Raw genomic sequence first — 138,898 nt, forward strand, 5'->3', positions numbered from 1 at the left:
GAGCCAGGAAGAGATCCGTGTGGACTAGGTGTCCCTGCCAGGGCTCCAGGACAGGCATTCATGATTCAGCGAGCAACACAGCCTTGCCAGGGCTCCAGGAGAGCATGGGAGATTCTGCGAGAGAGTCATCCCTGTTTAAGCTCCAGGAGAGGAGCGAGGCATCCCTGCCTGGGCTCCAGGCGAGCATGGGAGATTGTGCGAGCGAGGCATCCCTGTTTGAGCTCCAGGAGAGCATGACAGATTCTGCGAGTGAGGCATCCTTGCCCGGGCTCCAGGAGAGCATGGGAGATTCTGCGAGCAATGCAGCCTGGCCAAGGCTCAAGGAGGGCATGGGAGATTCTGCGAGCAAGGCACCCCTGTTTAAGCTCCAGGAGAGCATGGTAGATCCTGCGAGCAATGCAGCCTGACCAAGGCTCCAGGAGATCATGGAAGATTGTGCAAGTGAGGCGTCCCTGCCCGGGCTCCAGGAGAGCATTGGAAATTCTGCAAGCGAGGCATCCCTGTTTAAGCTCCAGGAGAGCATGGCAGATTCTGTGAGCGAGGCGTCCCTGCACGGGATCCAGGAGAGAATGGGAGATTCTGCGAGTGAGGCTTCCCTGCCTGGGTTCCTGGAGAGCATGGGAGATTGTGCAAGCGAGGCATCCCTGTTTGAGCTCCAGGAGAGCATGGCAGATTCTGCGAGTGAGGCATCCCTGCCCTGGCTCCAGGAGGGCATGGGAGATTCTGTGAGCGAGGCATCCCTGTTTAAGCTCCAGGAGAGCATGGAGGATTCTGCGAGCGAGGCATCCCTGCCCGGGCTCCAGGAGAGCTTGGGAGATTCTGCGAGCAAGGCATCCCTGTTTAAGCTCCAAGAGAGCATGGAAGATTCTGCGAGTGAGGCATCCCTGTTTAAGCTCCAAGAGAGCATGGAAGATTCTGCGAGTGAGGCATCCATGTTTAAGCTCCTGGAGAGCATGGAAGATTCTGTGAGCGAGGCATCCCTGTTTAAGCTCCAGGAGAGCATGGAAGATTCTGCGGCGAGGCATCCATGTTTAAGCTCCAGGAGAGCATGGGAGATTGTGCGAGCGAGGCATCCCTGATTGAGCTCCAGGAGAGCATAGCAGATTCTGTGAGTGAGGCATCCCTGCCCGGGCTCCAGGAGAGCATGTGAGATTGTGCGAGCGAGGCGTTCCTGCCCGGGATCCAGGAGAGCATATGAGGTTCTGTGAGCGAGGCATCCCTGTTTAAGCTGCAGGAGAGCATGGAAGATTCTGCGAGTGAGGCATCCCTGCCTGGGCTCCAGGAGAGCATGGGAGATTCTGCGAGCGAGGCATTCTTGTTTAAGCTCCAAGAGAGCATGGAAGATTCTGCGAGCGAGGCAACCATGTTTAAGCTCCTGGAGAGCAATGTAGATTCTGCGAGTGAGGCATCTCTGCCCTGGCTCCAGGAGGGCATGGGAGTTTCTGCAAGTGAGGCATCCCTGTTTAAGCTCCAGGAGAGCATGGTAGATTCTGCGAGCAATGCAGCCTGGCCAAGGCTCCAGTAGAGCATGGAAGATTGTGCAAGTGAGGCTTCCCTGCCCAGGTTCCAGGAGAGCATGGGAGATTGTGCGAGCGAGGCATCCCTGTCTGGGCTCCAGGAGAGCATGGGAGATTCTGCAAGCGAGGCATCCCTGTTTAAGCTCCAGGAGAGCATGGGAGATTGTGCGAGCGTGGCATCCCGAGCATGGGAGATTGTGCAAGCGAGGCATCCCTGTTTAAGCTCCAAGAGAGCATGGAAGATTCTGCGTGCGAGGCATCCATGTTTAAGCTCCTGGAGAGCAATGAAGATTCTGCGAGCGAGGTGTACCTGTTTGAGCTCCAGGAGAGCATGGAAGATTCTGCGAGCGAGGCATCCCTGCCCGGGATCCAGGAGACCATGGGAGATTTTGCGAGTGAGGCATCCCTGCACGGGATCCAGGAGAGCATTGGAGATTCTGCGAGCGAGGCATCCCTGTTTAAGCTCCAGGAGAGCATGTGAGATTGTGTGAGCGAGGCATCCCTGCCCGGGCTCCAGGAGAACATGGGAGATTCTGCAAATGAGGCATCCCTGCCCGGGCTCCAGGAGAGCATGGGAGATTCTGCGAGCGAGGCATCCCTGTCTGGGCTCCAGGAGAGCATGGAAGATTCTGCGAGCGAGGCATCCCTGCACGGGATCCAGGAGAGCATGGGAGATTCTGCGAGCGAGGCATCCCTGTTTAAGCTCCAGGAGAGCATGGAAGATTCTGCGAGCGAGGCATCCCTGTTTGTGCTCCAGGAGAGCATGGAAGATTCTGCGAGCGAGGCGTCCCTGCCCGGGATCCAGGAGACCATGGGAGATTGTGCGGGCGTAGCATCCCTGCCCGGGCTCCAGGAGAACATTGGAGATTCTGCAAGTGAGGCATCCCTGTTTAAGCTCCAGGAGAGCATGGGAGATTCTGCGAGCGAGGCATCCCTGTCTGGGCTCCAGGAGAGCATGGGAGATTCTGCAAGCGAGGCATCCCTGTTTAAGCTCCAGGAGAGCATGGAAGATTCTGCGAGCGAGGCATCCCTGCCCGGGCTCCAGGAGAGCATGGGAGATTCTGCGAGCGAGGCATCCCTGTTTAAGCTCCAAGAGAGCATGGAAGATTCTGCGAGCAATGCAGCCTGGCCAAGGCTCCAGGAGAGCATGGAAGATTGTGCAAGTGAGGTATCCCTGCCTTGGCTCCAGGAGAGCATGGGAGATTGTGCGAGTGAGGCTTCCCTGCCCGGGTAACAGGAGAGTATGGGAGATTGTGCGAGCGAGGCATCCCTGTCTGGGCTCCAGGAGAGCATGGGAGATTCTGCAAGCGAGGCATCCCTGTTTAAGCTCCAGGAGAGCATGGAAGATTCTGTGAGTGAGGCATCCATGTTTAAGCTCCAGGAGAGCAATGAAGATTCTGCGAGCGAGGTGTCCCTGTTTGAGCTCCAGGAGAGCATGGAAGAATCTGCGAGCGAGGCATCCCTGCCCGGGATCCAGGAGACCATGGGAGATTGTGCGAGCGAGGCATCCCTGCCCGGGCTCCAGGAGAGCATGGGAGATTCTGCAAGCAAGGCATCCCTGCCCGGGCTCCAAGAGAGCATGGAAGATTCTGCGAGTGAGGCATCCCTGCACGGGTTCCAGGAGAGCATGGGAGATTGTGCGAGTGAGGCTTCCCTGCCCGGGTTCCAGGAGAGCATGGGAGATTGTGCGAGCGAGGCATCCCTGCACGGGATCCAGGAGAGCATGGGAGATTCTGCGAGCGAGGCATCCCTGTTTAAGCTCCAGGAGAGCATGTGAGATTGTGTGAGCGAGGCATCCCTGCCCGGGCTCCAGGAGAACATGGGAGATTCTGCAAATGAGGCATCCCTGCCCGGGCTCCAGGAGAGCATGGGAGATTCTGCAAGTGAGGCATCCCTGTTTAAGCTCCAGGAGAGCATGGAAGATTCTGCTAGCGAGGCATCCCTGCCCGGGCTCCAGGAGAGCTTGGGAGATTCTGCGAGCGAGGCATCCCTGTTTAAGCTCCAGGAGAGCATGGAAGATTCTGCGAGCGAGGCATCCCTGTTTGTGCTCCAGGAGAGCATGGAAGATTCTGCGAGCGAGGCGTCCCTGCCCGGGATCCAGGAGACCATGGGAGATTGTGCGGGCGTAGCATCCCTGCCCGGGCTCCAGGAGAACATTGGAGATTCTGCAAGTGAGGCATCCCTGTTTAAGCTCCAGGAGAGCATGGTAGATTCTGCGAGCAATGCAGCCTGGCCTTGGCTCCAGGAGAGCATGGGAGATTGTGCGAGCGAGGCATCACTGTTTGAGCTCCAGGAGAGCATGGCAGATTCTGCGAGTGAGGCATCCCTGCCCTGGCTCCAGGAGGGCATGGGAGATTCTGTGAGCGAGGCATCCCTGTTTAAGCTCCAGGAGAGCATGGTAGATCCTGTGAGCAATGCAGCCTGACCAAGGCTCCAGGAGATCATGGATGATTGTGCAAGTGAGGCTTCCCTGCCCGGGTTCCAGGAGAGCATGGGAGATTGTGCGAGTGAGGCATCCCTGTTTGAGCTCCAGGAGAGCATGGCAGATTCTGCGAGTGAGGCATCCCTGCCCTGGCTCCAGGAGGGCATGGGAGATTCTACAAGCGAGGCATCCCTGTTTAAGCTCCAGGAGAGCATGGAAGATTCTGCGAGCGAGGCATCCCTGCCCGGGATCCAGGAGACCATGGGAGATTCTGCGAGCGAGTCATCCCTGTTTAAGCTCCAGGAGAGCATGGAAGATTCTGCGGCGAGGCATCCCTGTTTAAGCTCCAGGAGAGCATGGGAGATTGTGCGAGCGAGGCATCCCTGATTGAGCTCCAGGAGAGCATAGCAGATTCTGTGAGTGAGGCATCCCTGCCCGGGCTCCAGGAGAGCATATGAGGTTCTGCGAGTGAGGCATCCCTGCCTGGGCTCCAGGAGAGCATGGGAGATTCTGCGAGCGAGGCATCCCTGTTTAAGCTCCAAGAGAGCATGGAAGATTCTGTGAGTGAGGCATCCATGTTTAAGCTCCTGGAGAGCATGGAAGATTCTGTGAGCGAGGAATCCCTGTTTGAGCTCCAGGAGAGCATGGAAGATTCTGAGAGCGAGGCGTCCCTGCCCGGGATCCAGGAGACCATGGGAGATTGTGCGAGCGAGGCATCCCTGCCCGGGCTCCAGGAGAACATGGGAGATTCTGCAAAAGAGGCATCCCTGCCCGGGCTCCAGGAGAGCATGGGAGATTCTGCAAGCGAGGCATCCCTGTTTAAGCTCCAGGAGAGCATAGAAGATTCTGCTATCGAGGCATCCCTGCCCGGGCTCCAGGAGAGCTTGGGAGATTCTGCGAGCGAGGCATCCCTGTTTAAGCTCCAGGAGAGCATGGAAGATTCTGCGAGCGAGGCATCCCTGTTTGTGCTCCAGGAGAGCATGGAAGATTCTGCGAGCGAGGCGTCCCTGCCCGGGATCCAGGAGACCATGGGAGATTGTGCGGGCGTAGCATCCCTGCCCGGGCTCCAGGAGAACATTGGAGATTCTGCAAGTGAGGCATCCCTGCCCGGGCTCCAGGAGAGCATGGGAGATTCTGCGAGCGAGGCATCCCTGTTTAAGCTCCTGGAGAGCATGGAAGATTCTGCGAGTGAGGCATCCCTGTTTGAGCTCCAGGAGAGCATGGAAGATTCTGCGAGCGAGGCGTCCCTGCCCAGAATCCAGGAGACCATGGGAGATTGTGCGAGCGAGGCATCCCTGCCCGGGCTCCAGGAGAACATGGGAGATTCTGCAAGTGAGGCATCCCTGTTTAAGCTCCAGGAGAGCATGGTAGATTCTGCGAGCAATGCAGCCTGGCCAAGGCTCCAGGAGAGCATGGAAGATTGTGCAAGTGAGGCATCCCTGCCTTGGCTCCAGGAGAGCATGGGAGATTGTGCGAGTGAGGCTTCCCTGCCCAGGTTCCAGGAGAGCATGGGAGATTGTGCGAGCGAGGCATCCCTGTCTGGGCTCCAGGAGAGCATGGGAGATTCTGCAAGCGAGGCATCCCTGTTTAAGCTCCAGGAGAGCATGGGAGATTGTGCGAGCGAGGAATCCCGAGCATGGGAGATTGTGCAAGCGAGGCATCCCTGTTTAAGCTCCAAGAGAGCATGGAAGATTCTTCGAGCGAGGCATCCCTGCCCGGGCTCCAGGAGAACATGGGAGATTCTGCAAGTGAGGCATCCCTGTTTAAGCTCCAGGAGAGCATGGTAGATTCTGCGAGCAATGCAGCCTGGCCTTGGCTCCAGGAGAGCATGGGAGATTGTGCGAGCGAGGCATCACTGTTTGAGCTCCAGGAGAGCATGGCAGATTCTGCGAGTGAGGCATCCCTGCCCGGGCTCCAGGAGAGCATGGGAGATTGTGCGAGTGAGGCTTCCCTGCCTGGGTTCCAGGAGAGCATGGGAGATTGTGCGAGCGAGGCATCCCTGTTTGAGCTCCAGGAGAGCATGGCAGATTCTGCGAGTGAGGCATCCCTGCCCTGGCTCCAGGAGGGCATGGGAGATTCTGTGAGCGAGGCATCCCTGTTTAAGCTCCAGGAGAGCATGGTAGATCCTGTGAGCAATGCAGCCTGACCAAGGCTCCAGGAGATCATGGATGATTGTGCAAGTGAGGCTTCCCTGCCCGGGTTCCAGGAGAGCATGGGAGATTGTGCGAGCGAGGCATCACTGTTTGAGCTCCAGGAGAGCATGGCAGATTCTGCGAGTGAGGCATCCCTGCCCGGGCTCCAGGAGAGCATGTGAGATTGTGCGAGTGAGGCTTCCCTGCCCGGGTTCCAGGAGAGCATGGGAGATTGTGCGAGTGAGGCATCCCTGTTTGAGCTCCAGGAGAGCATGGCAGATTCTGCGAGTGAGGCATCCCTGCCCTGGCTCCAGGAGGGCATGGGAGATTCTGTGAGCGAGGCATCCCTGTTTAAGCTCCAGGAGAGCATGGTAGATCCTGCGAGCAATGCAGCCTGACCAAGGCTCCAGGAGATCATGGATTTTGTGCAAGTAAGGCGTCCCTGCCCGGGCTCCAGGAGAGCATGGGAGATTCTGCAAGCGAGGCATCCCTGTTTAAGCTCCAGGAGAGCATGGAAGATTCTGCGAGCGAGGCATCCCTGCCCGGGATCCAGGAGACCATGGGAGATTGTGCGAGTGAGGCTTCCCTGCCCGGGCTCCAGTAGAACATGGGAGATTCTGCGAGCGAGGCATCCCTGTTTGAGCTCCAAGAGAGCATGGAAGATTCTGCGAGCGAGGCATCCATGTTTAAGCTCCTGGAGAGCAATGTAGATTCTGAGAGCGAGGCATCCCTGTTTGAGCTCCAGGAGAGCATGGAAGATAATGCGAGCGAGGCATCCCTGCCCGGGATCCAGGAGACCATGGGAGATTGTGCGAGCGAGGCATCCCTGCCCGGGCTCCAGGAGAACATGGGAGATTCTGCAAGCGAGGCATCCCTGCCCGGGATCCAGGAGAGCATGGAAGATTCTGCAAGTGAGGCATCCCTGCCCGGGCTCAAGGAGAGCATGGGAGATCCTGCGAGAGAGGCATCCATGTTTAAGCTCTTGGAGAGCATGGAAGATTCTGCGAGCGAGGCATCCCTGTTTGAGCTCCAGGAGAGCATGGAAGATTCTGCGGGCGAGGCGTCCCTGCCCGGGATCCAGGAGACCATGGAAGATTGTGCAAGTGAGGCATCCCTACCTTGGCTCCAGGAGAGCATGGGAGATTGTGCGAGTGAGGCTTCCCTGCCCGGGTTCCAGGAGAGCATGGGAGATTCTGCAAGCGAGGCATCCCTGTTTAAGCTCCAGGAGAGCATGGAAGATTCTGTGAGTGAGGCATCCATGTTTAAGCTCCAGGAGAGCAATGAAGATTCTGCGAGCGAGGTGTCCCTGTTTGAGCTCCAGGAGAGCATGGAAGAATCTGCGAGCGAGGCATCCCTGCCCGGGATCCAGGAGACCATGGGAGATTGTGCGAGCGAGGCATCCCTGCCCGGGCTCCAGGAGAGCATGGGAGATTCTGCAAGCGAGGCATCCCTGCCCGGGCTCCAAGAGAGCATGGAAGATTCTGCGAGTGAGGCATCCCTGCACGGGATCCTGGATAGCATGTGAGATTGTGCGAGCGAGGCTTCCCTGCCCGGGCTCTAGTAGAACATGGGAGATTCTGCGAGCATTGCAGCCTGGCCAAGGCTCCAGGAGAGCATGGGAGATTCTGCGAGCGAGGCATCCCTGTTTAAGCTCCAGGAGAGCATGGAAGATTCTGCGAGTGAGGCATCCCTGTTTAAGCTCCAGGAGAGCATGGAAGATTCTGCGAGCGAGGCTTCCCTGCCCGGGCTCCAGGAGAGCATGGGAGATTGTGTGAGCAAGGTGTCCCTGTTTGAGCTCCAGGAGAGCATGGCAGATTCTGCGAGCTATGCAGCCTTGCCAAGACCCCAGGAGAGCATGGAAAAAATTCAGCGAGCGAGGCCTCCCTGCCCGGAATCAAGGAGAGCATGGGAGATTCTGCGAGCAAGGCATCCCTGTTTAAGCTCCAGGAGAGCATGGGAGATTCTGCAAGCGAGGCATCCCTGTTTAAGCTCCAGGAGACCATGGGAGATTGTGCGGGCGTAGCATCCCTGCCCGGGCTCCAGGAGAACATTGGAGATTCTGCAAGTGAGGCATCCCTGTTTAAGCTCCAGGAGAGCATGGTAGATTCTGCAAGCAATGCAGCCTGGCCTTGGCTCCAGGAGAGCATGGGAGATTGTGCGAGCGAGGCATCACTGTTTGAGCTCCAGGAGAGCATTGCAGATTCTGCGAGTGAGGCATCCCTGCCCGGGCTCCAGGAGAGCATGGGAGATTGTGCGAGTGAGGCTTCCCTGCCTGGGTTCCAGGAGAGCATGGGAGATTCTGTGAGCGAGGCATCCCTGTTTAAGCTCCAGTAGAGCATGGTAGATCCTGTGAGCAATGCAGCCTGACCAAGGCTCCAGGAGATCATGGATGATTGTGCAAGTGAGGCTTCCCTGCCCGGGTTCCAGGAGAGCATGGGAGATTGTGCGAGCGAGGCATCACTGTTTGAGCTCCAGGAGAGCATGGCAGATTCTGCGAGTGAGGCATCCCTGCCCGGGCTCCAGGAGAGCATGTGAGATTGTGCGAGTGAGGCTTCCCTGCCCGGGTTCCAGGAGAGCATGGGAGATTGTGCGAGTGAGGCATCCCTGTTTGAGCTCCAGGAGAGCATGGCAGATTCTGCGAGTGAGGCATCCCTGCCCTGGCTCCAGGAGGGCATGGGAGATTCTGTGAGCGAGGCATCCCTGTTTAAGCTCCAGGAGAGCATGGTAGATCCTGCGAGCAATGCAGCCTGACCAAGGCTCCAGGAGATCATGGATTTTGTGCAAGTAAGGCGTCCCTGCCCGGGCTCCAGGAGAGCATGGGAGATTCTGCAAGCGAGGCATCCCTGTTTAAGCTCCAGGAGAGCATGGAAGATTCTGCGAGCGAGGCATCCCTGCCCGGGATCCAGGAGACCATGGGAGATTGTGCGAGTGAGGCTTCCCTGCCCGGGCTCCAGTAGAACATGGGAGATTCTGCGAGCGAGGCATCCCTGTTTGAGCTCCAAGAGAGCATGGAAGATTCTGCGAGCGAGGCATCCATGTTTAAGCTCCTGGAGAGCAATGTAGATTCTGAGAGCGAGGCATCCCTGTTTGAGCTCCAGGAGAGCATGGAAGATAATGCGAGCGAGGCATCCCTGCCCGGGATCCAGGAGACCATGGGAGATTGTGCGAGCGAGGCATCCCTGCCCGGGCTCCAGGAGAACATGGGAGATTCTGCAAGCGAGGCATCCCTGCCCGGGATCCAGGAGAGCATGGAAGATTCTGCAAGTGAGGCATCCCTGCCCGGGCTCAAGGAGAGCATGGGAGATCCTGCGAGAGAGGCATCCATGTTTAAGCTCTTGGAGAGCATGGAAGATTCTGCGAGCGAGGCATCCCTGTTTGAGCTCCAGGAGAGCATGGAAGATTCTGCGGGCGAGGCGTCCCTGCCCGGGATCCAGGAGACCATGGAAGATTGTGCAAGTGAGGCATCCCTACCTTGGCTCCAGGAGAGCATGGGAGATTGTGCGAGTGAGGCTTCCCTGCCCGGGTTCCAGGAGAGCATGGGAGATTCTGCGAGCGAGGCATCCCTGTCTGGGCTCCAGGAGAGCATGGGAGATTCTGCAAGCGAGGCATCCCTGTTTAAGCTCCAGGAGAGCATGGAAGATTCTGCGAGCGAGGCATCCCTGCCCGGGCTCCAGGAGAGCATGGGAGATTCTGTGAGCGAGGCATCCCTGTTTAATCTCCAAGAGAGCATGGAAGATTCTGCGAGCAATGCAGCCTGGCCAAGGCTCCAGGAGAGCATGGAAGATTGTGCAAGTGAGGTATCCCTGCCTTGGCTCCAGGAGAGCATGGGAGATTGTGCGAGTGAGGCTTCCCTGCCCGGGTAACAGGAGAGCATGGGAGATTGTGCGAGCGAGGCATCCCTGTCTGGGCTCCAGGAGAGCATGGGAGATTCTGCAAGCGAGGCATCCCTGTTTAAGCTCCAGGAGAGCATGGAAGATTCTGTGAGTGAGGCATCCATGTTTAAGCTCCAGGAGAGCAATGAAGATTCTGCGAGCGAGGTGTCCCTGTTTGAGCTCCAGGAGAGCATGGAAGAATCTGCGAGCGAGGCATCCCTGCCCGGGATCCAGGAGACCATGGGAGATTGTGCGAGCGAGGCATCCCTGCCCGGGCTCCAGGAGAGCATGGGAGATTCTGCAAGCAAGGCATCCCTGCCCGGGCTCCAAGAGAGCATGGAAGATTCTGCGAGTGAGGCATCCCTGCACGGGATCCTGGAGAGCATGGGAGATTGTGCGAGCGAGGCTTCCCTGCCCGGGCTCTAGTAGAACATGGGAGATTCTGCGAGCATTGCAGCCTGGCCAAGGCTCCAGGAGAGCATGGGAGATTCTGCGAGCGAGGCATCCCTGTTTAAGCTCCAGGAGAGCATGGAAGATTCTGTGAGCGAGGATCCATGTTTAAGCTCCAGGAGAGCTTGGAAGATTCTGCGAGTGAGGCATCCCTGTTTAAGCTCCAGGAGAGCATGGAAGATTCTGCGAGCGAGGCTTCCCTGCCCGGGCTCCAGGAGAGCATGGAAGATTCTGCGAGCGAGGCATCCCTGCCCGGGATCCAGGAGACCATGGGAGATTCTGCGAGCGAGTCATCCCTGTTTAAGCTCCTGGAGAGGAGCGAGGCATCCCTGCCCGGGCTCCAGGAGAGCATGGGAGATTGTGCGAGCGAGGCGTCCCCGTTTGAGCTCCAGGAGAGCATGACAGATTCTGCGAGTGAGGCATCCTTGCCCGGGCTCAAGGAGAGCATGGGAGATTCTGCGAGCAATGCAGCCTGGCCAAGGCTCCAGGAGAGCATGGAAGATTGTGCAAGTGAGGCATCCTTGCCTTGGCTCCTGGAGAGCATGGGAGATTGTGCGAGTGAGGCTTCCCTGCCCGGGTTCCAGGAGAGCATGGGAGATTGTGCGAGTGAGGCATCCCTGTTTGAGCTCCAAGAGAGCATGGAAGATTCTGCGAGCGAGGCATCCATGTTTAAGCTCCTGGAGAGCAATGTAGATTCTGCGAGCGAGGCGCCCCTGTTTGAGCTCCAGGAGAGCATGGAAGATAATGCGAGTGAGGCATCCCTGCCCGGGATCCAGGAGACCATGGGAGATTGTGCAAGCGAGGCATCCCTGCCCGGGCTCCAGGAGAACATTGGAGATTCTGCAAGCGAGGCATCCCTGCCCGGGATCCAGGAGAGCATGGGAGATTCTGCAAGCGAGGCATCCCTGTTTAAGCTCCAGGAGAGCATGGCAGATTCTGCGAGTGAGGCATCCCTGCCCGGGCTCCAGGAGAGCATGGGAGATTCTGCAAGCGAGGCATCCCTGTTTGGGCTCCAGGAGAGCATGGGAGATTCTGCGAGCGAGGCATCCCTGTTTAAGCTCCAAGAGAGCATGGAAAATTCTGTGAGCGAGGATTCATGTTTAAGCTCCAGGAGAGCATGGAAGATTCTGTGAGCGTGGCATGCCTGCCTGGGATCCAGGAGAGCATGGGAGATTGTGCGAGTGAGGCATCCCTGTTTAAGCTCCAAGAGAGCATGGAAGATTCTGTGAGCGAGGATTCATGTTTAAGCTCCAGGAGAGCATGGAAGATTGTGCAAGTGAGGCATCCCTGCCTTGGCTCCAGGAGAGCATGGGAGATTCTGCAAGCGAGGCATCCCTGTTTAAGCTCCAGGAGAGCATGGAAGATTCTGCGAGCGAGGCATCCCTGCCCGGGCTCCAGGAGAGCATGGGAGATTCTGCGAGCGAGGCATCCCTGTTTAAGCTCCAAGAGAGCATGGAAGATTCTGCGAGCGAGGCATCCATGTTTAAGCTCCAGGAGAGCAATGAAGATTCTGCGAGCGAGGCATCCCTGTTTGAGCTCCAGGAGAGCATGGAAGATAATGCGAGCGAGGCATCCCTGCCCGGGATCCAGGAGACCATGGGAGATTCTGCAATCGAGGCATCCCTGCCCGGGCTCCAGGAGAGCATGGGAGATTCTGCAAGCGAGGCATCCCTGTTTAAGCTCCAGGACAGCATGGAAGATTCTGCAAGTGAGGCATCCCTGCCCGGGCTCCAGGAGAGCATGGGAGATTCTGCGAGTGAGGCATCCCTGTTTAAGCTCCAAGAGAGCATGGAAGATTCTGCGAGCGAGGCATCCATGTTTAAGCTCCAGGAGAGCATGGAAGATTCTGCGAGCGAGGTGTCCCTGCCCGGGATCCAGGAGACCATGGGAGATTCTGCAATCGAGGCATCCCTGCCCGGGCACCAGGAGAGCATGGGAGATTGTGCGAGTGAGGCGTCCCCGTTTGAGCTCCAGGAGAGCATGACAGATTCTGCGAGTGAGGCATCCTTGCCCAGGCTCAAGGAGAGCATGGGAGATTCTGCGAGCAATGCAGCCTGGCCAAGGCTCCAGGAGAGCATGGAAGATTGTGCAAGTGAGGCATCCTTGCCTTGGCTCCTGGAGAGCATGGGAGATTGTGCGAGTGAGGCTTCCCTGTTTAAGCTCCAGGAGAGCATGGGAGATTGTGTGAGCGAGGCATCCCTGCCCAGGCTCCAGGAGAGCATGTGAGATTGTGCGAGCGAGGCTTCCCTGCCCGGGCTCTAGTAGAACATGGGAGATTCTGCGAGCATTGCAGCCTGGCCAAGGCTCCAGGAGAGCATGGGAGATTCTGCGAGCGAGGCATCCCTGTTTAAGCTCCAGGAGAGCATGGAAGATTCTGCGAGTGAGGCATCCCTGTTTAAGCTCCAGGAGAGCATGGAAGATTCTGCGAGCGAGGCTTCCCTGCCCGGGCTCCAGGAGAGCATGGGAGATTGTGTGAGCAAGGTGTCCCTGTTTGAGCTCCAGGAGAGCATGGCAGATTCTGCGAGCTATGCAGCCTTGCCAAGACCCCAGGAGAGCATGGAAAAAATTCAGCGAGCGAGGCCTCCCTGCCCGGAATCAAGGAGAGCATGGGAGATTCTGCGAGCAAGGCATCCCTGTTTAAGCTCCAGGAGAGCATGGGAGATTCTGCAAGCGAGGCATCCCTGTTTAAGCTCCAGGAGACCATGGGAGATTGTGCGGGCGTAGCATCCCTGCCCGGGCTCCAGGAGAACATTGGAGATTCTGCAAGTGAGGCATCCCTGTTTAAGCTCCAGGAGAGCATGGTAGATTCTGCAAGCAATGCAGCCTGGCCTTGGCTCCAGGAGAGCATGGGAGATTGTGCGAGCGAGGCATCACTGTTTGAGCTCCAGGAGAGCATTGCAGATTCTGCGAGTGAGGCATCCCTGCCCGGGCTCCAGGAGAGCATGGGAGATTGTGCGAGTGAGGCTTCCCTGCCTGGGTTCCAGGAGAGCATGGGAGATTCTGTGAGCGAGGCATCCCTGTTTAAGCTCCAGGAGAGCATGGTAGATCCTGTGAGCAATGCAGCCTGACCAAGGCTCCAGGAGATCATGGATGATTGTGCAAGTGAGGCTTCCCTGCCCGGGTTCCAGGAGAGCATGGGAGATTGTGCGAGCGAGGCATCACTGTTTGAGCTCCAGGAGAGCATGGCAGATTCTGCGAGTGAGGCATCCCTGCCCGGGCTCCAGGAGAGCATGTGAGATTGTGCGAGTGAGGCTTCCCTGCCCGGGTTCCAGGAGAGCATGGGAGATTGTGCGAGTGAGGCATCCCTGTTTGAGCTCCAGGAGAGCATGGCAGATTCTGCGAGTGAGGCATCCCTGCCCTGGCTCCAGGAGGGCATGGGAGATTCTGTGAGCGAGGCATCCCTGTTTAAGCTCCAGGAGAGCATGGTAGATCCTGCGAGCAATGCAGCCTGACCAAGGCTCCAGGAGATCATGGATTTTGTGCAAGTAAGGCGTCCCTGCCCGGGCTCCAGGAGAGCATGGGAGATTCTGCAAGCGAGGCATCCCTGTTTAAGCTCCAGGAGAGCATGGAAGATTCTGCGAGCGAGGCATCCCTGCCCGGGATCCAGGAGACCATGGGAGATTGTGCGAGTGAGGCTTCCCTGCCCGGGCTCCAGTAGAACATGGGAGATTCTGCGAGCGAGGCATCCCTGTTTGAGCTCCAAGAGAGCATGGAAGATTCTGCGAGCGAGGCATCCATGTTTAAGCTCCTGGAGAGCAATGTAGATTCTGAGAGCGAGGCATCCCTGTTTGAGCTCCAGGAGAGCATGGAAGATAATGCGAGCGAGGCATCCCTGCCCGGGATCCAGGAGACCATGGGAGATTGTGCGAGCGAGGCATCCCTGCCCGGGCTCCAGGAGAACATGGGAGATTCTGCAAGCGAGGCATCCCTGCCCGGGATCCAGGAGAGCATGGAAGATTCTGCAAGTGAGGCATCCCTGCCCGGGCTCAAGGAGAGCATGGGAGATCCTGCGAGAGAGGCATCCATGTTTAAGCTCTTGGAGAGCATGGAAGATTCTGCGAGCGAGGCATCCCTGTTTGAGCTCCAGGAGAGCATGGAAGATTCTGCGGGCGAGGCGTCCCTGCCCGGGATCCAGGAGACCATGGAAGATTGTGCAAGTGAGGCATCCCTACCTTGGCTCCAGGAGAGCATGGGAGATTGTGCGAGTGAGGCTTCCCTGCCCGGGTTCCAGGAGAGCATGGGAGATTCTGCGAGCGAGGCATCCCTGTCTGGGCTCCAGGAGAGCATGGGAGATTCTGCAAGCGAGGCATCCCTGTTTAAGCTCCAGGAGAGCATGGAAGATTCTGCGAGCGAGGCATCCCTGCCCGGGCTCCAGGAGAGCATGGGAGATTCTGTGAGCGAGGCATCCCTGTTTAATCTCCAAGAGAGCATGGAAGATTCTGCGAGCAATGCAGCCTGGCCAAGGCTCCAGGAGAGCATGGAAGATTGTGCAAGTGAGGTATCCCTGCCTTGGCTCCAGGAGAGCATGGGAGATTGTGCGAGTGAGGCTTCCCTGCCCGGGTAACAGGAGAGCATGGGAGATTGTGCGAGCGAGGCATCCCTGTCTGGGCTCCAGGAGAGCATGGGAGATTCTGCAAGCGAGGCATCCCTGTTTAAGCTCCAGGAGAGCATGGAAGATTCTGTGAGTGAGGCATCCATGTTTAAGCTCCAGGAGAGCAATGAAGATTCTGCGAGCGAGGTGTCCCTGTTTGAGCTCCAGGAGAGCATGGAAGAATCTGCGAGCGAGGCATCCCTGCCCGGGATCCAGGAGACCATGGGAGATTGTGCGAGCGAGGCATCCCTGCCCGGGCTCCAGGAGAGCATGGGAGATTCTGCAAGCAAGGCATCCCTGCCCGGGCTCCAAGAGAGCATGGAAGATTCTGCGAGTGAGGCATCCCTGCACGGGATCCTGGAGAGCATGTGAGATTGTGCGAGCGAGGCTTCCCTGCCCGGGCTCTAGTAGAACATGGGAGATTCTGCGAGCATTGCAGCCTGGCCAAGGCTCCAGGAGAGCATGGGAGATTCTGCGAGCGAGGCATCCCTGTTTAAGCTCCAGGAGAGCATGGAAGATTCTGTGAGCGAGGATCCATGTTTAAGCTCCAGGAGAGCTTGGAAGATTCTGCGAGTGAGGCATCCCTGTTTAAGCTCCAGGAGAGCATGGAAGATTCTGCGAGCGAGGCTTCCCTGCCCGGGCTCCAGGAGAGCATGGAAGATTCTGCGAGCGAGGCATCCCTGCCCGGGATCCAGGAGACCATGGGAGATTCTGCGAGCGAGTCATCCCTGTTTAAGCTCCTGGAGAGGAGCGAGGCATCCCTGCCCGGGCTCCAGGAGAGCATGGGAGATTGTGCGAGCGAGGCGTCCCCGTTTGAGCTCCAGGAGAGCATGACAGATTCTGCGAGTGAGGCATCCTTGCCCGGGCTCAAGGAGAGCATGGGAGATTCTGCGAGCAATGCAGCCTGGCCAAGGCTCCAGGAGAGCATGGAAGATTGTGCAAGTGAGGCATCCTTGCCTTGGCTCCTGGAGAGCATGGGAGATTGTGCGAGTGAGGCTTCCCTGCCCGGGTTCCAGGAGAGCATGGGAGATTGTGCGAGTGAGGCATCCCTGTTTGAGCTCCAAGAGAGCATGGAAGATTCTGCGAGCGAGGCATCCATGTTTAAGCTCCTGGAGAGCAATGTAGATTCTGCGAGCGAGGCGCCCCTGTTTGAGCTCCAGGAGAGCATGGAAGATAATGCGAGTGAGGCATCCCTGCCCGGGATCCAGGAGACCATGGGAGATTGTGCAAGCGAGGCATCCCTGCCCGGGCTCCAGGAGAACATTGGAGATTCTGCAAGCGAGGCATCCCTGCCCGGGATCCAGGAGAGCATGGGAGATTCTGCAAGCGAGGCATCCCTGTTTAAGCTCCAGGAGAGCATGGCAGATTCTGCGAGTGAGGCATCCCTGCCCGGGCTCCAGGAGAGCATGGGAGATTCTGCAAGCGAGGCATCCCTGTTTGGGCTCCAGGAGAGCATGGAAGATTCTGCGAGCGAGGCATCCCTGTTTAAGCTCCAAGAGAGCATGGAAAATTCTGTGAGCGAGGATTCATGTTTAAGCTCCAGGAGAGCATGGAAGATTCTGTGAGCGTGGCATGCCTGCCTGGGATCCAGGAGAGCATGGGAGATTGTGCGAGTGAGGCATCCCTGTTTAAGCTCCAAGAGAGCATGGAAGATTCTGTGAGCGAGGATTCATGTTTAAGCTCCAGGAGAGCATGGAAGATTGTGCAAGTGAGGCATCCCTGCCTTGGCTCCAGGAGAGCATGGGAGATTCTGCAAGCGAGGCATCCCTGTTTAAGCTCCAGGAGAGCATGGAAGATTCTGCGAGCGAGGCATCCCTGCCCGGGCTCCAGGAGAGCATGGGAGATTCTGCGAGCGAGGCATCCCTGTTTAAGCTCCAAGAGAGCATGGAAGATTCTGCGAGCGAGGCATCCATGTTTAAGCTCCAGGAGAGCAATGAAGATTCTGCGAGCGAGGCATCCCTGTTTGAGCTCCAGGAGAGCATGGAAGATAATGCGAGCGAGGCATCCCTGCCCGGGATCCAGGAGACCATGGGAGATTCTGCAATCGAGGCATCCCTGCCCGGGCTCCAGGAGAGCATGGGAGATTCTGCAAGCGAGGCATCCCTGTTTAAGCTCCAGGACAGCATGGAAGATTCTGCAAGTGAGGCATCCCTGCCCGGGCTCCAGGAGAGCATGGGAGATTCTGCGAGTGAGGCATCCCTGTTTAAGCTCCAAGAGAGCATGGAAGATTCTGCGAGCGAGGCATCCATGTTTAAGCTCCAGGAGAGCATGGAAGATTCTGCGAGCGAGGTGTCCCTGCCCGGGATCCAGGAGACCATGGGAGATTCTGCAATCGAGGCATCCCTGCCCGGGCACCAGGAGAGCATGGGAGATTGTGCGAGTGAGGCGTCCCCGTTTGAGCTCCAGGAGAGCATGACAGATTCTGCGAGTGAGGCATCCTTGCCCAGGCTCAAGGAGAGCATGGGAGATTCTGCGAGCAATGCAGCCTGGCCAAGGCTCCAGGAGAGCATGGAAGATTGTGCAAGTGAGGCATCCTTGCCTTGGCTCCTGGAGAGCATGGGAGATTGTGCGAGTGAGGCTTCCCTGTTTAAGCTCCAGGAGAGCATGGGAGATTGTGTGAGCGAGGCATCCCTGCCCAGGCTCCAGGAGAGCATGGGAGATTGTGCGAGCGAGGCATCCCTGTTTGAGCTCCAAGAGAGCATGGAAGATTCTGTGGCGAGGCATCCCTGTTTAAGCTCCAGGAGAGCATGGGAGATTGTGCGAGCGAGGCATCCCTGTCTGGGCTCCAGGAGAGCATATGAGGTTCTGCGAGTGAGGCATCCCTGCCTGGGCTCCAGGAGAGCATGGGAGATTCTGCGAGCGAGGCATCCCTGTTTAAGCTCCAAGAGAGCATGGAAGATTCTGTGAGTGAGGCATCCATGTTTAAGCTCCTGGAGAGCATGGAAGATTCTGTGAGCGAGGAATCCCTGTTTGAGCTCCAGGAGACCATGGGAGATTGTGCGAGCGAGGCATCCCTGCCCGGGCTCCAGGAGAACATGGGAGATTCTGCAAAAGAGGCATCCCTGCCCGGGCTCCAGGAGAGCATGGGAGATTCTGCAAGCGAGGCATCCCTGTTTAAGCTCCAGGAGAGCATAGAAGATTCTGCTATCGAGGCATCCCTGCCCGGGCTCCAGGAGAGCTTGGGAGATTCTGCGAGCGAGGCATCCCTGTTTAAGCTCCAGGAGAGCATGGGAGATTGTGTGAGCGAGGCATCCCTGCCCAGGCTCCAGGAGAGCATGGGAGATTGTGCGAGCGAGGCATCCCTGTTTGAGCTCCAAGAGAGCATGGAAGATTCTGCGGCGAGGCATCCCTGTTTAAGCTCCAGGAGAGCATGGAAGATTCTGCGAGCGAGGCATCCCTGTTTGTGCTCCAGGAGAGCATGGAAGATTCTGCGAGCGAGGCGTCCCTGCCCGGGATCCAGGAGACCATGGGAGATTGTGCGGGCGTAGCATCCCTGCCCGGGCTCCAGGAGAACATTGGAGATTCTGCAAGTGAGGCATCCCTGTTTAAGCTCCAGGAGAGCATGGTAGATTCTGCGAGCAATGCAGCCTGGCCAAGGCTCCAGGAGAGCATGGAAGATTGTGCAAGTGAGGCATCCCTGCCTTGGCTCCAGGAGAGCATGGGAGATTGTGCGAGCGAGGCATCACTGTTTGAGCTCCAGGAGAGCATGGCAGATTCTGCAAGTGAGGCATCCCTGCCCGGGCTCCAGGAGAGCATGGGAGATTGTGCGAGTGAGGCTTCCCTGCCTGGGTTCCTGGAGAGCATGGGAGATTGTGCGAGCGAGGCATCCCTGTTTGAGCTTCAGGAGAGCATGGCAGATTCTGCGAGTGAGGCATCCCTGCCCTGGCTCCAGGAGGGCATGGGAGATTCTGCGAGCAAGGCATCCCTGTTTAAGCTCCAGGAGAGCATGGAAGATTCTGCGAGCGAGGCATCCCTGTTTAAGCTCCAGGAGAGCATGGAAGATTCTGCGGCAAGGCATCCATGTTTAAGCTCCAGGAGAGCATGGGAGATTGTGCGAGCGAGGCATCCCTGATTGAGCTCCAGGAGAGCATAGCAGATTCTGTGAGTGAGGCATCCCTGCCCGGGCTCCAGGAGAGCATGGGAGATTGTGCGAGCGAGGCGTTCCTGCCCGGGATCCAGGAGAGCATATGAGGTTCTGTGAGCGAGGCATCCCTGTTTAAGCTGCAGGAGAGCATGGAAGATTCTGCGAGCGAGGCATCCCTGCCTGGGCTCCAGGAGAGCATGGGAGATTCTGCGAGCGAGGCATCCCTGTTTAAGCTCCAAGAGAGCATGGAAGATTCTGCGAGTGAGGCATCCATGTTTAAGCTCCTGGAGAGCATGGAAGATTCTGTGAGCGAGGAATCCCTGTTTGAGCTCCAGGAGAGCATGGAAGATTCTGAGAGCGAGGCGTCCCTGCCCGGGATCCAGGAGACCATGGGAGATTGTGCGAGCGAGGCATCCCTGCCCGGGCTCCAGGAGAACATGGGAGATTCTGCAAATGAGGCATCCCTGCCCGGGCTCCAGGAGAGCATGGGAGATTCTGCAAGCGAGGCATCCCTGTTTAAGCTCCAGGAGAGCATGGTAGATTCTGCGAGCAATGCAGCCTGGCCAAGGCTCCAGGAGAGCATGGAAGATTGTGCAAGTGAGGCATCCCTGCCTTGGCTCCAGGAGAGCATGGGAGATTGTGCGAGCGAGGCATCACTGTTTGAGCTCCAGGAGAGCATGGCAGATTCTGCGAGTATGGCATCCCTGCCCGGGCTCCAGGAGAGCATGGCAGATTCTGCGAGTGAGGCTTCCCTGCCCGGGTTCCTGGAGAGCATGGGAGATTGTGCGAGCGAGGCATCCATGTTTAAGCTCCAGGAGAGCATGGAAGATTCTGCAAGCGAGGCATCCCTGTTTGAGCTCCAGGAGAGCATGGAAGATTCTGCAAGTGAGGCATCCCTGTTTAAGCTCCAGGAGAGCATGGTAGATTCTGCGAGCAATGCAGCCTGGCCAAGGCTCTAGTAGAGCATGGAAGATTGTGCAAGTGAGGCATCCCTGCCTTGGCTCCAGGAGAGCATGGGAGATTGTGCGAGTGAGGCTTCCCTGCCCAGGCTCCAGGAGAGCATGGGAGATTGAGCGAGCGAGGCATCCCTGTTTGAGCTCCAGGAGAGCATGGAAGATAATGCGAGCGAGGCATCCCTGCCCAGGATCCAGGAGACCATGGGAGATTCTGCAATCGAGGCATCCCTGCCCGGGATCCAGGTGAGCATGGAAGATTCTGCAAGTGAGGCATCCCTGCCCGGGCTCCAGGAGAGCATGGGAGATTCTGCGAGCGAGGCATCCCTGTTTAAGCTCCAGGACAGCATGGAAGATTCTGCAATCGAGGCATCCCTGCCCGGGTTCCAGGAGAGTATGGGAGATTGTGCGAGCGAGGCATCACTGTTTGAGCTTCAGGAGAGCATGGCAGATTCTGTGAGTGAGGCATCCCTGCCCGGGCTCCAGGAGAGCATGGGAGATTGTGCGAGTGAGGCTTTCCTGCCCGGGTTCCAGGAGAGCATGGGAGATTGTGCGAGCGAGGCATCTCTGCCCGGGCTCCAGGAGAGCATGGGAGATTCTGCGAGCGAGGCATCCATGTTTAAGCTCCTGGAGAGCATGGAAGATTCTGCGAGCGAGGCATCCCTGTTTGAGCTCCAGGAGAGCATGGAAGATTCTGCGAGCGAGGCATCCCTGCCCGGGATCCAGGAGACCATGGGAGATTGTGCGAGCGAGGCATCCCTGCCCGGGCTCCAGGAGAACATGGGAGATTCTGGAAGTGAGGCATCCCTGTTTAAGCTATAGGAGAGCATGGTAGATTCTGCGAGCAATGCAGCCTGGCCAAGGCTCTAGTAGAGCATGGAAGATTGTGCAAGTGAGGCATTCCTACCTTGGCTCCAGGAGAGCATGGGAGATTGTGTGAGTGAGGCTTCCCTGCCCGGGTTCCAGGAGAGCATGGGAGATTGTGCGAGCGAGGCATCCCTGTCTGGGCTCCAGGAGAGCATGGGAGATTCTGCAAGCGAGGCATCCCTGTTTAAGCTCCAGGAGAGCATGGACGATTCTGCGAGCGAGGCATCCCTGCCCGGGCTCCAGGAGAGCATGGGAGATTCTGCGAGCGAGGCATCCCTGTTTAAGCTCCAAGAGAGCATGGAAGATTCTGCGAGCGAGGCATCCATGTTTAAGCTCCAGGAGAGCAATGAAGATTCTGCGAGCGAGGTGTCCCTGTTTGAGCTCCAGGAGAGCATGGAAGATTCTGCGAGCGAGGCATCCCTGCCCGGGATCCAGGAGACCATGGGAGATTGTGCGAGCGAGGCATCCCTGCCCGGGCTCCAGGAGAGCATGGGAGATTCTGCAAGCGAGGCATCCCTGCCCGGGCTCCAGGAGAGCATGGGAGATTCTGCGAGCGAGGCATACCTGTTTAAGCTCCAAGAGAGCATGGAAGATTCTGCGAGTGAGGCATCCCTGCACGGGATCCTGGAGAGCATGTGAGATTGTGCGAGCGAGGCTTCCCTGCCCGGGCTCTAGTAGAACATGGGAGATTCTGCGAGCATTGCAGCCTGGCCAAGGCTCGAGGAGGGCATGGGAGATTGTGCGAGCGAGGCATCCCTGCCCGGGCTCCAGGAGAGCATGGGAGATTCTGCGAGCGAGGCATCCCTGTTAGGGCTCCAGGAGAGCATGGAAGATTCTGCGAGTGAGGCATCCCTGTTTAAGCTCCAGGAGAGCATGGAAGATTCTGCGAGCGAGGCTTCCCTGCCCGGGCTCCAGGAGAGCATGGGAGATTGTGTGAGCAAGGTGTCCCTGTTTAAGCTCCAGGAGAGCATGGCAGAATCTGCGAGCTATGCAGCCTTGCCAAGGCCCCAGGAGAGCATGGAAAAAATTCAGCGAGCGAGGCCTCCCTGCCCGGAATCAAGGAGAGCATGGGAGATTCTGCGAGCGAGGCATCCCTGTTTAAGCTCCAGGAGACCATGGGAGATTGTGCGAGTGAGGCTTCCCTGCCCGGGCTCACGTAGAACATGGGAGATTCTGCGAGCGAGGCATCCATGTTTAAGCTCCTGGAGAGCATGGAAGATTCTGCGAGCGAGGCATCCCTGTTTGAGCTCCAAGAGAGCATGGAAGATTCTGCGAGCGAGGCATCCATGTTTAAGCTCCTGGAGAGCAATGTAGATTCTGCGAGCGAGGCATCCCTGTTTGAGCTCCAGGAGAGCATGGAAGATAATGCAAGTGAGGCATCCCTGCCCGGGATCCAGGAGACCATGGGAGATTGTGCGAGCGAGGCATCCCTGCCCGGGCTCCAGGAGAACATGGGAGATTCTGCAAGCGAGGCATTCCTGCCCGGGATCCAGGTGAGCATGGAAGATTCTGCAAGTGAGGAATCCCTGCCCGGGCTCCAGGAGAGCATGGGAGATTCTGCGAGCGAGGCATCCATGTTTAAGCTCCTGGAGAGCATGGAAGATTCTGCGAGCGAGGCATCCCTGTTTGAGCTCCAGGAGAGCATGGGAGATTCTGCGAGCGAGGCATCCCTGTTTGAGCTCCAGGAGAGCATGGAAGATTCTGCGAGCGAGGCGTCCCTGCCCGGGATCCAGGAGACCATGGGAGATTGTGCGAGCGAGGCATCCCTGCCCGGGCTCCAGGAGAACATGGGAGATTCTGCAAGTGAGGCATCCCTGTTTAAGCTATAGGAGAGCATGGTAGATTCTGCGAGCAATGCAGCCTGGCCAAGGCTCTAGTAGAGCATGGAAGATTGTGCAAGTGAGGCATCCCTGCCTTGGCTCCAGGAGAGCATGGGAGATTGTGCGAGTGAGGCTTCCCTGCCCGGGTTCCAGGAGAGCATGGGAGATTGTGCAAGCGAGGCAACCCTGTTTAAGCTCCAGGAGAGCATGGCAGATTCTGCGAGTGAGGCATCCCTGCCCTGGCTCCAGGAGGGCATGGGAGATTCTGTGAGCGAGGCATCCCTGTTTAAGCTCCAGGAGAGCATGGTAGATCCTGCGAGCAATGCAGCCTGACCAAGGCTCCAGGAGATCATGGATGATTGTGCAAGTGAGGCTTCCCTGCCCGGGCTCCAGTAGAACATGGGAGATTCTGCGAGCGAGGCATCCATGTTTAAGCTCCTGGAGAGCATGGAAGATTCTGCGAGCGAGGCATCCCTGTTTGAGCTCCAAGAGAGCATGGAAGATTCTGCGAGCGAGGCATCCATGTTTAAGCTCCTGGAGAGCAATGTAGATTCTGCGAGCGAGGCATCCCTGTTTGAGCTCCAGGAGAGCATGGAAGATAATGCAAGCGAGGCATCCCTGCCCGGGATCCAGGAGACCATGGGAGATTGTGCGAGCGAGGCATCCCTGCCCGGGCTCCAGGAGAACATGGGAGATTCTGCAAGCGAGGCATCCCTGCCCGGGATCCAGGTGAGCATGGAAGATTCTGCAAGTGAGGCATCCCTGCCCGGGCTCCAGGAGAGCATGGTAGATTCTGCGAGCGAGGCATCCATGTTTAAGCTCCTGGAGAGCATGGAAGATTCTGCGAGCGAGGCATCCCTGTTTGAGCTCCAGGAGAGCATGGGAGATTCTGCGAGCGAGGCATCCCTGTTTGAGCTCCAGGAGAGCATGGGAGATTCTGCGAGCGAGGCATCCCTGGTTGAGCTCCAGGAGAGCATGGAAGATTCTGCGAGCGAGGCGTCCCTGCCCGGGATCCAGGAGACCATGGGAGATTGTGCGAGCGAGGCATCCCTGCCCGGGCTCCAGGAGAACATGGGAGATTCTGCAAGTGAGGCATCCCTGTTTAAGCTCCAGGAGAGCATGGTAGATTCTGCGAGCAATGCAGCCTGGCCAAGGCTCTAGTAGAGCATGGAAGATTGTGCAAGTGAGGCATCCCTGCCTTGGCTCCTGGAGAGCAAATGGAGATTGTGCGAGTGAGGCTTCCCTGCCCGGGTTCCAGGAGAGCATGGGAGATTGAGCGAGCGAGGCATCCCTGTCTGGGCTCCAGGAGAGCATGGGAAATTCTGCAAGCGAGGCATCCCTGTTTAAGCTCCAGGAGAGCATGGAAGATTCTGCGAGCGAGGCATCCCTGCCCGGGCTCCAGGAGAGCATGGGAGATTCTGCGAGCGAGGCATCCCTGTTTGAGCTCCAGGAGAGCATGGGAGATTCTGCGAGCGAGGCATCCCTGTCTGGGCTCAAGGAGAGCATGGGAGATTCTGCAAGCGAGGCATCCCTGTCTGGGCTCCAGGAGAGCATGGGAGATTCTGCAAGCGAGGCATCCCTGTTTAAGCTCCAGGAGAGCATGGAAGATTCTGCGAGCGAGGCATCCCTGCCCGGGCTCCAGGAGAGCATGGGAGATTCTGCGAGCGAGGCATCCCTGTTTGAGCTCCAGGAGAGCATGGAAGATAATGCGAGCGAGGCATCCCTGCCCAGGCTCCAGGATAGCATGGGAGATTCTGCAAGCGAGGCATCCCTGTTTAAGCTCCAGGACAGAATGGAAGATTCTGCAAGTGAGGCATCCCTGCCCGGGCTCCAGGAGAGCATGGGAGATTCTGCGAGCGAGGCATCCCTGTTTAAGCTCCAAGAGAGCATGGAAGATTCTGCGAGTGAGGCATCCCTGCCCGGGCTCCAGGAGAGCATGGGAGATTCTGCGAGCGAGGCATCCCTGTTTAAGCTCCAGGAGAGCATGGAAGATAATGCAAGTGAGGCATCCCTGCACGGGATCCAGGAGAGCATGGGAGATTCTGCGAGCGAGGCATCCCTGCCCGGGATCCAGGAGACCATGGGAGATTGGGCGAGCGAGGCTTCCCTGCCCGGGCTCCAGTAGAACATGGGAGATTCTGCGAGCATTGCAGCCTGGCCAAGGCTCCAGAAGGGCATGGGAGATTGTGCGAGCGAGGCATCCCTGCCCGGGCTCCAGGAGAGCATGGAAGATTCTGCGAGCGAGGCATCCCTGTTTGGGCTCCAGGAGAGCATGGGAGATTCTGCGAGCGAGGCATCCCTGTTTAAGCTCCAAGAGAGCATGGAAGATTCTGTGAGCGAGGATCCATGTTTAAGCTCCAGGAGAGCATGGAAGATTCTGCGAGCGTGGCGTGCCTGCCTGGGTTCCAGGAGAGCATGGAAGATTCTGCGAGCGAGGCATCCTTGTTTAAGCTCCAGGAGAGCATGGAAGATTCTGCGAGCGAGGCATCCCTGCCCTTGCTCCAGGAGAGCATGGGATATTCTGCGAGCGAGGCATCCCTGTTTGAGCTCCAAGAGAGCATGGAAGATTCTGCGAGCGAGGCATCCCTGTTTGAGCTCCAGGAGAGCATGGGAGATTGTGCGAGCGATGCATCCCTGCCAGGGCTCCAGGAGAACATGGGAGATTCTGTAAGCGAGGCATCCCTGCCCGGGATCCAGGAGAGCATGGGAGATTCTGCGAGCGAGGCATCCCTGTTTGAGCTCCAGGAGAGCATGGAAGATTCTGCGAGGGAGGCGTCCCTGCCCGGGATCCAGGAGACCATGGGAGATTGTGCGAGCGAGGCATCCCTGCCCGGGCTCCAGGAGAACATGGGAGATTGTGCGAGTGAGGCTTCCCTGCCCGGGTTCCAGGAGAGCATGGGAGATTGTGCGAGTGAGGCATCCCTGTCTGGGCTCCAGGAGAGCATGGGAGATTCTGCGAGCGAGGCATCCCTGTCTGGGCTCCAGGAGAGCATGGAAGATTCTGCGAGCGAGGCATCCCTGCACGGGATCCAGGAGAGCATGGGAGATTCTGCGAGCGAGGCATCCCTGTTTAAGCTCCAGGAGAGCATGGGAGATTCTGCGAGCGAGGCATCCCTGTTTAAGCTCCAGGAGAGCATGTGAGATTGTGTGAGCGAGGCATCCCTGCCCAGGCTCCAGGAGAGCATGGGATATTCTGCGAGCAACACAGCCTGGCCCAGGGCTCCAAGAGAGCATGGAAGATTCTGCGAGCGAGGCATCCCTGTTTAAGCTCCAAGAGAGCATGGAAGATTCTGCGAGTTTGGCATCCATGTTTAAGCTCCTGGAGAGCATGGAAGATTCTGTGAGCGAGGCATCCCTGTTTAAGCTCCAGGAGAGCATGGAAGATTCTGCGGCGAGGCATCCATGTTTAAGCTCCAGGAGAGCATGGGAGATTGTGCGAGCGAGGCATCCCTGATTGAGCTCCAGGAGAGCATAGCAGATTCTGTGAGTGAGGCATCCCTGCCCGGGCTCCAGGAGAGGATGTGAGATTGTGCGAGCGAGGCGTTCCTGCCCGGGATCCAGGAGAGCATATGAGGTTCTGTGAGCGAGGCATCCCTGTTTAAGCTGCAGGAGAGCATGGAAGATTCTGCGAGCGAGGCATCCCTGCCTGGGCTCCAGGAGAGCATGGGAGATTCTGCGAGCGAGGCATCCCTGTTTGAGCTCCAGGAGAGCATGGAAGATAATGCGAGCGAGGCATCCCTGCCCGGGATCCAGGAGACCATGGGAGATTCTGCAATCGAGGCATCCCTGCCCGGGCTCCAGGAGAGCATGGGAGATTCTGCAAGCGAGGCATCCCTGTTTAAGCTCCAGGACAGCATGGAAGATTCTGCAAGTGAGGCATCCCTGCCCGGGCTCCAGGAGAGCATGGCAGATTCTGCGAGTGAGGCATCCCTGCCCGGGCTCCAGGAGGGCATGGGAGATTCTGCAAGCGAGGCATCCCTGTTTGGGCTCCAGGAGAGCAAGGGAGATTCTGCGAGTGAGGCATCCCTGTTTAAGCTCCAAGAGAGCATGGAAGATTCTGTGAGCGAGGATTCATGTTTAAGCTCCAGGAGAGCATGGAAGATTCTGTGAGCGTGGCGTGCCTGCCTGGGATCCAGGAGAGCCTGGGAGATTGTGCGAGCGAGGCATCCCTGCACGGGATCCAGGAGAGCATGGGAGATTCTGCGAGCGAGGCATCCCTGTTTAATCTCCAGGAGAGCATGTGAGATTGTGCGAGCGAGGCATCCCTGCCCGGGCTCCAGGAGAGCATGGGATATTCTGCGAGCAACACAGCCTGGCCAGGGCTCCAGGAGTGCATGTGAGATTCTGCTAGCGAGGTATTCCGGCCAGACAGGGGAACTGCAACCTCCGGAAGTCTCGATGAGGTTTTGAAAATGGGCCCAATGCCGGGATGCAGTTCCAGGAGGTCAGGTAAAATCTGCCGTTGCCCCCGCAAAAAGTGGCACGCAGCAGCAATGCCGTGACGTCTGGGGGAATTCCTCGGGCGGATTCACAAATGGCAAAGAGGTGAGAGAGAGAGCCAGGAAGAGATCCGTATGGACTAGGTGTCCCTGCCAGGGCTCCAGGACAGGCATGCAAGATTCAGCGAGCAACACAGCCTGGCCAGGGCTCCAGGAGAGCATGGGAGATTCAGCGAGCGAGGCATCCCTGCCCGGGCTCCAGGTGAGCATGGAAGATTCTGCAAGTGAGGCATCCCTGCCCGGGCTCCAGGAGAGCATGGAAGATTCTGCGAGCGAGGCATCCCTGCCCGGGCTCCAGGAGTGCATGGGAGATTCTGTGAGCAAGGCATCCCTGTTTATGCTCCAAGAGAGCATGGAAGATTCTGCGAGTGAGGCATCCCTGTTTAAGCTCCAGGAGAGCATGGCAGATTCTGCGAGCGAGGCAGCATCCCTGCACGGGATCCAGGAGAGAATGGGAGATTCTGCGAGCGAGGCATCCCTGTTTAAGCTCCAGGAGAGCATGTGAGATTGTGCGAGCGAGGCATCCCTGCCCGGGCTCCAGGAGAGCATGGGAGATTGTGCGAGTGAGGCGTCCCCGTTTGAGCTCCAGGAGAGCATGACAGATTCTGCGAGTGAGGCATCCTTGCCCGGGCTCCAGGAGAGCATGGGAGATTCTGCGAGCAATGCAGCCTGGCCAAGGCTCCAGGAGAGCATGGAAGATTGTGCAAGTGAGGCATCCCTGCCTTGGCTCCTGGAGAGCATGGGAGATTGTGCGAGTGAGGCATCCCTGTTTAAGCTCCAGGAGAGCATGGGAGATTGTGCGAGCAAGGCGTCCCTGCCCGGGATCCAGGAGAGCATCTGAGGTTCTGTGAGCGAGGCATCCCTGTTTGAGCTCCAAGAGAGCATGGAAGATTCTGCGAGCGAGGCATCCATGTTTAAGCTCCTGGAGAGCAATGTAGATTCTGCGAGCGAGGCGCCCCTGTTTGAGCTCCAGGAGAGCATGGAAGATAATGCGAGTGAGGCATCCCTGCCCGGGATCCAGGAGAGCATGGGAGATTCTGCAAGTGAGGCATCCCTGTTTAAGCTCCAGGAGAGCATGGTAGATTCTGCGAGCAATGCAGCCTGGCCAAGGCTCTAGTAGAGCATGGAAGATTGTGCAAGTGAGGCATCCCTGCCTTGGCTCCTGGAGAGCAAATGGAGATTGTGCGAGTGAGGCTTCCCTGCCCGGGTTCCAGGAGAGCATGGGAGATTGAGCGAGCGAGGCATCCCTGTTTGAGCTCCAGGAGAGCATGGAAGATAATGCGAGTGAGGCTTCCCTGTTTAAGCTCCAAGAGAGCATGGAAGATTCTGCGAGTGAGGCATCCCTGCCTGGGCTCCAGGAGAGCATGGGAGATTCTGCGAGCGAGGCATCCCTGTTTAAGCTCCAAGAGAGCATGGAAGATTCTGTGAGTGAGGCATCCCTGCACGGGATCCAGGAGAGCATGGGAGATTCTGCGAGTGAGACATCCCTGCCTGGGCTCAAGGAGAGCATGGAAGATAGTGCAAGTGAGGCATCCCTGCCTTGGCTCCAGGAGAGCATGGGAGATTGTGCGAGTGAGGCTTCCCTGCCCGGGTTCCAGGAGAGCATGGGAGATTGTGCGAGCGAGGCATCCCTGCCTGGGCTCCAGGAGAGCATGGGAGATTGTGCGAGTGAGGCTTCCCTGCCCGGGTTCCAGGAGAGCATGGGAGATTGTGCGAGCGAGGCATCCCTGTTTGAGCTCCAGGAGAGCATGGCAGATTATGCGAGTGAGGCATCCCTGCCCGGGCTCCAGGAGGGCATGGGAGATTCTGCGAGCGAGGCATGCATGTTTAAACTCCAGGAGAGCAATGAAGATTCTGCGAGCGAGGCATCCCTGTTTGAGCTCCAGGAGAGCATGGAAGATAATGCGAGCGAGGCTTCCCTGCCTGGGATCCAGGAGACCATGGGAGATTGTGCGAACGAAGCATCCCTGCCCGGGCTCCAGGAGAACATGGGAGATTCTGCAAATGAGGCGTCCCTGCCCAGGATCCAGGAGACCATGGGAGATTGTGCGAGCGAGGCATCCCTGTTTAAGCTCCAGGAGAGCATGGTAGATTCTGCGAGCAATGCAGCCTGGCCAAGGCTCCAGGAGAGCAAGGAATATTGTGCAAGTGAGGCATCCCTGCCTTGGCTCCAGGAGAGCATGGGAGATTGTGCGAGTGAGGCTTCCCTGCCCAGGTTCCAGGAGAGCATGGGAGATTGTGCGAGCAAGGCATCCCTGCCCGGGCTCCAGGAGAACATGGGAGATTCTGCAAATGAGGCATCCCTGCCCGGGCTCCAGGAGAGCATGGGAGATTCGGCAAGCGAGGCATCCCTGTTTAAGCTCCAGGAGAGCATGGAAGATTCTGCGAGTGAGGCGTCCCTGCCCGGGATCCAGGAGACCATGGGAGATTGTGCGAGCGAGGCATCCCTGCCCGGGCTCCAGGAGAACATGGGAGATTCTGCAAGTGAGGCATCCCTGTTTAAGCTCCAGGAGAGCATGGTAGATTCTGCGAGCAATGCAGCCTGGCCAAGGCTCCAGGAGAGCATGGAAGATTGTGCAAGTTAGGCATCCCTGCATTGGCTCCAGGAGAGCATGGGAGATTCAGCGAGCGAGGCGTCCCTGTTTGAGCTCCAGGAGAGCATGGAAGATTCTGCGAGTGAGGCATCCATGTTTGAGCTCCAGGAGAGCATGGAAGATTCTGCGAGCAATGCAGCCTGGCCAAGGCTCTAGTAGAGCATGGAAGATTGTGCAAGTGAGGCATCCCTGCCTTGGCTCCTGGAGAGCAAATGGAGATTCTGCGAGCGAGGCGTCCCTGCCCGGGATCCAGGAGACCATGGGAGATTGTGCGAGCGAGGCATCCCTGCCCGGGCTCCAGGAGAACATGGGAGATTCTGCAAGCGAGGCATCCCTGTTTAAGCTCCAAGAGAGCATGGAAGATTCTGCGAGTGAGGCATCCATGTTTAAGCTCCAGGAGAGCAATGAAGATTCTACGAGCGAGGCATCCCTGTTTAAGCTCCAGGACAGCATGGAAGATTCTGCAATCGAGGCATCCCTGCCCGGGTTCCAGGAGAGCATGGGAGATTGTGCGAGCGAGGCATCACTGTTTGAGCTCCAGGAGAGCATGGCAGATTCTGTGAGTGAGGCATCCCTGCCCGGGCTCCAGGAGAGCATGGGAGATTGTGCGAGTGAGGCTTCCCTGCCCGGGTTCCAGGAGAGCATGGGAGATTGTGCGAGCGAGGCATCTCTGCCCGGGCTCCAGGAGATCATGGGAGATTCTGCGAGTGAGGCATCCCTGTTTGAGCTCCAGGAGAGCATGGAAGATAATGCGAGCGAGGCATCCCTGCCCGGGATCCAGGAGACCATAGGAGATTCTGCAATCGAGGCATCCCTGCCCGGGCTCCAGGAGAGCATGGGAGATTCTGCAAGCGAGGCATCCCTGTTTAAGCTCCAAGAGAGCATGGAAGATTCTGCGAGCGAGGCATCCATGCCCGGGCTCCAGGAGAGCATGGGAGATTCTGCGAGCGAGGCATCCCTGTTTAAGCTCCAAGAGAGCATGGAAGATTCTGCGAGCGATGCATCCATGTTTAAGCTCCAGGAGAGCAATGAAGATTCTGCGAGCGAGGCATCCCTGTTTGAGCTCCAGGAGAGCATGGAAGATAATGCGAGCGAGGCATCCCTGCCCAGGATCCAGGAGACCATGGGAGATTCTGCAATCGAGGCATCCCTGCCCGGGCTCCAGGAGAGCATGGGAGATTCTGCAAGCGAGGCATCCCTGTTTAAGCTCCAGGACAGCATGGAAGATTCTGTGAGCAATGCAGCCTGGCCAAGGCTCCAGGAGGGCATGGGAGATTCTGCGAGCGAGGCATCCCTGTTTAAGCTCCAGGAGAGCATGGTAGATCCTGTGAGCAATGCAGCCTGACCAAGGCTCCATGAGATCATGGATGATTGATTGTGCAAGTGAGGCTTCCCTGCCCGGGTTCCAGGAGAGCATGGGAGATTGTGCGAGCGAGGCATCACTGTTTGAGCTCCAGGAGAGCATGGCAGATTCTGCGAGTGAGGCATCCCTGCCCGGGCTCCAGGAGAGCATGGGAGATTGTGCGAGTGAGGCTTCCCTGCCCGGGTTCCAGGAGAGCATGGCAGATTCTGCGAGTGAGGCATCCCTGCCCTGGCTCCAGGAGGGCATGGGAGATTCTGTGAGCGAGGCATCCCTGTTTAAGCTCCAGGAGAGCATGGAAGATTCTGCGAGCGAGGCATCCCTGCCCGGGATCCAGGAGACCATGGGAGATTGTGCAAGTGAGGCTTCCCTGCCCGGGCTCCAGTAGAACATGGGAGATTCTGCGAGCGAGGCATCCATGTTTAAGCTCCTGCAGAGTATGGAAGATTCTGCGAGCAAGGCATCCCTGTTTGAGCTCCAAGAGAGCATGGAAGATAATGCAAGCGAGGCATCCCTGCCCGGGCTCCAGGAGAACATGGGAGATTCTGCAAGCGAGGCATCCCTGCCCGGGATCCAGGTGAGCATGGAAGATTCTGCAAGTGAGGCATCCCTGCCCGGGCTCCAGGAGAGCATGGGAGATTCTGCGAGCGAGGCATCCATGTTTAAGCTCCTGGAGAGCATGGAAGATTCTGCGAGCGAGGCATCCCTGTTTGAGCTCCAGGAGAGCATGGAAGATTCTGCGAGCGAGGCGTCCCTGCCCGGGATCCAGGAGACCATGGGAGATTGTGCGAGCGAGGCATCCCTGCCCGGGCTCCAGGAGAACATGGGAGATTCTGCAAGTGAGGCATCCCTGTTTAAGCTATAGGAGAGCATGGTAGATTCTGCGAGCAATGCAGCCTGGCCAAGGCTCTAGTAGAGCATGGAAGATTGTGCAAGTGAGGCATTCCTACCTTGGCTCCAGGAGAGCATGGGAGATTGTGTGAGTGAGGCATCCCTGTCTGGGCTCCAGGAGAGCATGGGAGATTCTGCAAGCGAGGCATCCCTGTTTAAGCTCCAGGAGAGCATGGACAATTCTGCGAGCGAGGCATCCCTGCCCGGGCTCCAGGAGAGCATGGGAGATTCTGCGAGCGAGGCATCCCTGTTTAAGCTCCAAGAGAGCATGGAAGATTCTGCGAGCAATGCAGCCTGGCCAAGGCTCCAGGAGATCATGGAAGATTGTGCAAGTGAGGTATCCCTGCCTTGGCTCCAGGAGAGCATGGGAGATTGTGCGAGTGAGGCTTCCCTGCCCGGGTAACAGGAGAGCATGGGAGATTGTGCGAGTGAGGCTTCCCTGCCCGGGTAACTGGAGACCATGGGAGATTCTGCAATCGAGGCATCCCTGCCCGGGCTCCAGGAGAGCATGGGAGATTCTGCAAGCGAGGCATCCCTGTTTAAGCTCCAGGACAGCATGGAAGATTCTGCAAGTGAGGCATCCCTGCCCGGGCTCCAGGAGAGCATGGGAGATTCTGCGAGCGAGGCAACCATGTTTAAGCTCCTGGAGAGCAATGTAGATTCTGCGAGTGAGGCATCCCTGCCCTGGCTGCAGGAGGGCATGGGAGATTCTGTGAGCGAGGCATCCCTGTTTAAGCTCAAGGAGAGCATGGTAGATCCTGCGAGCAATGCAGCCTGACCAAGGCTCCAGGAGATCATGGATGATTGTGCAAGTGAGGCGTCCCTGCCCGGGCTCCAGGAGAGCATGGGAGATTCTGCAAGTGAGGCATCCCTGTTTAAGCACCAGGAGAGCATGGAAGATTCTGCGAGCGAGGCATCCCTGCCCGGGATCCAGGAGACCATGGGAGATTCTGCGAGCGAGGCATCCCTGCACGGGATCCAGGAGAGCATGGGAGATTCTGCGAGCGAGGCATCCCTGTTTAATCTCCAGGAGAGCATGTGAGATTGTGCGAGCGAGGCATCCCTGCCCGGGCTCCAGGAGAGCATGGGATATTCTGCGAGCAACACAGCCTGGCCAGGGCTCCAGTAGTGCATGTGAGATTCTGCTAGCGAGGTATTCCGGCCAGACAGGGGAACTGCAACCTCCGGAAGTCTCGATGAGGTTTTGAAAATGGGCCCAATGCCGGGATGCAGTTCCAGGAGGTCAGGTAAAATCTGCCGTTGCCCCCGCAAAAAGTGGCGCGCAGCAGCAATGCCGTGACGTCTGGGGGAATTCCTCGGGCGGATTCACAAATGGCAAAGAGGTGAGAGAGAGAGCCAGGAAGAGATCCGTATGGACTAGGTGTCCCTGCCAGGGCTCCAGGACAGGCATGCAAGATTCAGCGAGCAACACAGCCTGGCCAGGGCTCCAGGAGAGCATGGGAGATTCAGCGAGCGAGTCATCCGTGTTTAAGCTCCAGGAGAGGAGCGAGGCATCCCTGCCTGGGCTCCAGGAGGGCATGGGAGATTGTGCGAGCGAGGCATCCCTGCCCGGGCTCCAGGAGAACATGGGAGATTCTGCAAATGAGGCATCCCTGCCCGGGCTCCAGGAGAGCATGGGAGATTCTGCAAGCGAGGCATCCCTGTTTAAGCTCCAGGAGAGCATGGAAGATTCTGCTAGCGAGGCATCCCTGCCCGGGCTCCAGGAGAGCTTGGGAGATTCTGCGAGCGAGGCATCCCTGTTTAAGCTCCAGGAGAGCATGGAAGATTCTGCGAGTGAGGCATCCCTGTTTGTGCTCCAGGAGAGCATGGAAGATTCTGCGAGTGAGGCTTCCCTGCCCGGGTTCCAGGAGAGCATGGGAGATTGTGCGAGCGAGGCATCCCTGTTTAAGCTCCAGGAGAGCATGGAAGATTCTGCTAGCGAGGCATCCCTGCCCGGGCTCCAGGAGACCTTGGGAGATTCTGCGAGCGAGGCATCCCTGTTTAAGCTCCTGGAGAGCATGGAAGATTCTGCGAGCGAGGCATCCCTGTTTGAGCTCCAAGAGAGCATGGAAGATTCTGCGAGTGAGGCATCCATGTTTAAGCTCCTGGAGAGCAATGTAGATTCTGCGAGCGAGGCATCCCTGTTTGAGCTCCAGGAGAGCATGGAAGATAATGCAAGTGAGGCATACCTGCCCGGGATCCAGGAGACCATGGGAGATTGTGCGAGCGAGGCATCCCTGCCCGGGCTCCAGGAGAACATGGGATATTCTGCAAGCGAGGCATCCCTGCCCGGGATCCAGGTGAGCATGGAAGATTCTGCGAGCGAGGCGTCCCTGCCCGGGATCCAGGAGACCATGGGAGATTGTGCGGGCGTAGCATCCCTGCCCGGGCTCCAGGAGAACATTGGAGATTCTGCAAGTGAGGCATCCCTGTTTAAGCTCCAGGAGAGCATGGTAGATTCTGCGAGCAATGCAGCCTGGCCAAGGCTCCAGGAGAGCATGGAAGATTGTGCAAGTGAGGCATCCCTGCCTTGGCTCCAGGAGAGCATGGGAGATTGTGCGAGTGAGGCTTCTCTGCCTGGGTTCCACGAGAGCATGGGAGATTGTGCGAGCGAGGCATCCCTGTTTGAGCTCCAGGAGAGCATGGTAGATTCTGCGAGTGAGGCTTCCCTGCCCTGGCTCCAGGAGGGCATGGGAGATTCTGTGAGAGAGGCATCCCTGTTTAAGCTCCAGGAGAGCATGGTAGATCCTGTGAGCAATGCAGCCTGACCAAGGCTCCAGGAGATCATGGATGATTGTGCAAGTGAGGCTTCCCTGCCCGGGTTCCAGGAGAGCATGGGAGATTGTGCGAGCGAGGCATCACTGTTTGAGCTCCAGGAGAGCATGGCAGATTCTGCGAGTGAGGCATCCCTGCCCGGGCTCCAGGAGAACATGGGAGATTCTGCAAGTGAGGCATCCCTGTTTAAGCTATAGGAGAGCATGGTAGATTCTGCGAGCAATGCAGCCTGGCCAAGGCTCTAGTAGAGCATGGAAGATTGTGCAAGTGAGGCATCCCTACCTTGGCTCCAGGAGAGCATGCGAGATTGTGCGAGTGAGGCTTCCCTGCCCGGGTTCCAGGAGAGCATGGGAGATTCTGCGAGCGAAGCATCCCTGTCTGGGCTCCAGGAGAGCATGGGAGATTCTGCAAGCGAGGCATCCCTGTTTAAGCTCCAGGAGAGCATGGAAGATTCTGCGAGCGAGGCATCCCTGCCCGGGCTCATGGAGAGCATGGGAGATTCTGCGAGCGAGGCATCCCTGTTTAAGCTCCAAGAGAGCATGGAAGATTCTGCGAGCAATGCAGCCTGGCCAAGGCTCCAGGAGATCATGGAAGATTGTGCAAGTGAGGTATCCCTGCCTTGGCTCCAGGAGAGCATGGGAGATTGTGCGAGTGAGGCTTCCCTGCCCGGGTAACAGGAGAGCATGGGAGATTGTGTGAGCAAGGTGTCCCTGTTTAAGCTCCAGGAGAGCATGGCAGATTCTGCGAGCTATGCAGCCTTGCCAAGGCCCCAGGAGAGCATGGAAAAAATTCAGCGAGCGCGGCCTCCCTGCCCGGAATCAAGGAGAGCATAGGAGATTCTGCGAGCGAGGCATCCCTGTTTAAGCTCCAGGAGAGCATGTGAGATTGTGCGAGCGAGGCATCCCTGCCCGGGCTCCAGGAGAGCATTGGAGATTCTGCGAGCAACACAGCCTGGCCAGGGCTCCAGGAGAGCATGGGAGATTCTGCGAGCAATGCAGCCTGGCCAAGGCTCAAGGAGGGCATGGGAGATTCTGCGAGCAAGGCACCCCTGTTTAAGCTCCAGGAGAGCATGGTAGATCCTGCGAGCAATGCAGCCTGACCAAGGCTCCAGGAGATCATGGAAGATTGTGCAAGTGAGGCGTCCCTGCCCGGGCTCCAGGAGAGCATTGGAAATTCTGCAAGCGAGGCATCCCTGTTTAAGCTCCAGGAGAGCATGGCAGATTCTGTGAGCGAGGCGTCCCTGCACGGGATCCAGGAGAGAATGGGAGATTCTGCGAGTGAGGCTTCCCTGCCTGGGTTCCTGGAGAGCATGGGAGATTGTGCAAGCGAGGCATCCCTGTTTGAGCTCCAGGAGAGCATGGCAGATTCTGCGAGTGAGGCATCCCTGCCCTGGCTCCAGGAGGGCATGGGAGATTCTGTGAGCGAGGCATCCCTGTTTAAGCTCCAGGAGAGCATGGAGGATTCTGCGAGCGAGGCATCCCTGCCCGAGCTCCAGGAGAGCTTGGGAGATTCTGCGAGCAAGGCATCCCTGTTTAAGCTCCAAGAGAGCATGGAAGATTCTGCGAGTGAGGCATCCCTGTTTAAGCTCCAAGAGAGCATGGAAGATTCTGCGAGTGAGGCATCCATGTTTAAGCTCCTGGAGAGCATGGAAGATTCTGTGAGCGAGGCATCCCTGTTTAAGCTCCAGGAGAGCATGGAAGATTCTGCGGCGAGGCATCCATGTTTAAGCTCCAGGAGAGCATGGGAGATTGTGCGAGCGAGGCATCCCTGATTGAGCTCCAGGAGAGCATAGCAGATTCTGTGAGTGAGGCATCCCTGCCCGGGCTCCAGGAGAGCATGTGAGATTGTGCGAGCGAGGCGTTCCTGCCCGGGATCCAGGAGAGCATATGAGGTTCTGTGAGCGAGGCATCCCTGTTTAAGCTGCAGGAGAGCATGGAAGATTCTGCGAGTGAGGCATCCCTGCCTGGGCTCCAGGAGAGCATGGGAGATTCTGCGAGCGAGGCATTCTTGTTTAAGCTCCAAGAGAGCATGGAAGATTCTGCGAGCGAGGCAACCATGTTTAAGCTCCTGGAGAGCAATGTAGATTCTGCGAGTGAGGCATCCCTGCCCTGGCTCCAGGAGGGCATGGGAGTTTCTGCAAGTGAGGCATCCCTGTTTAAGCTCCAGGAGAGCATGGTAGATTCTGCGAGCAATGCAGCCTGGCCAAGGCTCCAGTAGAGCATGGAAGATTGTGCAAGTGAGGCTTCCCTGCCCAGGTTCCAGGAGAGCATGGGAGATTGTGCGAGCGAGGCATCCCTGTCTGGGCTCCAGGAGAGCATGGGAGATTCTGCAAGCGAGGCATCCCTGTTTAAGCTCCAGGAGAGCATGGGAGATTGTGCGAGCGTGGCATCCCGAGCATGGGAGATTGTGCAAGCGAGGCATCCCTGTTTAAGCTCCAAGAGAGCATGGAAGATTCTGCGTGCGAGGCATACATGTTTAAGCTCCTGGAGAGCAATGAAGATTCTGCGAGCGAGGTGTACCTGTTTGAGCTCCAGGAGAGCATGGAAGATTCTGCGAGCGAGGCATCCCTGCCCGGGATCCAGGAGACCATGGGAGATTTTGCGAGTGAGGCATCCCTGCACGGGATCCAGGAGAGCATGGGAGATTCTGCGAGCGAGGCATCCCTGTTTAAGCTCCAGGAGAGCATGTGAGATTGTGTGAGCGAGGCATCCCTGCCCGGGCTCCAGGAGAACATGGGAGATTCTGCAAATGAGGCATCCCTGCCCGGGCTCCAGGAGAGCATGGGAGATTCTGCGAGCGAGGCATCCCTGTCTGGGCTCCAGGAGAGCATGGAAGATTCTGCGAGCGAGGCATCCCTGCACGGGATCCAGGAGAGCATGGGAGATTCTGCGAGCGAGGCATCCCTGTTTAAGCTCCAGGAGAGCATGGAAGATTCTGCGAGCGAGGCATCCCTGTTTGTGCTCCAGGAGAGCATGGAAGATTCTGCGAGCGAGGCGTCCCTGCCCGGGATCCAGGAGACCATGGGAGATTGTGCGGGCGTAGCATCCCTGCCCGGGCTCCAGGAGAACATTGGAGATTCTGCAAGTGAGGCATCCCTGTTTAAGCTCCAGGAGAGCATGGGAGATTCTGCGAGCGAGGCATCCCTGTCTGGGCTCCAGGAGAGCATGGGAGATTCTGCAAGCGAGGCATCCCTGTTTAAGCTCCAGGAGAGCATGGAAGATTCTGCGAGCGAGGCATCCCTGCCCGGGCTCCAGGAGAGCATGGGAGATTCTGCGAGCGAGGCATCCCTGTTTAAGCTCCAAGAGAGCATGGAAGATTCTGCGAGCAATGCAGCCTGGCCAAGGCTCCAGGAGAGCATGGAAGATTGTGCAAGTGAGGTATCCCTGCCTTGGCTCCAGGAGAGCATGGGAGATTGTGCGAGTGAGGCTTCCCTGCCCGGGTAACAGGAGAGTATGGGAGATTGTGCGAGCGAGGCATCCCTGTCTGGGCTCCAGGAGAGCATGGGAGATTCTGCAAGCGAGGCATCCCTGTTTAAGCTCCAGGAGAGCATGGAAGATTCTGTGAGTGAGGCATCCATGTTTAAGCTCCAGGAGAGCAATGAAGATTCTGCGAGCGAGGTGTCCCTGTTTGAGCTCCAGGAGAGCATGGAAGAATCTGCGAGCGAGGCATCCCTGCCCGGGATCCAGGAGACCATGGGAGATTGTGCGAGCGAGGCATCCCTGCCCGGGCTCCAGGAGAGCATGGGAGATTCTGCAAGCAAGGCATCCCTGCCCGGGCTCCAAGAGAGCATGGAAGATTCTGCGAGTGAGGCATCCCTGCACGGGTTCCAGGAGAGCATGGGAGATTGTGCGAGTGAGGCTTCCCTGCCCGGGTTCCAGGAGAGCATGGGAGATTGTGCGAGCGAGGCATCCCTGCACGGGATCCAGGAGAGCATGGGAGATTCTGCGAGTGAGGCATCCCTGTTTAAGCTCCAGGAGAGCATGTGAGATTGTGTGAGCGAGGCATCCCTGCCCGGGCTCCAGGAGAACATGGGAGATTCTGCAAATGAGGCATCCCTGCCCGGGCTCCAGGAGAGCATGGGAGATTCTGCAAGTGAGGCATCCCTGTTTAAGCTCCAGGAGAGCATGGAAGATTCTGCTAGCGAGGCATCCCTGCCCGGGCTCCAGGAGAGCTTGGGAGATTCTGCGAGCGAGGCATCCCTGTTTAAGCTCCAGGAGAGCATGGAAGATTCTGCGAGCGAGGCATCCCTGTTTGTGCTCCAGGAGAGCATGGAAGATTCTGCGAGCGAGGCGTCCCTGCCCGGGATCCAGGAGACCATGGGAGATTGTGCGGGCGTAGCATCCCTGCCCGGGCTCCAGGAGAACATTGGAGATTCTGCAAGTGAGGCATCCCTGTTTAAGCTCCAGGAGAGCATGGTAGATTCTGCGAGCAATGCAGCCTGGCCTTGGCTCCAGGAGAGCATGGGAGATTGTGCGAGCGAGGCATCACTGTTTGAGCTCCAGGAGAGCATGGCAGATTCTGCGAGTGAGGCATCCCTGCCCTGGCTCCAGGAGGGCATGGGAGATTCTGTGAGCGAGGCATCCCTGTTTAAGCTCCAGGAGAGCATGGTAGATCCTGTGAGCAATGCAGCCTGACCAAGGCTCCAGGAGATCATGGATGATTGTGCAAGTGAGGCTTCCCTGCCCGGGTTCCAGGAGAGCATGGGAGATTGTGCGAGCGAGGCATCACTGTTTGAGCTCCAGGAGAGCATGGCAGATTCTGCGAGTGAGGCATCCCTGCCCGGGCTCCAGGAGAGCATGTGAGATTGTGCGAGTGAGGCTTCCCTGCCCGGGTTCCAGGAGAGCATGGGAGATTGTGCGAGTGAGGCATCCCTGTTTGAGCTCCAGGAGAGCATGGCAGATTCTGCGAGTGAGGCATCCCTGCCCTGGCTCCAGGAGGGCATGGGAGATTCTACAAGCGAGGCATCCCTGTTTAAGCTCCAGGAGAGCATGGAAGATTCTGCGAGCGAGGCATCCCTGCCCGGGATCCAGGAGACCATGGGAGATTCTGCGAGCGAGTCATCCCTGTTTAAGCTCCTGGAGAGGAGCGAGGCATCCCTGCCCGGGCTCCAGGAGAGCATGGGAGATTGTGCGAGCGAGGCGTCCCCGTTTGAGCTCCAGGAGAGCATGACAGATTCTGCGAGTGAGGCATCCTTGCCCGGGCTCAAGGAGAGCATGGGAGATTCTGCGAGCAATGCAGCCTGGCCAAGGCTCCAGGAGAGCATGGAAGATTGTGCAAGTGAGGCATCCTTGCCTTGGCTCCTGGAGAGCATGGGAGATTGTGCGAGTGAGGCTTCCCTGCCCGGGTTCCAGGAGAGCATGGGAGATTGTGCGAGCGAGGCATCCCTGACTGGGCTCCAGGAGAGCATGGGAGATTCTGCAAGCGAGGCATCCCTGTTTAAGCTCCAGGAGAGCATGGGAGATTGTGTGAGCGAGGCATCCCTGCCCAGGCTCCAGGAGAGCATGGGAGATTGTGCGAGTGAGGCATCCCTGTTTGAGCTCCAAGAGAGCATGGAAGATTCTGCGAGCGAGGCATCCATGTTTAAGCTCCTGGAGAGCAATGTAGATTCTGCGAGCGAGGCGCCCCTGTTTGAGCTACAGGAGAGCATGGAAGATAATGCGAGTGAGGCATCCCTGCCCGGGATCCAGGAGACCATGGGAGATTGTGCAAGCGAGGCATCCCTGCCCGGGCTCCAGGAGAACATTGGAGATTCTGCAAGCGAGGCATCCCTGCCCGGGATCCAGGAGAGCATGGGAGATTCTGCAAGCGAGGCATCCCTGTTTAAGCTCCAGGAGAGCATGGCAGATTCTGCGAGTGAGGCATCCCTGCCAGGGCTCCAGGAGAGCATGGGAGATTGTGCGAGTGAGGCTTCCCTGTTTGAGCTCCAGGAGAGCATGGCAGATTCTGCGAGTGAGGCATCCCTGCCCGGGCTCCAGGAGGGCATGGGAGATTCTGTGAGCGAGGCATCCCTGTTTAAGCTCCAGGAGAGCATGGTAGATCCTGCGAGCAATGCAGCCTGAGCAAGGCTCCAGGAGATCATGGACGATTGTGCAAGTGAGGCGTCCCTGCCCGGGCTCCAGGAGAGCATGGGAGATTCTGCAAGCGAGGCATCCCTGCCCGGGATATAGGAGACCATGGGAGATTCTGCGAGCGAGGCATCCCTGTTTAAGCTCCAAGAGAGCATGGAAAATTCTGTGAGCGAGGATTCATGTTTAAGCTCCAGGAGAGCATGGAAGATTCTGTGAGCGTGGCATGCCTGCCTGGGATCCAGGAGAGCATGGGAGATTGTGCGAGTGAGGCATCCCTGTTTAAGCTCCAAGAGAGCATGGAAGATTCTGTGAGCGAGGATTCATGTTTAAGCTCCAGGAGAGCATGGAAGATTGTGCAAGTGAGGCATCCCTGCCTTGGCTCCAGGAGAGCATGGGAGATTCTGCAAGCGAGGCATCCCTGTTTAAGCTCCAGGAGAGCATGGGAGATTCTGCGAGCGAGGCATCCCTGTTTAAGCTCCAAGAGAGCATGGAAGATTCTGCGAGCGAGGCATCCATGTTTAAGCTCCAGGAGAGCAATGAAGATTCTGCGAGCGAGGCATCCCTGTTTGAGCTCCAGGAGAGCATGGAAGATAATGCGAGCGAGGCATCCCTGCCCGGGATCCAGGAGACCATGGGAGATTCTGCAATCGAGGCATCCCTGCCCGGGCTCCAGGAGAGCATGGGAGATTCTGCAAGCGAGGCATCCCTGTTTAAGCTCCAGGACAGCATGGAAGATTCTGCAAGTGAGGCATCCCTGCCCGGGCTCCAGGAGAGCATGGGAGATTCTGCGAGCGAGGCATCCCTGTTTAAGCTCCAAGAGAGCATGGAAGATTCTGCGAGCGAGGCATCCATGTTTAAGCTCCAGGAGAGCATGGAAGATTCTGCGAGCGAGGTGTCCCTGCCCGGGATCCAGGAGACCATGGGAGATTCTGCAATCGAGGCATCCCTGCCCGGGCACCAGGAGAGCATGGGAGATTGTGCGAGTGAGGCGTCCCCGTTTGAGCTCCAGGAGAGCATGACAGATTCTGCGAGTGAGGCATCCTTGCCCGGGCTCAAGGAGAGCATGGGAGATTCTGCGAGCAATGCAGCCTGGCCAAGGCTCCAGGAGAGCATGGAAGATTGTGCAAGTGAGGCATCCTTGCCTTGGCTCCTGGAGAGCATGGGAGATTGTGCGAGTGAGGCTTCCCTGCCCGGGTTCCAGGAGAGCATGGGAGATTGTGCGAGCGAGGCATCCCTGACTGGGCTCCAGGAGAGCATGGGAGATTCTGCAAGCGAGGCATCCCTGTTTAAGCTCCAGGAGAGCATGGGAGATTGTGTGAGCGAGGCATCCCTGCCCAGGCTCCAGGAGAGCATGGGAGATTGTGCGAGCGAGGCATCCCTGTTTGAGCTCCAAGAGAGCATGGAAGATTCTGCGAGCGAGGCATCCATGTTTAAGCTCCTGGAGAGCAATGTAGATTCTGCGAGCGAGGCGCCCCTGTTTGAGCTCCAGGAGAGCATGGAAGATAATGCGAGTGAGGCATCCCTGCCCGGGATCCAGGAGACCATGGGAGATTGTGCGAGCGAGGCATCCCTGCCCGGGCTCCAGGAGAGCAGGGGAGATTTTGCAAGCGAGGCATCACTGTTTAAGCTTCAGGAGAGCATGGAAGATTCTGCGAGCGAGGCGTCCCTGCCCGGGATCCAGGAGACCATGGAAGATTCTGCAAGTGAGGCATCCCTGTTTAAGCTCCAGGAGAGCATGGTAGATTCTGCGAGCAATGCAGCCTGGCCAAGGCTCCAGGAGAGCATGGAAGATTGTGCAAGTGAGGCATCCCTGCCTTGGCTCCAGGAGAGCATGGGAGATTGTGCGAGTGAGGCTTCCCTGCCCAGGTTCCAGGAGAGCATGGGAGATTGTGCGAGCGAGGCATCCCTGTCTGGGCTCAAGGAGAGCATGGGAGATTCTGCGAGCGAGGCATCCCTGTTTAAGCTCCAAGAGAGCATGGAAGATTCTGCGAGCGAGGCACAATCTTCCATGATCTCATGGAGCCTTGGTCAGGCTGCATTGCTCGCAGGATCTACCATGCTCTCCTGGAGCTTAAACAGGGATGCCTCGCTCGCAGAATCTCACATGCCCTCCTGGAGCCTTGGCCAGGCTGCATTGCTCGCAGAATCTCCCATGCTCTCCTGGAGCCCGGGCTCCAGGACAGGCATGCAAGATTCAGCGAGCAACACAGTCTGGCCAGGGCTCCAGGAGAGCATGGGAGATTCTGCGAGCGAGTCATCCCGTTTAAGCTCCAGGAGAGGAGGGAGGCACCCTGCCCGGGCTCCAGAAGAGCATGGGAGATTGTGCGAGCGAGGCGTCCCCATTTGAGCTCCAGGAGACCATGACAGATTCTGCGAGTGAGGCATCCTTGCCCGGGCTCCAGGAGAGCATGGGAGATTGTGCGAGCGAGGCATCCCTGCCCGGGCTCCAGGAGAGCATGGGAGATTCTTCAAGTGAAGCATCCCTGTTTAAGCTCCAGGAGAGCATGGAAGATCCTGCGAGCAATGCAGCCTGACCAAGGCTCCAGGAGAGCATGGAAGATTGTGCAAGTGAGGCGTCCCTGCCCGGGCTCCAGGAGAGCATGGGAGATTCTTCAAGTGAAGCATCCCTGTTTAAGCTCCAGGAGAGCATGGAAGATTCTGCGAGCGAGGCATCCCTGCCCAGGCTCCTGGAGAGCATGGGAGATTCTGTGAGCAAGGCATCCCTGTTTAAGCTCCAGGAGAGCATGGAAGATTCTGCGGCGAGGCATCCCTGTTTAAGCTCCAGGAGAGCATGGGAGATTGTGCGAGCGAGGCATCCCTGATTGAGCTCCAGGAGAGCATAGCAGATTCTGTGAGTGAGGCATCCCTGCCCGGGCTCCAGGAGAGCATATGAGGTTCTGCGAGTGAGGCATCCCTGCCTGGGCTCCAGGAGAGCATGGGAGATTCTGCGAGCGAGGCATCCCTGTTTAAGCTCCAAGAGAGCATGGAAGATTCTGTGAGTGAGGCATCCATGTTTAAGCTCCTGGAGAGCATGGAAGATTCTGTGAGCGAGGAATCCCTGTTTGAGCTCCAGGAGAGCATGGAAGATTCTGAGAGCGAGGCGTCCCTGCCCGGGATCCAGGAGACCATGGGAGATTGTGCGAGCGAGGCATCCCTGCCCGGGCTCCAGGAGAACATGGGAGATTCTGCAAAAGAGGCATCCCTGCCCGGGCTCCAGGAGAGCATGGGAGATTCTGCAAGCGAGGCATCCCTGTTTAAGCTCCAGGAGAGCATAGAAGATTCTGCTATCGAGGCATCCCTGCCCGGGCTCCAGGAGAGCTTGGGAGATTCTGCGAGCGAGGCATCCCTGTTTAAGCTCCAGGAGAGCATGGAAGATTCTGCGAGCGAGGCATCCCTGTTTGTGCTCCAGGAGAGCATGGAAGATTCTGCGAGCGAGGCGTCCCTGCCCGGGATCCAGGAGACCATGGGAGATTGTGCGGGCGTAGCATCCCTGCCCGGGCTCCAGGAGAACATTGGAGATTCTGCGAGCGAGGCATCCCTGTTTAAGCTCCTGGAGAGCATGGAAGATTCTGCGAGTGAGGCATCCCTGTTTGAGCTCCAGGAGAGCATGGAAGATTCTGCGAGCGAGGCGTCCCTGCCCAGAATCCAGGAGACCATGGGAGATTGTGCGAGCGAGGCATCCATGCCCGGGCTCCAGGAGAACATGGGAGATTCTGCAAGTGAGGCATCCCTGTTTAAGCTCCAGGAGAGCATGGTAGATTCTGCGAGCAATGCAGCCTGGCCAAGGCTCCAGGAGAGCATGGAAGATTGTGCAAGTGAGGCATCCCTGCCTTGGCTCCAGGAGAGCATGGGAGATTGTGCGAGTGAGGCTTCCCTGCCCAGGTTCCAGGAGAGCATGGGAGATTGTGCGAGCGAGGCATCCCTGTCTGGGCTCCAGGAGAGCATGGGAGATTCTGCAAGCGAGGCATCCCTGTTTAAGCTCCAGGAGAGCATGGGAGATTGTGCGAGCGAGGAATCCCGAGCATGGGAGATTGTGCAAGCGAGGCATCCCTGTTTAAGCTCCAAGAGAGCATGGAAGATTCTTCGAGCGAGGCATCCCTGCCCGGGCTCCAGGAGAACATGGGAGATTCTGCAAGTGAGGCATCCCTGTTTAAGCTCCAGGAGAGCATGGTAGATTCTGCGAGCAATGCAGCCTGGCCTTGGCTCCAGGAGAGCATGGGAGATTGTGCGAGCGAGGCATCACTGTTTGAGCTCCAGGAGAGCATGGCAGATTCTGCAAGTGAGGCATCCCTGCCCGGGCTCCAGGAGAGCATGGGAGATTGTGCGAGTGAGGCTTCCCTGCCTGGGTTCCAGGAGAGCATGGGAGATTGTGCGAGCGAGGCATCCCTGTTTGAGCTCCAGGAGAGCATGGCAGATTCTGCGAGTGAGGCATCCCTGCCCTGGCTCCAGGAGGGCATGGGAGATTCTGTGAGCGAGGCATCCCTGTTTAAGCTCCAGGAGAGCATGGTAGATCCTGTGAGCAATGCAGCCTGACCAAGGCTCCAGGAGATCATGGATGATTGTGCAAGTGAGGCTTCCCTGCCCGGGTTCCATGAGAGCATGGGAGATTGTGCGAGCGAGGCATCACTGTTTGAGCTCCAGGAGAGCATGGCAGATTCTGCGAGTGAGGCATCCCTGCCCGGGCTCCAGGAGAGCATGTGAGATTGTGCGAGTGAGGCTTCCCTGCCCGGGTTCCAGGAGAGCATGGGAGATTGTGCGAGTGAGGCATCCCTGTTTGAGCTCCAGGAGAGCATGGCAGATTCTGCGAGTGAGGCATCCCTGCCCTGGCTCCAGGAGGGCATGGGAGATTCTGTGAGCGAGGCATCCCTGTTTAAGCTCCAGGAGAGCATGGTAGATCCTGCGAGCAATGCAGCCTGACCAAGGCTCCAGGAGATCATGGATTTTGTGCAAGTAAGGCGTCCCTGCCCGGGCTCCAGGAGAGCATGGGAGATTCTGCAAGCGAGGCATCCCTGTTTAAGCTCCAGGAGAGCATGGAAGATTCTGCGAGCGAGGCATCCCTGCCCGGGATCCAGGAGACCATGGGAGATTGTGCGAGTGAGGCTTCCCTGCCCGGGCTCCAGTAGAACATGGGAGATTCTGCGAGCGAGGCATCCCTGTTTGAGCTCCAAGAGAGCATGGAAGATTCTGCGAGCGAGGCATCCATGTTTAAGCTCCTGGAGAGCAATGTAGATTCTGAGAGCGAGGCATCCCTGTTTGAGCTCCAGGAGAGCATGGAAGATAATGCGAGCGAGGCATCCCTGCCCGGGATCCAGGAGACCATGGGAGATTGTGCGAGCGAGGCATCCCTGCCCGGGCTCCAGGAGAACATGGGAGATTCTGCAAGCGAGGCATCCCTGCCCGGGCTCCTGGAGAACATGGAAGATTCTGCAAGTGAGGCATCCCTGCCCGGGCTCAAGGAGAGCATGGGAGATCCTGCGAGAGAGGCATCCATGTTTAAGCTCTTGGAGAGCATGGAAGATTCTGCGAGCGAGGCATCCCTGTTTGAGCTCCAGGAGAGCATGGAAGATTCTGCGGGCGAGGCGTCCCTGCCCGGGATCCAGGAGACCATGGAAGATTGTGCAAGTGAGGCATCCCTACCTTGGCTCCAGGAGAGCATGGGAGATTGTGCGAGTGAGGCTTCCCTGCCCGGGTAACAGGAGAGCATGGGAGATTGTGCGAGCGAGGCATCCCTGTCTGGGCTCCAGGAGAGCATGGGAGATTCTGCAAGCGAGGCATCCCTGTTTAAGCTCCAGGAGAGCATGGAAGATTCTGTGAGTGAGGCATCCATGTTTAAGCTCCAGGAGAGCAATGAAGATTCTGCGAGCGAGGTGTCCCTGTTTGAGCTCCAGGAGAGCATGGAAGAATCTGCGAGCGAGGCATCCCTGCCCGGGATCCAGGAGACCATGGGAGATTGTGCGAGCGAGGCATCCCGCCCGGGCTCCAGGAGAGCATGGGAGATTCTGCAAGCGAGGCATCCCTGCCCGGGCTCCAAGAGAGCATGGAAGATTCTGCGAGTGAGGCATCCCTGCACGGGATCCTGGATAGCATGTGAGATTGTGCGAGCGAGGCTTCCCTGCCCGGGCTCTAGTAGAACATGGGAGATTCTGCGAGCATTGCAGCCTGGCCAAGGCTCCAGGAGAGCATGGGAGATTCTGCGAGCGAGGCATCCCTGTTTAAGCTCCAGGAGAGCATGGAAGATTCTGCGAGTGAGGCATCCCTGTTTAAGCTCCAGGAGAGCATGGAAGATTCTGCGAGCGAGGCTTCCCTGCCCGGGCTCCAGGAGAGCATGGGAGATTGTGTGAGCAAGGTGTCCCTGTTTGAGCTCCAGGAGAGCATGGCAGATTCTGCGAGCTATGCAGCCTTGCCAAGACCCCAGGAGAGCATGGAAAAAATTCAGCGAGCGAGGCCTCCCTGCCCGGAATCAAGGAGAGCATGGGAGATTCTGCGAGCAAGGCATCCCTGTTTAAGCTCCAGGAGAGCATGGGAGATTCTGCAAGCGAGGCATCCCTGTTTAAGCTCCAGGAGACCATGGGAGATTGTGCGGGCGTAGCATCCCTGCCCGGGCTCCAGGAGAACATTGGAGATTCTGCAAGTGAGGCATCCCTGTTTAAGCTCCAGGAGAGCATGGTAGATTCTGCAAGCAATGCAGCCTGGCCTTGGCTCCAGGAGAGCATGGGAGATTGTGCGAGCGAGGCATCCCTGTCTGGGCTCAAGGAGAGCATGGGAGATTCTGCGAGCGAGGCATCCCTGTTTAAGCTCCAAGAGAGCATGGAAGATTCTGCGAGCGAGGCACAATCTTCCATGATCTCATGGAGCCTTGGTCAGGCTGCATTGCTCGCAGGATCTACCATGCTCTCCTGGAGCTTAAACAGGGATGCCTCGCTCGCAGAATCTCACATGCCCTCCTGGAGCCTTGGCCAGGCTGCATTGCTCGCAGAATCTCCCATGCTCTCCTGGAGCCCGGGCTCCAGGACAGGCATGCAAGATTCAGCGAGCAACACAGTCTGGCCAGGGCTCCAGGAGAGCATGGGAGATTCTGCGAGCGAGTCATCCCGTTTAAGCTCCAGGAGAGGAGGGAGGCATCCCTGCCCGGGCTCCAGAAGAGCATGGGAGATTGTGCGAGCGAGGCGTCCCCATTTGAGCTCCAGGAGACCATGACAGATTCTGCGAGTGAGGCATCCTTGCCCGGGCTCCAGGAGAGCATGGGAGATTGTGCGAGCGAGGCATCCCTGCCCGGGCTCCAGGAGAGCATGGGAGATTCTTCAAGTGAAGCATCCCTGTTTAAGCTCCAGGAGAGCATGGAAGATCCTGCGAGCAATGCAGCCTGACCAAGGCTCCAGGAGAGCATGGAAGATTGTGCAAGTGAGGCGTCCCTGCCCGGGCTCCAGGAGAGCATGGGAGATTCTTCAAGTGAAGCATCCCTGTTTAAGCTCCAGGAGAGCATGGAAGATTCTGCGAGCGAGGCATCCCTGCCCAGGCTCCTGGAGAGCATGGGAGATTCTGTGAGCAAGGCATCCCTGTTTAAGCTCCAGGAGAGCATGGAAGATTCTGCGGCGAGGCATCCCTGTTTAAGCTCCAGGAGAGCATGGGAGATTGTGCGAGCGAGGCATCCCTGATTGAGCTCCAAGAGAGCATGGAAGATTCTGCGAGCGAGGCATCCATGTTTAAGCTCCTGGAGAGCAATGTAGATTCTGAGAGCGAGGCATCCCTGTTTGAGCTCCAGGAGAGCATGGAAGATAATGCGAGCGAGGCATCCCTGCCCGGGATCCAGGAGACCATGGGAGATTCTGCGAGCGAGGCATCCCTGCCCTGGCTCCAGGAGGGCATGGGAGATTCTGTGAGCGAGGCATCCCTGTTTAAGCTCCAGGAGAGCATGGTAGATCCTGTGAGCAATGCAGCCTGACCAAGGCTCCAGGAGATCATGGATGATTGTGCAAGTGAGGCTTCCCTGCCCGGGTTCCATGAGAGCATGGGAGATTGTGCGAGCGAGGCATCACTGTTTGAGCTCCAGGAGAGCATGGCAGATTCTGCGAGTGAGGCATCCCTGCCCGGGCTCCAGGAGAGCATGTGAGATTGTGCGAGTGAGGCTTCCCTGCCCGGGTTCCAGGAGAGCATGGGAGATTGTGCGAGTGAGGCATCCCTGTTTGAGCTCCAGGAGAGCATGGCAGATTCTGCGAGTGAGGCATCCCTGCCCTGGCTCCAGGAGGGCATGGGAGATTCTGTGAGCGAGGCATCCCTGTTTAAGCTCCAGGAGAGCATGGTAGATCCTGCGAGCAATGCAGCCTGACCAAGGCTCCAGGAGATCATGGATTTTGTGCAAGTAAGGCATCCCTGCCCGGGCTCCAGGAGAGCATGGGAGATTCTGCAAGCGAGGCATCCCTGTTTAAGCTCCAGGAGAGCATGGAAGATTCTGCGAGCGAGGCATCCCTGCCCGGGATCCAGGAGACCATGGGAGATTGTGCGAGTGAGGCTTCCCTGCCCGGGCTCCAGTAGAACATGGGAGATTCTGCGAGCGAGGCATCCCTGTTTGAGCTCCAAGAGAGCATGGAAGATTCTGCGAGCGAGGCATCCATGTTTAAGCTCCTGGAGAGCAATGTAGATTCTGAGAGCGAGGCATCCCTGTTTGAGCTCCAGGAGAGCATGGAAGATAATGCGAGCGAGGCATCCCTGCCCGGGATCCAGGAGACCATGGGAGATTGTGCGAGCGAGGCATCCCTGCCCGGGCTCCAGGAGAACATGGGAGATTCTGCAAGCGAGGCATCCCTGCCCGGGCTCCTGGAGAACATGGAAGATTCTGCAAGTGAGGCATCCCTGCCCGGGCTCAAGGAGAGCATGGGAGATCCTGCGAGAGAGGCATCCATGTTTAAGCTCTTGGAGAGCATGGAAGATTCTGCGAGCGAGGCATCCCTGTTTGAGCTCCAGGAGAGCATGGAAGATTCTGCGGGCGAGGCGTCCCTGCCCGGGATCCAGGAGACCATGGAAGATTGTGCAAGTGAGGCATCCCTACCTTGGCTCCAGGAGAGCATGGGAGATTGTGCGAGTGAGGCTTCCCTGCCCGGGTAACAGGAGAGCATGGGAGATTGTGCGAGCGAGGCATCCCTGTCTGGGCTCCAGGAGAGCATGGGAGATTCTGCAAGCGAGGCATCCCTGTTTAAGCTCCAGGAGAGCATGGAAGATTCTGTGAGTGAGGCATCCATGTTTAAGCTCCAGGAGAGCAATGAAGATTCTGCGAGCGAGGTGTCCCTGTTTGAGCTCCAGGAGAGCATGGAAGAATCTGCGAGCGAGGCATCCCTGCCCGGGATCCAGGAGACCATGGGAGATTGTGCGAGCGAGGCATCCCTGCCCGGGCTCCAGGAGAGCATGGGAGATTCTGCAAGCGAGGCATCCCTGCCCGGGCTCCAAGAGAGCATGGAAGATTCTGCGAGTGAGGCATCCCTGCACGGGATCCTGGATAGCATGTGAGATTGTGCGAGCGAGGCTTCCCTGCCCGGGCTCTAGTAGAACATGGGAGATTCTGCGAGCATTGCAGCCTGGCCAAGGCTCCAGGAGAGCATGGGAGATTCTGCGAGCGAGGCATCCCTGTTTAAGCTCCAGGAGAGCATGGAAGATTCTGCGAGTGAGGCATCCCTGTTTAAGCTCCAGGAGAGCATGGAAGATTCTGCGAGCGAGGCTTCCCTGCCCGGGCTCCAGGAGAGCATGGGAGATTGTGTGAGCAAGGTGTCCCTGTTTGAGCTCCAGGAGAGCATGGCAGATTCTGCGAGCTATGCAGCCTTGCCAAGACCCCAGGAGAGCATGGAAAAAATTCAGCGAGCGAGGCCTCCCTGCCCGGAATCAAGGAGAGCATGGGAGATTCTGCGAGCAAGGCATCCCTGTTTAAGCTCCAGGAGAGCATGGGAGATTCTGCAAGCGAGGCATCCCTGTTTAAGCTCCAGGAGACCATGGGAGATTGTGCGGGCGTAGCATCCCTGCCCGGGCTCCAGGAGAACATTGGAGATTCTGCAAGTGAGGCATCCCTGTTTAAGCTCCAGGAGAGCATGGTAGATTCTGCAAGCAATGCAGCCTGGCCTTGGCTCCAGGAGAGCATGGGAGATTGTGCGAGCGAGGCATCACTGTTTGAGCTCCAGGAGAGCATTGCAGATTCTGCGAGTGAGGCATCCCTGCCCGGGCTCCAGGAGAGCATGGGAGATTGTGCGAGTGAGGCTTCCCTGCCTGGGTTCCAGGAGAGCATGGGAGATTCTGTGAGCGAGGCATCCCTGTTTAAGCTCCAGGAGAGCATGGTAGATCCTGTGAGCAATGCAGCCTGACCAAGGCTCCAGGAGATCATGGATGATTGTGCAAGTGAGGCTTCCCTGCCCGGGTTCCAGGAGAGCATGGGAGATTGTGCGAGCGAGGCATCACTGTTTGAGCTCCAGGAGAGCATGGCAGATTCTGCGAGTGAGGCATCCCTGCCCGGGCTCCAGGAGAGCATGTGAGATTGTGCGAGTGAGGCTTCCCTGCCCGGGTTCCAGGAGAGCATGGGAGATTGTGCGAGTGAGGCATCCCTGTTTGAGCTCCAGGAGAGCATGGCAGATTCTGCGAGTGAGGCATCCCTGCCCTGGCTCCAGGAGGGCATGGGAGATTCTGTGAGCGAGGCATCCCTGTTTAAGCTCCAGGAGAGCATGGTAGATCCTGCGAGCAATGCAGCCTGACCAAGGCTCCAGGAGATCATGGATTTTGTGCAAGTAAGGCGTCCCTGCCCGGGCTCCAGGAGAGCATGGGAGATTCTGCAAGCGAGGCATCCCTGTTTAAGCTCCAGGAGAGCATGGAAGATTCTGCGAGCGAGGCATCCCTGCCCGGGATCCAGGAGACCATGGGAGATTGTGCGAGTGAGGCTTCCCTGCCCGGGCTCCAGTAGAACATGGGAGATTCTGCGAGCGAGGCATCCCTGTTTGAGCTCCAAGAGAGCATGGAAGATTCTGCGAGCGAGGCATCCATGTTTAAGCTCCTGGAGAGCAATGTAGATTCTGAGAGCGAGGCATCCCTGTTTGAGCTCCAGGAGAGCATGGAAGATAATGCGAGCGAGGCATCCCTGCCCGGGATCCAGGAGACCATGGGAGATTGTGCGAGCGAGGCATCCCTGCCCGGGCTCCAGGAGAACATGGGAGATTCTGCAAGCGAGGCATCCCTGCCCGGGATCCAGGAGAGCATGGAAGATTCTGCAAGTGAGGCATCCCTGCCCGGGCTCAAGGAGAGCATGGGAGATCCTGCGAGAGAGGCATCCATGTTTAAGCTCTTGGAGAGCATGGAAGATTCTGCGAGCGAGGCATCCCTGTTTGAGCTCCAGGAGAGCATGGAAGATTCTGCGGGCGAGGCGTCCCTGCCCGGGATCCAGGAGACCATGGAAGATTGTGCAAGTGAGGCATCCCTACCTTGGCTCCAGGAGAGCATGGGAGATTGTGCGGGTGAGGCTTCCCTGCCCGGGTTCCAGGAGAGCATGGGAGATTCTGCGAGCGAGGCATCCCTGTCTGGGCTCCAGGAGAGCATGGGAGATTCTGCAAGCGAGGCATCCCTGTTTAAGCTCCAGGAGAGCATGGAAGATTCTGCGAGCGAGGCATCCCTGCCCGGGCTCCAGGAGAGCATGGGAGATTCTGTGAGCGAGGCATCCCTGTTTAATCTCCAAGAGAGCATGGAAGATTCTGCGAGCAATGCAGCCTGGCCAAGGCTCCAGGAGAGCATGGAAGATTGTGCAAGTGAGGTATCCCTGCCTTGGCTCCAGGAGAGCATGGGAGATTGTGCGAGTGAGGCTTCCCTGCCCGGGTAACAGGAGAGCATGGGAGATTGTGCGAGCGAGGCATCCCTGTCTGGGCTCCAGGAGAGCATGGGAGATTCTGCAAGCGAGGCATCCCTGTTTAAGCTCCAGGAGAGCATGGAAGATTCTGTGAGTGAGGCATCCATGTTTAAGCTCCAGGAGAGCAATGAAGATTCTGCGAGCGAGGTGTCCCTGTTTGAGCTCCAGGAGAGCATGGAAGAATCTGCGAGCGAGGCATCCCTGCCCGGGATCCAGGAGACCATGGGAGATTGTGCGAGCGAGGCATCCCTGCCCGGGCTCCAGGAGAGCATGGGAGATTCTGCAAGCAAGGCATCCCTGCCCGGGCTCCAAGAGAGCATGGAAGATTCTGCGAGTGAGGCATCCCTGCACGGGATCCTGGAGAGCATGTGAGATTGTGCGAGCGAGGCTTCCCTGCCCGGGCTCTAGTAGAACATGGGAGATTCTGCGAGCATTGCAGCCTGGCCAAGGCTCCAGGAGAGCATGGGAGATTCTGCGAGCGAGGCATCCCTGTTTAAGCTCCAGGAGAGCATGGAAGATTCTGTGAGCGAGGATCCATGTTTAAGCTCCAGGAGAGCATGGAAGATTCTGCGAGCGAGGCATCCCTGCCCGGGATCCAGGAGACCATGGGAGATTCTGCGAGCGAGTCATCCCTGTTTAAGCTCCTGGAGAGGAGCGAGGCATCCCTGCCCGGGCTCCAGGAGAGCATGGGAGATTGTGCGAGCGAGGCGTCCCCGTTTGAGCTCCAGGAGAGCATGACAGATTCTGCGAGTGAGGCATCCTTGCCCGGGCTCAAGGAGAGCATGGGAGATTCTGCGAGCAATGCAGCCTGGCCAAGGCTCCAGGAGAGCATGGAAGATTGTGCAAGTGAGGCATCCTTGCCTTGGCTCCTGGAGAGCATGGGAGATTGTGCGAGTGAGGCTTCCCTGCCCGGGTTCCAGGAGAGCATGGGAGATTGTGCGAGTGAGGCATCCCTGTTTGAGCTCCAAGAGAGCATGGAAGATTCTGCGAGCGAGGCATCCATGTTTAAGCTCCTGGAGAGCAATGTAGATTCTGCGAGCGAGGCGCCCCTGTTTGAGCTCCAGGAGAGCATGGAAGATAATGCGAGTGAGGCATCCCTGCCCGGGATCCAGGAGACCATGGGAGATTGTGCAAGCGAGGCATCCCTGCCCGGGCTCCAGGAGAACATTGGAGATTCTGCAAGCGAGGCATCCCTGCCCGGGATCCAGGAGAGCATGGGAGATTCTGCAAGCGAGGCATCCCTGTTTAAGCTCCAGGAGAGCATGGCAGATTCTGCGAGTGAGGCATCCCTGCCCGGGCTCCAGGAGAGCATGGGAGATTCTGCAAGCGAGGCATCCCTGTTTGGGCTCCAGGAGAGCATGGGAGATTCTGCGAGCGAGGCATCCCTGTTTAAGCTCCAAGAGAGCATGGAAAATTCTGTGAGCGAGGATTCATGTTTAAGCTCCAGGAGAGCATGGAAGATTCTGTGAGCGTGGCATGCCTGCCTGGGATCCAGGAGAGCATGGGAGATTGTGCGAGTGAGGCATCCCTGTTTAAGCTCCAAGAGAGCATGGAAGATTCTGTGAGCGAGGATTCATGTTTAAGCTCCAGGAGAGCATGGAAGATTGTGCAAGTGAGGCATCCCTGCCTTGGCTCCAGGAGAGCATGGGAGATTCTGCAAGCGAGGCATCCCTGTTTAAGCTCCAGGAGAGCATGGAAGATTCTGCGAGCGAGGCATCCCTGCCCGGGCTCCAGGAGAGCATGGGAGATTCTGCGAGCGAGGCATCCCTGTTTAAGCTCCAAGAGAGCATGGAAGATTCTGCGAGCGAGGCATCCATGTTTAAGCTCCAGGAGAGCAATGAAGATTCTGCGAGCGAGGCATCCCTGTTTGAGCTCCAGGAGAGCATGGAAGATAATGCGAGCGAGGCATCCCTGCCCGGGATCCAGGAGACCATGGGAGATTCTGCAATCGAGGCATCCCTGCCCGGGCTCCAGGAGAGCATGGGAGATTCTGCAAGCGAGGCATCCCTGTTTAAGCTCCAGGACAGCATGGAAGATTCTGCAAGTGAGGCATCCCTGCCCGGGCTCCAGGAGAGCATGGGAGATTCTGCGAGCGAGGCATCCCTGTTTAAGCTCCAAGAGAGCATGGAAGATTCTGCGAGCGAGGCATCCATGTTTAAGCTCCAGGAGAGCATGGAAGATTCTGCGAGCGAGGTGTCCCTGCCCGGGATCCAGGAGACCATGGGAGATTCTGCAATCGAGGCATCCCTGCCCGGGCACCAGGAGAGCATGGGAGATTGTGCGAGTGAGGCGTCCCCGTTTGAGCTCCAGGAGAGCATGACAGATTCTGCGAGTGAGGCATCCTTGCCCAGGCTCAAGGAGAGCATGGGAGATTCTGCGAGCAATGCAGCCTGGCCAAGGCTCCAGGAGAGCATGGAAGATTGTGCAAGTGAGGCATCCTTGCCTTGGCTCCTGGAGAGCATGGGAGATTGTGCGAGTGAGGCTTCCCTGCCCGGGTTCCAGGAGAGCATGGGAGATTGTGCGAGCGAGGCATCCCTGACTGGGCTCCAGGAGAGCATGGGAGATTCTGCAAGCGAGGCATCCCTGTTTAAGCTCCAGGAGAGCATGGGAGATTGTGTGAGCGAGGCATCCCTGCCCAGGCTCCAGGAGAGCATGGGAGATTGTGCGAGCGAGGCATCCCTGTTTGAGCTCCAAGAGAGCATGGAAGATTCTGCGGCGAGGCATCCCTGTTTAAGCTCCAGGAGAGCATGGGAGATTGTGCGAGCGAGGCATCCCTGTCTGGGCTCCAGGAGAGCATATGAGGTTCTGCGAGTGAGGCATCCCTGCCTGGGCTCCAGGAGAGCATGGGAGATTCTGCGAGCGAGGCATCCCTGTTTAAGCTCCAAGAGAGCATGGAAGATTCTGTGAGTGAGGCATCCATGTTTAAGCTCCTGGAGAGCATGGAAGATTCTGTGAGCGAGGAATCCCTGTTTGAGCTCCAGGAGACCATGGGAGATTGTGCGAGCGAGGCATCCCTGCCCGGGCTCCAGGAGAACATGGGAGATTCTGCAAAAGAGGCATCCCTGCCCGGGCTCCAGGAGAGCATGGGAGATTCTGCAAGCGAGGCATCCCTGTTTAAGCTCCAGGAGAGCATAGAAGATTCTGCTATCGAGGCATCCCTGCCCGGGCTCTAGGAGAGCTTGGGAGATTCTGCGAGCGAGGCATCCCTGTTTAAGCTCCAGGAGAGCATGGGAGATTGTGTGAGCGAGGCATCCCTGCCCAGGCTCCAGGAGAGCATGGGAGATTGTGCGGCGAGGCATCCCTGTTTGAGCTCCAAGAGAGCATGGAAGATTCTGCGGCGAGGCATCCCTGTTTAAGCTCCAGGAGAGCATGGAAGATTCTGCGAGCGAGGCATCCCTGTTTGTGCTCCAGGAGAGCATGGAAGATTCTGCGAGCGAGGCGTCCCTGCCCGGGATCCAGGAGACCATGGGAGATTGTGCGGGCGTAGCATCCCTGCCCGGGCTCCAGGAGAACATTGGAGATTCTGCAAGTGAGGCATCCCTGTTTAAGCTCCAGGAGAGCATGGTAGATTCTGCGAGCAATGCAGCCTGGCCAAGGCTCCAGGAGAGCATGGAAGATTGTGCAAGTGAGGCATCCCTGCCTTGGCTCCAGGAGAGCATGGGAGATTGTGCGAGCGAGGCATCACTGTTTGAGCTCCAGGAGAGCATGGCAGATTCTGCAAGTGAGGCATCCCTGCCCGGGCTCCAGGAGAGCATGGGAGATTGTGCGAGTGAGGCTTCCCTGCCTGGGTTCCTGGAGAGCATGGGAGATTGTGCGAGCGAGGCATCCCTGTTTGAGCTTCAGGAGAGCATGGCAGATTCTGCGAGTGAGGCATCCCTGCCCTGGCTCCAGGAGGGCATGGGAGATTCTGCGAGCAAGGCATCCCTGTTTAAGCTCCAGGAGAGCATGGAAGATTCTGCGAGCGAGGCATCCCTGTTTAAGCTCCAGGAGAGCATGGAAGATTCTGCGGCAAGGCATCCATGTTTAAGCTCCAGGAGAGCATGGGAGATTGTGCGAGCGAGGCATCCCTGATTGAGCTCCAGGAGAGCATAGCAGATTCTGTGAGTGAGGCATCCCTGCCCGGGCTCCAGGAGAGCATGGGAGATTGTGCGAGCGAGGCGTTCCTGCCCGGGATCCAGGAGAGCATATGAGGTTCTGTGAGCGAGGCATCCCTGTTTAAGCTGCAGGAGAGCATGGAAGATTCTGCGAGCGAGGCATCCCTGCCTGGGCTCCAGGAGAGCATGGGAGATTCTGCGAGCGAGGCATCCCTGTTTAAGCTCCAAGAGAGCATGGAAGATTCTGCGAGTGAGGCATCCATGTTTAAGCTCCTGGAGAGCATGGAAGATTCTGTGAGCGAGGAATCCCTGTTTGAGCTCCAGGAGAGCATGGAAGATTCTGAGAGCGAGGCGTCCCTGCCCGGGATCCAGGAGACCATGGGAGATTGTGCGAGCGAGGCATCCCTGCCCGGGCTCCAGGAGAACATGGGAGATTCTGCAAATGAGGCATCCCTGCCCGGGCTCCAGGAGAGCATGGGAGATTCTGCAAGCGAGGCATCCCTGTTTAAGCTCCAGGAGAGCATGGTAGATTCTGCGAGCAATGCAGCCTGGCCAAGGCTCCAGGAGAGCATGGAAGATTGTGCAAGTGAGGCATCCCTGCCTTGGCTCCAGGAGAGCATGGGAGATTGTGCGAGCGAGGAATCACTGTTTGAGCTCCAGGAGAGCATGGCAGATTCTGCGAGTATGGCATCCCTGCCCGGGCTCCAGGAGAGCATGGCAGATTCTGCGAGTGAGGCTTCCCTGCCCGGGTTCCTGGAGAGCATGGGAGATTGTGCGAGCGAGGCATCCATGTTTAAGCTCCAGGAGAGCATGGAAGATTCTGCAAGCGAGGCATCCCTGTTTGAGCTCCAGGAGAGCATGGAAGATTCTGCAAGTGAGGCATCCCTGTTTAAGCTCCAGGAGAGCATGGTAGATTCTGCGAGTAATGCAGCCTGGCCAAGGCTCCAGGAGAGCATGGAAGATTGTGCAAGTGAGGCATCCCTGCCTTGGCTCCAGGAGAGCATGGGAGATTGTGCGAGTGAGGCTTCCCTGCCCAGGCTCCAGGAGAGCATGGGAGATTCTGCAAGCGAGGCATCCCTGTTCATCTCCAGGAGAGCATGGGAGATTGTGCAAGCAAGGCATCCCTGCCCGGGCTCCAGGAGAGCATGGGAGATTCTGCGAGCGAGGCATCCCTGTTTAAGCTCCAAGAGAGCATGGAAGATTCTGCGAGCGAGGCATCCATGTTTAAGCTCCAGGAGAGCAATGAAGATTCTGCGAGCGAGGCGTCCCTGTTTGAGCTCCAGGAGAGCATGGAAGATTCTGCGAGCGAGGCATCCCTGCCCGGGATCCAGGAGACCATGGGAGATTGTGCGAGCGAGGCATCCCTGCCCGGGCTCCAGGAGAGCATGGGGGATTCTGCAAGCAAGGCATCCCTGTTTAAGCTCCAGGAGAGCATGGGAGATTCTGCAAGCGAGGCATCCCTGTTTAAGCTCCAGGACAGCATGGAAGATTCTGCAAGTGAGGCATCCCTGCCCGGGCTCCAGGAGAGCATGGGAGATTCTGCGAGCGAGGCATCCCTGTTTAAGCTCCAAGAGAGCATGGAAGATTCTGCGAGCGAGGCATCCATGTTTAAGCTCCAGGAGAGCATGGAAGATTCTGCGAGCGAGGTGTCCCTGCCCGGGATCCAGGAGACCATGGGAGATTCTGCAATCGAGGCATCCCTGCCCGGGCACCAGGAGAGCATGGGAGATTGTGCGAGTGAGGCGTCCCCGTTTGAGCTCCAGGAGAGCATGACAGATTCTGCGAGTGAGGCATCCTTGCCCGGGCTCAAGGAGAGCATGGGAGATTCTGCGAGCAATGCAGCCTGGCCAAGGCTCCAGGAGAGCATGGAAGATTGTGCAAGTGAGGCATCCTTGCCTTGGCTCCTGGAGAGCATGGGAGATTGTGCGAGTGAGGCTTCCCTGACTGGGCTCCAGGAGAGCATGGGAGATTCTGCAAGCGAGGCATCCCTGTTTAAGCTCCAGGAGAGCATGGGAGATTGTGTGAGCGAGGCATCCCTGCCCAGGCTCCAGGAGAGCATGGGAGATTGTGCGAGCGAGGCATCCCTGTTTGAGCTCCAAGAGAGCATGGAAGATTCTGCGGCGAGGCATCCCTGTTTAAGCTCCAGGAGAGCATGGGAGATTGTGCGAGTGAGGCATCCCTGTCTGGGCTCCAGGAGAGCATATGAGGTTCTGCGAGTGAGGCATCCCTGCCTGGGCTCCAGGAGAGCATGGGAGATTCTGCGAGCGAGGCATCCCTGTTTAAGCTCCAAGAGAGCATGGAAGATTCTGTGAGTGAGGCATCCATGTTTAAGCTCCTGGAGAGCATGGAAGATTCTGTGAGCGAGGAATCCCTGTTTGAGCTCCAGGAGACCATGGGAGATTGTGCGAGCGAGGCATCCCTGCCCGGGCTCCAGGAGAACATGGGAGATTCTGCAAAAGAGGCATCCCTGCCCGGGCTCCAGGAGAGCATGGGAGATTCTGCAAGCGAGGCATCCCTGTTTAAGCTCCAGGAGAGCATAGAAGATTCTGCTATCGAGGCATCCCTGCCCGGGCTCCAGGAGAGCTTGGGAGATTCTGCGAGCGAGGCATCCCTGTTTAAGCTCCAGGAGAGCATGGGAGATTGTGTGAGCGAGGCATCCCTGCCCAGGCTCCAGGAGAGCATGGGAGATTGTGCGAGCGAGGCATCCCTGTTTGAGCTCCAAGAGAGCATGGAAGATTCTGCGGCGAGGCATCCCTGTTTAAGCTCCAGGAGAGCATGGAAGATTCTGCGAGCGAGGCATCCCTGTTTGTGCTCCAGGAGAGCATGGAAGATTCTGCGAGCGAGGCGTCCCTGCCCGGGATCCAGGAGACCATGGGAGATTGTGCGGGCGTAGCATCCCTGCCCGGGCTCCAGGAGAACATTGGAGATTCTGCAAGTGAGGCATCCCTGTTTAAGCTCCAGGAGAGCATGGTAGATTCTGCGAGCAATGCAGCCTGGCCAAGGCTCCAGGAGAGCATGGAAGATTGTGCAAGTGAGGCATCCCTGCCTTGGCTCCAGGAGAGCATGGGAGATTGTGCGAGCGAGGCATCACTGTTTGAGCTCCAGGAGAGCATGGCAGATTCTGCAAGTGAGGCATCCCTGCCCGGGCTCCAGGAGAGCATGGGAGATTGTGCGAGTGAGGCTTCCCTGCCTGGGTTCCTGGAGAGCATGGGAGATTGTGCGAGCGAGGCATCCCTGTTTGAGCTCCAGGAGAGCATGGCAGATTCTGCGAGTGAGGCATCCCTGCCCTGGCTCCAGGAGGGCATGGGAGATTCTGCGAGCAAGGCATCCCTGTTTAAGCTCCAGGAGAGCATGGAAGATTCTGCGAGCGAGGCATCCCTGTTTAAGCTCCAGGAGAGCATGGAAGATTCTGCGGCAAGGCATCCATGTTTAAGCTCCAGGAGAGCATGGGAGATTGTGCGAGCGAGGCATCCCTGATTGAGCTCCAGGAGAGCATAGCAGATTCTGTGAGTGAGGCATCCCTGCCCAGGCTCCAGGAGAGCATGGGAGATTGTGCGAGCGAGGCGTTCCTGCCCGGGATCCAGGAGAGCATATGAGGTTCTGTGAGCGAGGCATCCCTGTTTAAGCTGCAGGAGAGCATGGAAGATTCTGCGAGCGAGGCATCCCTGCCTGGGCTCCAGGAGAGCATGGGAGATTCTGCGAGCGAGGCATCCCTGTTTAAGCTCCAAGAGAGCATGGAAGATTCTGCGAGTGAGGCATCCATGTTTAAGCTCCTGGAGAGCATGGAAGATTCTGTGAGCGAGGAATCCCTGTTTGAGCTCCAGGAGAGCATGGAAGATTCTGAGAGCGAGGCGTCCCTGCCCGGGATCCAGGAGACCATGGGAGATTGTGCGAGCGAGGCATCCCTGCCCGGGCTCCAGGAGAACATGGGAGATTCTGCAAATGAGGCATCCCTGCCCGGGCTCCAGGAGAGCATGGGAGATTCTGCAAGCGAGGCATCCCTGTTTAAGCTCCAGGAGAGCATGGTAGATTCTGCGAGCAATGCAGCCTGGCCAAGGCTCCAGGAGAGCATGGAAGATTGTGCAAGTGAGGCATCCCTGCCTTGGCTCCAGGAGAGCATGGGAGATTGTGCGAGCGAGGCATCACTGTTTGAGCTCCAGGAGAGCATGGCAGATTCTGCGAGTATGGCATCCCTGCCCGGGCTCCAGGAGAGCATGGCAGATTCTGCGAGTGAGGCTTCCCTGCCCGGGTTCCTGGAGAGCATGGGAGATTGTGCGAGCGAGGCATCCATGTTTAAGCTCCAGGAGAGCATGGAAGATTCTGCAAGTGAGGCATCCCTGTTTAAGCTCCAGGAGAGCATGGTAGATTCTGCGAGCAATGCAGCCTGGCCAAGGCTCCAGGAGAGCATGGAAGATTGTGCAAGTGAGGCATCCCTGCCTTGGCTCCAGGAGAGCATGGGAGATTGTGCGAGTGAGGCTTCCCTGCCCAGGCTCCAGGAGAGCATGGGAGATTCTGCAAGCGAGGCATCCCTGTTCATCTCCAGGAGAGCATGGGAGATTGTGCAAGCAAGGCATCCCTGCCCGGGCTCCAGGAGAGCATGGGAGATTCTGCGAGCGAGGCATCCCTGTTTAAGCTCCAAGAGAGCTTGGAAGATTCTGCGAGCGAGGCATCCATGTTTAAGCTCCAGGAGAGCAATGAAGATTCTGCGAGCGAGGCGTCCCTGTTTGAGCTCCAGGAGAGCATGGAAGATTCTGCGAGCGAGGCATCCCTGCCCGGGATCCAGGAGACCATGGGAGATTGTGCGAGCGAGGCATCCCTGCCCGGGCTCCAGGAGAGCATGGGGGATTCTGCAAGCAAGGCATCCCTGTTTAAGCTCCAGGAGAGCATGGAAGATTCTGCGAGCGAGGCATCCCTGCCCGGGCTCCAGGAGAGCATGGGAGATTCTGCGAGCGAGGCATCCCTGTTTAAGCTCCAAGAGAGCATGGAAGATTCTGCGAGTGAGGCATCCCTGCACGTGATCCAGGAGAGCATGGGAGATTCTGCGAGCGAGGCATCCCTGTTTAAGCTCCAGCAGAGCATGTGAGATTGTGCGAGCGAGGCATCCCTGCCCGGGCTCCAGGAGAGCATGGGATATTCTGCGAGCAACACAGCCTGGCCAGGGCTCCAGGAGTGCATGTGAGATTCTGCTAGCGAGGTATTCCGGCCAGACAGGGGAACTGCAACCTCCGGAAGTCCCGATGAGGTTTTGAAAATGGGCCCAATGCCGGGACGCAGTTCCAGGAGGTCAGGTAAAATCTGCCGTTGCCCCCCCAAAAAGTGGCGCGCAGCAGCAATGCCGTGACGTCTGGGGGAATTCCTCGGGTGGATTCACAAATGGCAAAGAGGTGAGAGAGAGAGCCAGGAAGAGATCCGTGTGGACTAGGTGTCCCAGCCAGGGCTCCAGGACAGGCATGCAAGATTCAGCGAGCAACACAGCCTGGCCAGGGCTCCAGAAGAGCATGGGAGATTCTGCGAGAGAGTCATCCCTGTTTAAGCTCCAGGAGAGGAGCGAGGCATCCCTGCCTGGGCTCCAGGAGAGCATGGGAGATTGTGCGAGCGAGGCATCCCTGTTTGAGCTCCAGGAGAGCATGACAGATTCTGCGAGTGAGGCATCCTTGCCCGGGCTCCAGGAGAGCATGGGAGATTCTGCGAGCAATGCAGCCTGGCCAAGGCTCAAGGAGGGCATGGGAGATTCTGCGAGCAAGGCACCCCTGTTTAAGCTCCAGGAGAGCATGGTAGATCCTGCGAGCAATGCAGCCTGACCAAGGCTCCAGGAGATCATGGAAGATTGTGCAAGTGAGGCGTCCCTGCCCGGGCTCCAGGAGAGCATTGGAAATTCTGCGGCGAGGCATCCCTGTTTAAGCTCCAGGAGAGCATGGGAGATTGTGCGAGCGAGGCATCCCTGATTGAGCTCCAGGAGAGCATAGCAGATTCTGTGAGTGAGGCATCCCTGCCCGGGCTCCAGGAGAGCATATGAGGTTCTGCGAGTGAGGCATCCCTGCCTGGGCTCCAGGAGAGCTTGGGAGATTCTGCGAGCGAGGCATCCCTGTTTAAGCTCCAAGAGAGCATGGAAGATTCTGCGAGTGAGGCATCCATGTTTAAGCTCCAGGAGAGCATGGAAGATTCTGTGAGCGAGGCATCCCTGTCTGAGCTCCAGGAGAGCATGGAAGATTCTGCGAGCGAGGCGTCCCTGCCCGGGATCCAGGAGACTATGGGAGATTGTGCGGGCGAGGCATCCCTGCCCAGGCTCCAGGAGAACATTGGAGATTCTGCAAGTGAGGCATCCCTGTTTAAGCTCCAGGAGAGCATGGTAGATTCTGCGAGCAATGCAGCCTGGCCAAGGCTCCAGGAGAGCATGGAAGATTGTGCAAGTGAGGCATCCCTGCCTTGGCTCCAGGAGAGCATGGGAGATTGTGCGAGTGAGGCTTCCCTGCCCGGGTTCCAGGAGAGCATGGGAGATTGTGCGAGCGAGGCATCACTGTTTGAGCTCCAGGAGAGCATGGAAGATTCTGCGGTGAGGCATCCCTGTTTGAGCTCCAGGAGAGCATGGAAGATTCTGCGAGCGAGGCGTCCCTGCCCGGGATCCAGGAGACCATGGGAGATTGTGCGAGCGAGGCATCCCTGCCCGAGCTCCAGGAGAACATTGGAGATTCTGCAAGTGAGGCATCCCTGTTTGAGCTCCAGGAGAGCATGGAAGATTCTGCGGTGAGGCATCCCTGATTGAGCTCCAGGAGAGCATAGCAGATTCTGTGAGTGAGGCATCCCTGCCCGGGATCCAGGAGACCATGGGAGATTCTGCAATCGAGGCATCCCTGCCCGGGCTCCAGGAGAGCATGGGAGATTCTGCAAGCGAGGCATCCCTGTTTAAGCTCCAGGACAGCATGGAAGATTCTGCAAGTGAGGCTTCCCTGCCCAGGTTCCAGGAGAGCATGGGAGATTGTGCGAGCGAGGCATCCCTGTCTGGGCTCCAGGAGAGCATGGGAGATTCTGCAAGCGAGGCATCCCTGTTTAAGCTCCAGGAGAGCATGGGAGATTGTGCGAGCGATTCATCCCGAGCATGGGAGATTGTGCAAGCGAGGCATCCCTGTTTAAGCTCCAAGAGAGCATGGAAGATTCTGCGTGCGAGGCATCCATGTTTAAGCTCCTGGAGAGCAATGAAGATTCTGCGAGCGAGGCGTACCTGTTTGAGCTCCAGGAGAGCATGGAAGATTCTGCGAGCGAGGCATCCCTGCCCGGGCTCCAGGAGAACATGGGAGATTCTGCAAATGAGGCATCCCTGCCCGGGCTCCAGGAGAGCATGGGAGATTCTGCAAGTGAGGCATCCCTGTTTAAGCTCCAGGAGAGCATGGAAGATTCTGCTAGCGAGGCATCCCTGCCCAGGCTCCAGGAGAGCTTGGGAGATTCTGCGAGCGAGGCATCCCTGTTTAAGCTCCAGGAGAGCATGGAAGATTCTGCGAGCGAGGCATCCCTGTTTGTGCTCCAGGAGAGCATGGAAGATTCTGCGAGCGAGGCGTCCCTGCCCGGGATCCAGGAGACCATTGGAGATTGTGCGGGCGTAGCATCCCTGCCCGGGCTCCAGGAGAACATTGGAGATTCTGCAAGTGAGGCATCCCTGTTTAAGCTCCAGGAGAGCATGGTAGATTCTGCGAGCAATGCAGCCTGGCCTTGGCTCCAGGAGAGCATGGGAGATTGTGCGAGCGAGGCATCACTGTTTGAGCTCCAGGAGAGCATGGCAGATTCTGCGAGTGAGGCATCCCTGCCCGGGCTCCAGGAGAGCATGGGAGATTGTGCGAGTGAGGCTTCCCTGCCTGGGTTCCAGGAGAGCATGGGAGATTGTGCGAGCGAGGCATCCCTGTTTGAGCTCCAGGAGAGCATGGCAGATTCTGCGAGTGAGGCATCCCTGCCCTGGCTCCAGGAGGGCATGGGAGATTCTGTGAGCGAGGCATCCCTGTTTAAGCTCCAGGAGAGCATGGTAGATCCTGTGAGCAATGCAGCCTGACCAAGGCTCCAGGAGATCATGGATGATTGTGCAAGTGAGGCTTCCCTGCCCGGGTTCCAGGAGAGCATGGGAGATTGTGCGAGCGAGGCATCACTGTTTGAGCTCCAGGAGAGCATGGCAGATTCTGCGAGTGAGGCATCCCTGCCCGGGCTCCAGGAGAGCATGTGAGATTGTGCGAGTGAGGCTTCCCTGCCCGGGTTCCAGGAGAGCATGGGAGATTGTGCGAGTGAGGCATCCCTGTTTGAGCTCCAGGAGAGCATGGCAGATTCTGCGAGTGAGGCATCCCTGCCCTGGCTCCAGGAGGGCATGGGAGATTCTGTGAGCGAGGCATCCCTGTTTAAGCTCCAGGAGAGCATGGTAGATCCTGCGAGCAATGCAGCCTGACCAAGGCTCCAGGAGATCATGGATTTTGTGCAAGTAAGGCGTCCCTGCCCGGGCTCCAGGAGAGCATGGGAGATTCTGCAAGCGAGGCATCCCTGTTTAAGCTCCAGGAGAGCATGGAAGATTCTGCGAGCGAGGCATCCCTGCCCGGGATCCAGGAGACCATGGGAGATTGTGCGAGTGAGGCTTCCCTGCCCGGGCTCCAGTAGAACATGGGAGATTCTGCGAGCGAGGCATCCCTGTTTGAGCTCCAAGAGAGCATGGAAGATTCTGCGAGCGAGGCATCCATGTTTAAGCTCCTGGAGAGCAATGTAGATTCTGAGAGTGAGGCATCCCTGTTTGAGCTCCAGGAGAGCATGGAAGATAATGCGAGCGAGGCATCCCTGCCCGGGATCCAGGAGACCATGGGAGATTGTGCGAGCGAGGCATCCCTGCCCGGGCTCCAGGAGAACATGGGAGATTCTGCAAGCGAGGCATCCCTGCCCGGGCTCCTGGAGAACATGGAAGATTCTGCAAGTGAGGCATCCCTGCCCGGGCTCAAGGAGAGCATGGGAGATCCTGCGAGAGAGGCATCCATGTTTAAGCTCTTGGAGAGCATGGAAGATTCTGCGAGCGAGGCATCCCTGTTTGAGCTCCAGGAGAGCATGGAAGATTCTGCGGGCGAGGCGTCCCTGCCCGGGATCCAGGAGACCATGGAAGATTGTGCAAGTGAGGCATCCCTACCTTGGCTCCAGGAGAGCATGGGAGATTGTGCGAATGAGGCTTCCCTGCCCGGGTTCCAGGAGAGCATGGGAGATTCTGCGAGCGAGGCATCCCTGTCTGGGCTCCAGGAGAGCATGGGAGAATCTGCAAGCGAGGCATCCCTGTTTAAGCTCCAGGAGAGCATGGAAGATTCTGCGAGCGAGGCATCCCTGCCCGGGCTCCAGGAGAGCATGGGAGATTCTGCGAGCGAGGCATCCCTGTTTAAGCTCCAAGAGAGCATGGAAGATTCTGCGAGCAATGCAGGCTGGCCAAGGCTCCAGGAGAGCATGGAAGATTGTGCAAGTGAGGTATCCCTGCCTTGGCTCCAGGAGAGCATGGGAGATTGTGCGAGTGAGGCTTCCCTGCCCGGGTAACAGGAGAGCATGGGAGATTGTGCGAGCGAGGCATCCCTGTCTGGGCTCCAGGAGAGCATGGGAGATTCTGCAAGCGAGGCATCCCTGTTTAAGCTCCAGGAGAGCATGGAAGATTCTGTGAGTGAGGTGTCCCTGTTTGAGCTCCAGGAGAGCATGGAAGAATCTGCGAGCGAGGCATCCCTGCCCGGGATCCAGGAGACCATGGGAGATTGTGCGAGCGAGGCATCCCTGCCCGGGCTCCAGGAGAGCATGGGAGATTCTGCAAGCGAGGCATCCCTGCCCGGGCTCCAAGAGAGCATGGAAGATTCTGCGAGTGAGGCATCCCTGCACGGGATCCTGGATAGCATGTGAGATTGTGCGAGCGAGGCTTCCCTGCCCAGGTTCCAGGAGAGCATGGGAGATTGTGCGAGCGAGGCATCCCTGTCTGGGCTCCAGGAGAGCATGGGAGATTCTGCAAGCGAGGCATCCCTGTTTAAGCTCCAGGAGAGCATGGAAGATTCTGCGAGCGAGGCATCCATGTTTAAGCTCCAGGAGAGCAATGAAGATTCTGCGAGCGAGGCGTCCCTGTTTGAGCTCCAGGAGAGCATGGAAGATTCTGCGAGCGAGGCATCCCTGCCCGGGATCCAGGAGACCATGGGAGATTGTGCGAGTGAGGCTTCCCTGCCCGGGCTCCAGTAGAACATGGGAGATTGTGCGAGCGAGGCATCCCTGTTTGAGCTCCAGGAGAGCATGGCAGATTCTGCGAGTGAGGCATCCCTGCCCTGGCTCCAGGAGGGCATGGGAGATTCTGCGAGCAAGGCATCCCTGTTTAAGCTCCAGGAGAGCATGGAAGATTCTGCGAGCGAGGCATCCCTGTTTAAGCTCCAGGAGAGCATGGAAGATTCTGCGGCAAGGCATCCATGTTTAAGCTCCAGGAGAGCATGGGAGATTGTGCGAGCGAGGCATCCCTGATTGAGCTCCAGGAGAGCATAGCAGATTCTGTGAGTGAGGCATCCCTGCCCGGGCTCCAGGAGAGCATGGGAGATTGTGCGAGCGAGGCGTTCCTGCCCGGGATCCAGGAGAGCATATGAGGTTCTGTGAGCGAGGCATCCCTGTTTAAGCTGCAGGAGAGCATGGAAGATTCTGCGAGCGAGGCATCCCTGCCTGGGCTCCAGGAGAGCATGGGAAATTCTGCGAGCGAGGCATCCCTGTTTAAGCTCCAAGAGAGCATGGAAGATTCTGCGAGTGAGGCATCCATGTTTAAGCTCCTGGAGAGCATGGAAGATTCTGTGAGCGAGGAATCCCTGTTTGAGCTCCAGGAGAGCATGGAAGATTCTGAGAGCGAGGCGTCCCTGCCCGGGATCCAGGAGACCATGGGAGATTGTGCGAGCGAGGCATCCCTGCCCGGGCTCCAGGAGAACATGGGAGATTCTGCAAATGAGGCATCCCTGCCCGGGCTCCAGGAGAGCATGGGAGATTCTGCAAGCGAGGCATCCCTGTTTAAGCTCCAGGAGAGCATGGTAGATTCTGCGAGCAATGCAGCCTGGCCAAGGCTCCAGGAGAGCATGGAAGATTGTGCAAGTGAGGCATCCCTGCCTTGGCTCCAGGAGGGCATGGGAGATTCTGTGAGCGAGGCATCCCTGTTTAAGCTCCAGGAGAGCATGGTAGATCCTGCGAGCAATGCAGCCTGACCAAGGCTCCAGGAGATCATGGATTTTGTGCAAGTAAGGCGTCCCTGCCCGGGCTCCAGGAGAGCATGGGAGATTCTGCAAGCGAGGCATCCCTGTTTAAGCTCCAGGAGAGCATGGAAGATTCTGCGAGCGAGGCATCCCTGCCCGGGATCCAGGAGACCATGGGAGATTGTGCGAGTGAGGCTTCCCTGCCCGGGCTCCAGTAGAACATGGGAGATTCTGCGAGCGAGGCATCCCTGTTTGAGCTCCAAGAGAGCATGGAAGATTCTGCGAGCGAGGCATCCATGTTTAAGCTCCTGGAGAGCAATGTAGATTCTGAGAGCGAGGCATCCCTGTTTGAGCTCCAGGAGAGCATGGAAGATAATGCGAGCGAGGCATCCCTGCCCGGGATCCAGGAGACCATGGGAGATTGTGCGAGCGAGGCATCCCTGCCCGGGCTCCAGGAGAACATGGGAGATTCTGCAAGCGAGGCATCCCTGCCCGGGCTCCTGGAGAACATGGAAGATTCTGCAAGTGAGGCATCCCTGCCCGGGCTCAAGGAGAGCATGGGAGATCCTGCGAGAGAGGCATCCATGTTTAAGCTCTTGGAGAGCATGGAAGATTCTGCGAGCGAGGCATCCCTGTTTGAGCTCCAGGAGAGCATGGAAGATTCTGCGGGCGAGGCGTCCCTGCCCGGGATCCAGGAGACCATGGAAGATTGTGCAAGTGAGGCATCCCTACCTTGGCTCCAGGAGAGCATGGGAGATTGTGCGAGTGAGGCTTCCCTGCCCGGGTAACAGGAGAGCATGGGAGATTGTGCGAGCGAGGCATCCCTGTCTGGGCTCCAGGAGAGCATGGGAGATTCTGCAAGCGAGGCATCCCTGTTTAAGCTCCAGGAGAGCATGGAAGATTCTGTGAGTGAGGCATCCATGTTTAAGCTCCAGGAGAGCAATGAAGATTCTGCGAGCGAGGTGTCCCTGTTTGAGCTCCAGGAGAGCATGGAAGAATCTGCGAGCGAGGCATCCCTGCCCGGGATCCAGGAGACCATGGGAGATTGTGCGAGCGAGGCATCCCTGCCCGGGCTCCAGGAGAGCATGGGAGATTCTGCAAGCGAGGCATCCCTGCCCGGGCTCCAAGAGAGCATGGAAGATTCTGCGAGTGAGGCATCCCTGCACGGGATCCTGGATAGCATGTGAGATTGTGCGAGCGAGGCTTCCCTGCCCGGGCTCTAGTAGAACATGGGAGATTCTGCGAGCATTGCAGCCTGGCCAAGGCTCCAGGAGAGCATGGGAGATTCTGCGAGCGAGGCATCCCTGTTTAAGCTCCAGGAGAGCATGGAAGATTCTGCGAGTGAGGCATCCCTGTTTAAGCTCCAGGAGAGCATGGAAGATTCTGCGAGCGAGGCTTCCCTGCCCGGGCTCCAGGAGAGCATGGGAGATTGTGTGAGCAAGGTGTCCCTGTTTGAGCTCCAGGAGAGCATGGCAGATTCTGCGAGCTATGCAGCCTTGCCAAGACCCCAGGAGAGCATGGAAAAAATTCAGCGAGCGAGGCCTCCCTGCCCGGAATCAAGGAGAGCATGGGAGATTCTGCGAGCAAGGCATCCCTGTTTAAGCTCCAGGAGAGCATGGGAGATTCTGCAAGCGAGGCATCCCTGTTTAAGCTCCAGGAGACCATGGGAGATTGTGCGGGCGTAGCATCCCTGCCCGGGCTCCAGGAGAACATTGGAGATTCTGCAAGTGAGGCATCCCTGTTTAAGCTCCAGGAGAGCATGGTAGATTCTGCAAGCAATGCAGCCTGGCCTTGGCTCCAGGAGAGCATGGGAGATTGTGCGAGCGAGGCATCACTGTTTGAGCTCCAGGAGAGCATTGCAGATTCTGCGAGTGAGGCATCCCTGCCCGGGCTCCAGGAGAGCATGGGAGATTGTGCGAGTGAGGCTTCCCTGCCTGGGTTCCAGGAGAGCATGGGAGATTCTGTGAGCGAGGCATCCCTGTTTAAGCTCCAGGAGAGCATGGTAGATCCTGTGAGCAATGCAGCCTGACCAAGGCTCCAGGAGATCATGGATGATTGTGCAAGTGAGGCTTCCCTGCCCGGGTTCCAGGAGAGCATGGGAGATTGTGCGAGCGAGGCATCACTGTTTGAGCTCCAGGAGAGCATGGCAGATTCTGCGAGTGAGGCATCCCTGCCCGGGCTCCAGGAGAGCATGTGAGATTGTGCGAGTGAGGCTTCCCTGCCCGGGTTCCAGGAGAGCATGGGAGATTGTGCGAGTGAGGCATCCCTGTTTGAGCTCCAGGAGAGCATGGCAGATTCTGCGAGTGAGGCATCCCTGCCCTGGCTCCAGGAGGGCATGGGAGATTCTGTGAGCGAGGCATCCCTGTTTAAGCTCCAGGAGAGCATGGTAGATCCTGCGAGCAATGCAGCCTGACCAAGGCTCCAGGAGATCATGGATTTTGTGCAAGTAAGGCGTCCCTGCCCGGGCTCCAGGAGAGCATGGGAGATTCTGCAAGCGAGGCATCCCTGTTTAAGCTCCAGGAGAGCATGGAAGATTCTGCGAGCGAGGCATCCCTGCCCGGGATCCAGGAGACCATGGGAGATTGTGCGAGTGAGGCTTCCCTGCCCGGGCTCCAGTAGAACATGGGAGATTCTGCGAGCGAGGCATCCCTGTTTGAGCTCCAAGAGAGCATGGAAGATTCTGCGAGCGAGGCATCCATGTTTAAGCTCCTGGAGAGCAATGTAGATTCTGAGAGCGAGGCATCCCTGTTTGAGCTCCAGGAGAGCATGGAAGATAATGCGAGCGAGGCATCCCTGCCCGGGATCCAGGAGACCATGGGAGATTGTGCGAGCGAGGCATCCCTGCCCGGGCTCCAGGAGAACATGGGAGATTCTGCAAGCGAGGCATCCCTGCCCGGGATCCAGGAGAGCATGGAAGATTCTGCAAGTGAGGCATCCCTGCCCGGGCTCAAGGAGAGCATGGGAGATCCTGCGAGAGAGGCATCCATGTTTAAGCTCTTGGAGAGCATGGAAGATTCTGCGAGCGAGGCATCCCTGTTTGAGCTCCAGGAGAGCATGGAAGATTCTGCGGGCGAGGCGTCCCTGCCCGGGATCCAGGAGACCATGGAAGATTGTGCAAGTGAGGCATCCCTACCTTGGCTCCAGGAGAGCATGGGAGATTGTGCGGGTGAGGCTTCCCTGCCCGGGTTCCAGGAGAGCATGGGAGATTCTGCGAGCGAGGCATCCCTGTCTGGGCTCCAGGAGAGCATGGGAGATTCTGCAAGCGAGGCATCCCTGTTTAAGCTCCAGGAGAGCATGGAAGATTCTGCGAGCGAGGCATCCCTGCCCGGGCTCCAGGAGAGCATGGGAGATTCTGTGAGCGAGGCATCCCTGTTTAATCTCCAAGAGAGCATGGAAGATTCTGCGAGCAATGCAGCCTGGCCAAGGCTCCAGGAGAGCATGGAAGATTGTGCAAGTGAGGTATCCCTGCCTTGGCTCCAGGAGAGCATGGGAGATTGTGCGAGTGAGGCTTCCCTGCCCGGGTAACAGGAGAGCATGGGAGATTGTGCGAGCGAGGCATCCCTGTCTGGGCTCCAGGAGAGCATGGGAGATTCTGCAAGCGAGGCATCCCTGTTTAAGCTCCAGGAGAGCATGGAAGATTCTGTGAGTGAGGCATCCATGTTTAAGCTCCAGGAGAGCAATGAAGATTCTGCGAGCGAGGTGTCCCTGTTTGAGCTCCAGGAGAGCATGGAAGAATCTGCGAGCGAGGCATCCCTGCCCGGGATCCAGGAGACCATGGGAGATTGTGCGAGCGAGGCATCCCTGCCCGGGCTCCAGGAGAGCATGGGAGATTCTGCAAGCAAGGCATCCCTGCCCGGGCTCCAAGAGAGCATGGAAGATTCTGCGAGTGAGGCATCCCTGCACGGGATCCTGGAGAGCATGTGAGATTGTGCGAGCGAGGCTTCCCTGCCCGGGCTCTAGTAGAACATGGGAGATTCTGCGAGCATTGCAGCCTGGCCAAGGCTCCAGGAGAGCATGGGAGATTCTGCGAGCGAGGCATCCCTGTTTAAGCTCCAGGAGAGCATGGAAGATTCTGTGAGCGAGGATCCATGTTTAAGCTCCAGGAGAGCTTGGAAGATTCTGCGAGTGAGGCATCCCTGTTTAAGCTCCAGGAGAGCATGGAAGATTCTGCGAGCGAGGCTTCCCTGCCCGGGCTCCAGGAGAGCATGGAAGATTCTGCGAGCGAGGCATCCCTGCCCGGGATCCAGGAGACCATGGGAGATTCTGCGAGCGAGTCATCCCTGTTTAAGCTCCTGGAGAGGAGCGAGGCATCCCTGCCCGGGCTCCAGGAGAGCATGGGAGATTGTGCGAGCGAGGCGTCCCCGTTTGAGCTCCAGGAGAGCATGACAGATTCTGCGAGTGAGGCATCCTTGCCCGGGCTCAAGGAGAGCATGGGAGATTCTGCGAGCAATGCAGCCTGGCCAAGGCTCCAGGAGAGCATGGAAGATTGTGCAAGTGAGGCATCCTTGCCTTGGCTCCTGGAGAGCATGGGAGATTGTGCGAGTGAGGCTTCCCTGCCCGGGTTCCAGGAGAGCATGGGAGATTGTGCGAGTGAGGCATCCCTGTTTGAGCTCCAAGAGAGCATGGAAGATTCTGCGAGCGAGGCATCCATGTTTAAGCTCCTGGAGAGCAATGTAGATTCTGCGAGCGAGGCGCCCCTGTTTGAGCTCCAGGAGAGCATGGAAGATAATGCGAGTGAGGCATCCCTGCCCGGGATCCAGGAGACCATGGGAGATTGTGCAAGCGAGGCATCCCTGCCCGGGCTCCAGGAGAACATTGGAGATTCTGCAAGCGAGGCATCCCTGCCCGGGATCCAGGAGAGCATGGGAGATTCTGCAAGCGAGGCATCCCTGTTTAAGCTCCAGGAGAGCATGGCAGATTCTGCGAGTGAGGCATCCCTGCCCGGGCTCCAGGAGAGCATGGGAGATTCTGCAAGCGAGGCATCCCTGTTTGGGCTCCAGGAGAGCATGGGAGATTCTGCGAGCGAGGCATCCCTGTTTAAGCTCCAAGAGAGCATGGAAAATTCTGTGAGCGAGGATTCATGTTTAAGCTCCAGGAGAGCATGGAAGATTCTGTGAGCGTGGCATGCCTGCCTGGGATCCAGGAGAGCATGGGAGATTGTGCGAGTGAGGCATCCCTGTTTAAGCTCCAAGAGAGCATGGAAGATTCTGTGAGCGAGGATTCATGTTTAAGCTCCAGGAGAGCATGGAAGATTGTGCAAGTGAGGCATCCCTGCCTTGGCTCCAGGAGAGCATGGGAGATTCTGCAAGCGAGGCATCCCTGTTTAAGCTCCAGGAGAGCATGGAAGATTCTGCGAGCGAGGCATCCCTGCCCGGGCTCCAGGAGAGCATGGGAGATTCTGCGAGCGAGGCATCCCTGTTTAAGCTCCAAGAGAGCATGGAAGATTCTGCGAGCGAGGCATCCATGTTTAAGCTCCAGGAGAGCAATGAAGATTCTGCGAGCGAGGCATCCCTGTTTGAGCTCCAGGAGAGCATGGAAGATAATGCGAGCGAGGCATCCCTGCCCGGGATCCAGGAGACCATGGGAGATTCTGCAATCGAGGCATCCCTGCCCGGGCTCCAGGAGAGCATGGGAGATTCTGCAAGCGAGGCATCCCTGTTTAAGCTCCAGGACAGCATGGAAGATTCTGCAAGTGAGGCATCCCTGCCCGGGCTCCAGGAGAGCATGGGAGATTCTGCGAGCGAGGCATCCCTGTTTAAGCTCCAAGAGAGCATGGAAGATTCTGCGAGCGAGGCATCCATGTTTAAGCTCCAGGAGAGCATGGAAGATTCTGCGAGCGAGGTGTCCCTGCCCGGGATCCAGGAGACCATGGGAGATTCTGCAATCGAGGCATCCCTGCCCGGGCACCAGGAGAGCATGGGAGATTGTGCGAGTGAGGCGTCCCCGTTTGAGCTCCAGGAGAGCATGACAGATTCTGCGAGTGAGGCATCCTTGCCCAGGCTCAAGGAGAGCATGGGAGATTCTGCGAGCAATGCAGCCTGGCCAAGGCTCCAGGAGAGCATGGAAGATTGTGCAAGTGAGGCATCCTTGCCTTGGCTCCTGGAGAGCATGGGAGATTGTGCGAGTGAGGCTTCCCTGCCCGGGTTCCAGGAGAGCATGGGAGATTGTGCGAGCGAGGCATCCCTGACTGGGCTCCAGGAGAGCATGGGAGATTCTGCAAGCGAGGCATCCCTGTTTAAGCTCCAGGAGAGCATGGGAGATTGTGTGAGCGAGGCATCCCTGCCCAGGCTCCAGGAGAGCATGGGAGATTGTGCGAGCGAGGCATCCCTGTTTGAGCTCCAAGAGAGCATGGAAGATTCTGCGGCGAGGCATCCCTGTTTAAGCTCCAGGAGAGCATGGGAGATTGTGCGAGCGAGGCATCCCTGTCTGGGCTCCAGGAGAGCATATGAGGTTCTGCGAGTGAGGCATCCCTGCCTGGGCTCCAGGAGAGCATGGGAGATTCTGCGAGCGAGGCATCCCTGTTTAAGCTCCAAGAGAGCATGGAAGATTCTGTGAGTGAGGCATCCATGTTTAAGCTCCTGGAGAGCATGGAAGATTCTGTGAGCGAGGAATCCCTGTTTGAGCTCCAGGAGACCATGGGAGATTGTGCGAGCGAGGCATCCCTGCCCGGGCTCCAGGAGAACATGGGAGATTCTGCAAAAGAGGCATCCCTGCCCGGGCTCCAGGAGAGCATGGGAGATTCTGCAAGCGAGGCATCCCTGTTTAAGCTCCAGGAGAGCATAGAAGATTCTGCTATCGAGGCATCCCTGCCCGGGCTCCAGGAGAGCTTGGGAGATTCTGCGAGCGAGGCATCCCTGTTTAAGCTCCAGGAGAGCATGGGAGATTGTGTGAGCGAGGCATCCCTGCCCAGGCTCCAGGAGAGCATGGGAGATTGTGCGAGCGAGGCATCCCTGTTTGAGCTCCAAGAGAGCATGGAAGATTCTGCGGCGAGGCATCCCTGTTTAAGCTCCAGGAGAGCATGGAAGATTCTGCGAGCGAGGCATCCCTGTTTGTGCTCCAGGAGAGCATGGAAGATTCTGCGAGCGAGGCGTCCCTGCCCGGGATCCAGGAGACCATGGGAGATTGTGCGGGCGTAGCATCCCTGCCCGGGCTCCAGGAGAACATTGGAGATTCTGCAAGTGAGGCATCCCTGTTTAAGCTCCAGGAGAGCATGGTAGATTCTGCGAGCAATGCAGCCTGGCCAAGGCTCCAGGAGAGCATGGAAGATTGTGCAAGTGAGGCATCCCTGCCTTGGCTCCAGGAGAGCATGGGAGATTGTGTGAGCGAGGCATCACTGTTTGAGCTCCAGGAGAGCATGGCAGATTCTGCAAGTGAGGCATCCCTGCCCGGGCTCCAGGAGAGCATGGGAGATTGTGCGAGTGAGGCTTCCCTGCCTGGGTTCCTGGAGAGCATGGGAGATTGTGCGAGCGAGGCATCCCTGTTTGAGCTTCAGGAGAGCATGGCAGATTCTGCGAGTGAGGCATCCCTGCCCTGGCTCCAGGAGGGCATGGGAGATTCTGCGAGCAAGGCATCCCTGTTTAAGCTCCAGGAGAGCATGGAAGATTCTGCGAGCGAGGCATCCCTGTTTAAGCTCCAGGAGAGCATGGAAGATTCTGCGGCAAGGCATCCATGTTTAAGCTCCAGGAGAGCATGGGAGATTGTGCGAGCGAGGCATCCCTGATTGAGCTCCAGGAGAGCATAGCAGATTCTGTGAGTGAGGCATCCCTGCCCGGGCTCCAGGAGAGCATGGGAGATTGTGCGAGCGAGGCGTTCCTGCCCGGGATCCAGGAGAGCATATGAGGTTCTGTGAGCGAGGCATCCCTGTTTAAGCTGCAGGAGAGCATGGAAGATTCTGCGAGCGAGGCATCCCTGCCTGGGCTCCAGGAGAGCATGGGAGATTCTGCGAGCGAGGCATCCCTGTTTAAGCTCCAAGAGAGCATGGAAGATTCTGCGAGTGAGGCATCCATGTTTAAGCTCCTGGAGAGCATGGAAGATTCTGTGAGCGAGGAATCCCTGTTTGAGCTCCAGGAGAGCATGGAAGATTCTGAGAGCGAGGCGTCCCTGCCCGGGATCCAGGAGACCATGGGAGATTGTGCGAGCGAGGCATCCCTGCCCGGGCTCCAGGAGAACATGGGAGATTCTGCAAATGAGGCATCCCTGCCCGGGCTCCAGGAGAGCATGGGAGATTCTGCAAGCGAGGCATCCCTGTTTAAGCTCCAGGAGAGCATGGTAGATTCTGCGAGCAATGCAGCCTGGCCAAGGCTCCAGGAGAGCATGGAAGATTGTGCAAGTGAGGCATCCCTGCCTTGGCTCCAGGAGAGCATGGGAGATTGTGCGAGCGAGGCATCACTGTTTGAGCTCCAGGAGAGCATGGCAGATTCTGCGAGTATGGCATCCCTGCCCGGGCTCCAGGAGAGCATGGCAGATTCTGCGAGTGAGGCTTCCCTGCCCGGGTTCCTGGAGAGCATGGGAGATTGTGCGAGCGAGGCATCCATGTTTAAGCTCCAGGAGAGCATGGAAGATTCTGCAAGCGAGGCATCCCTGTTTGAGCTCCAGGAGAGCATGGAAGATTCTGCAAGTGAGGCATCCCTGTTTAAGCTCCAGGAGAGCATGGTAGATTCTGCGAGCAATGCAGCCTGGCCAAGGCTCCAGGAGAGCATGGAAGATTGTGCAAGTGAGGCATCCCTGCCTTGGCTCCAGGAGAGCATGGGAGATTGTGCGAGTGAGGCTTCCCTGCCCAGGCTCCAGGAGAGCATGGGAGATTCTGCAAGCGAGGCATCCCTGTTCATCTCCAGGAGAGCATGGGAGATTGTGCAAGCAAGGCATCCCTGCCCGGGCTCCAGGAGAGCATGGGAGATTCTGCGAGCGAGGCATCCCTGTTTAAGCTCCAAGAGAGCTTGGAAGATTCTGCGAGCGAGGCATCCATGTTTAAGCTCCAGGAGAGCAATGAAGATTCTGCGAGCGAGGCGTCCCTGTTTGAGCTCCAGGAGAGCATGGAAGATTCTGCGAGCGAGGCATCCCTGCCCGGGATCCAGGAGACCATGGGAGATTGTGCGAGCGAGGCATCCCTGCCCGGGCTCCAGGAGAGCATGGGGGATTCTGCAAGCAAGGCATCCCTGTTTAAGCTCCAGGAGAGCATGGAAGATTCTGCGAGCGAGGCATCCCTGCCCGGGCTCCAGGAGAGCATGGGAGATTCTGCGAGCGAGGCATCCCTGTTTAAGCTCCAAGAGAGCATGGAAGATTCTGCGAGTGAGGCATCCCTGCACGTGATCCAGGAGAGCATGGGAGATTCTGCGAGCGAGGCATCCCTGTTTAAGCTCCAGCAGAGCATGTGAGATTGTGCGAGCGAGGCATCCCTGCCCGGGCTCCAGGAGAGCATGGGATATTCTGCGAGCAACACAGCCTGGCCAGGGCTCCAGGAGTGCATGTGAGATTCTGCTAGCGAGGTATTCCGGCCAGACAGGGGAACTGCAACCTCCGGAAGTCCCGATGAGGTTTTGAAAATGGGCCCAATGCCGGGACGCAGTTCCAGGAGGTCAGGTAAAATCTGCCGTTGCCCCCCCAAAAAGTGGCGCGCAGCAGCAATGCCGTGACATCTGGGGGAATTCCTCGGGTGGATTCACAAATGGCAAAGAGGTGAGAGAGAGAGCCAGGAAGAGATCCGTGTGGACTAGGTGTCCCAGCCAGGGCTCCAGGACAGGCATGCAAGATTCAGCGAGCAACACAGCCTGGCCAGGGCTCCAGAAGAGCATGGGAGATTCTGCGAGAGAGTCATCCCTGTTTAAGCTCCAGGAGAGGAGCGAGGCATCCCTGCCTGGGCTCCAGGAGAGCATGGGAGATTGTGCGAGCGAGGCATCCCTGTTTGAGCTCCAGGAGAGCATGACAGATTCTGCGAGTGAGGCATCCTTGCCCGGGCTCCAGGAGAGCATGGGAGATTCTGCGAGCAATGCAGCCTGGCCAAGGCTCAAGGAGGGCATGGGAGATTCTGCGAGCAAGGCACCCCTGTTTAAGCTCCAGGAGAGCATGGTAGATCCTGCGAGCAATGCAGCCTGACCAAGGCTCCAGGAGATCATGGAAGATTGTGCAAGTGAGGCGTCCCTGCCCGGGCTCCAGGAGAGCATTGGAAATTCTGCGGCGAGGCATCCCTGTTTAAGCTCCAGGAGAGCATGGGAGATTGTGCGAGCGAGGCATCCCTGATTGAGCTCCAGGAGAGCATAGCAGATTCTGTGAGTGAGGCATCCCTGCCCGGGCTCCAGGAGAGCATATGAGGTTCTGCGAGTGAGGCATCCCTGCCTGGGCTCCAGGAGAGCTTGGGAGATTCTGCGAGCGAGGCATCCCTGTTTAAGCTCCAAGAGAGCATGGAAGATTCTGCGAGTGAGGCATCCATGTTTAAGCTCCAGGAGAGCATGGAAGATTCTGTGAGCGAGGCATCCCTGTCTGAGCTCCAGGAGAGCATGGAAGATTCTGCGAGCGAGGCGTCCCTGCCCGGGATCCAGGAGACTATGGGAGATTGTGCGGGCGAGGCATCCCTGCCCAGGCTCCAGGAGAACATTGGAGATTCTGCAAGTGAGGCATCCCTGTTTAAGCTCCAGGAGAGCATGGTAGATTCTGCGAGCAATGCAGCCTGGCCAAGGCTCCAGGAGAGCATGGAAGATTGTGCAAGTGAGGCATCCCTGCCTTGGCTCCAGGAGAGCATGGGAGATTGTGCGAGTGAGGCTTCCCTGCCCGGGTTCCAGGAGAGCATGGGAGATTGTGCGAGCGAGGCATCACTGTTTGAGCTCCAGGAGAGCATGGAAGATTCTGCGGTGAGGCATCCCTGTTTGAGCTCCAGGAGAGCATGGAAGATTCTGCGAGCGAGGCGTCCCTGCCCGGGATCCAGGAGACCATGGGAGATTGTGCGAGCGAGGCATCCCTGCCCGAGCTCCAGGAGAACATTGGAGATTCTGCAAGTGAGGCATCCCTGTTTGAGCTCCAGGAGAGCATGGAAGATTCTGCGGTGAGGCATCCCTGATTGAGCTCCAGGAGAGCATAGCAGATTCTGTGAGTGAGGCATCCCTGCCCGGGATCCAGGAGACCATGGGAGATTCTGCAATCGAGGCATCCCTGCCCGGGCTCCAGGAGAGCATGGGAGATTCTGCAAGCGAGGCATCCCTGTTTAAGCTCCAGGACAGCATGGAAGATTCTGCAAGTGAGGCTTCCCTGCCCAGGTTCCAGGAGAGCATGGGAGATTGTGCGAGCGAGGCATCCCTGTCTGGGCTCCAGGAGAGCATGGGAGATTCTGCAAGCGAGGCATCCCTGTTTAAGCTCCAGGAGAGCATGGGAGATTGTGCGAGCGATTCATCCCGAGCATGGGAGATTGTGCAAGCGAGGCATCCCTGTTTAAGCTCCAAGAGAGCATGGAAGATTCTGCGTGCGAGGCATCCATGTTTAAGCTCCTGGAGAGCAATGAAGATTCTGCGAGCGAGGCGTACCTGTTTGAGCTCCAGGAGAGCATGGAAGATTCTGCGAGCGAGGCATCCCTGCCCGGGCTCCAGGAGAACATGGGAGATTCTGCAAATGAGGCATCCCTGCCCGGGCTCCAGGAGAGCATGGGAGATTCTGCAAGTGAGGCATCCCTGTTTAAGCTCCAGGAGAGCATGGAAGATTCTGCTAGCGAGGCATCCCTGCCCAGGCTCCAGGAGAGCTTGGGAGATTCTGCGAGCGAGGCATCCCTGTTTAAGCTCCAGGAGAGCATGGAAGATTCTGCGAGCGAGGCATCCCTGTTTGTGCTCCAGGAGAGCATGGAAGATTCTGCGAGCGAGGCGTCCCTGCCCGGGATCCAGGAGACCATTGGAGATTGTGCGGGCGTAGCATCCCTGCCCGGGCTCCAGGAGAACATTGGAGATTCTGCAAGTGAGGCATCCCTGTTTAAGCTCCAGGAGAGCATGGTAGATTCTGCGAGCAATGCAGCCTGGCCTTGGCTCCAGGAGAGCATGGGAGATTGTGCGAGCGAGGCATCACTGTTTGAGCTCCAGGAGAGCATGGCAGATTCTGCGAGTGAGGCATCCCTGCCCGGGCTCCAGGAGAGCATGGGAGATTGTGCGAGTGAGGCTTCCCTGCCTGGGTTCCAGGAGAGCATGGGAGATTGTGCGAGCGAGGCATCCCTGTTTGAGCTCCAGGAGAGCATGGCAGATTCTGCGAGTGAGGCATCCCTGCCCTGGCTCCAGGAGGGCATGGGAGATTCTGTGAGCGAGGCATCCCTGTTTAAGCTCCAGGAGAGCATGGTAGATCCTGTGAGCAATGCAGCCTGACCAAGGCTCCAGGAGATCATGGATGATTGTGCAAGTGAGGCTTCCCTGCCCGGGTTCCAGGAGAGCATGGGAGATTGTGCGAGCGAGGCATCACTGTTTGAGCTCCAGGAGAGCATGGCAGATTCTGCGAGTGAGGCATCCCTGCCCGGGCTCCAGGAGAGCATGTGAGATTGTGCGAGTGAGGCTTCCCTGCCCGGGTTCCAGGAGAGCATGGGAGATTGTGCGAGTGAGGCATCCCTGTTTGAGCTCCAGGAGAGCATGGCAGATTCTGCGAGTGAGGCATCCCTGCCCTGGCTCCAGGAGGGCATGGGAGATTCTGTGAGCGAGGCATCCCTGTTTAAGCTCCAGGAGAGCATGGTAGATCCTGCGAGCAATGCAGCCTGACCAAGGCTCCAGGAGATCATGGATTTTGTGCAAGTAAGGCGTCCCTGCCCGGGCTCCAGGAGAGCATGGGAGATTCTGCAAGCGAGGCATCCCTGTTTAAGCTCCAGGAGAGCATGGAAGATTCTGCGAGCGAGGCATCCCTGCCCGGGATCCAGGAGACCATGGGAGATTGTGCGAGTGAGGCTTCCCTGCCCGGGCTCCAGTAGAACATGGGAGATTCTGCGAGCGAGGCATCCCTGTTTGAGCTCCAAGAGAGCATGGAAGATTCTGCGAGCGAGGCATCCATGTTTAAGCTCCTGGAGAGCAATGTAGATTCTGAGAGTGAGGCATCCCTGTTTGAGCTCCAGGAGAGCATGGAAGATAATGCGAGCGAGGCATCCCTGCCCGGGATCCAGGAGACCATGGGAGATTGTGCGAGCGAGGCATCCCTGCCCGGGCTCCAGGAGAACATGGGAGATTCTGCAAGCGAGGCATCCCTGCCCGGGCTCCTGGAGAACATGGAAGATTCTGCAAGTGAGGCATCCCTGCCCGGGCTCAAGGAGAGCATGGGAGATCCTGCGAGAGAGGCATCCATGTTTAAGCTCTTGGAGAGCATGGAAGATTCTGCGAGCGAGGCATCCCTGTTTGAGCTCCAGGAGAGCATGGAAGATTCTGCGGGCGAGGCGTCCCTGCCCGGGATCCAGGAGACCATGGAAGATTGTGCAAGTGAGGCATCCCTACCTTGGCTCCAGGAGAGCATGGGAGATTGTGCGAATGAGGCTTCCCTGCCCGGGTTCCAGGAGAGCATGGGAGATTCTGCGAGCGAGGCATCCCTGTCTGGGCTCCAGGAGAGCATGGGAGAATCTGCAAGCGAGGCATCCCTGTTTAAGCTCCAGGAGAGCATGGAAGATTCTGCGAGCGAGGCATCCCTGCCCGGGCTCCAGGAGAGCATGGGAGATTCTGCGAGCGAGGCATCCCTGTTTAAGCTCCAAGAGAGCATGGAAGATTCTGCGAGCAATGCAGGCTGGCCAAGGCTCCAGGAGAGCATGGAAGATTGTGCAAGTGAGGTATCCCTGCCTTGGCTCCAGGAGAGCATGGGAGATTGTGCGAGTGAGGCTTCCCTGCCCGGGTAACAGGAGAGCATGGGAGATTGTGCGAGCGAGGCATCCCTGTCTGGGCTCCAGGAGAGCATGGGAGATTCTGCAAGCGAGGCATCCCTGTTTAAGCTCCAGGAGAGCATGGAAGATTCTGTGAGTGAGGTGTCCCTGTTTGAGCTCCAGGAGAGCATGGAAGAATCTGCGAGCGAGGCATCCCTGCCCGGGATCCAGGAGACCATGGGAGATTGTGCGAGCGAGGCATCCCTGCCCGGGCTCCAGGAGAGCATGGGAGATTCTGCAAGCGAGGCATCCCTGCCCGGGCTCCAAGAGAGCATGGAAGATTCTGCGAGTGAGGCATCCCTGCACGGGATCCTGGATAGCATGTGAGATTGTGCGAGCGAGGCTTCCCTGCCCAGGTTCCAGGAGAGCATGGGAGATTGTGCGAGCGAGGCATCCCTGTCTGGGCTCCAGGAGAGCATGGGAGATTCTGCAAGCGAGGCATCCCTGTTTAAGCTCCAGGAGAGCATGGAAGATTCTGCGAGCGAGGCATCCATGTTTAAGCTCCAGGAGAGCAATGAAGATTCTGCGAGCGAGGCGTCCCTGTTTGAGCTCCAGGAGAGCATGGAAGATTCTGCGAGCGAGGCATCCCTGCCCGGGATCCAGGAGACCATGGGAGATTGTGCGAGTGAGGCTTCCCTGCCCGGGCTCCAGTAGAACATGGGAGATTGTGCGAGCGAGGCATCCCTGTTTGAGCTCCAGGAGAGCATGGCAGATTCTGCGAGTGAGGCATCCCTGCCCTGGCTCCAGGAGGGCATGGGAGATTCTGCGAGCAAGGCATCCCTGTTTAAGCTCCAGGAGAGCATGGAAGATTCTGCGAGCGAGGCATCCCTGTTTAAGCTCCAGGAGAGCATGGAAGATTCTGCGGCAAGGCATCCATGTTTAAGCTCCAGGAGAGCATGGGAGATTGTGCGAGCGAGGCATCCCTGATTGAGCTCCAGGAGAGCATAGCAGATTCTGTGAGTGAGGCATCCCTGCCCGGGCTCCAGGAGAGCATGGGAGATTGTGCGAGCGAGGCGTTCCTGCCCGGGATCCAGGAGAGCATATGAGGTTCTGTGAGCGAGGCATCCCTGTTTAAGCTGCAGGAGAGCATGGAAGATTCTGCGAGCGAGGCATCCCTGCCTGGGCTCCAGGAGAGCATGGGAAATTCTGCGAGCGAGGCATCCCTGTTTAAGCTCCAAGAGAGCATGGAAGATTCTGCGAGTGAGGCATCCATGTTTAAGCTCCTGGAGAGCATGGAAGATTCTGTGAGCGAGGAATCCCTGTTTGAGCTCCAGGAGAGCATGGAAGATTCTGAGAGCGAGGCGTCCCTGCCCGGGATCCAGGAGACCATGGGAGATTGTGCGAGCGAGGCATCCCTGCCCGGGCTCCAGGAGAACATGGGAGATTCTGCAAATGAGGCATCCCTGCCCGGGCTCCAGGAGAGCATGGGAGATTCTGCAAGCGAGGCATCCCTGTTTAAGCTCCAGGAGAGCATGGTAGATTCTGCGAGCAATGCAGCCTGGCCAAGGCTCCAGGAGAGCATGGAAGATTGTGCAAGTGAGGCATCCCTGCCTTGGCTCCAGGAGGGCATGGGAGATTCTGTGAGCGAGGCATCCCTGTTTAAGCTCCAGGAGAGCATGGTAGATCCTGCGAGCAATGCAGCCTGACCAAGGCTCCAGGAGATCATGGATTTTGTGCAAGTAAGGCGTCCCTGCCCGGGCTCCAGGAGAGCATGGGAGATTCTGCAAGCGAGGCATCCCTGTTTAAGCTCCAGGAGAGCATGGAAGATTCTGCGAGCGAGGCATCCCTGCCCGGGATCCAGGAGACCATGGGAGATTGTGCGAGTGAGGCTTCCCTGCCCGGGCTCCAGTAGAACATGGGAGATTCTGCGAGCGAGGCATCCCTGTTTGAGCTCCAAGAGAGCATGGAAGATTCTGCGAGCGAGGCATCCATGTTTAAGCTCCTGGAGAGCAATGTAGATTCTGAGAGCGAGGCATCCCTGTTTGAGCTCCAGGAGAGCATGGAAGATAATGCGAGCGAGGCATCCCTGCCCGGGATCCAGGAGACCATGGGAGATTGTGCGAGCGAGGCATCCCTGCCCGGGCTCCAGGAGAACATGGGAGATTCTGCAAGCGAGGCATCCCTGCCCGGGCTCCTGGAGAACATGGAAGATTCTGCAAGTGAGGCATCCCTGCCCGGGCTCAAGGAGAGCATGGGAGATCCTGCGAGAGAGGCATCCATGTTTAAGCTCTTGGAGAGCATGGAAGATTCTGCAAGCGAGGCATCCCTGTTTAAGCTCCAGGAGAGCATGGAAGATTCTGTGAGTGAGGCATCCATGTTTAAGCTCCAGGAGAGCAATGAAGATTCTGCGAGCGAGGTGTCCCTGTTTGAGCTCCAGGAGAGCATGGAAGAATCTGCGAGCGAGGCATCCCTGCCCGGGATCCAGGAGACCATGGGAGATTGTGCGAGCGAGGCATCCCTGCCCGGGCTCCAGGAGAGCATGGGAGATTCTGCAAGCGAGGCATCCCTGCCCGGGCTCCAAGAGAGCATGGAAGATTCTGCGAGTGAGGCATCCCTGCACGGGATCCTGGATAGCATGTGAGATTGTGCGAGCGAGGCTTCCCTGCCCGGGCTCTAGTAGAACATGGGAGATTCTGCGAGCATTGCAGCCTGGCCAAGGCTCCAGGAGAGCATGGGAGATTCTGCGAGCGAGGCATCCCTGTTTAAGCTCCAGGAGAGCATGGAAGATTCTGCGAGTGAGGCATCCCTGTTTAAGCTCCAGGAGAGCATGGAAGATTCTGCGAGCGAGGCTTCCCTGCCCGGGCTCCAGGAGAGCATGGGAGATTGTGTGAGCAAGGTGTCCCTGTTTGAGCTCCAGGAGAGCATGGCAGATTCTGCGAGCTATGCAGCCTTGCCAAGACCCCAGGAGAGCATGGAAAAAATTCAGCGAGCGAGGCCTCCCTGCCCGGAATCAAGGAGAGCATGGGAGATTCTGCGAGCAAGGCATCCCTGTTTAAGCTCCAGGAGAGCATGGGAGATTCTGCAAGCGAGGCATCCCTGTTTAAGCTCCAGGAGACCATGGGAGATTGTGCGGGCGTAGCATCCCTGCCCGGGCTCCAGGAGAACATTGGAGATTCTGCAAGTGAGGCATCCCTGTTTAAGCTCCAGGAGAGCATGGTAGATTCTGCAAGCAATGCAGCCTGGCCTTGGCTCCAGGAGAGCATGGGAGATTGTGCGAGCGAGGCATCACTGTTTGAGCTCCAGGAGAGCATTGCAGATTCTGCGAGTGAGGCATCCCTGCCCGGGCTCCAGGAGAGCATGGGAGATTGTGCGAGTGAGGCTTCCCTGCCTGGGTTCCAGGAGAGCATGGGAGATTCTGTGAGCGAGGCATCCCTGTTTAAGCTCCAGGAGAGCATGGTAGATCCTGTGAGCAATGCAGCCTGACCAAGGCTCCAGGAGATCATGGATGATTGTGCAAGTGAGGCTTCCCTGCCCGGGTTCCAGGAGAGCATGGGAGATTGTGCGAGCGAGGCATCACTGTTTGAGCTCCAGGAGAGCATGGCAGATTCTGCGAGTGAGGCATCCCTGCCCGGGCTCCAGGAGAGCATGTGAGATTGTGCGAGTGAGGCTTCCCTGCCCGGGTTCCAGGAGAGCATGGGAGATTGTGCGAGTGAGGCATCCCTGTTTGAGCTCCAGGAGAGCATGGCAGATTCTGCGAGTGAGGCATCCCTGCCCTGGCTCCAGGAGGGCATGGGAGATTCTGTGAGCGAGGCATCCCTGTTTAAGCTCCAGGAGAGCATGGTAGATCCTGCGAGCAATGCAGCCTGACCAAGGCTCCAGGAGATCATGGATTTTGTGCAAGTAAGGCGTCCCTGCCCGGGCTCCAGGAGAGCATGGGAGATTCTGCAAGCGAGGCATCCCTGTTTAAGCTCCAGGAGAGCATGGAAGATTCTGCGAGCGAGGCATCCCTGCCCGGGATCCAGGAGACCATGGGAGATTGTGCGAGTGAGGCTTCCCTGCCCGGGCTCCAGTAGAACATGGGAGATTCTGCGAGCGAGGCATCCCTGTTTGAGCTCCAAGAGAGCATGGAAGATTCTGCGAGCGAGGCATCCATGTTTAAGCTCCTGGAGAGCAATGTAGATTCTGAGAGCGAGGCATCCCTGTTTGAGCTCCAGGAGAGCATGGAAGATAATGCGAGCGAGGCATCCCTGCCCGGGATCCAGGAGACCATGGGAGATTGTGCGAGCGAGGCATCCCTGCCCGGGCTCCAGGAGAACATGGGAGATTCTGCAAGCGAGGCATCCCTGCCCGGGATCCAGGAGAGCATGGAAGATTCTGCAAGTGAGGCATCCCTGCCCGGGCTCAAGGAGAGCATGGGAGATCCTGCGAGAGAGGCATCCATGTTTAAGCTCTTGGAGAGCATGGAAGATTCTGCGAGCGAGGCATCCCTGTTTGAGCTCCAGGAGAGCATGGAAGATTCTGCGGGCGAGGCGTCCCTGCCCGGGATCCAGGAGACCATGGAAGATTGTGCAAGTGAGGCATCCCTACCTTGGCTCCAGGAGAGCATGGGAGATTGTGCGGGTGAGGCTTCCCTGCCCGGGTTCCAGGAGAGCATGGGAGATTCTGCGAGCGAGGCATCCCTGTCTGGGCTCCAGGAGAGCATGGGAGATTCTGCAAGCGAGGCATCCCTGTTTAAGCTCCAGGAGAGCATGGAAGATTCTGCGAGCGAGGCATCCCTGCCCGGGCTCCAGGAGAGCATGGGAGATTCTGTGAGCGAGGCATCCCTGTTTAATCTCCAAGAGAGCATGGAAGATTCTGCGAGCAATGCAGCCTGGCCAAGGCTCCAGGAGAGCATGGAAGATTGTGCAAGTGAGGTATCCCTGCCTTGGCTCCAGGAGAGCATGGGAGATTGTGCGAGTGAGGCTTCCCTGCCCGGGTAACAGGAGAGCATGGGAGATTGTGCGAGCGAGGCATCCCTGTCTGGGCTCCAGGAGAGCATGGGAGATTCTGCAAGCGAGGCATCCCTGTTTAAGCTCCAGGAGAGCATGGAAGATTCTGTGAGTGAGGCATCCATGTTTAAGCTCCAGGAGAGCAATGAAGATTCTGCGAGCGAGGTGTCCCTGTTTGAGCTCCAGGAGAGCATGGAAGAATCTGCGAGCGAGGCATCCCTGCCCGGGATCCAGGAGACCATGGGAGATTGTGCGAGCGAGGCATCCCTGCCCGGGCTCCAGGAGAGCATGGGAGATTCTGCAAGCAAGGCATCCCTGCCCGGGCTCCAAGAGAGCATGGAAGATTCTGCGAGTGAGGCATCCCTGCACGGGATCCTGGAGAGCATGTGAGATTGTGCGAGCGAGGCTTCCCTGCCCGGGCTCTAGTAGAACATGGGAGATTCTGCGAGCATTGCAGCCTGGCCAAGGCTCCAGGAGAGCATGGGAGATTCTGCGAGCGAGGCATCCCTGTTTAAGCTCCAGGAGAGCATGGAAGATTCTGTGAGCGAGGATCCATGTTTAAGCTCCAGGAGAGCTTGGAAGATTCTGCGAGTGAGGCATCCCTGTTTAAGCTCCAGGAGAGCATGGAAGATTCTGCGAGCGAGGCTTCCCTGCCCGGGCTCCAGGAGAGCATGGAAGATTCTGCGAGCGAGGCATCCCTGCCCGGGATCCAGGAGACCATGGGAGATTCTGCGAGCGAGTCATCCCTGTTTAAGCTCCTGGAGAGGAGCGAGGCATCCCTGCCCGGGCTCCAGGAGAGCATGGGAGATTGTGCGAGCGAGGCGTCCCCGTTTGAGCTCCAGGAGAGCATGACAGATTCTGCGAGTGAGGCATCCTTGCCCGGGCTCAAGGAGAGCATGGGAGATTCTGCGAGCAATGCAGCCTGGCCAAGGCTCCAGGAGAGCATGGAAGATTGTGCAAGTGAGGCATCCTTGCCTTGGCTCCTGGAGAGCATGGGAGATTGTGCGAGTGAGGCTTCCCTGCCCGGGTTCCAGGAGAGCATGGGAGATTGTGCGAGTGAGGCATCCCTGTTTGAGCTCCAAGAGAGCATGGAAGATTCTGCGAGCGAGGCATCCATGTTTAAGCTCCTGGAGAGCAATGTAGATTCTGCGAGCGAGGCGCCCCTGTTTGAGCTCCAGGAGAGCATGGAAGATAATGCGAGTGAGGCATCCCTGCCCGGGATCCAGGAGACCATGGGAGATTGTGCAAGCGAGGCATCCCTGCCCGGGCTCCAGGAGAACATTGGAGATTCTGCAAGCGAGGCATCCCTGCCCGGGATCCAGGAGAGCATGGGAGATTCTGCAAGCGAGGCATCCCTGTTTAAGCTCCAGGAGAGCATGGCAGATTCTGCGAGTGAGGCATCCCTGCCCGGGCTCCAGGAGAGCATGGGAGATTCTGCAAGCGAGGCATCCCTGTTTGGGCTCCAGGAGAGCATGGGAGATTCTGCGAGCGAGGCATCCCTGTTTAAGCTCCAAGAGAGCATGGAAAATTCTGTGAGCGAGGATTCATGTTTAAGCTCCAGGAGAGCATGGAAGATTCTGTGAGCGTGGCATGCCTGCCTGGGATCCAGGAGAGCATGGGAGATTGTGCGAGTGAGGCATCCCTGTTTAAGCTCCAAGAGAGCATGGAAGATTCTGTGAGCGAGGATTCATGTTTAAGCTCCAGGAGAGCATGGAAGATTGTGCAAGTGAGGCATCCCTGCCTTGGCTCCAGGAGAGCATGGGAGATTCTGCAAGCGAGGCATCCCTGTTTAAGCTCCAGGAGAGCATGGAAGATTCTGCGAGCGAGGCATCCCTGCCCGGGCTCCAGGAGAGCATGGGAGATTCTGCGAGCGAGGCATCCCTGTTTAAGCTCCAAGAGAGCATGGAAGATTCTGCGAGCGAGGCATCCATGTTTAAGCTCCAGGAGAGCAATGAAGATTCTGCGAGCGAGGCATCCCTGTTTGAGCTCCAGGAGAGCATGGAAGATAATGCGAGCGAGGCATCCCTGCCCGGGATCCAGGAGACCATGGGAGATTCTGCAATCGAGGCATCCCTGCCCGGGCTCCAGGAGAGCATGGGAGATTCTGCAAGCGAGGCATCCCTGTTTAAGCTCCAGGACAGCATGGAAGATTCTGCAAGTGAGGCATCCCTGCCCGGGCTCCAGGAGAGCATGGGAGATTCTGCGAGCGAGGCATCCCTGTTTAAGCTCCAAGAGAGCATGGAAGATTCTGCGAGCGAGGCATCCATGTTTAAGCTCCAGGAGAGCATGGAAGATTCTGCGAGCGAGGTGTCCCTGCCCGGGATCCAGGAGACCATGGGAGATTCTGCAATCGAGGCATCCCTGCCCGGGCACCAGGAGAGCATGGGAGATTGTGCGAGTGAGGCGTCCCCGTTTGAGCTCCAGGAGAGCATGACAGATTCTGCGAGTGAGGCATCCTTGCCCAGGCTCAAGGAGAGCATGGGAGATTCTGCGAGCAATGCAGCCTGGCCAAGGCTCCAGGAGAGCATGGAAGATTGTGCAAGTGAGGCATCCTTGCCTTGGCTCCTGGAGAGCATGGGAGATTGTGCGAGTGAGGCTTCCCTGCCCGGGTTCCAGGAGAGCATGGGAGATTGTGCGAGCGAGGCATCCCTGACTGGGCTCCAGGAGAGCATGGGAGATTCTGCAAGCGAGGCATCCCTGTTTAAGCTCCAGGAGAGCATGGGAGATTGTGTGAGCGAGGCATCCCTGCCCAGGCTCCAGGAGAGCATGGGAGATTGTGCGAGCGAGGCATCCCTGTTTGAGCTCCAAGAGAGCATGGAAGATTCTGCGGCGAGGCATCCCTGTTTAAGCTCCAGGAGAGCATGGGAGATTGTGCGAGCGAGGCATCCCTGTCTGGGCTCCAGGAGAGCATATGAGGTTCTGCGAGTGAGGCATCCCTGCCTGGGCTCCAGGAGAGCATGGGAGATTCTGCGAGCGAGGCATCCCTGTTTAAGCTCCAAGAGAGCATGGAAGATTCTGTGAGTGAGGCATCCATGTTTAAGCTCCTGGAGAGCATGGAAGATTCTGTGAGCGAGGAATCCCTGTTTGAGCTCCAGGAGACCATGGGAGATTGTGCGAGCGAGGCATCCCTGCCCGGGCTCCAGGAGAACATGGGAGATTCTGCAAAAGAGGCATCCCTGCCCGGGCTCCAGGAGAGCATGGGAGATTCTGCAAGCGAGGCATCCCTGTTTAAGCTCCAGGAGAGCATAGAAGATTCTGCTATCGAGGCATCCCTGCCCGGGCTCCAGGAGAGCTTGGGAGATTCTGCGAGCGAGGCATCCCTGTTTAAGCTCCAGGAGAGCATGGGAGATTGTGTGAGCGAGGCATCCCTGCCCAGGCTCCAGGAGAGCATGGGAGATTGTGCGAGCGAGGCATCCCTGTTTGAGCTCCAAGAGAGCATGGAAGATTCTGCGGCGAGGCATCCCTGTTTAAGCTCCAGGAGAGCATGGAAGATTCTGCGAGCGAGGCATCCCTGTTTGTGCTCCAGGAGAGCATGGAAGATTCTGCGAGCGAGGCGTCCCTGCCCGGGATCCAGGAGACCATGGGAGATTGTGCGGGCGTAGCATCCCTGCCCGGGCTCCAGGAGAACATTGGAGATTCTGCAAGTGAGGCATCCCTGTTTAAGCTCCAGGAGAGCATGGTAGATTCTGCGAGCAATGCAGCCTGGCCAAGGCTCCAGGAGAGCATGGAAGATTGTGCAAGTGAGGCATCCCTGCCTTGGCTCCAGGAGAGCATGGGAGATTGTGTGAGCGAGGCATCACTGTTTGAGCTCCAGGAGAGCATGGCAGATTCTGCAAGTGAGGCATCCCTGCCCGGGCTCCAGGAGAGCATGGGAGATTGTGCGAGTGAGGCTTCCCTGCCTGGGTTCCTGGAGAGCATGGGAGATTGTGCGAGCGAGGCATCCCTGTTTGAGCTTCAGGAGAGCATGGCAGATTCTGCGAGTGAGGCATCCCTGCCCTGGCTCCAGGAGGGCATGGGAGATTCTGCGAGCAAGGCATCCCTGTTTAAGCTCCAGGAGAGCATGGAAGATTCTGCGAGCGAGGCATCCCTGTTTAAGCTCCAGGAGAGCATGGAAGATTCTGCGGCAAGGCATCCATGTTTAAGCTCCAGGAGAGCATGGGAGATTGTGCGAGCGAGGCATCCCTGATTGAGCTCCAGGAGAGCATAGCAGATTCTGTGAGTGAGGCATCCCTGCCCGGGCTCCAGGAGAGCATGGGAGATTGTGCGAGCGAGGCGTTCCTGCCCGGGATCCAGGAGAGCATATGAGGTTCTGTGAGCGAGGCATCCCTGTTTAAGCTGCAGGAGAGCATGGAAGATTCTGCGAGCGAGGCATCCCTGCCTGGGCTCCAGGAGAGCATGGGAGATTCTGCGAGCGAGGCATCCCTGTTTAAGCTCCAAGAGAGCATGGAAGATTCTGCGAGTGAGGCATCCATGTTTAAGCTCCTGGAGAGCATGGAAGATTCTGTGAGCGAGGAATCCCTGTTTGAGCTCCAGGAGAGCATGGAAGATTCTGAGAGCGAGGCGTCCCTGCCCGGGATCCAGGAGACCATGGGAGATTGTGCGAGCGAGGCATCCCTGCCCGGGCTCCAGGAGAACATGGGAGATTCTGCAAATGAGGCATCCCTGCCCGGGCTCCAGGAGAGCATGGGAGATTCTGCAAGCGAGGCATCCCTGTTTAAGCTCCAGGAGAGCATGGTAGATTCTGCGAGCAATGCAGCCTGGCCAAGGCTCCAGGAGAGCATGGAAGATTGTGCAAGTGAGGCATCCCTGCCTTGGCTCCAGGAGAGCATGGGAGATTGTGCGAGCGAGGAATCACTGTTTGAGCTCCAGGAGAGCATGGCAGATTCTGCGAGTATGGCATCCCTGCCCGGGCTCCAGGACAGCATGGCAGATTCTGCGAGTGAGGCTTCCCTGCCCGGGTTCCTGGAGAGCATGGGAGATTGTGCGAGCGAGGCATCCATGTTTAAGCTCCAGGAGAGCATGGAAGATTCTGCAAGCGAGGCATCCCTGTTTGAGCTCCAGGAGAGCATGGAAGATTCTGCAAGTGAGGCATCCCTGTTTAAGCTCCAGGAGAGCATGGTAGATTCTGCGAGTAATGCAGCCTGGCCAAGGCTCCAGGAGAGCATGGAAGATTGTGCAAGTGAGGCATCCCTGCCTTGGCTCCAGGAGAGCATGGGAGATTGTGCGAGTGAGGCTTCCCTGCCCAGGCTCCAGGAGAGCATGGGAGATTCTGCAAGCGAGGCATCCCTGTTCATCTCCAGGAGAGCATGGGAGATTGTGCAAGCAAGGCATCCCTGCCCGGGCTCCAGGAGAGCATGGGAGATTCTGCGAGCGAGGCATCCCTGTTTAAGCTCCAAGAGAGCATGGAAGATTCTGCGAGCGAGGCATCCATGTTTAAGCTCCAGGAGAGCAATGAAGATTCTGCGAGCGAGGCGTCCCTGTTTGAGCTCCAGGAGAGCATGGAAGATTCTGCGAGCGAGGCATCCCTGCCCGGGATCCAGGAGACCATGGGAGATTGTGCGAGCGAGGCATCCCTGCCCGGGCTCCAGGAGAGCATGGGGGATTCTGCAAGCAAGGCATCCCTGTTTAAGCTCCAGGAGAGCATGGGAGATTCTGCAAGCGAGGCATCCCTGTTTAAGCTCCAGGACAGCATGGAAGATTCTGCAAGTGAGGCATCCCTGCCCGGGCTCCAGGAGAGCATGGGAGATTCTGCGAGCGAGGCATCCCTGTTTAAGCTCCAAGAGAGCATGGAAGATTCTGCGAGCGAGGCATCCATGTTTAAGCTCCAGGAGAGCATGGAAGATTCTGCGAGCGAGGTGTCCCTGCCCGGGATCCAGGAGACCATGGGAGATTCTGCAATCGAGGCATCCCTGCCCGGGCACCAGGAGAGCATGGGAGATTGTGCGAGTGAGGCGTCCCCGTTTGAGCTCCAGGAGAGCATGACAGATTCTGCGAGTGAGGCATCCTTGCCCGGGCTCAAGGAGAGCATGGGAGATTCTGCGAGCAATGCAGCCTGGCCAAGGCTCCAGGAGAGCATGGAAGATTGTGCAAGTGAGGCATCCTTGCCTTGGCTCCTGGAGAGCATGGGAGATTGTGCGAGTGAGGCTTCCCTGACTGGGCTCCAGGAGAGCATGGGAGATTCTGCAAGCGAGGCATCCCTGTTTAAGCTCCAGGAGAGCATGGGAGATTGTGTGAGCGAGGCATCCCTGCCCAGGCTCCAGGAGAGCATGGGAGATTGTGCGAGCGAGGCATCCCTGTTTGAGCTCCAAGAGAGCATGGAAGATTCTGCGGCGAGGCATCCCTGTTTAAGCTCCAGGAGAGCATGGGAGATTGTGCGAGCGAGGCATCCCTGTCTGGGCTCCAGGAGAGCATATGAGGTTCTGCGAGTGAGGCATCCCTGCCTGGGCTCCAGGAGAGCATGGGAGATTCTGCGAGCGAGGCATCCCTGTTTAAGCTCCAAGAGAGCATGGAAGATTCTGTGAGTGAGGCATCCATGTTTAAGCTCCTGGAGAGCATGGAAGATTCTGTGAGCGAGGAATCCCTGTTTGAGCTCCAGGAGACCATGGGAGATTGTGCGAGCGAGGCATCCCTGCCCGGGCTCCAGGAGAACATGGGAGATTCTGCAAAAGAGGCATCCCTGCCCGGGCTCCAGGAGAGCATGGGAGATTCTGCAAGCGAGGCATCCCTGTTTAAGCTCCAGGAGAGCATAGAAGATTCTGCTATCGAGGCATCCCTGCCCGGGCTCCAGGAGAGCTTGGGAGATTCTGCGAGCGAGGCATCCCTGTTTAAGCTCCAGGAGAGCATGGGAGATTGTGTGAGCGAGGCATCCCTGCCCAGGCTCCAGGAGAGCATGGGAGATTGTGCGAGCGAGGCATCCCTGTTTGAGCTCCAAGAGAGCATGGAAGATTCTGCGGCGAGGCATCCCTGTTTAAGCTCCAGGAGAGCATGGAAGATTCTGCGAGCGAGGCATCCCTGTTTGTGCTCCAGGAGAGCATGGAAGATTCTGCGAGCGAGGCGTCCCTGCCCGGGATCCAGGAGACCATGGGAGATTGTGCGGGCGTAGCATCCCTGCCCGGGCTCCAGGAGAACATTGGAGATTCTGCAAGTGAGGCATCCCTGTTTAAGCTCCAGGAGAGCATGGTAGATTCTGCGAGCAATGCAGCCTGGCCAAGGCTCCAGGAGAGCATGGAAGATTGTGCAAGTGAGGCATCCCTGCCTTGGCTCCAGGAGAGCATGGGAGATTGTGCGAGCGAGGCATCACTGTTTGAGCTCCAGGAGAGCATGGCAGATTCTGCAAGTGAGGCATCCCTGCCCGGGCTCCAGGAGAGCATGGGAGATTGTGCGAGTGAGGCTTCCCTGCCTGGGTTCCTGGAGAGCATGGGAGATTGTGCGAGCGAGGCATCCCTGTTTGAGCTCCAGGAGAGCATGGCAGATTCTGCGAGTGAGGCATCCCTGCCCTGGCTCCAGGAGGGCATGGGAGATTCTGCGAGCAAGGCATCCCTGTTTAAGCTCCAGGAGAGCATGGAAGATTCTGCGAGCGAGGCATCCCTGTTTAAGCTCCAGGAGAGCATGGAAGATTCTGCGGCAAGGCATCCATGTTTAAGCTCCAGGAGAGCATGGGAGATTGTGCGAGCGAGGCATCCCTGATTGAGCTCCAGGAGAGCATAGCAGATTCTGTGAGTGAGGCATCCCTGCCCAGGCTCCAGGAGAGCATGGGAGATTGTGCGAGCGAGGCGTTCCTGCCCGGGATCCAGGAGAGCATATGAGGTTCTGTGAGCGAGGCATCCCTGTTTAAGCTGCAGGAGAGCATGGAAGATTCTGCGAGCGAGGCATCCCTGCCTGGGCTCCAGGAGAGCATGGGAGATTCTGCGAGCGAGGCATCCCTGTTTAAGCTCCAAGAGAGCATGGAAGATTCTGCGAGTGAGGCATCCATGTTTAAGCTCCTGGAGAGCATGGAAGATTCTGTGAGCGAGGAATCCCTGTTTGAGCTCCAGGAGAGCATGGAAGATTCTGAGAGCGAGGCGTCCCTGCCCGGGATCCAGGAGACCATGGGAGATTGTGCGAGCGAGGCATCCCTGCCCGGGCTCCAGGAGAACATGGGAGATTCTGCAAATGAGGCATCCCTGCCCGGGCTCCAGGAGAGCATGGGAGATTCTGCAAGCGAGGCATCCCTGTTTAAGCTCCAGGAGAGCATGGTAGATTCTGCGAGCAATGCAGCCTGGCCAAGGCTCCAGGAGAGCATGGAAGATTGTGCAAGTGAGGCATCCCTGCCTTGGCTCCAGGAGAGCATGGGAGATTGTGCGAGCGAGGCATCACTGTTTGAGCTCCAGGAGAGCATGGCAGATTCTGCGAGTATGGCATCCCTGCCCGGGCTCCAGGAGAGCATGGCAGATTCTGCGAGTGAGGCTTCCCTGCCCGGGTTCCTGGAGAGCATGGGAGATTGTGCGAGCGAGGCATCCATGTTTAAGCTCCAGGAGAGCATGGAAGATTCTGCAAGCGAGGCATCCCTGTTTGAGCTCCAGGAGAGCATGGAAGATTCTGCAAGTGAGGCATCCCTGTTTAAGCTCCAGGAGAGCATGGTAGATTCTGCGAGCAATGCAGCCTGGCCAAGGCTCCAGGAGAGCATGGAAGATTGTGCAAGTGAGGCATCCCTGCCTTGGCTCCAGGAGAGCATGGGAGATTGTGCGAGTGAGGCTTCCCTGCCCAGGCTCCAGGAGAGCATGGGAGATTCTGCAAGCGAGGCATCCCTGTTCATCTCCAGGAGAGCATGGGAGATTGTGCAAGCAAGGCATCCCTGCCCGGGCTCCAGGAGAGCATGGGAGATTCTGCGAGCGAGGCATCCCTGTTTAAGCTCCAAGAGAGCTTGGAAGATTCTGCGAGCGAGGCATCCATGTTTAAGCTCCAGGAGAGCAATGAAGATTCTGCGAGCGAGGCGTCCCTGTTTGAGCTCCAGGAGAGCATGGAAGATTCTGCGAGCGAGGCATCCCTGCCCGGGATCCAGGAGACCATGGGAGATTGTGCGAGCGAGGCATCCCTGCCCGGGCTCCAGGAGAGCATGGGGGATTCTGCAAGCAAGGCATCCCTGTTTAAGCTCCAGGAGAGCATGGAAGATTCTGCGAGCGAGGCATCCCTGCCCGGGCTCCAGGAGAGCATGGGAGATTCTGCGAGCGAGGCATCCCTGTTTAAGCTCCAAGAGAGCATGGAAGATTCTGCGAGTGAGGCATCCCTGCACGTGATCCAGGAGAGCATGGGAGATTCTGCGAGCGAGGCATCCCTGTTTAAGCTCCAGCAGAGCATGTGAGATTGTGCGAGCGAGGCATCCCTGCCCGGGCTCCAGGAGAGCATGGGATATTCTGCGAGCAACACAGCCTGGCCAGGGCTCCAGGAGTGCATGTGAGATTCTGCTAGCGAGGTATTCCGGCCAGACAGGGGAACTGCAACCTCCGGAAGTCCCGATGAGGTTTTGAAAATGGGCCCAATGCCGGGACGCAGTTCCAGGAGGTCAGGTAAAATCTGCCGTTGCCCCCCCAAAAAGTGGCGCGCTGCAGCAATGCCGTGACGTCTGGGGGAATTCCTCGGGTGGATTCACAAATGGCAAAGAGGTGAGAGAGAGAGCCAGGAAGAGATCCGTGTGGACTAGGTGTCCCAGCCAGGGCTCCAGGACAGGCATGCAAGATTCAGCGAGCAACACAGCCTGGCCAGGGCTCCAGAAGAGCATGGGAGATTCTGCGAGAGAGTCATCCCTGTTTAAGCTCCAGGAGAGGAGCGAGGCATCCCTGCCTGGGCTCCAGGAGAGCATGGGAGATTGTGCGAGCGAGGCATCCCTGTTTGAGCTCCAGGAGAGCATGACAGATTCTGCGAGTGAGGCATCCTTGCCCGGGCTCCAGGAGAGCATGGGAGATTCTGCGAGCAATGCAGCCTGGCCAAGGCTCAAGGAGGGCATGGGAGATTCTGCGAGCAAGGCACCCCTGTTTAAGCTCCAGGAGAGCATGGTAGATCCTGCGAGCAATGCAGCCTGACCAAGGCTCCAGGAGATCATGGAAGATTGTGCAAGTGAGGCGTCCCTGCCCGGGCTCCAGGAGAGCATTGGAAATTCTGCGGCGAGGCATCCCTGTTTAAGCTCCAGGAGAGCATGGGAGATTGTGCGAGCGAGGCATCCCTGATTGAGCTCCAGGAGAGCATAGCAGATTCTGTGAGTGAGGCATCCCTGCCCGGGCTCCAGGAGAGCATATGAGGTTCTGCGAGTGAGGCATCCCTGCCTGGGCTCCAGGAGAGCTTGGGAGATTCTGCGAGCGAGGCATCCCTGTTTAAGCTCCAAGAGAGCATGGAAGATTCTGCGAGTGAGGCATCCATGTTTAAGCTCCAGGAGAGCATGGAAGATTCTGTGAGCGAGGCATCCCTGTCTGAGCTCCAGGAGAGCATGGAAGATTCTGCGAGCGAGGCGTCCCTGCCCGGGATCCAGGAGACTATGGGAGATTGTGCGGGCGAGGCATCCCTGCCCAGGCTCCAGGAGAACATTGGAGATTCTGCAAGTGAGGCATCCCTGTTTAAGCTCCAGGAGAGCATGGTAGATTCTGCGAGCAATGCAGCCTGGCCAAGGCTCCAGGAGAGCATGGAAGATTGTGCAAGTGAGGCATCCCTGCCTTGGCTCCAGGAGAGCATGGGAGATTGTGCGAGTGAGGCTTCCCTGCCCGGGTTCCAGGAGAGCATGGAAGATTCTGCGGTGAGGCATCCCTGTTTGAGCTCCAGGAGAGCATGGAAGATTCTGCGAGCGAGGCGTCCCTGCCCGGGATCCAGGAGACCATGGGAGATTGTGCGAGCGAGGCATCCCTGCCCGAGCTCCAGGAGAACATTGGAGATTCTGCAAGTGAGGCATCCCTGTTTGAGCTCCAGGAGAGCATGGAAGATTCTGCGGTGAGGCATCCCTGATTGAGCTCCAGGAGAGCATAGCAGATTCTGTGAGTGAGGCATCCCTGCCCGGGATCCAGGAGACCATGGGAGATTCTGCAATCGAGGCATCCCTGCCCGGGCTCCAGGAGAGCATGGGAGATTCTGCAAGCGAGGCATCCCTGTTTAAGCTCCAGGACAGCATGGAAGATTCTGCAAGTGAGGCTTCCCTGCCCAGGTTCCAGGAGAGCATGGGAGATTGTGCGAGCGAGGCATCCCTGTCTGGGCTCCAGGAGAGCATGGGAGATTCTGCAAGCGAGGCATCCCTGTTTAAGCTCCAGGAGAGCATGGGAGATTGTGCGAGCGATTCATCCCGAGCATGGGAGATTGTGCAAGCGAGGCATCCCTGTTTAAGCTCCAAGAGAGCATGGAAGATTCTGCGTGCGAGGCATCCATGTTTAAGCTCCTGGAGAGCAATGAAGATTCTGCGAGCGAGGCGTACCTGTTTGAGCTCCAGGAGAGCATGGAAGATTCTGCGAGCGAGGCATCCCTGCCCGGGCTCCAGGAGAACATGGGAGATTCTGCAAATGAGGCATCCCTGCCCGGGCTCCAGGAGAGCATGGGAGATTCTGCAAGTGAGGCATCCCTGTTTAAGCTCCAGGAGAGCATGGAAGATTCTGCTAGCGAGGCATCCCTGCCCAGGCTCCAGGAGAGCTTGGGAGATTCTGCGAGCGAGGCATCCCTGTTTAAGCTCCAGGAGAGCATGGAAGATTCTGCGAGCGAGGCATCCCTGTTTGTGCTCCAGGAGAGCATGGAAGATTCTGCGAGCGAGGCGTCCCTGCCCGGGATCCAGGAGACCATTGGAGATTGTGCGGGCGTAGCATCCCTGCCCGGGCTCCAGGAGAACATTGGAGATTCTGCAAGTGAGGCATCCCTGTTTAAGCTCCAGGAGAGCATGGTAGATTCTGCGAGCAATGCAGCCTGGCCTTGGCTCCAGGAGAGCATGGGAGATTGTGCGAGCGAGGCATCACTGTTTGAGCTCCAGGAGAGCATGGCAGATTCTGCGAGTGAGGCATCCCTGCCCGGGCTCCAGGAGAGCATGGGAGATTGTGCGAGTGAGGCTTCCCTGCCTGGGTTCCAGGAGAGCATGGGAGATTGTGCGAGCGAGGCATCCCTGTTTGAGCTCCAGGAGAGCATGGCAGATTCTGCGAGTGAGGCATCCCTGCCCTGGCTCCAGGAGGGCATGGGAGATTCTGTGAGCGAGGCATCCCTGTTTAAGCTCCAGGAGAGCATGGTAGATCCTGTGAGCAATGCAGCCTGACCAAGGCTCCAGGAGATCATGGATGATTGTGCAAGTGAGGCTTCCCTGCCCGGGTTCCAGGAGAGCATGGGAGATTGTGCGAGCGAGGCATCACTGTTTGAGCTCCAGGAGAGCATGGCAGATTCTGCGAGTGAGGCATCCCTGCCCGGGCTCCAGGAGAGCATGTGAGATTGTGCGAGTGAGGCTTCCCTGCCCGGGTTCCAGGAGAGCATGGGAGATTGTGCGAGTGAGGCATCCCTGTTTGAGCTCCAGGAGAGCATGGCAGATTCTGCGAGTGAGGCATCCCTGCCCTGGCTCCAGGAGGGCATGGGAGATTCTGTGAGCGAGGCATCCCTGTTTAAGCTCCAGGAGAGCATGGTAGATCCTGCGAGCAATGCAGCCTGACCAAGGCTCCAGGAGATCATGGATTTTGTGCAAGTAAGGCGTCCCTGCCCGGGCTCCAGGAGAGCATGGGAGATTCTGCAAGCGAGGCATCCCTGTTTAAGCTCCAGGAGAGCATGGAAGATTCTGCGAGCGAGGCATCCCTGCCCGGGATCCAGGAGACCATGGGAGATTGTGCGAGTGAGGCTTCCCTGCCCGGGCTCCAGTAGAACATGGGAGATTCTGCGAGCGAGGCATCCCTGTTTGAGCTCCAAGAGAGCATGGAAGATTCTGCGAGCGAGGCATCCATGTTTAAGCTCCTGGAGAGCAATGTAGATTCTGAGAGTGAGGCATCCCTGTTTGAGCTCCAGGAGAGCATGGAAGATAATGCGAGCGAGGCATCCCTGCCCGGGATCCAGGAGACCATGGGAGATTGTGCGAGCGAGGCATCCCTGCCCGGGCTCCAGGAGAACATGGGAGATTCTGCAAGCGAGGCATCCCTGCCCGGGCTCCTGGAGAACATGGAAGATTCTGCAAGTGAGGCATCCCTGCCCGGGCTCAAGGAGAGCATGGGAGATCCTGCGAGAGAGGTATCCATGTTTAAGCTCTTGGAGAGCATGGAAGATTCTGCGAGCGAGGCATCCCTGTTTGAGCTCCAGGAGAGCATGGAAGATTCTGCGGGCGAGGCGTCCCTGCCCGGGATCCAGGAGACCATGGAAGATTGTGCAAGTGAGGCATCCCTACCTTGGCTCCAGGAGAGCATGGGAGATTGTGCGAATGAGGCTTCCCTGCCCGGGTTCCAGGAGAGCATGGGAGATTCTGCGAGCGAGGCATCCCTGTCTGGGCTCCAGGAGAGCATGGGAGAATCTGCAAGCGAGGCATCCCTGTTTAAGCTCCAGGAGAGCATGGAAGATTCTGCGAGCGAGGCATCCCTGCCCGGGCTCCAGGAGAACATGGGAGATTCTGCGAGCGAGGCATCCCTGTTTAAGCTCCAAGAGAGCATGGAAGATTCTGCGAGCAATGCAGGCTGGCCAAGGCTCCAGGAGAGCATGGAAGATTGTGCAAGTGAGGTATCCCTGCCTTGGCTCCAGGAGAGCATGGGAGATTGTGCGAGTGAGGCTTCCCTGCCCGGGTAACAGGAGAGCATGGGAGATTGTGCGAGCGAGGCATCCCTGTCTGGGCTCCAGGAGAGCATGGGAGATTCTGCAAGCGAGGCATCCCTGTTTAAGCTCCAGGAGAGCATGGAAGATTCTGTGAGTGAGGTGTCCCTGTTTGAGCTCCAGGAGAGCATGGAAGAATCTGCGAGCGAGGCATCCCTGCCCGGGATCCAGGAGACCATGGGAGATTGTGCGAGCGAGGCATCCCTGCCCGGGCTCCAGGAGAGCATGGGAGATTCTGCAAGCGAGACATCCCTGCCCGGGCTCCAAGAGAGCATGGAAGATTCTGCGAGTGAGGCATCCCTGCACGGGATCCTGGATAGCATGTGAGATTGTGCGAGCGAGGCTTCCCTGCCCAGGTTCCAGGAGAGCATGGGAGATTGTGCGAGCGAGGCATCCCTGTCTGGGCTCCAGGAGAGCATGGGAGATTCTGCAAGCGAGGCATCCCTGTTTAAGCTCCAGGAGAGCATGGAAGATTCTGCGAGCGAGGCATCCATGTTTAAGCTCCAGGAGAGCAATGAAGATTCTGTGAGCGAGGAATCCCTGTTTGAGCTCCAGGAGAGCATGGAAGATTCTGAGAGCGAGGCGTCCCTGCCAGGGATCCAGGAGACCATGGGAGATTGTGCGAGCGAGGCATCCCTGCCCGGGCTCCAGTAGAACATGGGAGATTGTGCGAGCGAGGCATCCCTGTTTGAGCTCCAGGAGAGCATGGCAGATTCTGCGAGTGAGGCATCCCTGCCCTGGCTCCAGGAGGGCATGGGAGATTCTGCGAGCAAGGCATCCCTGTTTAAGCTCCAGGAGAGCATGGAAGATTCTGCGAGCGAGGCATCCCTGTTTAAGCTCCAGGAGAGCATGGAAGATTCTGCGGCAAGGCATCCATGTTTAAGCTCCAGGAGAGCATGGGAGATTGTGCGAGCGAGGCATCCCTGATTGAGCTCCAGGAGAGCATAGCAGATTCTGTGAGTGAGGCATCCCTGCCCGGGCTCCAGGAGAGCATGGGAGATTGTGCGAGCGAGGCGTTCCTGCCCGGGATCCAGGAGAGCATATGAGGTTCTGTGAGCGAGGCATCCCTGTTTAAGCTGCAGGAGAGCATGGAAGATTCTGCGAGCGAGGCATCCCTGCCTGGGCTCCAGGAGAGCATGGGAAATTCTGCGAGCGAGGCATCCCTGTTTAAGCTCCAAGAGAGCATGGAAGATTCTGCGAGTGAGGCATCCATGTTTAAGCTCCTGGAGAGCATGGAAGATTCTGTGAGCGAGGAATCCCTGTTTGAGCTCCAGGAGAGCATGGAAGATTCTGAGAGCGAGGCGTCCCTGCCAGGGATCCAGGAGACCATGGGAGATTGTGCGAGCGAGGCATCCCTGCCCGGGCTCCAGGAGAACATGGGAGATTCTGCAAATGAGGCATCCCTGCCCGGGCTCCAGGAGAGCATGGGAGATTCTGCAAGCGAGGCATCCCTGTTTAAGCTCCAGGAGAGCATGGTAGATTCTGCGAGCAATGCAGCCTGGCCAAGGCTCCAGGAGAGCATGGAAGATTGTGCAAGTGAGGCATCCCTGCCTTGGCTCCAGGAGAGCATGGGAGATTGTGCGAGCGAGGCATCACTGTTTGAGCTCCAGGAGAGCATGGCAGATTCTGCGAGTATGGCATCCCTGCCCGGGCTCCAGGAGAGCATGGCAGATTCTGCGAGTGAGGCTTCCCTGCCCGGGTTCCTGGAGAGCATGGGAGATTGTGCGAGCGAGGCATCCATGTTTAAGCTTCAGGAGAGCATGGAAGATTCTGCAAGCGAGGCATCCCTGTTTGAGCTCCAGGAGAGCATGGAAGATTCTGCAAGTGAGGCATCCCTGTTTAAGCTCCAGGAGAGCATGGTAGATTCTGCGAGCAATGCAGCCTGGCCAAGGCTCCAGGAGAGCATGGAAGATTGTGCAAGTGAGGCATCCCTGCCTTGGCTCCAGGAGAGCATGGGAGATTGTGCGAGTGAGGCTTCCCTGACCAGGCTCCAGGAGAGCATGGGAGATTCTGCAAGCGAGGCATCCCTGTTCATCTCCAGGAGAGCATGGGAGATTGTGCAAGCAAGGCATCCCTGCCCGGGCTCCAGGAGAGCATGGGAGATTCTGCGAGTGAGGCATCCCTGTTTAAGCTCCAAGAGAGCATGGAAGATTCTGCGAGCGAGGCATCCATGTTTAAGCTCCAGGAGAGCAATGAAGATTCTGCGAGCGAGGCGTCCCTGTTTGAGCTCCAGGAGAGCATGGAAGATTCTGCGAGCGAGGCATCCCTGCCCGGGATCCAGGAGACCATGGGAGATTGTGCGAGCGAGGCATCCCTGCCCGGGCTCCAGGAGAGCATGGGGGATTCTGCAAGCAAGGCATCCCTGTTTAAGCTCCAGGAGAGCATGGGAGATTCTGCAAGCGAGGCATCCCTGTTTAAGCTCCAGGACAGCATGGAAGATTCTGCAAGTGAGGCATCCCTGCCCGGGCTCCAGGAGAGCATGGGAGATTCTGCGAGCGAGGCATCCCTGTTTAAGCTCCAAGAGAGCATGGAAGATTCTGCGAGCGAGGCATCCATGTTTAAGCTCCAGGAGAGCATGGAAGATTCTGCGAGCGAGGTGTCCCTGCCCGGGATCCAGGAGACCATGGGAGATTCTGCAATCGAGGCATCCCTGCCCGGGCACCAGGAGAGCATGGGAGATTGTGCGAGTGAGGCGTCCCCGTTTGAGCTCCAGGAGAGCATGACAGATTCTGCGAGTGAGGCATCCTTGCCCGGGCTCAAGGAGAGCATGGGAGATTCTGCGAGCAATGCAGCCTGGCCAAGGCTCCAGGAGAGCATGGAAGATTGTGCAAGTGAGGCATCCTTGCCTTGGCTCCTGGAGAGCATGGGAGATTGTGCGAGTGAGGCTTCCCTGCCCGGGTTCCAGGAGAGCATGGGAGATTGTGCGAGCGAGGCATCCCTGACTGGGCTCCAGGAGAGCATGGGAGATTCTGCAAGCGAGGCATCCCTGTTTAAGCTCCAGGAGAGCATGGGAGATTGTGTGAGCGAGGCATCCCTGCCCAGGCTCCAGGAGAGCATGGGAGATTGTGCGAGCGAGGCATCCCTGTTTGAGCTCCAAGAGAGCATGGAAGATTCTGCGGCGAGGCATCCCTGTTTAAGCTCCAGGAGAGCATGGGAGATTGTGCGAGCGAGGCATCCCTGTCTGGGCTCCAGGAGAGCATATGAGGTTCTGCGAGTGAGGCATCCCTGCCTGGGCTCCAGGAGAGCATGGGAGATTCTGCGAGCGAGGCATCCCTGTTTAAGCTCCAAGAGAGCATGGAAGATTCTGTGAGTGAGGCATCCATGTTTAAGCTCCTGGAGAGCATGGAAGATTCTGTGAGCGAGGAATCCCTGTTTGAGCTCCAGGAGACCATGGGAGATTGTGCGAGCGAGGCATCCCTGCCCGGGCTCCAGGAGAACATGGGAGATTCTGCAAAAGAGGCATCCCTGCCCGGGCTCCAGGAGAGCATGGGAGATTCTGCAAGCGAGGCATCCCTGTTTAAGCTCCAGGAGAGCATAGAAGATTCTGCTATCGAGGCATCCCTGCCCGGGCTCCAGGAGAGCTTGGGAGATTCTGCGAGCGAGGCATCCCTGTTTAAGCTCCAGGAGAGCATGGGAGATTGTGTGAGCGAGGCATCCCTGCCCAGGCTCCAGGAGAGCATGGGAGATTGTGCGAGCGAGGCATCCCTGTTTGAGCTCCAAGAGAGCATGGAAGATTCTGCGGCGAGGCATCCCTGTTTAAGCTCCAGGAGAGCATGGAAGATTCTGCGAGCGAGGCATCCCTGTTTGTGCTCCAGGAGAGCATGGAAGATTCTGCGAGCGAGGCGTCCCTGCCCGGGATCCAGGAGACCATGGGAGATTGTGCGGGCGTAGCATCCCTGCCCGGGCTCCAGGAGAACATTGGAGATTCTGCAAGTGAGGCATCCCTGTTTAAGCTCCAGGAGAGCATGTTAGATTCTGCGAGCAATGCAGCCTGGCCAAGGCTCCAGGAGAGCATGGAAGATTGTGCAAGTGAGGCATCCCTGCCTTGGCTCCAGGAGAGCATGGGAGATTGTGCGAGCGAGGCATCACTGTTTGAGCTCCAGGAGAGCATGGCAGATTCTGCAAGTGAGGCATCCCTGCCCGGGCTCCAGGAGAGCATGGGAGATTGTGCGAGTGAGGCTTCCCTGCCTGGGTTCCTGGAGAGCATGGGAGATTGTGCGAGCGAGGCATCCCTGTTTGAGCTCCAGGAGAGCATGGCAGATTCTGCGAGTGAGGCATCCCTGCCCTGGCTCCAGGAGGGCATGGGAGATTCTGCGAGCAAGGCATCCCTGTTTAAGCTCCAGGAGAGCATGGAAGATTCTGCGAGCGAGGCATCCCTGTTTAAGCTCCAGGAGAGCATGGAAGATTCTGCGGCAAGGCATCCATGTTTAAGCTCCAGGAGAGCATGGGAGATTGTGCGAGCGAGGCATCCCTGATTGAGCTCCAGGAGAGCATAGCAGATTCTGTGAGTGAGGCATCCCTGCCCGGGCTCCAGGAGAGCATGGGAGATTGTGCGAGCGAGGCGTTCCTGCCCGGGATCCAGGAGAGCATATGAGGTTCTGTGAGCGAGGCATCCCTGTTTAAGCTGCAGGAGAGCATGGAAGATTCTGCGAGCGAGGCATCCCTGCCTGGGCTCCAGGAGAGCATAGGAGATTCTGCGAGCGAGGCATCCCTGTTTAAGCTCCAAGAGAGCATGGAAGATTCTGCGAGTGAGGCATCCATGTTTAAGCTCCTGGAGAGCATGGAAGATTCTGTGAGCGAGGAATCCCTGTTTGAGCTCCAGGAGAGCATGGAAGATTCTGAGAGCGAGGCGTCCCTGCCCGGGATCCAGGAGACCATGGGAGATTCTGCGAGCGAGGCATCCCTGCCCGGGCTCCAGGAGAACATGGGAGATTCTGCAAATGAGGCATCCCTGCCCGGGCTCCAGGAGAGCATGGGAGATTCTGCAAGCGAGGCATCCCTGTTTAAGCTCCAGGAGAGCATGGTAGATTCTGCGAGCAATGCAGCCTGGCCAAGGCTCCAGGAGAGCATGGAAGATTGTGCAAGTGAGGCATCCCTGCCTTGGCTCCAGGAGAGCATGGGAGATTGTGCGAGCGAGGCATCACTGTTTGAGCTCCAGGAGAGCATGGCAGATTCTGCGAGTATGGCATCCCTGCCCGGGCTCCAGGAGAGCATGGCAGATTCTGCGAGTGAGGCTTCCCTGCCCGGGTTCCTGGAGAGCATGGGAGATTGTGCGAGCGAGGCATCCATGTTTAAGCTCCAGGAGAGCATGGAAGATTCTGCAAGCGAGGCATCCCTGTTTGAGCTCCAGGAGAGCATGGAAGATTCTGCAAGTGAGGCATCCCTGTTTAAGCTCCAGGAGAGCATGGTAGATTCTGCGAGCAATGCAGCCTGGCCAAGGCTCCAGGAGAGCATGGAAGATTGTGCAAGTGAGGCATCCCTGCCTTGGCTCCAGGAGAGCATGGGAGATTGTGCGAGTGAGGCTTCCCTGCCCAGGCTCCAGGAGAGCATGGGAGATTCTGCAAGCGAGGCATCCCTGTTCATCTCCAGGAGAGCATGGGAGATTGTGCAAGCAAGGCATCCCTGCCCGGGCTCCAGGAGAGCATGGGAGATTCTGCGAGCGAGGCATCCCTGTTTAAGCTCCAAGAGAGCATGGAAGATTCTGCGAGCGAGGCATCCATGTTTAAGCTCCAGGAGAGCAATGAAGATTCTGCGAGCGAGGCGTCCCTGTTTGAGCTCCAGGAGAGCATGGAAGATTCTGCGAGCGAGGCATCCCTGCCCGGGATCCAGGAGACCATGGGAGATTGTGCGAGCGAGGCATCCCTGCCCGGGCTCCAGGAGAGCATGGGGGATTCTGCAAGCAAGGCATCCCTGTTTAAGCTCCAGGAGAGCATGGAAGATTCTGCGAGCGAGGCATCCCTGCCCGGGCTCCAGGAGAGCATGGGAGATTCTGCGAGCGAGGCATCCCTGTTTAAGCTCCAAGAGAGCATGGAAGATTCTGCGAGTGAGGCATCCCTGCACGGGATCCAGGAGAGCATGGGAGATTCTGCGAGCGAGGCATCCCTGTTTAAGCTCCAGCAGAGCATGTGAGATTGTGCGAGCGAGGCATCCCTGCCCGGGCTCCAGGAGAGCATGGGATATTCTGCGAGCAACACAGCCTGGCCAGGGCTCCAGGAGTGCATGTGAGATTCTGCTAGCGAGGTATTCCGGCCAGACAGGGGAACTGCAACCTCCGGAAGTCCCGATGAGGTTTTGAAAATGGGCCCAATGCCGGGACGCAGTTCCAGGAGGTCAGGTAAAATCTGCCGTTGCCCCCGCAAAAAGTGGCGCGCAGCAGCAATGCCGTGACGTCTGGGGGAATTCCTCGGGCGGATTCACAAATGGCAAAGAGGTGAGAGAGAGAGCCAGGAAGAGATCCGTGTGGACTAGGTGTCCCAGCCAGGGCTCCAGGACAGGCATGCAAGATTCAGCGAGCAACACAGCCTGGCCAGGGCTCCAGAAGAGCATGGGAGATTCTGCGAGAGAGTCATCCCTGTTTAAGCTCCAGGAGAGGAGCGAGGCATCCCTGCCTGGGCTCCAGGAGAGCATGGGAGATTGTGCGAGCGAGGCATCCTTGCCCGGACTCCAGGAGAGCATGGGAGATTCTGCGAGCAATGCAGCCTGGCCAAGGCTCAAGGAGGGCATGGGAGATTCTGCGAGCAAGGCACCCCTGTTTAAGCTCCAGGAGAGCATGGTAGATCCTGCGAGCAATGCAGCCTGACCAAGGCTCCAGGAGATCATGGAAGATTGTGCAAGTGAGGCGTCCCTGCCCGGGCTCCAGGAGAGCATTGGAAATTCTGCGGCGAGGCATCCCTGTTTAAGCTCCAGGAGAGCATGGGAGATTGTGCGAGCGAGGCATCCCTGATTGAGCTCCAGGAGAGCATAGCAGATTCTGTGAGTGAGGCATCCCTGCCCGGGCTCCAGGAGAGCATATGAGGTTCTGCAAGTGAGGCATCCCTGCCTGGGCTCCAGGAGAGCTTGGGAGATTCTGCGAGCGAGGCATCCCTGTTTAAGCTCCAAGAGAGCATGGAAGATTCTGCGAGTGAGGCATCCATGTTTAAGCTCCAGGAGAGCATGGCAGATTCTGCGAGTGAGGCATCCCTGCCCTGGCTCCAGGAGGGCATGTGAGATTGTGCGAGCGAGGCATCCCTGCCCGGGCTCCAGGAGAGCATGGGATATTCTGCGAGCAACACAGCCTGGCCAGGGCTCCAGGAGTGCATGTGAGATTCTGCTAGCGAGGTATTCCGGCCAGACAGGGGAACTGCAACCTCCGGAAGTCCCGATGAGGTTTTGAAAATGGGCCCAATGCCGGGATGCAGTTCCAGGAGGTCAGGTAAAATCTGCCGTTGCCCCCGCAAAAAGTGGCGCGCAGCAGCAATGCCGTGACGTCTGGGGGAATTCCTCGGGCGGATTCACAAATGGCAAAGAGGTGAGAGAGAGAGCCAGGAAGAGATCCGTGTGGACTAGGTGTCCCAGCCAGGGCTCCAGGACAGGCATGCAAGATTCAGCGAGCAACACAGCCTGGCCAGGGCTCCAGAAGAGCATGGGAGATTCTGCGAGAGAGTCATCCCTGTTTAAGCTCCAGGAGAGGAGCGAGGCATCCCTGCCTGGGCTCCAGGAGAGCATGGGAGATTGTGCGAGCGAGGCATCCCTGTTTGAGCTCCAGGAGAGCATGACAGATTCTGCGAGTGAGGCATCCTTGCCCGGGCTCCAGGAGAGCATGGGAGATTCTGCGAGCAATGCAGCCTGGCCAAGGCTCAAGGAGGGCATGGGAGATTCTGCGAGCAAGGCACCCCTGTTTAAGCTCCAGGAGAGCATGGTAGATCCTGCGAGCAATGCAGCCTGACCAAGGCTCCAGGAGATCATGGCAGATTCTACGAGTGAGGCATCCCTGCCCGGGCTCCAGGAGGACATGGGAGATTCTGCGAGCGAGGCATCCCTGTTTAAGCTCCAGGAGAGCATGGTAGATCCTGCGAGCAATGCAGCCTGACCAAGGCTCCAGGAGATCATGGATGATTGTGCAAGTGAGGCGTCCCTGCCCGGGCTCCAGGAGAGCATGGGAGATTCTGCGAGTGAGACATCCATGTTTAAGCTCCAGGAGAGCATGGAAGATGCTGCGAGCGAGGCATCACTGTTTGAGCTCCAGGAGAGCATGGAAGATAATGCGAGCGAGGCATCCCTGCCCGGGATCCAGGAGACCATGGGAGATTGTGCGAGCGAGGCATCCCTGCCCGGGCTCCAGGAGAACATGGAAGATTCTGCGAGCGAGGCATCCCTGCCCGGGCTCCAGGAGACCATCAGAGATTGTGCGAGCGAGGCATCCCTGTTTAAGCTCCAAGAGAGCATGGAAGATTCTGCGAGCAATGCAGCCTGGCCAAGGCTCCAGGAGAGCATGGATGATTGTGCAAGTGAGGCATCCCTGCCTTGGCTCCAGGAGAGCATGGGAGATTGTGCGAGTGAGGCTTCCCTGCCCGGGTAACAGGAGAGCATGGGAGATTGTGCGAGCGAGGCATCCCTGTCTGGGCTCCAGGAGAGCATGGGAGATTCTGCAAGTGAGGCATCCCTGTTTAAGCTCCAGGAGAGCATGGGAGATTGTGCGAGCAAGGCATCCCTGCCCGGGCTCCAGGAGAGCATGGGAGATTCTGCGAGCGAGGCATCCCTGTTTAAGCTCCAAGAGAGCATGGAAGATTCTGCGAGCGAGGCATCCATGTTTAAGCTCCAGGAGAGCATGGAAGATTTTGCGAGCGAGGCATCCATGTTTAAGCTCCAGGAGAGCAATGAAGATTCTGCGAGCGAGGCATCCCTGTTTGAGCTCCAGGAGAGCATGGAAGATTCTGCGAGCGAGGCGTCCCTGCCCGGGATCCAGGAGACCATGGGAGATAGTGCGAGCGAGGAATCCCTGCCTTGGCTCCAGGAGAGCATGGGAGATTGTGCGAGCGAGGCGTCCCTGCCCGGGATCCAGGAGACCATGGGAGATTGTGCGAGCGAGGAATCCCTGCCTTGGCTCCAGGAGAACATGGGAGATTCTGCAAGTGAGGCATCCCTGTTTAAGCTATAGGAGAGCATGGTAGATTCTGCGAGCAATGCAGCATGGCCAAGGCTCTAGTAGAGCATGGAAGATTGTGCAAGTGAGGCATCCCTGCCTTGGCTCCAGGAGAGCATGGGAGATTGTGCGAGTGAGGCTTCCCTGCCCGGGTTCCAGGAGAGCATGGGAGATTGTGCGAGCGAGGCATCCCTCTTTAAGCTCCAAGAGAGCATGGAAGATTCTGCGAGCGAGGCATCCATGTTTAAGCTCCAGGAGAGCAATGAAGATTCTGCGAGCGAGGCGTCCCTGTTTGAGCTCCAGGAGAGCATGGAAGATTCTGCGAGCGAGGCATCCCTGCCCGGGATCCAGGAGACCATGGGAGATTGTGTGAGCGAGGCATCCCTGCCCGGGCTCCAGGAGAGCATGGGAGATTCTGCAAGCGAGGCATCCCTGTTTAAGCTCCAGGAGAGCATGGTAGATCCTGCGAGCAATGCAGCCTGACCAAGGCTCCTGGAGAGCATGGAAGATTGTGCAAGTGAGGCGTCCCTGCCCGGGCTCCAGGAGAGCATGGGAGATTCTGCAAGCGAGGCATCCCTGTTTAAGCTCCAGGAGAGCATGGAAGATTCTGCGAGCGAGGCATCCCTGCCCGGGCTCCAGGAGTGCATGGGAGATTCTGTGAGCAAGGCATCCCTGTTTATGCTCCAAGAGAGCATGGAAGATTCTGCGAGTGAGGCATCCCTGTTTAAGCTCCAGGAGAGCATGGCAGATTCTGCGAGCGAGGCAGCATCCCTGCACGGGATCCAGGAGAGAATGGGAGATTCTGCGAGCGAGGCATCCCTGTTTAAGCTCCAGGAGAGCATGTGAGATTGTGCGAGCGAGGCATCCCTGCCCGGGCTCCAGGAGAGCATGGGAGATTGTGCGAGCAATGCAGCCTGGCCAAGGCTCCAGGAGAGCATGGAAGATTGTGCAAGTGAGGCATCCCTGCCTTGGCTCCTGGAGAGCATGGGAGATTGTGCGAGTGAGGCATCCCTGTTTAAGCTCCAGGAGAGCATGGAAGATTCTGCGAGCGAGGCATCCATGTTTAAGCTCCTGGAGAGCAATGTAGATTCTGCGAGCGAGGCGCCCCTGTTTGAGCTCCAGGAGAGCATGGAAGATAATGCGAGTGAGGCATCCCTGCCCGGGATCCAGGAGAGCATGGGAGATTCTGCAAGTGAGGCATCCCTGTTTAAGCTCCAGGAGAGCATGGTAGATTCTGCGAGCAATGCAGCCTGGCCAAGGCTCTAGTAGAGCATGGAAGATTGTGCAAGTGAGGCATCCCTGCCTTGGCTCCTGGAGAGCAAATGGAGATTGTGCGAGTGAGGCTTCCCTGCCCGGGTTCCAGGAGAGCATGGGAGATTGAGCGAGCGAGGCATCCCTGTTTGAGCTCCAGGAGAGCATGGAAGATAATGCGAGCGAGGCATCCCTGCCCAGGATCCAGGAGACCATGGGAGATTCTGCAATCGAGGCATCCCTGCCCGGGATCCAGGTGAGCATGGAAGATTCTGCAAGTGAGGCATCCCTGCCCGGGCTCCAGGAGAGCATGGGAGATTCTGCGAGCGAGGCATCCCTGTTTAAGCTCCAGGACAGCATGGAAGATTCTGCAATCGAGGCATCCCTGCCCGGGTTCCAGGAGAGTATGGGAGATTGTGCGAGCGAGGCATCACTGTTTGAGCTTCAGGAGAGCATGGCAGATTCTGTGAGTGAGGCATCCCTGCCCGGGCTCCAGGAGAGCATGGGAGATTGTGCGAGTGAGGCTTTCCTGCCCGGGTTCCAGGAGAGCATGGGAGATTGTGCGAGCGAGGCATCTCTGCCCGGGCTCCAGGAGAGCATGGGAGATTCTGCGAGCGAGGCATCCATGTTTAAGCTCCTGGAGAGCATGGAAGATTCTGCGAGCGAGGCATCCCTGTTTGAGCTCCAGGAGAGCATGGAAGATTCTGCGAGCGAGGCGTCCCTGCCCGGGATCCAGGAGACCATGGGAGATTGTGCGAGCGAGGCATCCCTGCCCGGGCTCCAGGAGAACATGGGAGATTCTGGAAGTGAGGCATCCCTGTTTAAGCTATAGGAGAGCATGGTAGATTCTGCGAGCAATGCAGCCTGGCCAAGGCTCTAGTAGAGCATGGAAGATTGTGCAAGTGAGGCATTCCTACCTTGGCTCCAGGAGAGCATGGGAGATTGTGTGAGTGAGGCTTCCCTGCCCGGGTTCCAGGAGAGCATGGGAGATTCTGCGAGCGAGGCATCCCTGTCTGGGCTCCAGGAGAGCATGGGAGATTCTGCAAGCGAGGCATCCCTGTTTAAGCTCCAGGAGAGCATGGACGATTCTGCGAGCGAGGCATCCCTGCCCGGGCTCCAGGAGAGCATGGGAGATTCTGCGAGCGAGGCATCCCTGTTTAAGCTCCAAGAGAGCATGGAAGATTCTGCGAGCAATGCAGCCTGGCCAAGGCTCCAGGAGATCATGGAAGATTGTGCAAGTGAGGTATCCCTGCCTTGGCTCCAGGAGAGCATGGGAGATTGTGCGAGTGAGGCTTCCCTGCCCGGGTAACAGGAGAGCATGGGAGATTGTGCGAGCGAGGCATCCCTGTCTGGGCTCCAGGAGAGCATGGGAGATTCTGCAAGCGAGGCATCCCTGTTTAAGCTCCAGGAGAGCATGGGAGATTGTGCGAGCAAGGCATCCCTGCCAAGGCTCCATGAGAGCATGGGAGATTGTGCAAGCGAGGCATCCCTGCCCGGGCTCCAGGAGAGCATGGGAGATTCTGCGAGCGAGGCATCCCTGTTTAAGCTCCAAGAGAGCATGGAAGATTCTGCGAGCGAGGCATCCATGTTTAAGCTCCAGGAGAGCAATGAAGATTCTGCGAGCGAGGTGTCCCTGTTTGAGCTCCAGGAGAGCATGGAAGATTCTGCGAGCGAGGCATCCCTGCCCGGGATCCAGGAGACCATGGGAGATTGTGCGAGCGAGGCATCCCTGCCCGGGCTCCAGGAGAGCATGGGAGATTCTGCAAGCGAGGCATCCCTGCCCGGGCTCCAGGAGAGCATGGGAGATTCTGCGAGCGAGGCATACCTGTTTAAGCTCCAAGAGAGCATGGAAGATTCTGCGAGTGAGGCATCCCTGCACGGGATCCTGGAGAGCATGTGAGATTGTGCGAGCGAGGCTTCCCTGCCCGGGCTCTAGTAGAACATGGGAGATTCTGCGAGCATTGCAGCCTGGCCAAGGCTCGAGGAGGGCATGGGAGATTGTGCGAGCGAGGCATCCCTGCCCGGGCTCCAGGAGAGCATGGGAGATTCTGCGAGCGAGGCATCCCTGTTAGGGCTCCAGGAGAGCATGGAAGATTCTGCGAGTGAGGCATCCCTGTTTAAGCTCCAGGAGAGCATGGAAGATTCTGCGAGCGAGGCTTCCCTGCCCGGGCTCCAGGAGAGCATGGGAGATTGTGTGAGCAAGGTGTCCCTGTTTAAGCTCCAGGAGAGCATGGCAGAATCTGCGAGCTATGCAGCCTTGCCAAGGCCCCAGGAGAGCATGGAAAAAATTCAGCGAGCGAGGCCTCCCTGCCCGGAATCAAGGAGAGCATGGGAGATTCTGCGAGCGAGGCATCCCTGTTTAAGCTCCAGGAGACCATGGGAGATTGTGCGAGTGAGGCTTCCCTGCCCGGGCTCACGTAGAACATGGGAGATTCTGCGAGCGAGGCATCCATGTTTAAGCTCCTGGAGAGCATGGAAGATTCTGCGAGCGAGGCATCCCTGTTTGAGCTCCAAGAGAGCATGGAAGATTCTGCGAGCGAGGCATCCATGTTTAAGCTCCTGGAGAGCAATGTAGATTCTGCGAGCGAGGCATCCCTGTTTGAGCTCCAGGAGAGCATGGAAGATAATGCAAGTGAGGCATCCCTGCCCGGGATCCAGGAGACCATGGGAGATTGTGCGAGCGAGGCATCCCTGCCCGGGCTCCAGGAGAACATGGGAGATTCTGCAAGCGAGGCATTCCTGCCCGGGATCCAGGTGAGCATGGAAGATTCTGCAAGTGAGGAATCCCTGCCCGGGCTCCAGGAGAGCATGGGAGATTCTGCGAGCGAGGCATCCATGTTTAAGCTCCTGGAGAGCATGGAAGATTCTGCGAGCGAGGCATCCCTGTTTGAGCTCCAGGAGAGCATGGGAGATTCTGCGAGCGAGGCATCCCTGTTTGAGCTCCAGGAGAGCATGGAAGATTCTGCGAGCGAGGCGTCCCTGCCCGGGATCCAGGAGACCATGGGAGATTGTGCGAGCGAGGCATCCCTGCCCGGGCTCCAGGAGAACATGGGAGATTCTGCAAGTGAGGCATCCCTGTTTAAGCTATAGGAGAGCATGGTAGATTCTGCGAGCAATGCAGCCTGGCCAAGGCTCTAGTAGAGCATGGAAGATTGTGCAAGTGAGGCATCCCTGCCTTGGCTCCAGGAGAGCATGGGAGATTGTGCGAGTGAGGCTTCCCTGCCCGGGTTCCAGGAGAGCATGGGAGATTGTGCAAGCGAGGCAACCCTGTTTAAGCTCCAGGAGAGCATGGCAGATTCTGCGAGTGAGGCATCCCTGCCCTGGCTCCAGGAGGGCATGGGAGATTCTGTGAGCGAGGCATCCCTGTTTAAGCTCCAGGAGAGCATGGTAGATCCTGCGAGCAATGCAGCCTGACCAAGGCTCCAGGAGATCATGGATGATTGTGCAAGTGAGGCATCCCTGCCCGGGATCCAGGAGACCATGGGAGATTGTGCGAGCGAGGCATCCCTGCCCGGGCTCCAGGAGAACATGGGAGATTCTGCAAGCGAGGCATTCCTGCCCGGGATCCAGGTGAGCATGGAAGATTCTGCAAGTGAGGAATCCCTGCCCGGGCTCCAGGAGAGCATGGGAGATTCTGCGAGCGAGGCATCCATGTTTAAGCTCCTGGAGAGCATGGAAGATTCTGCGAGCGAGGCATCCCTGTTTGAGCTCCAGGAGAGCATGGGAGATTCTGCGAGCGAGGCATCCCTGTTTGAGCTCCAGGAGAGCATGGGAGATTCTGCGAGCGAGGCATCCCTGGTTGAGCTCCAGGAGAGCATGGAAGATTCTGCGAGCGAGGCGTCCCTGCCCGGGATCCAGGAGACCATGGGAGATTGTGCGAGCGAGGCATCCCTGCCCGGGCTCCAGGAGAACATGGGAGATTCTGCAAGTGAGGCATCCCTGTTTAAGCTCCAGGAGAGCATGGTAGATTCTGCGAGCAATGCAGCCTGGCCAAGGCTCTAGTAGAGCATGGAAGATTGTGCAAGTGAGGCATCCCTGCCTTGGCTCCTGGAGAGCAAATGGAGATTGTGCGAGTGAGGCTTCCCTGCCCGGGTTCCAGGAGAGCATGGGAGATTGAGCGAGCGAGGCATCCCTGTCTGGGCTCCAGGAGAGCATGGGAAATTCTGCAAGCGAGGCATCCCTGTTTAAGCTCCAGGAGAGCATGGAAGATTCTGCGAGCGAGGCATCCCTGCCCGGGCTCCAGGAGAGCATGGGAGATTCTGCGAGCGAGGCATCCCTGTTTGAGCTCCAGGAGAGCATGGGAGATTCTGCGAGCGAGGCATCCCTGTCTGGGCTCAAGGAGAGCATGGGAGATTCTGCAAGCGAGGCATCCCTGTCTGGGCTCCAGGAGAGCATGGGAGATTCTGCAAGCGAGGCATCCCTGTTTAAGCTCCAGGAGAGCATGGAAGATTCTGCGAGCGAGGCATCCCTGCCCGGGCTCCAGGAGAGCATGGGAGATTCTGCGAGCGAGGCATCCCTGTTTGAGCTCCAGGAGAGCATGGAAGATAATGCGAGCGAGGCATCCCTGCCCAGGCTCCAGGATAGCATGGGAGATTCTGCAAGCGAGGCATCCCTGTTTAAGCTCCAGGACAGAATGGAAGATTCTGCAAGTGAGGCATCCCTGCCCGGGCTCCAGGAGAGCATGGGAGATTCTGCGAGCGAGGCATCCCTGTTTAAGCTCCAAGAGAGCATGGAAGATTCTGCGAGCGAGGCATCCCTGCCCTTGCTCCAGGAGAGCATGGGATATTCTGCGAGCGAGGCATCCCTGTTTGAGCTCCAAGAGAGCATGGAAGATTCTGCGAGCGAGGCATCCCTGTTTGAGCTCCAGGAGAGCATGGGAGATTGTGCGAGCGATGCATCCCTGCCAGGGCTCCAGGAGAACATGGGAGATTCTGTAAGCGAGGCATCCCTGCCCGGGATCCAGGAGAGCATGGGAGATTCTGCGAGCGAGGCATCCCTGTTTGAGCTCCAGGAGAGCATGGAAGATTCTGCGAGGGAGGCGTCCCTGCCCGGGATCCAGGAGACCATGGGAGATTGTGCGAGCGAGGCATCCCTGCCCGGGCTCCAGGAGAACATGGGAGATTGTGCGAGTGAGGCTTCCCTGCCCGGGTTCCAGGAGAGCATGGGAGATTGTGCGAGTGAGGCATCCCTGTCTGGGCTCCAGGAGAGCATGGGAGATTCTGCGAGCGAGGCATCCCTGTCTGGGCTCCAGGAGAGCATGGAAGATTCTGCGAGCGAGGCATCCCTGCACGGGATCCAGGAGAGCATGGGAGATTCTGCGAGCGAGGCATCCCTGTTTAAGCTCCAGGAGAGCATGGGAGATTCTGCGAGCGAGGCATCCCTGTTTAAGCTCCAGGAGAGCATGTGAGATTGTGTGAGCGAGGCATCCCTGCCCAGGCTCCAGGAGAGCATGGGATATTCTGCGAGCAACACAGCCTGGCCCAGGGCTCCAGGAGTGCATGGGAGATTCTGCTAGCGAGGTATTCCGGCCAGACAGGGGAACTGCAACCTCCGGAAGTCTCGATGAGGTTTTGAAAATGGGCCCAATGCCAGGACGCAGTTCCAGGAGGTCAGGTAAAATCTGCCGTTGCCCCCGCAAAAAGTGGCGTGCAGCAGCAATGCCGTGACGTCTGGGGGAATTCCTCGGGCGGATTCACAAATGGCAAAGAGGTGAGAGAGAGAGCCAGGAAGAGATCCGTGTGGACTAGGTGTCCCTGCCAGGGCTCCAGGACAGGCATGCATGATTCAGCGAGCAACACAGCCTGGCCAGGGCTCCAGGAGAGCATGGGAGATTCTGCGAGAGAGTCATCCCTGTTTAAGCTCCAGGAGAGGAGCGAGGCATCCCTGCCTGGGCTCCAGGCGAGCATGGGAGATTGTGTGAGCGAGGCATCCCTGTTTGAGCTCCAGGAGAGCATGACAGATTCTGCGAGTGAGGCATCCTTGCCCGGGCTCCAGGAGAGCATGGGAGATTCTGCGAGCAATGCAGCCTGGCCAAGGCTCAAGGAGGGCATGGGAGATTCTGCGAGCAAGGCACCCCTGTTTAAGCTCCAGGAGAGCATGGTAGATCCTGCGAGCAATGCAGCCTGACCAAGGCTCCAGGAGATCATGGAAGATTGTGCAAGTGAGGCGTCCCTGCCCGGGCTCCAGGAGAGCATTGGAAATTCTGCAAGCGAGGCATCCCTGTTTAAGCTCCAGGAGAGCATGGCAGATTCTGTGAGCGAGGCGTCCCTGCACGGGATCCAGGAGAGAATGGGAGATTCTGCGAGCGAGGCATCCCTGTTTAAGCTCCAGGAGAGCATGTGAGATTGTGCGAGCGAGGCATCCCTGCCCGGGCTCCAGGAGAGCATTGGAGATTGTGCGAGTGAGGCTTCCCTGCCTGGGTTCCTGGAGAGCATGGGAGATTGTGCAAGCGAGGCATCCCTGTTTGAGCTCCAGGAGAGCATGGCAGATTCTGCGAGTGAGGCATCCCTGCCCTGGCTCCAGGAGGGCATGGGAGATTCTGTGAGCGAGGCATCCCTGTTTAAGCTCCAGGAGAGCATGGAGGATTCTGCGAGCGAGGCATCCCTGCCCGGGCTCCAGGAGAGCTTGGGAGATTCTGCGAGCAAGGCATCCCTGTTTAAGCTCCAAGAGAGCATGGAAGATTCTGCGAGCGAGGCATCCCTGTTTAAGCTCCAAGAGAGCATGGAAGATTCTGCGAGTGAGGCATCCATGTTTAAGCTCCTGGAGAGCATGGAAGATTCTGTGAGCGAGGCATCCCTGTTTAAGCTCCAGGAGAGCATGGAAGATTCTGCGGCGAGGCATCCATGTTTAAGCTCCAGGAGAGCATGGGAGATTGTGCGAGCGAGGCATCCCTGATTGAGCTCCAGGAGAGCATAGCAGATTCTGTGAGTGAGGCATCCCTGCCCGGGCTCCAGGAGAGGATGTGAGATTGTGCGAGCGAGGCGTTCCTGCCCGGGATCCAGGAGAGCATATGAGGTTCTGTGAGCGAGGCATCCCTGTTTAAGCTGCAGGAGAGCATGGAAGATTCTGCGAGCGAGGCATCCCTGCCTGGGCTCCAGGAGAGCATGGGAGATTCTGCGAGCGAGGCATCCCTGTTTGAGCTCCAGGAGAGCATGGAAGATAATGCGAGCGAGGCATCCCTGCCCGGGATCCAGGAGACCATGGGAGATTCTGCAATCGAGGCATCCCTGCCCGGGCTCCAGGAGAGCATGGGAGATTCTGCAAGCGAGGCATCCCTGTTTAAGCTCCAGGACAGCATGGAAGATTCTGCAAGTGAGGCATCCCTGCCCGGGCTCCAGGAGAGCATGGCAGATTCTGCGAGTGAGGCATCCCTGCCCGGGCTCCAGGAGGGCATGGGAGATTCTGCAAGCGAGGCATCCCTGTTTGGGCTCCAGGAGAGCAAGGGAGATTCTGCGAGTGAGGCATCCCTGTTTAAGCTCCAAGAGAGCATGGAAGATTCTGTGAGCGAGGATTCATGTTTAAGCTCCAGGAGAGCATGGAAGATTCTGTGAGCGTGGCGTGCCTGCCTGGGATCCAGGAGAGCCTGGGAGATTGTGCGAGTGAGGCATCCCTGTTTAAATTCCAAGAGAGCATGGAAGATTCTGTGAGCGAGGATTCATGTTTAAGCTCCAGGAGAGCATGGAAGATTGTGCAAGTGAGGCATCCCTGCCTTGGCTCCAGGAGAGCATGGGAGATTGTGCGAGTGAGGCTTCCCTGCCCGGGTTCCAGGAGAGCATGGGAGATTGTGCGAGCGAGGCATCCCTGTCTGGGCTCCAGGAGAGCATGGGAGATTCTGCAAGCGAGGCATCCCTGTTTAAGCTCCAGGAGAGTATGGAAGATTCTGCGAGCGAGGCATCCCTGCCCGGGCTCCAGGAGAGCATGGGAGATTCTGCGAGCAAGGCATCCCTGTTTAAGCTCCAAGAGAGCATGGAAGATTCTGCGAGCGAGGCATCCATGTTTAAGCTCCAGGAGAGCAATGAAGATTCTGCGAGCGAGGCATCCCTGTTTGAGCTCCAGGAGAGCATGGAAGATAATGCGAACGAGGCATCCCTGCCCGGGATCCAGGAGACCATGGGAGATTCTGCAATCGAGGCATCCCTGCCCGGGCTCCAGGAGAGCATGGGAGATTCTGCAAGCGAGGCATCCCTGTTTAAGCTCCAGGACAGCATGGAAGATTCTGCAAGTGAGGCATCCCTGCCCGGGCTCCAGGAGAGCATGGGAGATTCTGCGAGCGAGGCAACCATGTTTAAGCTCCTGGAGAGCAATGTAGATTCTGCGAGTGAGGCATCCCTGCCCTGGCTCCAGGAGGGCATGGGAGATTCTGTGAGCGAGGCATCCCTGTTTAAGCTCAAGGAGAGCATGGTAGATCCTGCGAGCAATGCAGCCTGACCAAGGCTCCAGGAGATCATGGATGATTGTGCAAGTGAGGCGTCCCTGCCCGGGCTCCAGGAGAGCATGGGAGATTCTGCAAGTGAGGCATCCCTGTTTAAGCACCAGGAGAGCATGGAAGATTCTGCGAGCGAGGCATCCCTGCCCGGGATCCAGGAGACCATGGGAGATTCTGCGAGCGAGGCATCCCTGCACGGGATCCAGGAGAGCATGGGAGATTCTGCGAGCGAGGCATCCCTGTTTAATCTCCAGGAGAGCATGTGAGATTGTGCGAGCGAGGCATCCCTGCCCGGGCTCCAGGAGAGCATGGGATATTCTGCGAGCAACACAGCCTGGCCAGGGCTCCAGGAGTGCATGTGAGATTCTGCTAGCGAGGTATTCCGGCCAGACAGGGGAACTGCAACCTCCGGAAGTCTCGATGAGGTTTTGAAAATGGGCCCAATGCCGGGATGCAGTTCCAGGAGGTCAGGTAAAATCTGCCGTTGCCCCCGCAAAAAGTGGCACGCAGCAGCAATGCCGTGACGTCTGGGGGAATTCCTCGGGCGGATTCACAAATGGCAAAGAGGTGAGAGAGAGAGCCAGGAAGAGATCCGTATGGACTAGGTGTCCCTGCCAGGGCTCCAGGACAGGCATGCAAGATTCAGCGAGCAACACAGCCTGGCCAGGGCTCCAGGAGAGCATGGGAGATTCAGCGAGCGAGGCATCCCTGCCCGGGCTCCAGGTGAGCATGGAAGATTCTGCAAGTGAGGCATCCCTGCCCGGGCTCCAGGAGAGCATGGAAGATTCTGCGAGCGAGGCATCCCTGCCCGGGCTCCAGGAGTGCATGGGAGATTCTGTGAGCAAGGCATCCCTGTTTATGCTCCAAGAGAGCATGGAAGATTCTGCGAGTGAGGCATCCCTGTTTAAGCTCCAGGAGAGCATGGCAGATTCTGCGAGCGAGGCAGCATCCCTGCACGGGATCCAGGAGAGAATGGGAGATTCTGCGAGCGAGGCATCCCTGTTTAAGCTCCAGGAGAGCATGTGAGATTGTGCGAGCGAGGCATCCCTGCCCGGGCTCCAGGAGAGCATGGGAGATTGTGCGAGTGAGGCGTCCCCGTTTGAGCTACAGGAGAGCATGACAGATTCTGCGAGTGAGGCATCCTTGCCCGGGCTCCAGGAGAGCATGGGAGATTCTGCGAGCAATGCAGCCTGGCCAAGGCTCCAGGAGAGCATGGAAGATTGTGCAAGTGAGGCATCCCTGCCTTGGCTCCTGGAGAGCATGGGAGATTGTGCGAGTGAGGCATCCCTGTTTAAGCTCCAGGAGAGCATGGGAGATTGTGCGAGCAAGGCGTCCCTGCCCGGGATCCAGGAGAGCATCTGAGGTTCTGTGAGCGAGGCATCCCTGTTTGAGCTCCAAGAGAGCATGGAAGATTCTGCGAGCGAGGCATCCATGTTTAAGCTCCTGGAGAGCAATGTAGATTCTGCGAGCGAGGCGCCCCTGTTTGAGCTCCAGGAGAGCATGGAAGATAATGCGATTGAGGCATCCCTGCCCGGGATCCAGGAGAGCATGGGAGATTCTGCAAGTGAGGCATCCCTGTTTAAGCTCCAGGAGAGCATGGTAGATTCTGCGAGCAATGCAGCCTGGCCAAGGCTCTAGTAGAGCATGGAAGATTGTGCAAGTGAGGCATCCCTGCCTTGGCTCCTGGAGAGCAAATGGAGATTGTGCGAGTGAGGCTTCCCTGCCCGGGTTCCAGGAGAGCATGGGAGATTGAGCGAGCGAGGCATCCCTGTTTGAGCTCCAGGAGAGCATGGAAGATAATGCGAGTGAGGCTTCCCTGTTTAAGCTCCAAGAGAGCATGGAAGATTCTGCGAGTGAGGCATCCCTGCCTGGGCTCCAGGAGAGCATGGGAGATTCTGCGAGCGAGGCATCCCTGTTTAAGCTCCAAGAGAGCATGGAAGATTCTGTGAGTGAGGCATCCCTGCACGGGATCCAGGAGAGCATGGGAGATTCTGCGAGTGAGACATCCCTGCCTGGGCTCAAGGAGAGCATGGAAGATAGTGCAAGTGAGGCATCCCTGCCTTGGCTCCAGGAGAGCATGGGAGATTGTGCGAGTGAGGCTTCCCTGCCCGGGTTCCAGGAGAGCATGGGAGATTGTGCGAGCGAGGCATCCCTGCCTGGGCTCCAGGAGAGCATGGGAGATTGTGCGAGTGAGGCTTCCCTGCCCGGGTTCCAGGAGAGCATGGGAGATTGTGCGAGCGAGGCATCCCTGTTTGAGCTCCAGGAGAGCATGGCAGATTATGCGAGTGAGGCATCCCTGCCCGGGCTCCAGGAGGGCATGGGAGATTCTGCGAGCGAGGCATGCATGTTTAAACTCCAGGAGAGCAATGAAGATTCTGCGAGCGAGGCATCCCTGTTTGAGCTCCAGGAGAGCATGGAAGATAATGCGAGCGAGGCTTCCCTGCCTGGGATCCAGGAGACCATGGGAGATTGTGCGAACGAAGCATCCCTGCCCGGGCTCCAGGAGAACATGGGAGATTCTGCAAATGAGGCGTCCCTGCCCAGGATCCAGGAGACCATGGGAGATTGTGCGAGCGAGGCATCCCTGTTTAAGCTCCAGGAGAGCATGGTAGATTCTGCGAGCAATGCAGCCTGGCCAAGGCTCCAGGAGAGCAAGGAATATTGTGCAAGTGAGGCATCCCTGCCTTGGCTCCAGGAGAGCATGGGAGATTGTGCGAGTGAGGCTTCCCTGCCCAGGTTCCAGGAGAGCATGGGAGATTGTGCGAGCAAGGCATCCCTGCCCGGGCTCCAGGAGAACATGGGAGATTCTGCAAATGAGGCATCCCTGCCCGGGCTCCAGGAGAGCATGGGAGATTCGGCAAGCGAGGCATCCCTGTTTAAGCTCCAGGAGAGCATGGAAGATTCTGCGAGTGAGGCATCCATGTTTGAGCTCCAGGAGAGCATGGAAGATTCTGAGAGCGAGGCGTCCCTGCCCGGGATCCAGGAGACCATGGGAGATTGTGCGAGCGAGGCATCCCTGCCCGGGCTCCAGGAGAACATGGGAGATTCTGCAAGTGAGGCATCCCTGTTTAAGCTCCAGGAGAGCATGGTAGATTCTGCGAGCAATGCAGCCTGGCCAAGGCTCCAGGAGAGCATGGAAGATTGTGCAAGTGAGGCATCCCTGCATTGGCTCCAGGAGAGCATGGGAGATTCAGCGAGCGAGGCGTCCCTGTTTGAGCTCCAGGAGAGCATGGAAGATTCTGCGAGTGAGGCATCCATGTTTGAGCTCCAGGAGAGCATGGAAGATTCTGCGAGCAATGCAGCCTGGCCAAGGCTCTAGTAGAGCATGGAAGATTGTGCAAGTGAGGCATCCCTGCCTTGGCTCCTGGAGAGCAAATGGAGATTCTGCGAGCGAGGCGTCCCTGCCCGGGATCCAGGAGACCATGGGAGATTGTGCGAGCGAGGCATCCCTGCCCGGGCTCCAGGAGAACATGGGAGATTCTGCAAGCGAGGCATCCCTGTTTAAGCTCCAAGAGAGCATGGAAGATTCTGCGAGTGAGGCATCCATGTTTAAGCTCCAGGAGAGCAATGAAGATTCTACGAGCGAGGCATCCCTGTTTAAGCTCCAGGACAGCATGGAAGATTCTGCAATCGAGGCATCCCTGCCCGGGTTCCAGGAGAGCATGGGAGATTGTGCGAGCGAGGCATCACTGTTTGAGCTCCAGGAGAGCATGGCAGATTCTGTGAGTGAGGCATCCCTGCCCGGGCTCCAGGAGAGCATGGGAGATTGTGCGAGTGAGGCTTCCCTGCCCGGGTTCCAGGAGAGCATGGGAGATTGTGCGAGCGAGGCATCTCTGCCCGGGCTCCAGGAGATCATGGGAGATTCTGCGAGTGAGGCATCCCTGTTTGAGCTCCAGGAGAGCATGGAAGATAATGCGAGCGAGGCATCCCTGCCCGGGATCCAGGAGACCATAGGAGATTCTGCAATCGAGGCATCCCTGCCCGGGCTCCAGGAGAGCATGGGAGATTCTGCAAGCGAGGCATCCCTGTTTAAGCTCCAAGAGAGCATGGAAGATTCTGCGAGCGAGGCATCCATGCCCGGGCTCCAGGAGAGCATGGGAGAATCTGCGAGCGAGGCATCCCTGTTTAAGCTCCAAGAGAGCATGGAAGATTCTGCGAGCGATGCATCCATGTTTAAGCTCCAGGAGAGCAATGAAGATTCTGCGAGCGAGGCATCCCTGTTTGAGCTCCAGGAGAGCATGGAAGATAATGCGAGCGAGGCATCCCTGCCCAGGATCCAGGAGACCATGGGAGATTCTGCAATCGAGGCATCCCTGCCCGGGCTCCAGGAGAGCATGGGAGATTCTGCAAGCGAGGCATCCCTGTTTAAGCTCCAGGACAGCATGGAAGATTCTGTGAGCAATGCAGCCTGGCCAAGGCTCCAGGAGGGCATGGGAGATTCTGCGAGCGAGGCATCCCTGTTTAAGCTCCAGGAGAGCATGGTAGATCCTGTGAGCAATGCAGCCTGACCAAGGCTCCATGAGATCATGGATGATTGATTGTGCAAGTGAGGCTTCCCTGCCCGGGTTCCAGGAGAGCATGGGAGATTGTGCGAGCGAGGCATCACTGTTTGAGCTCCAGGAGAGCATGGCAGATTCTGCGAGTGAGGCATCCCTGCCCGGGCTCCAGGAGAGCATGGGAGATTGTGCGAGTGAGGCTTCCCTGCCCGGGTTCCAGGAGAGCATGGCAGATTCTGCGAGTGAGGCATCCCTGCCCTGGCTCCAGGAGGGCATGGGAGATTCTGTGAGCGAGGCATCCCTGTTTAAGCTCCAGGAGAGCATGGAAGATTCTGCGAGCGAGGCATCCCTGCCCGGGATCCAGGAGACCATGGGAGATTGTGCAAGTGAGGCTTCCCTGCCCGGGCTCCAGTAGAACATGGGAGATTCTGCGAGCGAGGCATCCATGTTTAAGCTCCTGCAGAGTATGGAAGATTCTGCGAGCAAGGCATCCCTGTTTGAGCTCCAAGAGAGCATGGAAGATAATGCAAGCGAGGCATCCCTGCCCGGGCTCCAGGAGAACATGGGAGATTCTGCAAGCGAGGCATCCCTGCCCGGGATCCAGGTGAGCATGGAAGATTCTGCAAGTGAGGCATCCCTGCCCGGGCTCCAGGAGAGCATGGGAGATTCTGCGAGCGAGGCATCCATGTTTAAGCTCCTGGAGAGCATGGAAGATTCTGCGAGCGAGGCATCCCTGTTTGAGCTCCAGGAGAGCATGGAAGATTCTGCGAGCGAGGCGTCCCTGCCCGGGATCCAGGAGACCATGGGAGATTGTGCGAGCGAGGCATCCCTGCCCGGGCTCCAGGAGAACATGGGAGATTCTGCAAGTGAGGCATCCCTGTTTAAGCTATAGGAGAGCATGGTAGATTCTGCGAGCAATGCAGCCTGGCCAAGGCTCTAGTAGAGCATGGAAGATTGTGCAAGTGAGGCATTCCTACCTTGGCTCCAGGAGAGCATGGGAGATTGTGTGAGTGAGGCATCCCTGTCTGGGCTCCAGGAGAGCATGGGAGATTCTGCAAGCGAGGCATCCCTGTTTAAGCTCCAGGAGAGCATGGACAATTCTGCGAGCGAGGCATCCCTGCCCGGGCTCCAGGAGAGCATGGGAGATTCTGCGAGCGAGGCATCCCTGTTTAAGCTCCAAGAGAGCATGGAAGATTCTGCGAGCAATGCAGCCTGGCCAAGGCTCCAGGAGATCATGGAAGATTGTGCAAGTGAGGTATCCCTGCCTTGGCTCCAGGAGAGCATGGGAGATTGTGCGAGTGAGGCTTCCCTGCCCGGGTAACAGGAGAGCATGGGAGATTGTGCGAGTGAGGCTTCCCTGCCCGGGTAACTGGAGACCATGGGAGATTCTGCAATCGAGGCATCCCTGCCCGGGCTCCAGGAGAGCATGGGAGATTCTGCAAGCGAGGCATCCCTGTTTAAGCTCCAGGACAGCATGGAAGATTCTGCAAGTGAGGCATCCCTGCCCGGGCTCCAGGAGAGCATGGGAGATTCTGCGAGCGAGGCAACCATGTTTAAGCTCCTGGAGAGCAATGTAGATTCTGCGAGTGAGGCATCCCTGCCCTGGCTGCAGGAGGGCATGGGAGATTCTGTGAGCGAGGCATCCCTGTTTAAGCTCAAGGAGAGCATGGTAGATCCTGCGAGCAATGCAGCCTGACCAAGGCTCCAGGAGATCATGGATGATTGTGCAAGTGAGGCGTCCCTGCCCGGGCTCCAGGAGAGCATGGGAGATTCTGCAAGTGAGGCATCCCTGTTTAAGCACCAGGAGAGCATGGAAGATTCTGCGAGCGAGGCATCCCTGCCCGGGATCCAGGAGACCATGGGAGATTCTGCGAGCGAGGCATCCCTGCACGGGATCCAGGAGAGCATGGGAGATTCTGCGAGCGAGGCATCCCTGTTTAATCTCCAGGAGAGCATGTGAGATTGTGCGAGCGAGGCATCCCTGCCCGGGCTCCAGGAGAGCATGGGATATTCTGCGAGCAACACAGCCTGGCCAGGGCTCCAGTAGTGCATGTGAGATTCTGCTAGCGAGGTATTCCGGCCAGACAGGGGAACTGCAACCTCCGGAAGTCTCGATGAGGTTTTGAAAATGGGCCCAATGCCGGGATGCAGTTCCAGGAGGTCAGGTAAAATCTGCCGTTGCCCCCGCAAAAAGTGGCGCGCAGCAGCAATGCCGTGACGTCTGGGGGAATTCCTCGGGCGGATTCACAAATGGCAAAGAGGTGAGAGAGAGAGCCAGGAAGAGATCCGTATGGACTAGGTGTCCCTGCCAGGGCTCCAGGACAGGCATGCAAGATTCAGCGAGCAACACAGCCTGGCCAGGGCTCCAGGAGAGCATGGGAGATTCAGCGAGCGAGTCATCCGTGTTTAAGCTCCAGGAGAGGAGCGAGGCATCCCTGCCTGGGCTCCAGGAGGGCATGGGAGATTGTGCGAGCGAGGCATCCCTGCCCGGGCTCCAGGAGAACATGGGAGATTCTGCAAATGAGGCATCCCTGCCCGGTCTCCAGGAGAGCATGGGAGATTCTGCAAGCGAGGCATCCCTGTTTAAGCTCCAGGAGAGCATGGAAGATTCTGCTAGCGAGGCATCCCTGCCCGGGCTCCAGGAGAGCTTGGGAGATTCTGCGAGCGAGGCATCCCTGTTTAAGCTCCAGGAGAGCATGGAAGATTCTGCGAGTGAGGCATCCCTGTTTGTGCTCCAGGAGAGCATGGAAGATTCTGCGAGTGAGGCTTCCCTGCCCGGGTTCCAGGAGAGCATGGGAGATTGTGCGAGCGAGGCATCCCTGTTTAAGCTCCAGGAGAGCATGGAAGATTCTGCTAGCGAGGCATCCCTGCCCGGGCTCCAGGAGAGCTTGGGAGATTCTGCGAGCGAGGCATCCCTGTTTAAGCTCCTGGAGAGCATGGAAGATTCTGCGAGCGAGGCATCCCTGTTTGAGCTCCAAGAGAGCATGGAAGATTCTGCGAGTGAGGCATCCATGTTTAAGCTCCTGGAGAGCAATGTAGATTCTGCGAGCGAGGCATCCCTGTTTGAGCTCCAGGAGAGCATGGAAGATAATGCAAGTGAGGCATACCTGCCCGGGATCCAGGAGACCATGGGAGATTGTGCGAGCGAGGCATCCCTGCCCGGGCTCCAGGAGAACATGGGATATTCTGCAAGCGAGGCATCCCTGCCCGGGATCCAGGTGAGCATGGAAGATTCTGCGAGCGAGGCGTCCCTGCCCGGGATCCAGGAGACCATGGGAGATTGTGCGGGCGTAGCATCCCTGCCCGGGCTCCAGGAGAACATTGGAGATTCTGCAAGTGAGGCATCCCTGTTTAAGCTCCAGGAGAGCATGGTAGATTCTGCGAGCAATGCAGCCTGGCCAAGGCTCCAGGAGAGCATGGAAGATTGTGCAAGTGAGGCATCCCTGCCTTGGCTCCAGGAGAGCATGGGAGATTGTGCGAGTGAGGCTTCTCTGCCTGGGTTCCACGAGAGCATGGGAGATTGTGCGAGCGAGGCATCCCTGTTTGAGCTCCAGGAGAGCATGGTAGATTCTGCGAGTGAGGCTTCCCTGCCCTGGCTCCAGGAGGGCATGGGAGATTCTGTGAGCGAGGCATCCCTGTTTAAGCTCCAGGAGAGCATGGTAGATCCTGTGAGCAATGCAGCCTGACCAAGGCTCCAGGAGATCATGGATGATTGTGCAAGTGAGGCTTCCCTGCCCGGGTTCCAGGAGAGCATGGGAGATTCTGCAAGCGAGGCATCCCTGTTTAAGCTCCAGGAGAGCATGGAAGATTCTGCGAGCGAGGCATCCCTGCCCGGGATCCAGGAGACCATGGGAGATTGTGCGAGTGAGGCTTCCCTGCCCGGGCTCCAGTAGAACATGGGAGATTCTGCGAGCGAGGCATCCCTGTTTGAGCTCCAAGAGAGCATGGAAGATTCTGCGAGCGAGGCATCCATGTTTAAGCTCCTGGAGAGCAATGTAGATTCTGAGAGCGAGGCATCCCTGTTTGAGCTCCAGGAGAGCATGGAAGATAATGCGAGCGAGGCATCCCTGCCCGGGATCCAGGAGACCATGGGAGATTGTGCGAGCGAGGCATCCCTGCCCGGGCTCCAGGAGAACATGGGAGATTCTGCAAGCGAGGCATCCCTGCCCGGGATCCAGGAGAGCATGGAAGATTCTGCAAGTGAGGCATCCCTGCCCGGGCTCAAGGAGAGCATGGGAGATCCTGCGAGAGAGGCATCCATGTTTAAGCTCTTGGAGAGCATGGAAGATTCTGCGAGCGAGGCATCCCTGTTTGAGCTCCAGGAGAGCATGGAAGATTCTGCGGGCGAGGCGTCCCTGCCCGGGATCCAGGAGACCATGGAAGATTGTGCAAGTGAGGCATCCCTACCTTGGCTCCAGGAGAGCATGGGAGATTGTGCGAGTGAGGCTTCCCTGCCCGGGTTCCAGGAGAGCATGGGAGATTCTGCGAGCGAGGCATCCCTGTCTGGGCTCCAGGAGAGCATGGGAGATTCTGCAAGCGAGGCATCCCTGTTTAAGCTCCAGGAGAGCATGGAAGATTCTGCGAGCGAGGCATCCCTGCCCGGGCTCCAGGAGAGCATGGGAGATTATGTGAGCGAGGCATCCCTGTTTAATCTCCAAGAGAGCATGGAAGATTCTGCGAGCAATGCAGCCTGGCCAAGGCTCCAGGAGAGCATGGAAGATTGTGCAAGTGAGGTATCCCTGCCTTGGCTCCAGGAGAGCATGGGAGATTGTGCGAGTGAGGCTTCCCTGCCCGGGTAACAGGAGAGCATGGGAGATTGTGCGAGCGAGGCATCCCTGTCTGGGCTCCAGGAGAGCATGGGAGATTCTGCAAGCGAGGCATCCCTGTTTAAGCTCCAGGAGAGCATGGAAGATTCTGTGAGTGAGGCATCCATGTTTAAGCTCCAGGAGAGCAATGAAGATTCTGCGAGCGAGGTGTCCCTGTTTGAGCTCCAGGAGAGCATGGAAGAATCTGCGAGCGAGGCATCCCTGCCCGGGATCCAGGAGACCATGGGAGATTGTGCGAGCGAGGCATCCCTGCCCGGGCTCCAGGAGAGCATGGGAGATTCTGCAAGCAAGGCATCCCTGCCCGGGCTCCAAGAGAGCATGGAAGATTCTGCGAGTGAGGCATCCCTGCACGGGATCCTGGAGAGCATGTGAGATTGTGCGAGCGAGGCTTCCCTGCCCGGGCTCTAGTAGAACATGGGAGATTCTGCGAGCATTGCAGCCTGGCCAAGGCTCCAGGAGAGCATGGGAGATTCTGCGAGCGAGGCATCCCTGTTTAAGCTCCAGGAGAGCATGGAAGATTCTGTGAGCGAGGATCCATGTTTAAGCTCCAGGAGAGCTTGGAAGATTCTGCGAGTGAGGCATCCCTGTTTAAGCTCCAGGAGAGCATGGAAGATTCTGCGAGCGAGGCTTCCCTGCCCGGGCTCCAGGAGAGCATGGAAGATTCTGCGAGCGAGGCATCCCTGCCCGGGATCCAGGAGACCATGGGAGATTCTGCGAGCGAGTCATCCCTGTTTAAGCTCCTGGAGAGGAGCGAGGCATCCCTGCCCGGGCTCCAGGAGAGCATGGGAGATTGTGCGAGCGAGGCGTCCCCGTTTGAGCTCCAGGAGAGCATGACAGATTCTGCGAGTGAGGCATCCTTGCCCGGGCTCAAGGAGAGCATGGGAGATTCTGCGAGCAATGCAGCCTGGCCAAGGCTCCAGGAGAGCATGGAAGATTGTGCAAGTGAGGCATCCTTGCCTTGGCTCCTGGAGAGCATGGGAGATTGTGCGAGTGAGGCTTCCCTGCCCGGGTTCCAGGAGAGCATGGGAGATTGTGCGAGCGAGGCATCCCTGACTGGGCTCCAGGAGAGCATGGGAGATTCTGCAAGCGAGGCATCCCTGTTTAAGCTCCAGGAGAGCATGGGAGATTGTGTGAGCGAGGCATCCCTGCCCAGGCTCCAGGAGAGCATGGGAGATTGTGCGAGCGAGGCATCCCTGTTTGAGCTCCAAGAGAGCATGGAAGATTCTGCGGCGAGGCATCCCTGTTTAAGCTCCAGGAGAGCATGGGAGATTGTGCGAGCGAGGCATCCCTGTCTGGGCTCCAGGAGAGCATATGAGGTTCTGCGAGTGAGGCATCCCTGCCTGGGCTCCAGGAGAGCATGGGAGATTCTGCGAGCGAGGCATCCCTGTTTAAGCTCCAGGAGAGCATGGCAGATTCTGCGAGTGAGGCATCCCTGCCCGGGCTCCAGGAGAGCATGGGAGATTCTGCAAGCGAGGCATCCCTGTTTGGGCTCCAGGAGAGCATGGGAGATTCTGCGAGCGAGGCATCCCTGTTTAAGCTCCAAGAGAGCATGGAAAATTCTGTGAGCGAGGATTCATGTTTAAGCTCCAGGAGAGCATGGAAGATTCTGTGAGCGTGGCATGCCTGCCTGGGATCCAGGAGAGCATGGGAGATTGTGCGAGTGAGGCATCCCTGTTTAAGCTCCAAGAGAGCATGGAAGATTCTGTGAGCGAGGATTCATGTTTAAGCTCCAGGAGAGCATGGAAGATTGTGCAAGTGAGGCATCCCTGCCTTGGCTCCAGGAGAGCATGGGAGATTCTGCAAGCGAGGCATCCCTGTTTAAGCTCCAGGAGAGCATGGAAGATTCTGCGAGCGAGGCATCCCTGCCCGGGCTCCAGGAGAGCATGGGAGATTCTGCGAGCGAGGCATCCCTGTTTAAGCTCCAAGAGAGCATGGAAGATTCTGCGAGCGAGGCATCCATGTTTAAGCTCCAGGAGAGCAATGAAGATTCTGCGAGCGAGGCATCCCTGTTTGAGCTCCAGGAGAGCATGGAAGATAATGCGAGCGAGGCATCCCTGCCCGGGATCCAGGAGACCATGGGAGATTCTGCAATCGAGGCATCCCTGCCCGGGCTCCAGGAGAGCATGGGAGATTCTGCAAGCGAGGCATCCCTGTTTAAGCTCCAGGACAGCATGGAAGATTCTGCAAGTGAGGCATCCCTGCCCGGGCTCCAGGAGAGCATGGGAGATTCTGCGAGCGAGGCATCCCTGTTTAAGCTCCAAGAGAGCATGGAAGATTCTGCGAGCGAGGCATCCATGTTTAAGCTCCAGGAGAGCATGGAAGATTCTGCGAGCGAGGTGTCCCTGCCCGGGATCCAGGAGACCATGGGAGATTCTGCAATCGAGGCATCCCTGCCCGGGCACCAGGAGAGCATGGGAGATTGTGCGAGTGAGGCGTCCCCGTTTGAGCTCCAGGAGAGCATGACAGATTCTGCGAGTGAGGCATCCTTGCCCAGGCTCAAGGAGAGCATGGGAGATTCTGCGAGCAATGCAGCCTGGCCAAGGCTCCAGGAGAGCATGGAAGATTGTGCAAGTGAGGCATCCTTGCCTTGGCTCCTGGAGAGCATGGGAGATTGTGCGAGTGAGGCTTCCCTGCCCGGGTTCCAGGAGAGCATGGGAGATTGTGCGAGCGAGGCATCCCTGACTGGGCTCCAGGAGAGCATGGGAGATTCTGCAAGCGAGGCATCCCTGTTTAAGCTCCAGGAGAGCATGGGAGATTGTGTGAGCGAGGCATCCCTGCCCAGGCTCCAGGAGAGCATGGGAGATTGTGCGAGCGAGGCATCCCTGTTTGAGCTCCAAGAGAGCATGGAAGATTCTGCGGCGAGGCATCCCTGTTTAAGCTCCAGGAGAGCATGGGAGATTGTGCGAGCGAGGCATCCCTGTCTGGGCTCCAGGAGAGCATATGAGGTTCTGCGAGTGAGGCATCCCTGCCTGGGCTCCAGGAGAGCATGGGAGATTCTGCGAGCGAGGCATCCCTGTTTAAGCTCCAAGAGAGCATGGAAGATTCTGTGAGTGAGGCATCCATGTTTAAGCTCCTGGAGAGCATGGAAGATTCTGTGAGCGAGGAATCCCTGTTTGAGCTCCAGGAGACCATGGGAGATTGTGCGAGCGAGGCATCCCTGCCCGGGCTCCAGGAGAACATGGGAGATTCTGCAAAAGAGGCATCCCTGCCCGGGCTCCAGGAGAGCATGGGAGATTCTGCAAGCGAGGCATCCCTGTTTAAGCTCCAGGAGAGCATAGAAGATTCTGCTATCGAGGCATCCCTACCCGGGCTCCAGGAGAGCTTGGGAGATTCTGCGAGCGAGGCATCCCTGTTTAAGCTCCAGGAGAGCATGGGAGATTGTGTGAGCGAGGCATCCCTGCCCAGGCTCCAGGAGAGCATGGGAGATTGTGCGAGCGAGGCATCCCTGTTTGAGCTCCAAGAGAGCATGGAAGATTCTGCGGCGAGGCATCCCTGTTTAAGCTCCAGGAGAGCATGGAAGATTCTGCGAGCGAGGCATCCCTGTTTGTGCTCCAGGAGAGCATGGCAGATTCTGCGAGCGAGGCGTCCCTGCCCGGGATCCAGGAGACCATGGGAGATTGTGCGGGCGTAGCATCCCTGCCCGGGCTCCAGGAGAACATTGGAGATTCTGCAAGTGAGGCATCCCTGTTTAAGCTCCAGGAGAGCATGGTAGATTCTGCGAGCAATGCAGCCTGGCCAAGGCTCCAGGAGAGCATGGAAGATTGTGCAAGTGAGGCATCCCTGCCTTGGCTCCAGGAGAGCATGGGAGATTGTGCGAGCGAGGCATCACTGTTTGAGCTCCAGGAGAGCATGGCAGATTCTGCAAGTGAGGCATCCCTGCCCGGGCTCCAGGAGAGCATGGGAGATTGTGCGAGTGAGGCTTCCCTGCCTGGGTTCCTGGAGAGCATGGGAGATTGTGCGAGCGAGGCATCCCTGTTTGAGCTTCAGGAGAGCATGGCAGATTCTGCGAGTGAGGCATCCCTGCCCTGGCTCCAGGAGGGCATGGGAGATTCTGCGAGCAAGGCATCCCTGTTTAAGCTCCAGGAGAGCATGGAAGATTCTGCGAGCGAGGCATCCCTGTTTAAGCTCCAGGAGAGCATGGAAGATTCTGCGGCAAGGCATCCATGTTTAAGCTCCAGGAGAGCATGGGAGATTGTGCGAGCGAGGCATCCCTGATTGAGCTCCAGGAGAGCATAGCAGATTCTGTGAGTGAGGCATCCCTGCCCGGGCTCCAGGAGAGCATGGGAGATTGTGCGAGCGAGGCGTTCCTGCCCGGGATCCAGGAGAGCATATGAGGTTCTGTGAGCGAGGCATCCCTGTTTAAGCTGCAGGAGAGCATGGAAGATTCTGCGAGCGAGGCATCCCTGCCTGGGCTCCAGGAGAGCATGGGAGATTCTGCGAGCGAGGCATCCCTGTTTAAGCTCCAAGAGAGCATGGAAGATTCTGCGAGTGAGGCATCCATGTTTAAGCTCCTGGAGAGCATGGAAGATTCTGTGAGCGAGGAATCCCTGTTTGAGCTCCAGGAGAGCATGGAAGATTCTGAGAGCGAGGCGTCCCTGCCCGGGATCCAGGAGACCATGGGAGATTGTGCGAGCGAGGCATCCCTGCCCGGGCTCCAGGAGAACATGGGAGATTCTGCAAATGAGGCATCCCTGCCCGGGCTCCAGGAGAGCATGGGAGATTCTGCAAGCGAGGCATCCCTGTTTAAGCTCCAGGAGAGCATGGTAGATTCTGCGAGCAATGCAGCCTGGCCAAGGCTCCAGGAGAGCATGGAAGATTGTGCAAGTGAGGCATCCCTGCCTTGGCTCCAGGAGAGCATGGGAGATTGTGCGAGCGAGGAATCACTGTTTGAGCTCCAGGAGAGCATGGCAGATTCTGCGAGTGAGGCATCCCTGCCCGGGCTCCAGGAGAGCATGGGAGATTCTGCAAGCGAGGCATCCCTGTTTGGGCTCCAGGAGAGCATGGGAGATTCTGCGAGCGAGGCATCCCTGTTTAAGCTCCAAGAGAGCATGGAAAATTCTGTGAGCGAGGATTCATGTTTAAGCTCCAGGAGAGCATGGAAGATTCTGTGAGCGTGGCATGCCTGCCTGGGATCCAGGAGAGCATGGGAGATTGTGCGAGTGAGGCATCCCTGTTTAAGCTCCAAGAGAGCATGGAAGATTCTGTGAGCGAGGATTCATGTTTAAGCTCCAGGAGAGCATGGAAGATTGTGCAAGTGAGGCATCCCTGCCTTGGCTCCAGGAGAGCATGGGAGATTCTGCAAGCGAGGCATCCCTGTTTAAGCTCCAGGAGAGCATGGAAGATTCTGCGAGCGAGGCATCCCTGCCCGGGCTCCAGGAGAGCATGGGAGATTCTGCGAGCGAGGCATCCCTGTTTAAGCTCCAAGAGAGCATGGAAGATTCTGCGAGCGAGGCATCCATGTTTAAGCTCCAGGAGAGCAATGAAGATTCTGCGAGCGAGGCATCCCTGTTTGAGCTCCAGGAGAGCATGGAAGATAATGCGAGCGAGGCATCCCTGCCCGGGATCCAGGAGACCATGGGAGATTCTGCAATCGAGGCATCCCTGCCCGGGCTCCAGGAGAGCATGGGAGATTCTGCAAGCGAGGCATCCCTGTTTAAGCTCCAGGACAGCATGGAAGATTCTGCAAGTGAGGCATCCCTGCCCGGGCTCCAGGAGAGCATGGGAGATTCTGCGAGCGAGGCATCCCTGTTTAAGCTCCAAGAGAGCATGGAAGATTCTGCGAGCGAGGCATCCATGTTTAAGCTCCAGGAGAGCATGGAAGATTCTGCGAGCGAGGTGTCCCTGCCCGGGATCCAGGAGACCATGGGAGATTCTGCAATCGAGGCATCCCTGCCCGGGCACCAGGAGAGCATGGGAGATTGTGCGAGTGAGGCGTCCCCGTTTGAGCTCCAGGAGAGCATGACAGATTCTGCGAGTGAGGCATCCTTGCCCAGGCTCAAGGAGAGCATGGGAGATTCTGCGAGCAATGCAGCCTGGCCAAGGCTCCAGGAGAGCATGGAAGATTGTGCAAGTGAGGCATCCTTGCCTTGGCTCCTGGAGAGCATGGGAGATTGTGCGAGTGAGGCTTCCCTGCCCGGGTTCCAGGAGAGCATGGGAGATTGTGCGAGCGAGGCATCCCTGACTGGGCTCCAGGAGAGCATGGGAGATTCTGCAAGCGAGGCATCCCTGTTTAAGCTCCAGGAGAGCATGGGAGATTGTGTGAGCGAGGCATCCCTGCCCAGGCTCCAGGAGAGCATGGGAGATTGTGCGAGCGAGGCATCCCTGTTTGAGCTCCAAGAGAGCATGGAAGATTCTGCGGCGAGGCATCCCTGTTTAAGCTCCAGGAGAGCATGGGAGATTGTGCGAGCGAGGCATCCCTGTCTGGGCTCCAGGAGAGCATATGAGGTTCTGCGAGTGAGGCATCCCTGCCTGGGCTCCAGGAGAGCATGGGAGATTCTGCGAGCGAGGCATCCCTGTTTAAGCTCCAAGAGAGCATGGAAGATTCTGTGAGTGAGGCATCCATGTTTAAGCTCCTGGAGAGCATGGAAGATTCTGTGAGCGAGGAATCCCTGTTTGAGCTCCAGGAGACCATGGGAGATTGTGCGAGCGAGGCATCCCTGCCCGGGCTCCAGGAGAACATGGGAGATTCTGCAAAAGAGGCATCCCTGCCCGGGCTCCAGGAGAGCATGGGAGATTCTGCAAGCGAGGCATCCCTGTTTAAGCTCCAGGAGAGCATAGAAGATTCTGCTATCGAGGCATCCCTGCCCGGGCTCCAGGAGAGCTTGGGAGATTCTGCGAGCGAGGCATCCCTGTTTAAGCTCCAGGAGAGCATGGGAGATTGTGTGAGCGAGGCATCCCTGCCCAGGCTCCAGGAGAGCATGGGAGATTGTGCGAGCGAGGCATCCCTGTTTGAGCTCCAAGAGAGCATGGAAGATTCTGCGGCGAGGCATCCCTGTTTAAGCTCCAGGAGAGCATGGAAGATTCTGCGAGCGAGGCATCCCTGTTTGTGCTCCAGGAGAGCATGGAAGATTCTGCGAGCGAGGCGTCCCTGCCCGGGATCCAGGAGACCATGGGAGATTGTGCGGGCGTAGCATCCCTGCCCGGGCTCCAGGAGAACATTGGAGATTCTGCAAGTGAGGCATCCCTGTTTAAGCTCCAGGAGAGCATGGTAGATTCTGCGAGCAATGCAGCCTGGCCAAGGCTCCAGGAGAGCATGGAAGATTGTGCAAGTGAGGCATCCCTGCCTTGGCTCCAGGAGAGCATGGGAGATTGTGCGAGCGAGGCATCACTGTTTGAGCTCCAGGAGAGCATGGCAGATTCTGCAAGTGAGGCATCCCTGCCCGGGCTCCAGGAGAGCATGGGAGATTGTGCGAGTGAGGCTTCCCTGCCTGGGTTCCTGGAGAGCATGGGAGATTGTGCGAGCGAGGCATCCCTGTTTGAGCTTCAGGAGAGCATGGCAGATTCTGCGAGTGAGGCATCCCTGCCCTGGCTCCAGGAGGGCATGGGAGATTCTGCGAGCAAGGCATCCCTGTTTAAGCTCCAGGAGAGCATGGAAGATTCTGCGAGCGAGGCATCCCTGTTTAAGCTCCAGGAGAGCATGGAAGATTCTGCGGCAAGGCATCCATGTTTAAGCTCCAGGAGAGCATGGGAGATTGTGCGAGCGAGGCATCCCTGATTGAGCTCCAGGAGAGCATAGCAGATTCTGTGAGTGAGGCATCCCTGCCCGGGCTCCAGGAGAGCATGGGAGATTGTGCGAGCGAGGCGTTCCTGCCCGGGATCCAGGAGAGCATATGAGGTTCTGTGAGCGAGGCATCCCTGTTTAAGCTGCAGGAGAGCATGGAAGATTCTGCGAGCGAGGCATCCCTGCCTGGGCTCCAGGAGAGCATGGGAGATTCTGCGAGCGAGGCATCCCTGTTTAAGCTCCAAGAGAGCATGGAAGATTCTGCGAGTGAGGCATCCATGTTTAAGCTCCTGGAGAGCATGGAAGATTCTGTGAGCGAGGAATCCCTGTTTGAGCTCCAGGAGAGCATGGAAGATTCTGAGAGCGAGGCGTCCCTGCCCGGGATCCAGGAGACCATGGGAGATTGTGCGAGCGAGGCATCCCTGCCCGGGCTCCAGGAGAACATGGGAGATTCTGCAAATGAGGCATCCCTGCCCGGGCTCCAGGAGAGCATGGGAGATTCTGCAAGCGAGGCATCCCTGTTTAAGCTCCAGGAGAGCATGGTAGATTCTGCGAGCAATGCAGCCTGGCCAAGGCTCCAGGAGAGCATGGAAGATTGTGCAAGTGAGGCATCCCTGCCTTGGCTCCAGGAGAGCATGGGAGATTGTGCGAGCGAGGAATCACTGTTTGAGCTCCAGGAGAGCATGGCAGATTCTGCGAGTATGGCATCCCTGCCCGGGCTCCAGGAGAGCATGGCAGATTCTGCGAGTGAGGCTTCCCTGCCCGGGTTCCTGGAGAGCATGGGAGATTGTGCGAGCGAGGCATCCATGTTTAAGCTCCAGGAGAGCATGGAAGATTCTGCAAGCGAGGCATCCCTGTTTGAGCTCCAGGAGAGCATGGAAGATTCTGCAAGTGAGGCATCCCTGTTTAAGCTCCAGGAGAGCATGGTAGATTCTGCGAGTAATGCAGCCTGGCCAAGGCTCCAGGAGAGCATGGAAGATTGTGCAAGTGAGGCATCCCTGCCTTGGCTCCAGGAGAGCATGGGAGATTGTGCGAGTGAGGCTTCCCTGCCCAGGCTCCAGGAGAGCATGGGAGATTCTGCAAGCGAGGCATCCCTGTTCATCTCCAGGAGAGCATGGGAGATTGTGCAAGCAAGGCATCCCTGCCCGGGCTCCAGGAGAGCATGGGAGATTCTGCGAGCGAGGCATCCCTGTTTAAGCTCCAAGAGAGCATGGAAGATTCTGCGAGCGAGGCATCCATGTTTAAGCTCCAGGAGAGCAATGAAGATTCTGCGAGCGAGGCGTCCCTGTTTGAGCTCCAGGAGAGCATGGAAGATTCTGCGAGCGAGGCATCCCTGCCCGGGATCCAGGAGACCATGGGAGATTGTGCGAGCGAGGCATCCCTGCCCGGGCTCCAGGAGAGCATGGGGGATTCTGCAAGCAAGGCATCCCTGTTTAAGCTCCAGGAGAGCATGGGAGATTCTGCAAGCGAGGCATCCCTGTTTAAGCTCCAGGACAGCATGGAAGATTCTGCAAGTGAGGCATCCCTGCCCGGGCTCCAGGAGAGCATGGGAGATTCTGCGAGCGAGGCATCCCTGTTTAAGCTCCAAGAGAGCATGGAAGATTCTGCGAGCGAGGCATCCATGTTTAAGCTCCAGGAGAGCATGGAAGATTCTGCGAGCGAGGTGTCCCTGCCCGGGATCCAGGAGACCATGGGAGATTCTGCAATCGAGGCATCCCTGCCCGGGCACCAGGAGAGCATGGGAGATTGTGCGAGTGAGGCGTCCCCGTTTGAGCTCCAGGAGAGCATGACAGATTCTGCGAGTGAGGCATCCTTGCCCGGGCTCAAGGAGAGCATGGGAGATTCTGCGAGCAATGCAGCCTGGCCAAGGCTCCAGGAGAGCATGGAAGATTGTGCAAGTGAGGCATCCTTGCCTTGGCTCCTGGAGAGCATGGGAGATTGTGCGAGTGAGGCTTCCCTGACTGGGCTCCAGGAGAGCATGGGAGATTCTGCAAGCGAGGCATCCCTGTTTAAGCTCCAGGAGAGCATGGGAGATTGTGTGAGCGAGGCATCCCTGCCCAGGCTCCAGGAGAGCATGGGAGATTGTGCGAGCGAGGCATCCCTGTTTGAGCTCCAAGAGAGCATGGAAGATTCTGCGGCGAGGCATCCCTGTTTAAGCTCCAGGAGAGCATGGGAGATTGTGCGAGCGAGGCATCCCTGTCTGGGCTCCAGGAGAGCATATGAGGTTCTGCGAGTGAGGCATCCCTGCCTGGGCTCCAGGAGAGCATGGGAGATTCTGCGAGCGAGGCATCCCTGTTTAAGCTCCAAGAGAGCATGGAAGATTCTGTGAGTGAGGCATCCATGTTTAAGCTCCTGGAGAGCATGGAAGATTCTGTGAGCGAGGAATCCCTGTTTGAGCTCCAGGAGACCATGGGAGATTGTGCGAGCGAGGCATCCCTGCCCGGGCTCCAGGAGAACATGGGAGATTC

The sequence above is a fragment of the Taudactylus pleione genome, unplaced genomic scaffold (genome assembly GCF_031769625.1).
Source record: "Taudactylus pleione unplaced genomic scaffold, aTauple2 ptg000587l, whole genome shotgun sequence".
In the NCBI taxonomy this organism is placed as follows: Eukaryota; Metazoa; Chordata; class Amphibia; order Anura; family Myobatrachidae; genus Taudactylus; species Taudactylus pleione.